This window comes from Miniopterus schreibersii (genome assembly GCF_964146895.1).
Source record: "Miniopterus schreibersii genome assembly, chromosome: 15".
NCBI lineage: Eukaryota > Metazoa > Chordata > Mammalia > Chiroptera > Miniopteridae > Miniopterus > Miniopterus schreibersii.
In genome coordinates this window covers 44,484,424-44,628,602 of record NC_138115.1, presented here as the reverse complement: position 1 = coordinate 44,628,602, position 144,179 = coordinate 44,484,424, and the positions used below count along the sequence as shown (strand labels likewise).

The following is a 144,179-nucleotide window of genomic DNA, read 5'->3' as shown; positions in this document are numbered from 1 at the left end:
CTCTGTCTTCTCAAAGCTCCACTCCAACCAGTCACCCCTCATTCATTCCACCCTTGCCCCTATTCGCTGTTCCTAATCAAGCCAAGCATGCCCCTGGACCTTTGCACGTGCTACTTCCTTCACCTGAAAAGCTTGCCCCTATGATTTTAATATGGCTCATCCCTGATTTTTTTTTCAAACGTTACTTTTTCAGTGAATTCTTCCTTAACTACCCTATTTAAAATACCACCCCCTGCTGCTGTCCAATAGGATGTTCTGTGATGATGGAGTTGTCCTATATCTGCACTGCCCAGTACGGTAGCCACTAGCTATATGAGCACTTGAAATGTACCGTGAGTGTCTGAGGACCTGTACTTTACATATTACTTAAAAATAAATAGCACATGTGTTTAGTGGATATCATACTAGACAACACAGCCTTTATCCCACTTTTTATTTTTTATAATACTCATCACTACCTGAGATTACATATTTATTTATTATTTTTTGATAGAAAGAGAGCTTTATAAAATCGAGATTATCTGTTTCATTTACTACTCTATTCCTAGTGCCTAGGACAGTGCCTGGCACATGGTAGGCATCTAATTAATGTTTGTTGAATGCATATGAGATGTTTAAAAAGACTGGCATGATGTGTAGACTCCAAAGGCATGTCCTAGGCTTGTTCTGTGGACAGGTCCCAGGGAAGACTTTGTCCCTACTGATTTTTCCAGTCCTGTTTTTGTATTACAGTATCTTTTGCTGTCGAAATGTAAATTGGTTTTAGGCATTCCGATGTGAACTGGTTTCTAAGATCAGTTTGGTCCTCACAGCCCGTTGCAAATGGAGCCGTGGAGGAAAAGGCCAGGGGAACCGTGAAGGATCCAGTAAGATTTTGGCAAAGAGAAAGAAATCTCACCCACCTCCAGTAATTTCTCTCCCGCGGCCTCTTGCTCTTTGGTTTGCATTCTGCCGCCACCTTCTGTTCAGAGGTGGTGACTGCAAGATCACACCCGCGTCACCCACCGGTGAAGGAGAGGGAGGCTGTTAGGAAGGACGACTCCTCGCCAAGCCCGAGACCACCCAGATGTTACCTGGGTGCTTATGTGAATAATGAAGACCACCTGCATCCAAAGCAGGGCACTAAAACACCCCATCTTCCACTGTTTCCCCCATGCATTTACCTCCCACGGTTGGCCACCCCTAAAAGCCCACATCCATCAGCATAATAAAAATCCAAACTAGAAAGACTGAGCCCTGGGCAGGTGGCTCACTTGGTTGGGGTGTCATCCCATACACCAAGAGGCTGCAGGTTCGATCCCTGGTCAGGGCATGTACAGGAGGCAACCGATCGATGTTCCTCTCTCGCATGGGTGTCCCCCTCCACCCCAATAAACATCCTCAGATGAGAATTGAAAACAAACAAAAAGAGCCCGAGTTTCCACCGTGCTTAAACTGCTGTGACCTCCGTCCGTGGAGCCTGGTTTTGGAATGGGGGGCTTCTCCGAGGAAGGGAATTTTGTTACTTCACGTAGGAATGCGTGTTTGTTTTGGTGTATTGAGTCAGCCCAATGCGTATTAAGTCAGTTGAATGCTGATCATTTGTTTGGAAATACTTGCAAATATTTGTGAGGGACATATTTTCTCAACAGTCACCCAGCAAATGTGATTAATGTAGACGATCCATCTGGAAACTCTAGGCAGCCCGCTTTTGTCCTTCCCCCCCAAATTCGATTTTCTAACCTAAATTATTCTAATAATCACCTCCCTTGTCTGCTCTGGGGCTGTGTCTGCCTCATCCGTCCGCATACCAAGGCAGAATCGCAGTTTTGTGCCACTTCTGTGCCATCCCGTTTGGCTGGGCCGGTTTTGGAGCCGTTGATCGATTGGCCGGTGGTGACTGAGACTCGGTAATTAAGGTATATTCTGCTCACAGAGAGAGCTCGCTGGCAGGGGCAGAGCAAGTTTAGAGAACATGTTCTTGTGTGGGGAGAATGGGGAATGGCTGCTCCACCCTCTGCCTTTCGGGGTGTCTCTGTCCCCATGGCTCTGATGGGGCACAGGGAGAGCCAGGGGGCTCCCCACTGTCCTCCCACGCCCTGCCCCAGCGCAGGTGGGAGCCTTGGGACGTTTGCCCAGTTTTATTAGAGATGGGAGAGCATGTGCCCGCGGACAAGCTGATACTGGCTCCTGTAGCTCTGGTGGCCCCCACGAGTCTCTCCCTTTAGCCCGGTGCCTTTAGCATCCCTCTGCGGTCTCCTGCTCCGGGCACCGCTGGCCTGAGCATCCAGCTTCTGTGTTGAGATGCGGTCAGGTAAGGTTGGGGAGAGGGATGGAGCTTAGACAGCAGCCGATGGAGCAGGGCCCTGTCTGAAAAGGGGGTTTCCGTTTGAACGAGGAGATCCTGACAGGGACGCAGGGAGATATCAATGCCAGCTTCCCGCGCTGCGCGTTTTGCCTGAAGTTAGGCCCGGCCGTCGGAGGCGAACTGTTTTGTCGGCTAAAGTAATATGGTTTACTTAACAAACACTTACATTGTGCTTCTTAGGTGCCAGGGATTACACCTTACGCAGACTAGTTCATTTAATTCTCATCGTAGTCCCATAAGGGTTCACATCCCCATTTTACAGATAGGGAAACGGAGGCACACAGAGCTCAAGCTACTTGGCCAGTTACTAGCCAACGGCGAGCTGGTGTTTGGACCCCGACGGTCGGGCCTTGCAGCCTGTGCTCATCACTGGTACATGACACCGACTATTCCAGCCGCCCGTGGCACTATGGGACCCATCGAACTCATTAATTCCTTTCTTGAAAATGTGAGCACCAGCCACTGAGATAAATCGGGTTGATCAGTGTTGGGCTGAACTACAAGCAATGTGGGTCTATTGTTTGTTATCCAGACCTTTATGCTGGTTGTCTCATTACTTTTCCTTCTTGGTTCTCATCACAGTTTCGGTGGTTTGGGGGGTTTTGGTTTCTTACAGGTTCAGCGGAATGAAGACAAATCGACGACCTTGAAACTGGCTGACTTCGGCCTCGCGAAGCACGTGGTGAGACCAGTATTCACTGTGTGTGGGACCCCGACGTATGTGGCGCCTGAAATTCTTTCTGAGAAGGGTGAGTGTGACATGTTGCCCTGTGGGACCCGTGCTCACTTACTGATTAATGCTTCATTTTTTAATATTGAATATTTCATATTTTTCAGTGCGGAGCAGTCAGACATCTCAGAGTTGGCACTAAGCTGGCACTTAGCTTTTAACGGAAATATCCGAAGCAGTTCTCTTTGACCAGTGCATGAGAACTCGTCCCAAGTCAGGGCTCCCCTTATTGCAGAGAAGGGATCACAGCTCAGGCCACGTGTGACTCACCGCGGGGCTACACACCCCTGATTGTACCCTGGGACTGATCTGTACCCTGTTCACTGTGTGTCCATGGATTGTGTCACATAAGAGCTTCCACATGTTTACTTTCCACACCTGTGCTTATTTTATCACAGACCAGTAATACAGGATCCCACAGAGGCCGTGGTCTGGGGCCACAGGTCGAGCAGCCCCGGTGTGGCCCCCGTGTTTGGGGGAGTTGGCGGTCTTGTGTTTGGAAGTGGCTCTGGCTTGCTGAGGGCTGAGGTCCTCTGTGACCCAGAGCGGTGACTCTCCAGTTTCTCGCCTCACGTTTGATCCAGCCGGGTCCCAGCTGCGCTTGTGTCTCTGCCTCCCTTGCGCAGGTTACGGGCTGGAGGTGGACATGTGGGCCGCGGGCGTGATCCTCTATATCCTGCTGTGTGGCTTCCCGCCCTTCCGCAGCCTGGAGAGGGACCAGGACGAGCTCTTCGACATCATCCAGCTGGGCCACTTCGAGTTCCTGGCCCCTTACTGGGACAACATCTCTGAGGGTGAGGTTCGGGGCTTCCGCGCTTGGGAGGAGGGGATGCGGGGCTGAGCCCCTCGGGGTGCTGACTGGGAGCAGGCTCTAGCTCAGATGCGTGATGAGAACGCAGAGGGCCCAGCACAGCACCTGCAGAGAGGTGCACTGGGCACGTGCACCTTTATTTCCTGCTGTGTAAATCTGCATCCCAAACACGACGTGCTTTGAGATCTAACGAGAAAGTCTAACCGCTAGTTGCAACCATCAAATACGTTTCCTTAAGGCAAATAAGGAACATGTCACCCTCATTTGTGAAGATCAGAACCGTCTCATGTAAATAGATGTGTCTGTGAGTCAAATAGACTAGAAATGCTTATTTTACTTGTGAAAAATCGGGGGTCCTGTGGGGGCAAATCTGGGGCACGGGCTCTGGGAGCTAAGGGGTGAAGGTCTCCTTTTTGGCCCTTTCCAATGGAATCTGTCCCTTGTTTCTACTGGTTTGTCTGTTCTACCCACTGTCCTTGTAAAATCGAGAATTAGATAATTGGGGGTTTTGAGTCTTTAGCTTAAGAAGTAGAATAGGAGTGATAACTGATCACCACCCCTGTTGTCCCTAAGCATGCCACTTAGATTAGTTACTGAACTGCCCTCATCCCAGGCCCCTGCCTCTTCGCTTGGGGTTGGGGGAGGAGGGGAAGGAAAAGCTTCACCCCTCCCACCTGGCCCCCGTAAATAAGGTAGGGGGAGGGGTGGCTTGCTGCAGGTAGAGTGAGGTCTTGAGCTGGTCAAGGCAGTGGCCATTGGAAAATTCAGGACTGAAAGTCATTTAGAAATTCTCTGCAGCACTGTCCTTACATCCGGGCATGGTGGCCCTCACTCTGTTGCACCTCTCCTCCCGGAGTGAGGAGACTGTGGGGCCTGTGCCCCCAGAGTCCAGGCCTTCCCTCATAGACCCCCTCACCAGGACCCCAGGATTCCCCTCCTTATGGCCCAGGCTCACTTCCAAGACTGGAGAGACCTCCTTTCCCTACCTTTCTCCACAGTGCTGGAGGGAGGCCAAGGGTGACTGTTTCTTTGGGGGAGGGGGTTGAGAGAGCGCAGACATGTTGGTGGGGTGTCCAACTAACTGTCCACATGTGTACACACGAGTCTGAGAGTCCCCAGTTCAAATCTGGCCTTTGATACCCTGAGTCCTTTGAGGACCTGAGGAGTGATGCTGGTTGGGGTGGGCCCTGGGGCGCCTCTCTAGTGTGAACTGGGTGGGGCAGGAGGAATCCTGTGGCTTCCATACTCCAGAGGTGGCTGACACTGGCGTAGAGGAAGGGTGATTGGTGGGTGAGCAGCTGATCTTGGGCAAGAGGCTTCCCCAATAAAGGCAAAGAGAAGTGGGTGTTTTTTTGGTTTCCCCCCCCCAATGCGTTCTCGAGTGATTAGAAGAGGAGACTCAGAGAGCTAGCCTGGGGGAACAGAAATCTTTCCTTTGCACTGTTGACTACGTAGGTTTCTTTGTACATTTAAAAAAAAAAATTTTGTCAATATGAGGCATATTTGTCAACGTAGGAAGGAAGAATGCACGTATTTTATTTAACAACTTGATAGTTGGGTTTATAAGTGTAAAGTATGTAGACAGATGTGGCCTGGGTGCCGTGGCTGTTAGTGGTGGGCCTGGCCCCTGACTCATTTGAAATGAACCAGCACCCTGGAGAGCCGCTCTGCCCAGCAGGGCAGCCCCCAGCTCCATGTGGCTACTTAAATTGAAATGTAAGCGAATTAAAAGTAAATGCAATAAAAATTCAGTTCCTTGGTTGCACCAGCCCTGTTTCAAATGCCCAGTAGTCCCAAGCACGTGGCGCGGAAATGGAAGGTTCCCCTCGTCACAGGCAGTTTGCTCCAGTGTAGCACGGGGCGCTAACGGGGACAGGGAAGGAAAATCCAGCGCCACCTGCATTCCTCTCACTGTCTCTTCCTTCGCTCCCTCCAACAGCCGCCAAAGACCTGGTGAGCCGGCTGCTGGTGGTAGACCCCAAAAAGCGCTACACGGCTCACCAAGTCCTTAAGCACCCCTGGATCGAAACTGCAGGGAAGACCAGCACAGCGAACCCACGAAAGGAGGCATCTCCCGGCAGCAAGGGCCACCTCCGGAGCCACCACGGGCGGTCCGCAGAGCAGGCGTCCTGGTCACCACCCCCGGCCCCTGTGCAGCCCCCGGCTCTGCTCAAGGACAAAGGATAGACGGTCAGGAGAAAGACGATGGAAAGGGCTTCTTCGCGTAATTGGAGAATCGGGAAGGAGAGATGCTCAGTATATTTTAAAAAATACAGTAGAGTCTTAATGTTAAATGTTGTACCATATTTTTAGATTTGTATATTCGAAACCTTTAATACATTTTTTTGGGGGCGGGAGGGAAGGACTTGTTATCAATTTTTGGTAATGATGTGTTTTACTTCTTCCGTATAATCAAGTTCATGGTGTGCGACATGAGTGGTGCTTTCTGGGGTCTCAGTGCCCCCTGTGAGATTAATAAGGTGAATCATAGTCTTTCTGTGTTAATAAAATGTGCTCTGAATGACTGGAGTGGGTCGTATTCTGATTACTTATTTTTTTAAAGATTTTTAAATTGATTTTTTGAGAGAGAGGAGGGGGGAGAGAGAGAAACATCACTGTGAGGGCGAAACAACTATCGGCTGCCTCCTGCACGCACCCTTCCGGGGACTGAGCCCGCGCAACCTGGGCATGTGCCCTGACCGGGAATCGAACCAGTGACCTTTTGGTGCACAGGACATCGCCCAACCAACTGAGCCACACCGGCCAGGGCTGGTCACTTCTCAGTGCTGGTGGTGAGAGCCAGGGAATCATAGTTCAGACACGTCTCCTGAAGCCAATCCGACTACACATACATGTTGTGATGGACATGTGATGAACCACAAGATCTGTGTTTTTACGGATGCGCTGGTCTCCGTCACTAGCGTTTTCGTCTTAGCAGAAAATCAGATTTGGTGCGGTCTGAAAAATGGACAGACGACATCATTGATTCGTTCCTGCCCTTGTGATGCCCATTTATACAGCTTTGCTGCCAATTATCCCCGAGCTGGAGTCACTTCGATGTGAAGTTAGGCACTCAGGCTGTGACTGTGTTAACATGTTCAGACCGTGAGGGAGCCACTTAGTGCGTTAATGTGTCAGACATGCAGTAAACGGATTACACTCAGGCTCCAAGGAGCTCAGAGGGTTCGGGCTTGTTCCTACCTGCAGGGCAGACACATGGAGGGCGCAAAGTGCATGTCCCCTGGTTATTTCAATCCAGATTTCTGGCCGAAATGTTGGTCTTTTCCCCCTCCCTCCCTCCCTCCCTCCCTCCCTCCCTCCCTCCCTCCCTCCCTCCCTCCCTCCCTCCCTCCCTCCCTCCCTCCCTCTTTCTTTCTTTCTTTCTTTCTTTCTTTCTTTCTTTCTTTCTTTCTTTCTTTCTTTCTTTCTTTCTTTCTTTCTTTCTTTCTTTCTTTCTTTCTTCTTTTAAATTTATCGTTATTGTCGAAAATATTACAGATGTCCCCTTCCCCCCCTGATCCCTCCCCCTGCATCGCCCCCCCCCCCCCCCCGGCCTTCCCCATACTATAGTCTGTGTCCCTGGGTTGTGCATATAAGCATAACCTCTCTCCCCCCCCACCCGCCCCCGCCTTCCTGTTGAGGTCCCTCAGTCTGTTCCATGCTTCTGTCTCTGGATCTATTTTGTTCATCAGATTATTTTGTTCATTCCATATATGAGTGAGATCATGTGATACTTGTTTTTCTCTGACTGGCTTATGAAATGTTGGTCTTTTCAGATGACTCAGGGAGTGTGCATGAGCTGAGAGCAAAATATGATGCTGTTATTTACTGAATCGACCTTCTTGGGTTATTTGTAACCTGGACAGTCGGGCACAGAATCAGTTACAAAGTGTGGGCATCTCAGCCGTCCCCGCCCTTCCCTGCCAGTGTTGGAGTCCCCTGGGGGCTGTGTCAATCAGGAGCACAGGTGCAGCACTGGGGAGTTTAGCAGAGGGCATTGCTAGGCAGGGGCTGGAGAATGCAGAAGCACGAAGGAGGCTCTGAAGCAACTGAGAGATACTAACTGCAGGCAATGACTTCCACTCCTAGTGGGGAGCCAAGGGAAGAGGTTGGGGTGATTAGAACCTAGAAGCCTGGAGGAGAAACCTCTTGTTGTGGATGCTCAGTGTGCCGCCCAGATCCTGCTTTAAGACTGAAGGGAATGAGCTTCCTGTGCTGCAGGCTGACAGCCCTCAGGGGCACCGTCTACGGAATGTCCTTAGCTGGGAAGAGTTGGCTCACCCAGGATCACGACCTCCCTCCCCGGGCAGGTTGCATCCAATGACTGGTCCATGCAGGGTGTGACCAGTGGGGATAACACTGATGGATCATTCTCCTCGTAGGCGTTGGCTGAGCCCTGGACTGGGACAACTTCTCTGTCAACCAGTCCTGCTTCTTTCCCTTCTCTTCCAGAGGTGAGGACCCTGGGACCACTCCCTAATACACCTTCTGCATGCTAATCCCAACCTCAGAGTTGGCTCCCCAGGGAACAGAGCCTGGGAACCCCTCCTGGAAACTTGGACCTGCTGGAAGGGAGTACCAGCTGGTGCTTTAATCTCAGGGCTCTGAAGAGGGGCCCTGTGGAGCTGAGACTTGCACCTGAAGGGCTGCCGCCCAGCAGGCAGTGCAGCGGTGCTCATTCCGCAAGTGTAGAAAGAGACTGGAAGCTGGAACTGCTACTGGATCATCTTTGGATAAAGTCACCAAAGGCTGAAACCCAAGAGAATCTTCAGTCTTCACGTTAGCATCATTTGATTCTGTTGACTGCTCTCTTTTCGAATGGCTTCTCTTGTTGACTTCTGTGATGCCACGTATTTTTGGTTTTCTTCCTGTGCCCTTGTCTGCTCCTTTGGGTCACCTGTACAGGTTTAGTCTTCTCCCACTTGCTAAAAGTTGTAGTTCTATCATTAGTCACTAGGGAAAGGCAGGTCAAAACCATGACAAAATAGTGCCATACACCTGTATTAAAATGGCTAAAACTAAATGGCTGTGATGAAAGACTGACCATAGCAGGTACCGGTCCTAGGAGGATTGGGAGCAACTGGGACTCTTATACATCACTGCTGGGGATGTAAAATGGTCTTCCTCTTTGCAGAGCAATTGGGCAGTTCCTCTAAAAGTTAAACATGTGCCTGCCCTATGATCTAGTCATTCTACTAGATATTTACAAGAGAAATTAGAGCAAGTCCTCAGAAATACTTGTACCCAAATATTCACAGGTGCTTTATTTGTAGTAGCCCCAAAGTGAAAACAACCGGAATGTCCGTAACTTGGTGAGCCATATAAACAATGGATATTATTTGGCAATGAGAAGGCAGGAACTCTTGATATATGTGACTAACAACATGGGTGAAACTCAAAGCAGTAGGCTGACTACAAGGAGCCAGACCGAAAAAGTCCACGTTGTGTAGGATTCTATTTATGTGCAGTTCTAGAAAGTGAAAACCAGGCTACAGTGACAGAAAGCAGATCAAAGGTTGACTGGAGCGAGGCGGTGGGAGGGGTTACAAAGGCACAGCAGGTAACTTTGGAGGTGATGGGTATGTTCATGACCTTGATATATGGCAAACCTCATCCAAGTGTACACTTCCAAGGCGTGCAGCTTATTGTGTGTCCGTAACACCTCAAGACAGCTGTTAAAAATAGTACCCTTGGGGCTAGTCCTAGACTTCGAGACCAGTGCTCCTCTGTTACTCCACATGCCCAGGTTTTGTGGCCTTGCCTTTGGTCTCAGGTGGGATCACCATGTCCATCCCACCATGGCAAATACTAAAAACAGTTGCTCTGGAATAGAATCTCCACAGTTGTTTTCCATTCATTCTAAGATGGATGCTTTTTCATATTTTAGCATTTATTCAGTTGGAGTGCATTTTAAATTGACAAGTACTTAATAGAGTTTCCTTTCCCCCTTGAAAGCTCTTAAAACTACGGTGTGCCTTACAGTAATGGTGGAACCTGGACATAAATCACAGTGAAACTCTGTAATTATTTCTCAGAAAGCAACAGTACTTGGAATAAATGGTAGAAATTTCTCTTTCCCTTGGGTTGCATTCTTTCTGTTTTACACAGATACTGCGCAGAGAAGCCTCCAATATGTATTTTGTTGTTAACGGTATATTGTTTTTCCCCTTGTCTACTTTCCCGATAGAGTCTGGGAATTGAGTAATACGAGAATATAAAGCTATATCGAGATTTGTTCTGACAAGTTTCATATCACCGACGAGATACCTGGAGAAGAAAATTTGACCTTAAGAAAAATTACATGGAGAAATCCAGCTGCTATTATGAAAACCGTGCAGCACAGAGAAAATGATGCTTCGTCTATTGAGATACCTGTGTAATTTATGTCAACAGAAAGCCAATAACTTCATCATGATCTGCGAGGAAATCTCACTTGAGGGACCTTGGTCTCTCTTCTGACCTGCCAGAAGGAAGCACGCTGTATAAATTCTCAGCTCCAACGTCCCCGAAGAGCTTTGGTGGGAGGCGGGGGTGGGGGACGACCTATGGCTCCTCGATGGCTGTCACTTCACGTCAGCCATCACCGGAGGCTCCCAGGCATTTGACAGAGAGAGAAGATTTATGCAGGAGCATCACGGAAGGAGCTCTGGAAACAGAAAAATATGATTTTAATGAGCATTCTTCCCGAGACCAAGGATGGCATCTGAAATTGACGTGTTGAAATTGATAATGTTTCTCCGACACATGGAGATTCATCTGGTCTTTTTTTTTTTTTTTTAAATCGAATCTTAATGCAAGTTGCCTAATTAATCTTTTGACTCCAGTTTCTCTACCTGGATATAGCAGATATTTATATTAGTCTGAAACCACAGGCGTGCAAACATGATTGCATAATTTTATTTTCTGTCAAATGAGTTATTTTTTGACTGTAGACTCCCAGCTCTACTGTCTTGTTTTGAAATGCCAAGTCACGGGGAGCATCCTTTCGTGATTGGTTCCCGGGGTTCCTGTGGACACATCCACAGCCCACTCTGCTGCTTCCTTGCCACCCCAGGGCCCGGAGTCCTTTGTGTGACTGCCCATGGCCTTATCCCATGGTCACACTGATTCTCCTTCGAGGTTCTGATCCCTCACTGGGTCTCCACTTGGACCTCAGGGGTTCCCAGAGCCTACCGATCTCTCTCTGTTTCCTCAGCCCGGAAGAACCTCTTTGTATGTTTTTGGGGAGAACCCTCCTTCCTTTTCTCTCTGTGAACTCCTCTCTCCCTCCCTACACCCCCCATGGGTCCTCAAATCCTTCCCTGGGCAAAGCTGGGGGGAGGGAGAGGCGAATGAGGCGGAATCCCCCTCGGCCACCTTAAAAATCGTGGATTTTCTTTTTTGATTTAAAAACTGTTGCTTTGAAATATTATTTAATCTTGGTTGCTACAGCTTATTTCTCTTTTCTGTCTTGCCATGGGCCCTGAAGCCCGCTTGAATTGAGGGGAAGAGAGGGGAAATGCAGGAAGGACAAACCATTAATTAATATCTCAAGACCTATCTAGCCACACAGAAGTGAGGTGTTGGGCTCTCGTGTCTGTCATTCTAATACGTGGAGAGGATGAGACTGCTGTTGATGGACAGGCGTACAAAAGGAAGATTCCTGCTTCTTCATCCGCCTCGGTCATCGGCAGCAATTAAAATTGCCTTTCAGCTCAGATTCTGGCTGTGGAGACATGGCCAATTACAAAGCCTCAGGAGCTAGACAAGTCATAACAGAAATGATGGTGGCCCATGACCTGCTGGGCGTCTCTTAGTTTCATTTTCCTCATTTCTTTGAGGCTCAACTGCTCCCTTTCTGCCTGTGGCCCTGGGCTGCTCTGCACTTTTGTACTCGTTAAAAAACAAAACCAAAAACACCTTTTCAAGAAGAGTCTCCATTCCCCAAAGTGCGATCAGCAAAGTTTGATTCTATTTTTATAAAAGGCCCAGCTTTTGCCCAATGGCACTCTTATCAAGTAGGGCTGCAGAGCCTTCCAATCAGAGGGTGATTCCTTGTGTTTCTTCAAACTTGACCTCAGGGGAAAAAAAAACCCAAGCCAGGGACAGCAACAGAAGGTTGTGAAAGTCAGCAGAGCTTGTCCCCTGCCTGGGATCAGAGGGGCCCCGCCTTTGTAACCTGGAGGCAGCTGCTTTCAAGCTGCCTGGCTTTTTCAGCCTCATAAAAATCATTCAAGGGCCCAACATCACTATTTTCTCCGCTCTGCCGACTCCCTTGAAAATGACAGGAGCGAATAAGCCAGTCAGAGAAAGACAAATGCCATATGAGTTCACTCATATTTGGAATCTAATGAACAAAATAAACTAGCAAAATAGAAATAGACTCGGAGAGAGAACAGACACTCAGAGAGAGAACAGTCCCCCAGCTATGTCTGATTGCCTGATGCTGGCGTAGGTCCCATGGTACTTGCGCTGTCCCTTTTGGAGGATGGTGAGTTGGGGTAGATTTTCTACGAAGGAAAGGGTGGGGTTGGGCAGGAGATCATTGGTGTCTCTAGTGCCACCCCTACGTGCCACTTTCTGCTTGCTGCCCATTGCTCTGGGACATACTCCTGGTAGCTTCCCTTCAAGGAAACATGATCCTGTTTTGATGATCTGACTCCCTGAGTTTCTCTGCTTTGGGTTCTGATGTTAACATATTGCTGAAGGCAACATATTGCTTTCCCCACACCAAGATTAAATATTAAACACTTTCCTATGTATGTCCTTATTAAACATTTAGAGTAAATGTTTCATCCATCCAGAATTTATTTTGTGCAAGGAGTTAGGGAATTCAGTTTTATGCCCCCCTGCACCCCCTCGCAAGTGGTTAGCTAGTTATACTGAAATATATATTTTTTAATTTTAATTTTTAAATTTTACTTATTTTTTTAAATTTACCTTTATTGTTGAGAGTATTACAGGTGTCTCATTCCCCCCCCCCCCCAATTGACCCTCTCTACTTTGCTCCCACCCCCTCCCCAGGCCTTCATTCCGTTATTGACTGTGTCTATGGGTTATGCATATGTGCATATAACTTCTTTGGTTAATCTCTTCCCACCCTCCACCCCCCTTCCCTCTGAAATATGATTGTCTGTTGCTTGTGTCAATGTCTCTGGATCTATTTAGTTCATCAGATTCTTTTGTTCATTAGCTTCTTCTTAAAGAAGACCCTTCAACTTTTCCTGTAGTGCTGGTCGGGTGGTGACAAACTCCTTTAGCTTTTTCTTATCTGTGAAGCTCTTTATCTGGCCTTCAATTCTAAATGATAGCTCTGCTGGGTAGAGCAATCTTGGTTGTAGTTCCATGTTTTTCATCACTTTGAATATTTCTTGCCACTCCCTTCTAGCCTGCAAGGTTTCTGTTGAGAAATCAGCTGACAGTCCTATGGGTGCTCCCTTGTAGGTAACTAAGTGCTTTTCTCTTGCTGCTTTTAAGATTCTCTCTTTGTCTTTAACCTTTGGCATATAATTATGATGTGTCTTGGTGTGGGCCTCTTTGGGTTCCTCTTGTTTGGGACCCTCTGTGCTTCCTGGACTTGTATGTCTATTTCTTTCCCCAGGTAGGGGAAGTTTTCTGTAATTATTTTTTCAAATAAGTTTTCAATTTCTTGGTCTCTTTCTTCCCCCTCTGGCACCCCAATAATACGCATGGTGGGCCTCTTGAAGTTGTCCCAGAGGCTCCTTATACTATCTTCATATTTCTGGATTCTTTTTTCCTTTTGCTCTTCTGGTTGGGTGTTTTTTGTTTCCTCATATTCCAAATTGCTGATTTGAGTCTCAGTGTCCTCTACTCTACTGTTGATTCCCTGTAAATTATTCTTCATTTCAGTTCGTGCAGGCTTCATTTCAGTTTGGTACTTTATTATGTTATCGATTTTCTCAGTTATTTCCCTAATAGTCTGCTTAAACATCCTTATAAACAAAATTCTGAATTCTGTATCTATTAGCTTGCTTGGATCTATTTCATTTAGTTCCTCTTCTAGAGATTTCTCCTGTTCTTTCCTTTGTGACATGTTTCTTTGCCTCCACATTTCGGCTACTTCCAGGTGTTTGTTTCTATGTATTAGGTAGAGCTGCTATGTCTCCTGGAGTTTGTAGAGTGGCTTTGTGTAGTAGGTGCCCTGTAGGGCCCAGTGGCTCAGCCTCCCCAGTCACCTGAGCTGAGCCTTCTAGGTGCTTCCCTGTGTGGGTTGTGTGCACTGTCCTGTTGTAGTTGAGCCTTGGTTGCTGTTGGTGTCACTGGGAGGAATTGACCCCCAGGCCAATCGGCTGTGAGGACCAGCTGCAACTACAGCCAGAGAGCTGCTGTGCTGGAGACACCCCTATGGGGCAGGATTTATTTCAGTGGGGCTTTGGCGTTCACCAAGTGAGCCCGTTGAGTGTGTCACTCGTGGATGTGGTAGGGTTGTAATCCAGCGTGGTCGAGTCTGACCACCAGGTGCACTGTCTCTGGGGCCTCCCGGGAGGTGCAAAGTCAGCCTGTGCCAGTTCCTTGCCCAGGGCCACCCAGGATGAGCCACACAGCAAACCGGAGTTGGCTGCTACTTGTGCTGGGCTTGGGGGTGCCCAGGAGAGGCCAAGCTATGAGCCAGTGCAGCTGCCACTAGTGCCAGGCCTGGGGCCACTTATCAAGCCGTATGGGGCCCGCTGCTGCTTGTTGGAGAGATTTTAGGAAAGTCCTAAGCATGAGGCTGGAGAGGCCACTTGCACAGAAAAGCCCCTGGAAATGGCCTGGGTGAGCTGCAGGTGGGGAGGGGCGGGGCCTCCGGGAATCTCGGGGCGGGGCCAAAGGTGCGGGTCAGGTGCTGGCGATTCAAACATGGCGCCTGCCTGCCGGCTGTGTGCGGGGAGGACTCGCCACAGGAGCCATGGCCTCCGCCAGCCCTTCTGCCTGGGAGGAAGCCGCCCTCCCCCTCTCGCCCGGATCTCAGGCAGGTTAGTTCCTCCCGAGTGTCCCGGGTCCCTTCAGGCCGCTGCCCGGCGCTGGGCTCAGAGGGAGCGTCCGAGTGAGTCCGTGCCGGGCCCTTTAGAGGAGCTGCTGGGGCTCCGCAGCCTCCAAGACCCTCAGGGACAGTCCCCGCTGGTTTCACAGCCCAAAGCTGTGGGGAAGTCTCTTCTGGCCCTGGAGCCCTGGGCTGGGGGCCTGCTGTGGGGCTGGGACCACTTGCTCCTCCGGGAAACCCCCACCGCCGAGATTCCCTCCGGAGTTTAAACCACGGCACCGGCTGTGGGCCCGCGGCCGCGTCTCCACGCTCCGGCTCCGATCCGCCCGCGTCTCCGCCCCTCCTACTGGTCTCGATGCTCCTTCAGCTCCCTGGCTGTAGGGCTTCTGTTCAGCCTGATGTCAGGAGGCTCTGAGTGACGGTGGTTCTGTATTTTAGTTGTAATTTTGATGTGGTTGCGGGAGGCGGCGGGCGCAGCTGTTACCTACACCGCCATCTTGTTTCTCTCCCTTGAAATATTTTTTTACATCCATTTCTTTTACATTTTAAAGAATACCTTACTTATTATATACTCAGTTTTCTCATGCATTGTCTGTATCTAGATTGTATTAACCCATGTGCCAGAGCCACCATATTTTAATTACTCCAGCTGTCCCCTCACCAACCAGCCCAACCAGCCCAATGTACCACGCACCACGCACCACGCACCACGCAGGGCCCTGGTACCATGCAGCTCACTCCCCACATGCAAGAGGGCCCCATTCCATTGCGCCTTGGCAGCAGGTTAAAGGCCATTCCTGTGAGATTTAGCTTTTGGTTGACTGCAACACCACTCACCCCCATCTCTAGCCACTTTGGTTTGGAGCCTATGGGGTCCTGGGATTTAATTACTTATTTTCCAATTGGGTCGCCCTTCTTAGAAGCTCAGTCAATGGTGAAAAGGCTGACAGTTCTTCTGACCCTTTGTTTGCAATCTCAGTTTTTAAAATTTCAGGCATGTGGTTGCTACCCTCCCTGGTTTCCTGTTATGATTGATAATTTTTGCCCCCAAGGTCATTTAGTTATTTTGATGGAGATTTCAGAAGTAAAAGATGGGAATAAAGTGCATTGACTTAATTACCACTTGGATTGGAGGTTCTATAATTTTTTAGGGGAGTAATGGGGATATAAATGATCCCTTTCCCTAAAGGCAGTGTTTCTAAAGTATGGTTCTGTAACAGATTGCATGATTTGTCCACAACTTTACTAAATAATCTTCACCAATACAATGAGATGGACGATGCTTTGCTTCTACGACATGGTCTTTGCATTGAAAATATGCTCCCTACTGTCCTGTCTCAGATTTTGATGGGTTAGGTGTGCTTAGACCATTGGGATCCCTGTGGTGACTCAATTCTCTACACTTTTCCACAATCACTATGGAACTCACAGCTTTGGTTTCTGCTTATTATAAATGCTTCCTGAAAAGTTAGTTCACCTCTGCTCTGTTTCATGAACATGCCACAGTTAAAACAGCAGCACCTCCTTGTCATATTCTAACAAATGCAAAATGAAGGAAGGCCTGGAATGTGGTTTGATGGCTTTCCTTTCCTTCATTGTTCTGATGATCTGGCATCTGTTTGTTTTGAGATTTTTAGGTTATCATAAAAATGAAAACACGTACAAAAACAGCTCCCAAATCTTGGAGAGCACTTCGGGATCCTCAGCATACTCATCTAGTGTGAGACCCACCACATTAAAGCACTTTGTCTTGGTGGTGTTGGAGGGAAATAAACAAACCAGACTTTTCATAGTCTGGGCAGCAGGTGGTGCTGTTGACACTTGGAATCACAAGGGCCCCCCCACTGCAGTAAGTGCGAGATGTGTTGGTCAGCTCTGGATATAGTTTGCTGGTGTTGTATTGCAATGTGTTTGCTGTTTTTTAATCTTTTAAAAATACCCCCTCTACAATGACCTTATCTGGGCCGAGTCAGCCAAGTTTAGCCCAATGCAGCCCAGGCAGGTGACTGGGCTGTGGTTTGGTCCCTGCTCTACATTCTGTTTTGTTCTAGGCCGTGGAAGCAGTGCTGGTCCCAGCCCAGGAGCTGGTGGTTTGCTGGGAGACTTTCATACCCCCTCGCTGGATGCAGGCAGTTAGCTGGCTTCTCCAAGCTGATTTACTCCAGAACTCACACCTGTAGGCTGGTGGGTTCATTCTAGTGCTAAGACGTGGGGGAGACCTTTGTGCTCTGGTCCTTGACTTGTCAGTCTAAGGAGTCTCTAAAAGGGCATTCGTGGTGATTTTACCCTTAGCAGCATGGAAATCCAGCATGCATTTCTCGTCAATGGCGTGGAGGCCATAAGGCACTTAAGGTTCAGTTTGCTGTGTGGTCTCCACTACTCTAAGCCTTGTTTTTCTACCTAGCAACTTGGAGGAGCAGCATCTTCTTAGGGATGGTCATTTACAGGATGAATTACAATGACAGTCACCTGAGTGCTTCTGGTTAGCTAAGATACAGATGCAGAGATAAACCTTGTTCATCTTACTCCCTTTACAGCTGAACATCTAGTGCCCAGGGAGGGCACATAAACTTGCTCAAGGAAGCACCGTGGATGGCAATAGAGCTTAGATCTTTTCTCCCCTAATCCAGTGGGGGGAAAAACCTGCTAATGAATGTTTTCCCACCATAGAGCCAGTTCTGTATGCTGCCACTCCAGCACTTGTCGGGGGCTGCTAACCTGGGTCTGTCTCGCCCGGGTGATTCCTAGTCTTGAGAATGGTTGAGCACAGACTCTAGAATGAGAATGTCATACTGTATATTCAGTCTTCATTAACCTAACCCAAACCTGGGGTGTCCCAAAGTGTGGAAGCATCACCTTTTACAGATCGAAGATGTCTTTGATGACATATGTATTTGTCTGTGTTTCCAGATTTTACGAACACTCATAGCAAGTATTGCCTTTTTTTTTTTTTAAGTTGAAGGCTATTTAACATACAATAAAATGCACTGATCTTTAGTGTTCAGCTCAATGAGTTTTGACAATCAAGTAATTGCTTTTTGAGAACAAAACTGACTATAGATCTAAGTCTTATGAGGGATGGAGTAACATAATTTGTATCTGAGGGAAAGAAAATCTCTCTGTTAAGGCCTGTCTGGAGAGGGAGGAAGGCTGGCATCTCAGAGACCCTGCCAGTTCTCCTGGGTGGGGTTGCTACCATCTCTGGTTTCCTGTTATGTTCTCCACAGAGGTGGAAACCCTGATTGTGCCTCCTGGGGTATTTACTGGACTTCCCACAGCTGTGGGAGAGGATGCTCAGGCCAATTTTATTGAGATTTTAAAGGATAAGAGAACAGCCCAGCTGGCGTGGCTCAGTGGTTGAGCGTCAACCTAGGACCCAGGAGATTGTGGTTCGATTTCCAGTTGGGGCATATGCCTGGGATGTGGGCTCCATCCCCAGTAGGGGGCGTGCAGGAGGCACCCAATCAGTGACTCATCATTGACGTTTCTATTGCTCTCTCTCCTCCCTCTCTCTCTCTGAAGTCAATAAAGATATATTAAAAAAAAAAAAAAAGACAAGGGAACACATAGGAGCTGGACTTGTGAATCGCAGGCTCTGTTTGGTGCTTCCAGGGGCTCCTCACTAATGATCTGAGAGCCACGTTTCACCAACATGGTCAAACACCAGGCCTGCCTATGTCCACTGCAGGGACTGTGTATGGCTCCAGGCTTTAAATGGTTGGGTTTTAATTTCTTACTTCTGGGTCTTTGTCTTCAGTCTCTATTTCCTATTTCCTCCTGAGTCCCTCTAATTCTAGTGGCAGGTGTCTGTAAGGTCTGTTCCTGCCCATATGGCTGGGGTGCTGTGAATCTGAGACTAACCTGGGCTGCAGGCAGGATCACCCTTCTTTGTTTTCTAATGCTGTAGCCTTATCCTGCAGTGTTGACAGGAAACATCACCTCAGGTATTACTGTGGGCATCTCTCCACCCTGGGGTTGTGCCAAGGTCCTGGGGTCATTCCAGAGATTAAGCAAAGAGGAGGCCTCTCTAGTCACCAGTCATGGGTCCACACCGGTTAAAGCTGAGACACACCTCTTGTCTCAGCCACTTGGACCTGTTCAGGTTCAGCTTGGAGCACCAGAATTTTTCATGAGGCTGGGAGTTTTAGGTCATTTGGTCTAGTCTCTTGACCCTAGTATCTCCTTGAGGCCTTGTAACCACTCCTGGAGTGCTATCCTCATGATTCATGGACTCAAAGTCACTCCCAACATCATAGACACAGAACTCACAGATATTCCCAGCCCTGCACACTCTCCTCTCTCCACTCTACCTCTGAGACACCCCATATTTCCTCATCAGGGAGCCATTACAGGGGACAGAAAAAAGATAAGCTTCGAACTTCCAGGCGTTTGTTTCTGCATCCTGTTCTGCAAAACATACCCTGAGGCAAAGAATTACGCAGGCTACTTGCATGAAACCTGAGGAGATAAAAATAGCACCTAACAAGCCATACATCTCAAAAAAGCATTCTGCCAAAAGTTTACAATCCCCTGCTTTGCTTAGGATGCTTCGGAATTCTCTCTCTTGCTCACTTTTCCAGAATGCTCTAAGCCCCCTTTGTCTCCTGTGATTTCTCTGGCTCGATCAGGATTATCACAGCAGGAGCTCTAGTGACTATTTTTACCTGGAAATAGTTACTTCCTGTACTGGGTTGAGCTGAAAGGACACATCCTGGCCGCAATGTTAGTCATATCTGAAGCATTTGTGTTTGGGAGAATTAATGTTCAGTTACCCCACCACTACTCTTGTTTGCAGTAGGATTTTGGGGGCGAGCTGGATATTGTCTTCTCATGCGTTTAAACACTGAGATGAACATTAATTTGAAAGAGGGTTGGAGAAGGTAAAAAGAGGCTCTCAGTTGTGCCACTGCCCACTGAATAACTTGGCAGTCATAGATACTCCTTCTGGGTGGAGGACAGCAAGGTAAGGTGACCCCGCTGTCCCAGGGGCAGCTGGGTGGGGCTCTCCCTGTCCTCATTTCCTGCCTTTTCCAAGTCATTGAGGGGGAGCACATGTGGGGACACCCACACCCAGAGCTGCGTTCCACCGTGGCTGGCACAGTCCAACACTGCTTCTGGCTGATTCGATGTCTAATGCACCCCAGCAAAGGAGTAAATTGCTTTATTCCAAATTGAACTGGGGTTTGGCGAAATTCTCCTCCTCATGCTCATTCCTGGGACCAGAAAAATCTTGACAATTAAAGGAGAGTGAGCAGGTGGAAGAAAGAATGAAAGGCAAAGGGAAACTTTGGCTTGCCTGAACCCTTTTGGTTGAGATTTCGTTGGCGCCTTTAGGCTCCGCAGGCTGGCACACCCTCAGGGAACCACCAGATGGCACTGATAGCATCGAAATGTTCCGCGTCTCAGAGGCAAGGCCCAGGTTATCAGGAAATCTGACCTTGTCTCCAGGGCGCTGTGGTCCCCGCCTGGGGAGCTTAGCTTTCTGATCAGGGAGTGACCTGAGTTTCACAAGGCCTGGCTCCTGCTTCCTGATCCTGTACCCGAGGGATCTGAGTTGTATTGGCTTCTGATAAATGCTTTCCGCGACAATCTGGATTCTGTATCTTTCTCATTTTCTGCCCTGCTAGGTTTCAGTCTCTCAAAATGGGATATTGCTGTCTGACAAGATAAGGGTTGTGCCACTGAAACAAGATGTTCTTGCTCATGGCAGTGAAAGCTTCACGGATACGCTCTAAAGTGTGCAGTCCTGCCGTTGCCCCTCACCTCATCTGCCTGACTTAGTTTCACCCCATTCCGGAGGTCAGGGTGAGAAACCTCACCGGCGATGGGCTGGATCTCAGACAAAGGATGGGGGACGGGGGTGAGCTGAGGCTGTTAGGTGGTCAGAGGATGGATTGTTAATGGGCAAAGGCTCAGATGCCAAGTGATGCTGAAGGATGGGGCGAGGCTGTGGGAGGGGCTTATGCACACACTTTTACAACAGGTAAAAGGGGTACTTTTACACTTTGATAAGATCAATGTTGCTATTGATGCTATAAAAGACTGAAAACAATGTCCTAAACTACTTGAAATGTCCTGATTCATCAGATGGGCAACTCCAGCTGTGGGGAGCATGTTTTCCAGGATGAACCCGGACACAAGCTGAGCAGCACTGGCTAGACCAGAGTCTCTGATGGATGGTGGGCTGGGGCATGGGGTCCGCTGGGGGCTGTGGACACACTTGAGGGTGCAAAGCAGTCTGGGTTCATTTCTGCCCAAATTTTGTCTGTGAGAAAGTTTGTTAGAGTTTGAATGTCAGTTCTGGGGACAGCTAACTGGCTCTCGCTACACAGCTAACAGCCCTAATTCCGGGCTTAGGGAAGCAATACATGCTTAGAGCTGCTTAGTCTAAGGTTGCCTGGAACCAGATGTCTTGAAGGGGCGATAAGATCTCAGGCTGAAATGTTCAAATTGTGCAAATTTTCCCCCCTAATAACAGAGTTGCTGACAGTTGCGAGGCCTATACCACTCTAACCTTTTAAAATTTTTAAGGGTCAGCCAACATTTTAAAATCAGAATGAAATTGTGTTAAATATGCCCAAGACACATTATTGGTTATAATGTCAGAAATGCAAGTCTCATATGTTGAGGAAGATCAATTTGTTATGAAAAGAAATTCTCTTTCTATGATGTAAATGTGTTTTTCATCTCTGCATACATCTCTGCCCCATGTTCCCCCCATAAGATTTCATCTGAAGAAGAAAAGGGTTCCACCACTAGGAGTTTGCAAACCACTGCTTCCCGGGATTCAGCACATCCCTCAAGATGGTCTGTAGTTGCATATAATCCCCAAGCCCCATTCGGCTACTTGATAAAGTGAGAAATAGGACTTAACACACTCTCTTTTGTTCTCATGATCGTAGAAATACATCCAGAAAAGATTTAAACACTGTGATTGTTTTTAACATTGAGAAAATGGCTGTATGACCCCAGTTCAATGTTTCTGCCTCTGTAAAATGAGGATTGTCTCGATAGTATGATGTGTGATGGATGCACCACACTCCTTGGGCCACCTGGTACCCACACATCTTGGGTGGACAGTTCCACAGCATCAGAGCCCCACAGTGAGCACATCGGAGAGCACAGCTCCAGATGCCTGTCTACTTTGCTGTCCCTCAGAGTCCTCTGATAGCTGTGGAAGGTTGATCACCCTCACGCAGGCACGACCCAAAAATGCAGAGGAGTTCATGCCCGAGAGACTGGGAGACCCCCGCTAATTCTCTAGTCTCTCCAGCCTCTGGTGGTACAATCCTGAGATGCCGTGGTGTCCACAGTGCCCTCAATGCTAATCCCAGTTGCCCACAATGCTAATGAACTATGAATACACCTTTCATTGGTGTCATTTCCATCAGCCAAGGACCCCAGCGCCTCACCTGAAGTCAAGCAAAGTGAGGCTGATTTGTTCGCTGCAACAGGAGAATACAACCATGGCCAGCTGTAAGAAAGACTTAAGGGAAGCTTTTTTTTTAAAAATAGGGCGTGGACTTGTGCTGCATGATTTTTAAATGGATTGTGGGAAGTAAGTTTTTTTTTTTTTTTTTAATTGGATGCTAAATTGGGGGCAATTTGATGACTGGGTATTTTAATGATTTCTATTGAAATGGACTCACTGTGTTAGAAAAAGGGATGTTCGATTATTTTTGTGGTTTTACAGTGTCCTTATCTTTTTTCTCAGTCCTGATTATGGAGTAGTCCAGCTTTTGTCTTGTTCTACCGTAAGTGCCTTGTCTGATTACGTTTGGTATTTTGTGGAAAGCTTTTGCTGCCAGCTTTCTAGTCCCTTTATCCTGCCTGTATCGCGTTTCCCCCCCCTCCCCGTCTCTTCTCCCTCCCTCGCTTCTGCTTCCTGGGGTCACCCCTCTGATAAACTGCCTGCGCCGAAGCCTTTGCCTCCTGAGGGCCCAGAGTAACACAGCACTCTTCAGTCACCAGACCTTGGGTTCCTGGAATATCTTACGGAGCCCAGAGGCAGTTCTGGCTCCCCGAGTCCTAAGGTTTTTCCTAAGACCACGATAACTGTTACATTATGGGGTTCTGGACACACCTATCTCCTCCCCACCTCAGGCATATTCGCTCATGAATGAAGCTCATATACATTGAACAAGACAAAGCATTACCACAGGAGCATCTCGCGGTTCCGGTTCCTCCCAGCTTCTGTCACCTGCTAAGAGTATTATCAGGAAAATGTCCTCCTGCCACCGTGACCTTCATCCTTAATTCCCAGATGATTAACCAGGAGGTTTCCTTTGTCTTTCCCCACTGAGCTCTTAGTATCTAGTGACCCCTAGTTGCAACCGGACACTTTAGCGTTGGGCCATCCCCCGTGTCCAGCATGTACGGAGCAGCCTAGTAGTCCCAGTCACAAAACAGCCTATACAGCCCCCCTCAGCATCCACAAAAGATGGGTTCCAGGAACCCCTGCGGACTCCAAAACCCGAGGATGCTGGAGTCTGTGACTCAGCCCTCTGTGTCTGCCTTGGAGTCAACCAGCTGTGGACCAATTGATGGGTGGTTGACTCCGTGGAATAAGGAACCGGTGGATACAAAGGGCCAACTGTGCTCCCATTGTGAAAAAGGCCAGGGCACTCCAAAGCAGTAGGCAGGGCAGACGCTCAGTGAGTGGGATTATTACTAATATGATTTTAAATAATGACTAGATTGTACTTTTTCAGTATAGCCTAGATTTACAGAATAATTCAGGAGATAGAACAAAGGGTTCCATATACCCATTCTTCAACCCCCACCCCCCACCCCTCACCCCCAGCACATAGCATCCCTATTATTATTGTCTTGCTTTAGTATGGTACATTTGTTACAATCAACGAATCAATATTATCTACTACTATGAATGATAATAATTTACTTTAAGGATTACTCTTTGTGTTGCGCAATGGGTTTTGGCAAATGCATAAAGGTACATAGCGACTGTTACAGTTCATACAGAATAGTTTCACCCCACTGAACATCTGTGCTTCACCTATTTATGGGTCCCCCCCCCACCACCACCAACTCCCCTGGCTCTGCTTTGATAAATGGATCAGGAAAGGCAGGACAGTATTCTATGACCTTGGACTGTTAAATAGAGTGGCTTTGTCTGTTGACTTGTTTCCTGAGGATGGTTGCCTCTATCTGTAGCCACTCTGCAGGGTTATGTGGAAAGTTATCCCAAAGGAGACGGCGTGTGCCCAGTGCCCAGCATGTGGCAGGAGGATCCCTAAGGGTACTTGACTCGTCTTCCCCTTCCCCCAGCTCAGTTCAGCCGAGGCTTCGCTGTTGGAGAAAAGGGTGAGGCTGTCCTGGACACCCAGGTAATTGTATTTTCTTGAAATAACTCTTTTCCCTGCCTGCATCCAGAAGGGATAAACAACAGGCTTCTCTGGCCCCAGTCTGGTAGAAAATTTAATTTTCTTTGTGAGTTTAAGGAAGTCAGAGGCCAAGACTTCCATTAATCACCGTGAGAATCCTCTGCAGCCTCATTGCTGTGGGCATCACCTGTCCTGAGCCATATCTTCTTGGGGCCGGCCATTCAGAACAACCCAAATTAACCCCTCACAATTGGTTGTGACCCACTCTGACACCACCTGCGGAAGGCTGGCTCCCTCCCCAGCCACCTGTTCTCCTTGATGGAGACTCAGTCCTCTGGCAGGATTTCACAACAGACATTGTCTTTAGCACAAGGCTTCATAATGCTGATTGGAAGTGATGGAACAGATTAACCGGGAAGCTTGGTTTGCAGTGTGGAGACAGATACTGGTCTAGCATGGTGCTTGCTCCTTGAACATAGGAAAAAAGTCGTTGCTCACAACTCAAAGTCTTTGTTGGAGTGGCTCTGTGCTTGGTGGATCCTAACCGTGGTGGATCGCTCAGGGTCTTGCAGAAAATGGATGGCCTGTGCAAATATAATTTGGGAGAGCTTAATTAGGAGGTGTTTGCAAAGTTATAAATAGGATAAAAGGCACCAAAAAGGAGCAGTGAAGGCCACTGTAGCACCCAAATTGGTGAGAAGCCATTGCCTCTCTAGATGGCCAAGGGGTGGGAATGGTAGTGGGAACTTGGCAAGAGCTGTAGCTGTCAGTGAGGGGCCATCTGAAAAGAGCTGTGACCTTGGGTAGAAAAACACTGACACTGCCAAAGAGTTGTGCAGCAGGGAGCTAGAGAATAAAGATGTACCTTCTTGCCCCCCACCTCCCTTCAGTTGCTTAATGGTTCTTCCACTTGCCAAATCCAACCAGATGCCAGAGGGCCAAAGAGGCTGGGTGATGCATTCCACCAAGGTCAGCCAGGGCAGGGCAGGGCAGGGCAGGTGGACAAGAGCTGGGGAGTGGCATGTGGAGAGTACCTGGCACATGTGGATTATAAACGGGACGAAGGGCGTAAGAATGTGTGAAGCCACCAGGGCTAATGCACATGCTGGTAATGGAAGACATGGTATTAGTGCTGCACAGCAGCCACGTGAAATAAAATCCTACATGGGCTTGATGATGTTTGATTTTGTAACTACTGGATAAACTCTACAGAAAACTTCTTAGTAAAATATCTACAGGAAAAACAACTCATGAATCTATAATTCTTGAAGCCCTCATGTGGTTGTGCCACTGGCCCATTTGCTGAGGCCACTCCAGACGTGGTATTGAGAGGAGTTTGCAGAGTCTGCAGAAGTTCTGGAGGGTTTTCTTCTTGGCTGACATTCAACTGGGAACTTTTTTTTTTTGCTTGGGTTACAAGGAGGTCGATATCTCATTAACAGTGATGACAGATTGCAGGGGCTCTAAGACAGCCTCGTGCCAAATGTGAAGCAAGCAATATGTTTATGAAATCATTTAATCCATAATCACAACACGTAATGAAAGGGGCCGGGGGCCTGGCATTTGCAGTTACAAGGCTGACACCATGATATGTTTCTGAGAATTACAGATTCAGTGAACTGTGTAATTTATGAGTCATGGGGGAAAGCAAGATCCATCTAGAGCAGTTCTTGAAGCTTCTGAGGCAGGTGACGTCTTTAATCAACATGAATATAAAAATCACACTTAGTTGAGTTGTTTTGCTGTTCTGAGCAATGTTGTGTTCCCCTGGTCCTTAGCATTTTCTGAGGGTTTTGGGAAGGAGAGGGGGTAACGTTCTTCTCAGTTTTGTGGATTATAAATTTTTTGTTTTCCAAAGATGCCACAGATGAGCCACAGTTATTTTCTGTTGCCATCCAGGGGCAGCAGAGCTGTGACTTTCAGTGTGCTTCTTGTACTGACCTTGAAAAATTACTTGAGTTACCTTTTATCAGATAAATCGAGAGCTGCAATTTGGTCCCAAACGAGGCTGCAGACAGAACACCTGTGAGATTTCTATGGCCTCTCATCATTTTCCATAGTGGAACGCAGCCCCTCTCTGAACTCTGGCCGCACTGATCTCTATTTCAATGGGTCATTAACCATGTTCGCAGCCATTTGTCCCTTTATGGCCATCTTAGAAAGGACCCATACATCAGCCTCCACAATCGTACAGCTGTGTTGGGTTTGGGACTGCAGGTCAAATTTAATATGCATTCAACAAGTCCATGCCTCCCATGACCTTTAGTGTCTCTATCTGGAAGGTGATGCTGATAATATTAATTTCTGTGGTGGTCATGAGGATGAAACTGTCAGCATGTATGAAGCACCAGCACACTGATGCTCAATTAATGTCAGGTTAGTGCCTTCCCCCATGAATATCCATAACCTGCAGGTTCTCCCAGGTCAGGGAAAGGGTGCTAGGGTTTAACTGTATACACTCTTGGACTACATGGATGTGGGGTGATGCCCAGAGTCAATCAAACCAAGGGTGTAAGCTTAGGGGATGAGCCTTGAAAGAAGCAGACAAGTGTCAGGAGCATGCCATTTTGTGTGAGTTACATGTACATTTTCTCTGGCTAGTCCATATTCTTTAAAATCCACATTTTGAGGAAGAAAGGTATAGTTCAGTCTGCTAAATTTCAGCTGCTCATGGCCCCCAAGTGCATTGCTGTCTGAAGTAGCATTTATCTATACAATCCTGCGGGATTTTGGTATTAAAGGTAAGAGAAGTGTGCTGACAATGCTTTCCGCGAGCAGCTGGAGTTCACGGGGATAATGGGCTTGGTGCTGGAATCCTCACTTTTGTTATTTATTATATTTAGGATGTTTGAGGTTTTTGGGCTGTGGTCAGATGTGGCCAGGGGACCTGAAGATAACACTTTACAAAGCTCAGTATGACCTCAGTAGTCACAGATGCACTTCTTTCTGGCATCGGAGAATTGCTTCATACCCATAACTAGTCCTGGGGTTCATAAAAAATAGAAATATTAGGCCAATTTATATAATTTTAGAAAGAGATGCCTCCCCCATTATTTTTAGAGAAATAATTAATGACATGTACACAGATATGATAAGAATTCTCATTGCATCTCTGTCTATAATAGCCTATAAATAAAAATGAAATTATTTACATATTTTTTGAGATATCAATTTATTTATAAACTTCCCCTTCCCCCCCAAATAATTCCACTTCAAATGTCAGTCCAGAAGGAAACTCTCTGAAGCCACATCAGTCCTGCAAACTTTTCTCAAACACAACATCCGAAATGGCCTCAAGTAAGTGGTCAGTGGCAGGGCCAGAGGGAAAAGGGCCATACCTACAAAATATGAAATTTACTCCTGTCCACAGGAGCCACCTGAAATAAAGGGTAACAGCCACAGAGCCACACCTTTCCAATGTTCTCAGCAATAAGTGAGGAGAGCGAATGCCTACACTTGGGGACAGTGCCCACACCTGGGGTGGTGTGAGGCGGCATGGTCTGGAATCAAACTGATATTATCCACCTGCATTTCATAATGTCCTAGAAGTCTTGAGTTTTATTTTTTAAAATTATACACATTCTGTATTTTACTCCACAATAATCCATCCTTGATTTTTATATTTAAGACATTTTAAGTTATCTCTATTAAGTGAAATTGATGCCCCAAGAAGCTTTGGGGAGCCATGGCCTCCTACTAAGGGTCAGTTACCCCAGTGGAAAGCCTGAAGTTGGGTGCAATTTCTCTTTATGAGACATATTCTCTGACACCCTAGCTTAGGAATAGCTGCTCTGATGGTTCCCCGGGCAGTGGTGTCGCTTAGTGCGGTGGGAACGTCAGCTCTGCAGAATGTTGGGAGCAAAGGCGAGTCCTTGAGAGCAGATGAAGAGGGTGGATGGTGGGAGTGCTCTCGGGAGAAGCACGGAGACAGCTTGGCCCACGGAAGTGGCTGGGGTCCTGCTGAGGGTCAGCCTCAGCTTTGTCTCAGCAAGGTCATGGCCACTCTCCTGGTAGTCAGGCATAGACACAGGAAGAGAGTGTGACTCTGGGGAAAGAGGCAGGTGCAGTACAGATAAAATGTGAGGACCAGGCAGTCACCTGGCTGTAGGCACAGAGGGAAAGGGGAGGAACAGGACCTAGTCCAAGCGCTGCGCTGTCTGGAAGGAAGTGAGAAAGCAGGGCTGCCTGTCCCTCACTTGAGGCCAGAGTAGGACTTTCTTCTTGGCTCCAGACACATAGATGGGACAGAAAAAGGTCAAGAGACCCTTGTAAAGGGGGCAGATGGGGATTCCATTCAGATTTTGCCTAAAATCAAGGGCTTTCTACTTTTCAATGGCGAGTTTCAAAAGATGGTCTCCCAACTCCCTTGGCAGCCCCTGGACTTGTCTGGTTTTAGGAAGAGGCATAAAAAAATGGCACTAGGGCCCTGGCTGGTGTGGCTCAGTTGGTCGTGCCTCATCCTGTGCTCCGAAGGGTTGCCAGTTCGATTCCCTGTCAGGGCGCAGGCCAGGGTTGTGGCTTCTGTTCCCTGTTGGGGTGCATGAGGGAGGTGACCAATTAATGTTTCCCTCTCTCTCTTTCTCTTCCTCTCTCTCTCTCTGAAAAAAAAAAAATCAATAAAAACATTAAAAATATAAAAGAATGGCACTAGGACTGAGACCACAGATGAATGCCGTGTGCAGGGACTGAGGAGGGCCACAGAAAGGGGGCAAAGAGGAAAGGAGATTAAATGCTTAAAGCAAGAGCATAATCTCAAGGCAGAGGGGTTTGAGACTAATCACCAGCCAAGGAGTAATACAAGGATTACTCAGAAGTGACAACATTTCTGGCACTGTGTGTTGTCAAAGGAAAGCAAGAGGTTGGCTGAGCTTTCAGTGTAGTTTCAGCTTGGGGATAACGAAGCAGCATTTGGTTGAGACTCAAAATGTTCAGTCCTAGATTTACTGTGAATGAGTCACACACAGATGATCAACTCAAGGTTGGAAAGGGCTTCAGGAGTTCGCAGAGCTTCATAATTCATCAGAATGGCAAGGTCTCCCAAGGAGATAGGTCATTCCTAATTCTTCATGACCAGAGCAATACATGTTTGTTTTTGTACAGGAGGCCTGGTTCCCCTCTCTTGTATTACTTAAAAAACACACCATATTTTTATTGATTTTAGAGAGAGAAGAAGGGAGAGGGGGAGAGAGAGAAACATCAATTGGTTGCCTTCCATATGTGCCCCAACCTGGGACCAAACCTACAACCCAGTTATGTGCCCTGACTGGGAATCGAACCAGCAACTTTTTGGTGCACAGGACCATGCTCAACCAGCTGAGCCACTCTGGCTGGGCTCTTGTATTACTCTTAATATGAAATATAGTTAGACAACTAATGGCCAGGAAAACATGGGATGCACGAGACAGGTAGGTAGAGGCTGAGGAATTTATGACTTTGTGAAATTTCTTCGACGTCGCATTACTGCGTGTGTTAATCTTACACGATCACACTGACTACACCAAACAGCTCTTTTTGGATATGAGATAAATTTCAAGAACTATGTATAATGCTACACGAAAAGGGTGGTGTTCTGCACCTAAAATTCCTTTCAAGTGGAAGAAGAGGAATCTGCCCAAGGAAATAGGAAGGGGTTATCCAGGGAGGAGGGAGGAAGATTAGCCAAGTGTGGGGAGCTGCAAGGAGAGGGGAGCATAGCGAAGGAGGGGCTGTATTAAAGGATCATGAGAGGTCAAGCAACCTGAGAAGAGAAAGATACCCACCGGGTTGCTTGGCATAGAGCTCTTCGGTGATCATGGCCATGACCATGGCAACAGAGGCTTTATGGGAGGGATGCGGGTTGGAGCCAGCTGAGAGAAAAGGAAAGCTACTCTTTTGTGAGTGTTTGCTTCAGAGGACACAGGGGGCCTACCTCTCTGGCTGCCAGTTATGTCTCTGGCTTGGTACTTGATGTCCTTGGACTTGATACAACTGAACCCGGGGATGCTGCTCTTTGGCTGTGAGATGTCTCCAGTGCTAAACATTGGGACAGCATGCAAGCTTCTCAGTTCAAAACATGAAGAAGCCCATGACTTAATTTTTAATAATGAGATGGCTGCATGGGGCTGTGCCAGTGAGCGTGTCCCATTCTGGAAGCATCGGCTTAGCCACGAGGATGGACCTGACACTGGACGCCTCACACACACAAAGCCCCCCCCCCCCCCCCCCCCCCGCAGCTGCTGGTTAGCACAGCGTTCCTCAACCTCTCATTCCTCACTGTGCCTGTTTAGACATTTTTTTCCCTCTTGCTCGTCCCCCATGAAATTTCTCAAACCACAGATATGCTGTGTATCTGCTTGTGTACGATTTGTTTGTGTACGATCTTTGTTTATACATGAAATAAGGAAATTTTTCCCACTCCCCTGAAGATCGTTTTTATGGTGAAATCACTCCTGTGAGAATGCATGGCCTGAGCATAATAATTTTTATCAGCTATAAAGGGGCTTGGCAATTTTTTTCTGAAAAGGGCTGGATGGTAAATATTCTAGGCTTTGCAGACCTCATAGGGTCTCTGCTCTCTGTCAACTATTCTTTTCTTTCCTTTTAAAAAAATAAAAATTAATCCTAGCTTTCTGGCTGTGTATAAAAACAGGCTGTGGGCTGGATTTGACTCACACGCCATAGTTTGCCAACTCCCTGATTTGTAACAACCAAAAAGCTTAAATTTTAGAGTTTAAATAATATTTCTTTGCAGGTTTATGACATGGCAGTTTGAAATATATGATTGTGTTATAGGTTTAAAAGCCTACACGTGTCCCCTTCCCATACCACACTGGGTATTCTCTCATTTTTCTGTTGAAAAACCATGATGCCATCCTTGGATCCATTTAGCAGTCTCCTATTTCAGTAGTTTCCAGAATTTTATTTTAGGAGTGAACCTCAAAATATGTTTGACCCAAGAGTGGCTTAATGTCCCATGGCTATCTGCTAGTGGCAATCAGTTTTGGTAAATTATACTCTACTAGGAAAATATACATTTCACCCAGATTTTCATAGTCTTGAGTAATGTAGTCTAGTGTTAATCTTTAAAATTTTTATTTAAAAGTTATTTACCCTTAACTTTTCTTCTTCATATATTTTTTGGTAAAAACATTTTTATAATAAAGTTTTTATAAAAAGGTTTTTAGAATTTTTCTTTTAGGAAAAAAAGATTTATTTTCTATGTTGAGGATACAAGTTCAGTATATATCAGTAAGGTCATCTATTGCTGTATTTGCCTTTGGTCCAACAGATTCCTAGTGACTATGACTATAGAAGGACCAGAGCAGGGCCTGGTGTAATAATCCCACTATTATTATACACACATCAGAAGAGCTCATATTAAAAAAACTGACAATACCAAGTATGGGTGAGCAATAGGGCTTCTGCTACTCTTGAACACTGCTCATAGTAAATTGTGTGTAAATTAATATAAATATTTTGGAAAATTCTTTGGTAGCATTTGCTAAAGTCTGTGACAGAGCTTCTACTCTAGGTATTTACCCAACAGAAATGTGCACATACATATTCTAAAAATCAGTACAAAAATATTTATAACAGTATTGCTCATAGTAACTCCAAGCTGCAAACAAATAGCTCAAGTCCATCAGCATTAGAATGGATACATACATCGTGGTGTATTCATTCATTCATTCATTCATTCATTCATTCATTCAGTGGAATACTATGCAGACATGAAATGAATTATCTATACACAACAATATGGGTAAATCTCACAAACAGTGTTGAGCTATAGAAGCCAGGTCCAAAAGAATATGTTCAGTGTAATTTCATTTATATAAAATTCAAACACAGGCAAACTCATGTCTGAGGACAGAAATCATGATACTGGTTGCTTTTGAAGAGGAAAGAGAGGTTTCTGATTGGGGGCACAGGAGGGTGGCTTCTGGCATGAATCTGGGTGGTTGATAGATGGTATATTTTGTGATGAGCAGTCAACCTATGCATGCATAGTTTTGAACTTCTCCATACATCTGCTATAATTCAATCGAAAAGAGTATTTAAAAAAATAATAGGCGGTCATATCTGTTGGGTTTTCCCTGACCTGGGGTAATTAGCTTTCTTTGTCAACCCTTCTGACTTTTACCCTTCTGTGTTTTCTTGCTTAAGGAAGTGAGGAAGTGGAGGGGTGTCTGTCCATACTCCAAGGTAGCTGAGAATGGATGCCGTGGTCACGTATAAAATAAACTGCCACATATCTCCTTCTGGTAGGTCTGGGAGGACCATGTAACCCAAGCAGAGAGGGCCAGGTTGTGATCGGTGGCCTCACTGAAAATTGGATGGACCTATAGAACAAGTATAAGCCTTAGTTTCAGGAAGAGCAACAAAGTCCAAATGGGAGTAGCTGAAGGTCTAGGAGGTGAGCACTAATCTGGAAATGGGAGATAAGCCAGTGAGTCAGGAGCTGGGCAGAGCAGGGATGGAGCTGGGCAAGGACAGAGGTGATGCATGAAGGGTGAGGAGTGCTGCCTCCTTGTAGGTGTATGGTTCCATTACTGGAGAAGAGCTGGGGACAAGAGCCTGATCCAGTGACACCTTTCACCCTTTAATTCTGCAAATGGCCTGAATGATATTTGTTCCAAGCCCAGGCTTCTAAATGGGTAGGAACAAGTGCATAAGCATTGCAGCTTGCATGTTACCCATTGAATGGAACACTGGGAGGTTAGCTGTCTTCTTTAAGGCATGAAAATAAAGGTTTTTTCTGGCAAGGTGTTTAGACCAACTGCTACCCATGGTGCAGTTAGAGCTTAAAATAGCACAAGGCACTGTAGGAGGCAGGAGGGTGTGTTGTATTGATGTTTATTTTTCTTTGAATTGCTGTTAGGGCCACAATAAAACACGAGGAGGGAATGTTTTGCAAAACTCAGGAAGTTATAAAGTGTTTTATTCCAGAGCAATTCAGTTGTGCTAAAATGCCAATTAAATCAGCAGATGGTTCATTCTTCTTTACAAGTTCAATGACATAATTTCAGAATTAAAAAGCCTGACATATCTTATATGTATTCATTCCATTTCTTCACTTAAAGATATGAGACATGTTTTTCAAGTCAACTTTATAAACATTTACCTGCTGCCCCCACCCCCTCTCCCCGCAGAAGCCCAGCAATGAAATAACAACCATGGGATCTAGGGCACTGGCATGGCTCCATACAGTTTCTTTTGGTGCATCTGGATTATCATCTCAGCTTTTCAAACTGATGGATGGTGTGTTTTTTCATAGCATTGACAACAAAAGATGTGAGAACAGTAAATTTGCCTACAGTCCCTCAGGTAGATATTGGCAGAGCTAGAACTGGGGCTCAGGCATCCTCGTTGTAGCACTGAAGGCTTATTCACTGCAGGGGATCGACATGGGGTCCGCTCAGATACATTGCTCAGTGCTTAAATCATCAAATCACAGAAAATCATTTAACAGTCACTAGGCAAGTCAGATAATGACAGGGCATGCTGATAGGAGCCAGTGCGACTTCTTTATTGGTGTTCAGACCTAATCTGGAGATAGCAAGGAAGCAATAGGAGCCCTTATCTCTGATGGAAGCAGGGCAGGGCAGGCCAACGAATTATGATAGAGATGGAAACAACCAAGGGCACTTGTCTGTCTGGTTCTCTTTTTATTTATTCTTGACAAATGTGATTTATGAATCCCGGTTCTTTTGTCCTATTGTACACTGAAGCTACTGGCTTTGTTATAGGCTGCTCTGTCTATCCGTATGCATTTCCTGGCCACATTGGTGCACCCGCTTGTCAGTTCCATAAATCATTATAGATAAGCAAATCCTTGTCTTAACCTTTTGGAAAGATAACATGACCAATATTTTCTGAACATATTCTTGCCAGGCTTGCTCTGGGGAGATAAATGTGGTCCGTCTTGATGGTGCATCATGGAACAGGAGTATGACTTACGAGGGGGAGTGGGGTTGTTTGGTGTAGCTTACCCCAAAAGACTTTTCAGATGTCTTCTTGGAAGAACCATGATGAATTATAAGAAGATGTAGTAAAGTCTGGCTGGCATGGCTCAGCGGTTGAGCATCGACCTAGGATCCAGGAGATCCAGGTTCGACTCCCTGTCACGGCACATGCCCAGGTTGTGGGCTTGATCCCCAGCTGGGGGCGTGCAGGAGGCAGCCGATCAATGACTCTTATCATGGATGTTTCTATCTCTCTCCCTCCCTTCCTCTCTCTGAAATCAATAGAGATATATTTAAAATAAATAAATAAATAGGTGGAGTCAACTTTTCTGCATTGGAGCCAAAAAGAAAATACAGGGAGAATATGATAAAGTAATGTAACGCTTTTAGCCTACGTTCTTTGAGAGATTACCCTCTGTGGCCACTTTATGTTCTTCATCTGATCAGTCTTCGGCAGTTTCTGAGTCGGGCACTTTCATTATCTTTGCTCTACCTATGAGGACAGTGAGGCTGATGTTCTATAACTTGCTTAGGCACAGAGCCAGCAGAGTTGGTACTTCAGCCAGGTAGATGGACTATAAAGTCCTGGCTGTTTCTTATTTAATAAATGGAGCCGAAAGAAACATGTCTTTCTCCACTGCCTCTCCCCACTCCCACCGCCCAAGAAATCCGATACACATGTCGATGGTTCTTTCCATGTCCTGAAGCAGATGGCAAGTGCTTGAGGTCATTGAGAGGCACAGAGTGAGATCGATCATCCTGCTCATGTGAACATTTCCCCCTCCTAACTGACTCCAGTTGTGCTTTAAGCACTGGGCAGCTTTGCAGTGAAAACACGGGCCCTTTGGTAAGGCTTTTTGCCTCTCTGCTAGATGTGGCCAAAGCAGCCAGAACTCTTGGCGATTGTATCCAGATGTTGCCTTGAGCTGGAAAACAAACAGAGTCTACCTCAGCCTCCCTCTGGATCCAACAGAAGATGTTTTGGGTTTAGTTACTTCTTGGTGGATTTGCTAACACATTTCTTTTTATTTAGGGTCAAATGTTCAGAAAGCAGAGCCTGCATTGTATTTGCCAAACATTCATAAGAACACAAACAAAATTGATGTTTACAGGCCCAAATAAGTGCTTCTTATGCCTTAAGTGCCGTTTGGAAACCATGCAGTGCCCCAGTATGTAAGCTCTCTGAACAGTTCTCCAGAATTGTGTATGCAAAGGATGTATATTCACAATTGTGTGAATGTCTTTAATTGCCTTTCATTACATGGCACACTCTGTTCTACTCTCTTGAAATGAGGGTTCTTTATATACCAAAGGCTTCCTAAATTTGATATAGGCTCCTGTGGAGTAGAATTTTGTACAGTGAGGTTTTCTAATTGGAACTGGGGTGAAAGGAGAGGGAGGAGAAATGGAAGGGGACACCAAATTGTGAGCCAATAAAGGAAAAATCCAAGTGTAAATTGTTATATCCCGCTGCTCTTCTCCCAAACAACTCTGTGGGCAGAATAACATTGGCACCTTAGCCAAGCTTCCCCCGGGTGCTGGACAGCCATAAACAGCATCTGGTGCTCCTTAGAGTCTTGCTGGATGAATGTAAATTTCAAAAGGGCCAACTATAGGCAAGACAGAAGAACATGTGTGGGAAGCTCCTTCAGTCTTCCAGGGTGTGGGTTTCACTCCATAGTCTTCTGCAGATCAGGGCAAGGCCAAGCTACACCTGAGACCATATCCTTGCTAGTCTCCTCTACTTACCCCACTTGTTACCCTCCTTCCTTCACAGATTTTTCCTGAGAGTGCTTTCCCAGGAAACCATGTGTACCCAGATCCTTGGCTCTGCTTCTAGGGACATTGACCTAAATAGGTTGCTTACTTGTTTGGTTCACTGTGAGTGCAGACTTTTGAATGCAGTAGCCCAGCAAGGTCTATCTTAGTGAACCAGCCATCCCTAATAGTATCTGAAGGAATCATTTAATGGATTTTTGAAAATATTATAAAGACTATTTGAGCACAATGGAAACCATTTATAGAATAACAACTCTATAGACTTTTCAAAGAAGTTAATTTATACATAAGTACATACAACAACAATGAATACTTTGCAAAGGGGCTCATATACTAATTTCCTATTCTATTTTCACTTAAAGTTTGGGTAGAATCTTTGACTAGATAGATTTTCTCAAAGACAAATACCATATCATTTCATCTATATGTGGAATCTAACAAAAAATAAAAGAGACTACTGTTCTTGCTTGTCATTCAGTCTGGACTTCCTTTCTTTCTTTGCCCATGTTCTGCTGAGTGTAAATTGCTCCTCTTGGCTTACACCAGTTTTTTTTTTTTGCAGGTATGTAGGGGGAGCAGTTTCTTCATATATACTTGTTTGAAGTTTTTTTTAACTATTGTCAAATAATTGGAAGCATGCCTAGTGCTAAATCCTTATTGTTGGGGAAAAGTTCCTTTCTCTGTTTTGGGGGCCTTTGCCATCTGTCTGGAGCCTGTAGCCACTTGCTGCGGCTTTGCCAGTTTGTTCTGTGTTACACATGTCTTATTTCCCCCTAAAATGATCTTGATTGGAGTCTGAATTGAAAACCAGTCCCTTTTGGGGTTGAATCAGGGCACCAGGAACCTTGTTCTTGGTGCAGATTAGACGGTCCAACTGTTGGAGCTTCTCCGATACACTTAAATAATTTCATTTGGTATTTATTTTTTGAAGTTTGCAGGTTTCTGAGAATGTTGCCCTTTTATGTTTTAAGTCATTTTTTTCCTTCTGGACATTTCTTTCTGATTCTTAAAATCCTTGAAGGAGGGGAAGAGAGGGAGATAGTTTTGTTTTCTATCTATTTTTCTGATATAGGAAAGCAGTCACTGAGCTAGGCCATGGGCTGGTAAAGTTTTTCTTATTTGCAAGGTCTTTTCATCACCCCAAACCCACTGAGCCAATTCTCACTGACGTGCCTTTGCTCCCATGTGCCTCTGCTTGAATGCTTTAAGCTCTTCTTTCCACTAAGCTGCATCTTATCCCTATTTCAAGCTCACGTCTCACTTTCCTCAAGAAGCCTTCTCCAAGTTTTCCATTCTTATATCATCCCATCCTCTTATGAACGCCTAGAGCATTATCTATATAAAAATAGCAAACAGATGTCATTGCATATGCCTACGCTGACTGACTGGCATGGTGCCCAGGTCTACTGTGCTGAGAAGGTGTTGAAATGAGGCTTCGTCCTGGCTCACTGGGTGTAGGAGAATATTGTCAATGTTAGCCAATGAGCTCAGTGATGGGAGTGGCCCTGTGTGTGCCATATTTGTTCTATTCCATTAATATGACAATTTTGTTCTTCCTGCTTTGTTTTTTAGTTACCTTTTAGAATCATTATCTCTTCCCCCAGTTAAGGACCATAGATGTGTCTGTAACCATAGAGTTTGGTTTCTGGCACATAGAAGGTTTCAATCATAATGAGCCATTAATGATCTGTGCTAGACAGATAATATCTATAGACCCCGAAGGCTTCACTGTTCTCCGGATAGACGAGCACTACTCTTAGAGCTTCTCTTGACTGTTGAACCCACAACCAGGCAGGAAATCTCAATTCAAGAGTTACAGGCATGAAACATGGTTTTACAAAGTTGAAAGAAAGAAGGTGAGACTTCAATTGACCAGAAACATTAGACACATACTCATTTGCCAGTGGGGATGTGAAAAAATTTTTTCCATTGCAAACGATTTGTAAAAGGAAAATTAATTGAAGTGAACTTTAAACTCAAACTGGGATCCTTGAATGGAAAACCAATTATGAATTACATCTTTGTTAAATACATGCCCACAAACACTTACCGGATGAAGAACATAGTTCTCCCATTAAACATAAATCCTAGGAGAGTTTGCATCATTGCTTTAGAGGAAAGCCAAAGAATATGTTCAAAATCCAAACTTATTAAAGAACATAGGGCAAGGGTTAATAGCTGAATGAACACTCTTCTTAATATTTTAATTCCTGAAGTTTATGATGTAGCATAGGGGTGTCTGTTTCTTTGGAGGTGAATAAATAGAGTAGATCATTGCCACCAAGACTTGGACATTAAAACTTGGTTTGGTTATCTAGTGGAAAGTAGAGAAGTTATCAGGATAATTTTAAAAATCAGCAGCCAAGAAGCTCAAGAAATCATAAAGACAAGTTTTTAGAATGACACTCTCTAGTGAGGGAATAACACTAAGGTTTCATACAGTCTACGAGGCACACATAGTAGGTGTCTAATGCTGTCAAGCATCGTGCCAGACACTGCATACCTTACAAAGATGAATCGATGCAAAGTAACTGGAAGGGTGTGTTTCACACTTACACAATTATGGATGCATAGCTGTCACTGTAACTGACTAATTTTAGGAGCCTGAGGAGGTCGCTGACCTTTCCTGAGCTTCAGCTTCGTCATCTAATGATGCTAACTTCAGATGCTGTTGTCTGAACTAGGTGAGATGAGATACCATAGATCTAAAGATAGTTGAGAGAGAAAGAGAAGCTGCTTGAATAAGCCTTGGATGGGAGGATGTCCACTGTGGGAAGCTAAAGGGCTGTAAGATGTGGTATGGCTATCCTTCTTGATATTAGTCAGGGATCTCCAGGGAAAACAAATCAATAGGAGATCTATCATCTATCTATATCATCATCACCTATCTATATCTATCTATTATCTCTCTCTCTCTCTCTCTCTCTCTCTCTCTTTCTCTCTCTATCTATCTCTATCTATCATCTATCTATCTATCTATCTATCTATCTATCTATCTATCTATCTATCTATCTATCTATCTATCATCTATCTATCTATCTATCTATCATCTATCTATCTATCATCTATCTATTTATGTATCATCATCTATCTATCATCTGTCTATATCTATCTATCTATCTATCTATCTATCTATCTATCTATCTATCTATCTATCTATCTATCTATCTATCTATCATCTATCTATCTATCTATCTATCTATCTATCTATCTATCTATTATCTATCTATCTATCTATCTATCTATCTATCTATCTATCTATCTATCTATCATCTATCTATATCTATCTATCATCTATCTATCTATCATCTATCATCTATCTTTCTACCTATTATCTATCTGTCTCACACCCATATGCCAGCATACACATACATACATACACACACATATACACATACACACATACAACCTTAGTAAAACCTTATTTATGGTTAGTTTGTTAATGGTAGAATTGAAAAGAGAACTTGGTCTTTCTGCCCTTTCCTCCTAGTAATCTTCTTCCCCCACAACCCAGACTGTTCCCACTTCTAGCTTGAATATTCCATAATCTTAGCTCAAAGCTGAAGCAAATTTAAAAATGGATGCCATATTTATGTTTATTAGTAATATGGGAAAAGATGGAACTCATATTTCCATCTGAAGGATGGAAGTACAACTGAAGGCAAATACATACAAATAGGAACATAGGAATGATTTTACATCTAGGGATACAACCATTTTAAAGGCAAGCAGAGAGAAATTGTCAATTATGGCCTAGAAAATGTTCTTAAATTGCACATTACAACTTTTAGGAAAGAAAACAGAAATGTGATCTGTTTACTGGATCTTAATTTCTACATAGCTTAAACTGCTTTGGAAAAATAAACTTCCAAAAGCCAATACAAGGAAAGACATTTCTTGGCATTTACTACCTAGGTTGTTGTATGATTATACCTTTTGGAACAAACCGACTGTATTACAAATGTGGGTGAGTTTTATCTGAATTGCTGAAAGTTGTCATAAATCTTTATTTTTAAAATACCCATTTTACCTTTTCTGAATACATATAATGCTGCATATGAATCCCTGACAAAATGATTATAGAAGACTCACATTTAATGGTTAATTGTAACATATTATATGCATTGATCTACTATATCATATATTTTAGAGTATTTCGGGGGAGGACCCAAATGCATAAAAAAGAGTTAAGTATTATTATTAGTGTTCTCATGTTAGGAGTTCATACTTTTTCTTTATTATTCATGTAGCCATGAAATAGAGGAAATCAGCCTGTTTTTTTTCAGCATCTGGCATAGGTTGTAATTCATCCAAATGAGCAGGTACTTGATCTTTTACAAGAGAATTTAAGGATATTTCTGAAATACAAGAAGAAAAGAAGGGAAAAAGCCTGAACTTTTTGAATTTTTAACTTCACTGGTGGGCAAGCTTACCTCATATTTCCCCGATGATAGAATCACTCATGGTGCAAATGTATACCGATGGGACTGTGCCTTTAGATCAGGGAGTGAATTATGAGACACCTATTTTTTCCATTGCCTATTATTTTTCATAATGATTGATTGATTCTTAGTAAAATTATGGGTCCATCAGGTAGAGAAATGAGGGTTTGGGCAGAGAACAAAAATAATCCCTTATCTGTGGTGACTCAGTAGTTGAGGGGGGTGGTCAGTAAGGAGTCTATACAACCCCAGAGCGCAGTGATCCTCTGAGGGATCAAAATAAAACCAAAAGGGTGTGCTTGTAGTGAGCCCTCCACAAAAGTCAGCTTAAACCTTGGCGAATATGCCACTATGAGCAGACCCAAAGGGTCCAAAAGGGGCAGAAGAGTGTCTGTGAGGTCTGGTAAGGGGGTCAGTAGCACCAGTGGTCTAGTCCTCTTGGCTGCCATGTTGCTCTTGGTGGATGGGAACATCAGGCGTTGGGATCTGCCACAAACTCCTCTTTTCCCTGCTTTTCTGTGCATTACACAACCTTATGATTATAATTTATATCACCATGTAAATTTGCCTGTGTGGGAAACATGTCTACCTGTGAATATGAGTATTCATCTTTTTTAGCAGTCACCACTTATAGAATCCCTGCCATTGTGCTAGTACTATGTCAAGCATTTAATATGCATTATACTAATTTATCCCACATTAGCCTTACAAGATAAGTATTTTTACTGTCCTCATTTCACAGATGAGGACATCAAGGTTCAGAGGAGTTAAATCGCTGCCCAGGATCACACTTTTGTTAGGGGTGGAGCTGAGAGTTGAAATCAGGTCTGTTAATCTTCAAAGTCTGAGCTCTTCACAGAGTGAAGAGTCCTTCTGATAGTCTAGGTACCCTGACTTTTTTATTGTAAAGTGATTATCCTAAGTGTCTCAGATGCTGGTGAGGTTGATTAGTCTGAGTAAGCCCATGAGAGATTGATCAACTCAGGACCAGGACACAGCTGAGTTTCTGGTCTAGACAGGTGGCCAACCTCTTCACCTGCTCAGGCCTCCATCCATCTTTACCAGAAGAAATCCCAGTTTTGCCCTCTCTCTGTACCTCCAACATCACACACCTACAGAGGGGAGGTGTGGCAGGAAAGGAAGTAAATTACCATGGGAGACTGTTTATAGTTCCCCTGGAGCAAGTAGCAAGTGGTTTAGAAGTTTTGTAAGAAAAAAAAAGTTATTTGTCCTCAAATTTACAAAAACTCCAAGTTCATAGTGAAACTATTTACTTTTAGAGATTTGACAATTTACATCACAAAGAATACATTTGTGTGTGTGTGCGTGTGTGTATAATGTCAAGGCATGTCTTTGTGGGAAGTTCCCAATCTCTAGGTCTCTGTATTTAATATATAAAAATATAAGTGATTGATTGAGTAGACAGAGCACTGATCAAAGGTTCTGGATTGTCAGCCTTCAGGTTCCAAACGGCCCCGCTTAGGTGCATCGGACTTTGAAAGGCCTCTCCTTTGTCTGGGGCACACTACCTCTGTTCTTAGAGCAGGGCTCCCTGGGATCATGGGCTTTCTGTCCTGCCTTGCACTTTACCAAGTATTGTGCCCTTAATGCTAAATAATCAGCTCAGCCAGTTGCTTTGTCTGAGGCTAAATTACTTTTCTTTTTCACTGAGCAGTGTTTGGCACACAGAGGGAACCCAATAAATACTGCTTGAAAGAATAAAAGAGCCAGAAGTTTCAGAGAATGTGGGGAGAGGAAGTATTATAAGAAATGAAAATAAAACATTTTTTTGGCTCTAGAAAGGCAGGCACAAGTTTTGGACTATAATTTCCTACCTGGTGCTAAGGAAGATAAATTTAATGTAGTCAGAGTCTGGTAAAGTTTTAAACCTTTAAGGGGAAAGAGAAAATTCTAAAACCTTTGGGAGAGAAAAAAGTAAATATTTCAAAAGGAATTAAAAAAAAATTAGGCTGACATCAGGCTTTGCACTAAGAACAGTAAGTGCTAAAAGGCAAATTGCTATAAAAGTCATTATTGGGACAAACGGGAATTTATTTAAGATCTGATGGCTAGATAATAGAATTATGTCAATGTTAAATTTCTCAATCTTGATAACAGTACAGTGGTTATGTAAATAAGTGGCCTTGTTTTCAGGAAATCAATACTGAAATATTTAGGGATGAAGAAACTTTTTGCCTATACTTTATTCTCAAATGGATAAAAAATAGGGATAAAATAAATAAACAAATGCAGTAAAATGTGAATTAGTAGATTAATCAAAGAACTTACATGCTTATATGCATAACCTATGGACACAGACATTGGTATGGGGGTGGGGTGGATGTGGGGTGAAGGGGGTCAGTGAGGTAAAAAAGGGGACATCCGCAATACTTTCAACAATAAAGATAAATTTAAAAAATGTGAATTAATCAATATGCATGAAGGATATATAGGAGTTCTTTGTACTATCACTGCAAAATTTTGGAAGTTTAAAACATTGTCAAAATTAAAAGTTAAAAAAATTATGGTGGGTAAAAGCAGTTTGAATTCAAAATACTATCATCAGAAACGATACCCCAAAAGTGAAAACAATTCAGATGTCTTTCAGTGAATGAATGGTAAACAAACTGAGGTACACCCATATCACAGAATACTACCCAGCAATAAAAAGGAGCTATGGGTACATTCTGGAAATGAATCTCTAGAAGATTGTGCTCACTGAAAAAAATCCCATCAAGGTTAAACATTTTATGATTCCATTCATATAACATTGTCTAGATGGCATATTATAGAAATGGACAACAGATTAGTGGTTGCTAGGGGTTAGGGTAGGCCTGGGGGCTGGAGGGAAGTGAGTGTGGCTCTAAAAGGGTGACATGAGGGATCCCTGTCGTGATGGATGTTTTGATGTTTTCCACCTTGACTCTATCATTGTCAACATTCTGGTTGACAATTGCACTATATGGTGTTGCAAGATGTTGTACTAGGGGAAACTGGGTAAAGAATATATGGAATTTTTCTGTATTATTTCTTACAACTGCATATAAATCTAATCTCAAAATAAAAAAATTTAATTGAAAAAACCCTCAAAAATGTAATACTGGAAATTTTAGCCAGGCAAATCTACGTCGAAAGGCATAGACTGAAGGTAATGGCTCAGGGACAATAAACATTATTTTCTCATTCATGTAACAGTCCCAGGTGGGTTTTTCCCCCACAGGATAATTCAGGATCATCGTTCTTTCTGTTTTGTGGCTCCACCATCCACTAGGGTCTTGTTATAAATAATTGAGGCTGGGTTTCCATATCCAGGTTAACACTGAGGAAGGAGATGAATGCATGGGGGTGGCCCACCATCTTTGAGAGGCCTTGACCTGGAAGTGGCTCCCATTTCTACTAATATTCTGTGGCATATGTGGCCACATCTAGCTCCATGGGGGACTGGGACATGTAGCTTTTGTGGAGAGAACAGCTTCTGAGATACAGCAATGGGTGGGATGAACACAATTTATTGGAAAGGTTTCTGCTCTAAATCTAAAAATATTCAAACAGTTTGGGAGTGTAAAAAAGAAGAAAATGAATGCCCTGGCATCGCTGTTCTAGTCTTCCTACCCCCAGAGGTCACCACTGTTGATGGTCTATAATACTTCTCTCCAGACTTTTCCTAGGGATACAGTAGTCATAGGTAAATAATGCACCCCCCCCTCCCCCCGAGAGACTCGCCAGAGTGAATGCATGCCCTATATAGCATCATGCAACTTTCTTTTCACTTACCAATATTTCTTTCTGTAGTCCTCTGTCTCTCTCTTTCTCCTCTCGCCCCTTTACACACACCCCCCCCCCGCCACACTTTTCATTCTTTTTAACACACGCATTATATTTCATAGTAGGGATGTGTTGTATTGTTTATTTGTATTGTTATAGAACCAATCCCCTTCGGCCATATATAGACTTTTCAATTTTATGTTATCACAAATAATACTTAGTTCAACAACTTTGGGAGAAAAGCTGTTTTTCCATTTAGTATTTTTCCATTCATGAAATTCAGAAATAGAGTTCCTAGGTCTAAGATCACTGGGTTTAAGTCCTGAAAGTTTCATTTTGTTCACTCTTACCTCTTTTTCAGATGTCTTCATAAATTTCTTGTCAGCTAAGTTCCCCTCCGCAAAGGTTTGCCAAATATACTGAGGCCAAAAATGTCAAGTTTTGTTTCTGTATCTGGTTTGAATTTCATTGTTTACTTCTTGGTGTTTATGACTGTCATATTGGTATGTATGTGGAAAAATTGACACAAGACCTTGCCTCATTCTTGGGAAATTGCAGGTTCCCATTCCCAGGAGAACATGGGTGGACGGGGAGATTTCTCAGTAAAAGGCAGATTCCTGGATCAGTCACCCGGACTCTGCTCTCAGGAGTTGTTGAGGTCACTCACACATGCAGTTCATGCTTCTTGACTTAGCAAAGTGTCAAAGAATTTAGCAGTTCCTTCCTTGGGGACCACTTCTCTTGAGTTCACAGGTCCAGATACTACATCTATCCTTGGAGCTTCTGGCTCTGCCCAGCTCCACTGCCGGTTTCAGAATGAGTAACATCTCTCTTAATGCTGCTCTGCTCTTAGCTTCATCTTAAAACCTCTTACTGCTCAGTTCAATTTACCTACAATCCTGCTGTGGTCCTTCTGGCTCCCCTTTACTGGGGAAATCTATATTTTTCTCCCTTGTCTCCATCTTTTATGATCTGGCCCTTTTTTTAAATAAAAGCATCCTGGACTTTCTTTTTCCCCTTGGGAGTTGATTTCTGTCTTAGAAGATTTCACTGGGTTCTGCCCTGCTCCCCTGGTACCTTTTCTTTGGCTGATTTTCTCAGTTTCCCCTCTTTTCTTCTCTGTCTTTCTCATCTGGTCTCTGTCCTCCTGTGTGCTTTATGTTCGACTGCTTCTGTTTTACTATTAGAGGGTAGCAGGGGAAGGGTTCTGGCATCCCTCAGTGGGAGATGGCAGAGGTCTGGGTTGGCAAAAGGGGCTGATGGGTCACTGTTGGGCCAGCAGTCTGAAGAGACGAGCATGCAATTTGGAGCCAGAGTGGTACCTGTGTGTGTGCATGTGTGTGTGTGTGTGTGTGTGCACGTGCATGTGCATGCATGTGTGGTAGACAACAGACAGCAGAGAGCTACTAAAGGAAACAGAAAAGAGAAGTTGGGATAATTAAAGGACAGAAATAAGAAAAATATCAGGGGCTTCAGGAAGGTCCAGAAGAAGAAGAATGGAGGAAAGTTTTCTGAAGATGTTTAAAAGTATTGAGAACACTCTCTTTTCTTAAAAAAAAAAAAAAAAAAAAGTGAGGACAGAAGCCAAATTATATGGAATTAAAGGCGAAATAAATAAAGACTTGAAACTCAGGCTTTGGCATCAGACAGTCTCTGTTCAAATCCCGGCACCATCATCTAAGTGACAAAGGACCATTTTCTTGTTTCTCAAGTTCTTTGTCTGCTGGGACTTTTGTGAGCATCAAACGAGACTGGGTGTAGAGGAAATGACAGATATTAACTAACGTGTGGTTGAATTAAGGGTCCACTGGCGGTGCCTGTTTGAGATACAGGCACTTACTCTGCAAGCTGCAAATCTTTCTGCGTCTTCCTGTCATGGTTATCCACACTGTCTCAAGCTGGCTCCCACAGCTGCTGATCAGAGCACTGTCACCCTCCCTATGCATGAAGGCTCCCCTTCCTAGGCCCTCTTGAGCAATTTTTTTCCTCCTGAGAAAAGGCAACCATAAGAACTTAGCTTAAAATGGGGACTTTGTGTTTTTCACGACAGGTGCCACAACCACGTGCCTTTGGAGTTCTACCTCATCTGCTTGTGCCAACATCAGGGATCCAAACTCTGTACCCAATTAGGGCAACCCCGCTCTTGGCATCCCCCCACTCCCTGTCCCATAACCCAGCCGTGTTAAGAGAATGGTAGGCTGTTTTTCCCATTGAAACCACAGACAGGCTCCCTGGGGATCCCTGCTGACACCCCATATGTTCCCAGGAAACACTGGCCTTCATATATAAAATAAAAGTGTACATAAGACGTTAAGAATCTGTAACAAGCCTTCTGATTTATCCCCTTCATGCCTCAGTTTATTTGTATGAAAGATAACGTTGTCAGCCACCTTCCTCAAAAGGATATTCTGAGGTTTCACATTGGAGACTTGACATTTATTAACCAGGGTCATATGAGAGCCCTGATTTAATCTCCAGAAAAATGCTTTGAGTGTTTCAGACATAAGGACCATATAAGCATGAAGAATTTTGCCCATAGCTCTTGAAGGAGGCGGTGGCCAGTCAACAGGGGCGTGGGCCAATCCTTGGTGTGTTCTGTTTACAGTTGTATCCAGACAAGTTGAAGTGGAGAAACAGAGGAGATCAGTATATAATACTCTGGTTTATTAACCATTAACTATTTGCATATTGAACAAAGATGTTCTAAAAACATTTACCGTATAATAGACTAAACTTTTAGTCAATAGGTCGCAATAGGGCAACAGCCTCTCAATAGGATAATACCACTTTTGGGGGAGACAACAGTGAAAATTTTACAGCCTTCTATGTGCCAGTCATTACACTATACCCTTTCATATAAATATCTCCTTTATTTCGCTTAAAAATTCTTCTGGTAGGTATTAATATCTCTGGCTCAGAAAGGTTAAGCAATTTGTTGAAGGCCACAAGCTCGTAAGAAACTAAATCAGGGTTTCCAACCTACAACCCAACCTGTTTGTATTAAAAAAAAAATACATGCTTTTCTCACTGTATTATAAAAAACTAAAAAACTATAAAATGTCCTGCCATCAAATGCCCTTTAGATTGTTTTTCTGGAGGTGGTGATGGATCTGTAACATCACACCCTCACCTTGTGACTGGGGCTGGAGCTGCCTTCCCTGCCAAGAACAGGACAAAAGCCAATCTCTAGTCCCGGTTTAACCTTGATCGCTATCTTGGTGGGCTTTGCTGACCGATTGAATCTGCTATAGGTAGAGGTCATGATCATCTGGTGTCACAACCTGGACCTGCTAAGAGGTGGGAGATTGTGCTGGCCATGACAGACAGGGCTGGGGGTTTTCTGATGATGCTGATATTCCATGGTACCCTGAACTTATCACAAGAGATGGTGATTTCCTTCTTCAGGGCAATCCGGCCTCGCATTGCGGCCTCAGGGAGTTTATTTCTCTCTCTTTAATAGCAAAGGGGACAAACTCTAATAAGCTCCTACTATGTACCACCCCACTAACTGCTTAAAAGTGTAACCCAGATGCTGGACTCTCTCTCCTGATGGAAGTGTGTGTGTGTGTGTGTGTGTGTGTGTGTGTGGTGGAGAGCTGGGAAGTTACAGTGGTCTGTGCCATCAACCCTACTGGTAGCCAGCGGGACATCTACATGCGGGTTCTCTTTGCAGCCCCGCTGCCCACACTAAGGGGGCCTCAGTCTACCAGTGATGGGAGTAAAAGAAGTGGCATTCTTCACCTTCTGGAGCCCTGAGGAAGGTTAAGTCAGTTCTTTATTTCAAGTCCACCATGATGGAATCCACGTCCTGCAGCATTGGTGGGGAGTGTTGGGCACATGTGCACCGTCCCTCAGCGGGAGGCAGGGCCAGGAGGTGAGGGGCACAAGCCTGCTCCCCCACACTGTGAAGAATACCCTCCAGGCCCTTTGTTCCTCTTCCTATTAGCACTTTCCTCTCTTTCCCGGTCCCCTCTCCAGAGTCTGTCTCCCAAGGCCCTCATCTCCCCCGCCTTCTGTAACGGTGGCCTTTTGTCCAGCCATTTCTTGGGTCTTGGAAACCTTCAAGACTTTGGTAGGTCAGAGCTGTCCTTGTTTTCACTATTTCTGTAGACAGGCAGGAGAAAAAATGCTATGGCTCCTCAAATCTGTGTGTGTGTGTGTGTGTGTGTGTAAGCATCCGTGGCAGTCTGTGCGGTGAGGAACACCTGCCTTTTCCTCTGGTATCTGGATGACCAGCTCTCTAGCGCACACTAGATATCTTGCATTTGGAGGGTTACTTGATGTTTGCAAATACTTTTGGGCCTCATTGCGCAGAAAGAGTATGTTTTCTCCTGTTTAACATTGGCTCAAATTACAAAGTCCCTGTTCCAGTTACCTATTTCTGTATATATACATATATATATAAATCACCCCAGCCCTGGCTGGGAGGCTCAGTTGGTTGGAGTATCATCCTGTACACCAAAAGGTGCCGGGTTCGATTCTCGATCAGGGCACATACCTAGGTTGCAAGTTCAAGCCCCAGTCGGGGCACATACAAGAGGCAACTGATTTATGTTTCTCAAAAAAAAAAAAAAAATTGATAAAAAAACCAAAAACATATCCTTGGGTAAAGGTTAAAAAAAATCACTCCAAAACTTAGTGACTTAAGAAAACCTAACCATATTTATCTTGCTCATAAATCTATAACCTGGGCAAGGCCCAGCAAGGCTGACTGCTGCTTGGTGATGTGTGATCTCTCCACTGGGCCCCTCCTGCCCGGTGGCCTCAGGGTAGGCAAACCTACATGGTGGCTCAGGATTCCCAGGGTGAGCGTTCCACGAGAGGAAGGCAGAAGCAGCAAGGACTTTCTGACCCAGCTGCAGATGTCATGCGATGTCACTCCTGCTGTATCCTATTGGTCACATAAGACTGGCCCTGGTTCAATGTGGCAGTGGGCTACACAAGGGCAACAATGTCCCGAGGCAGGCATTGCTCATTGGGGGACCACTTTGGAGGCTGCCTATCACAGCTTCCTATTCAACTTCAAAAGACAAACTGATTTTTTTTTTTAATGCAAATTAAATTTGCATAGGATGGGACCCCACCTCACCAAAGAGCTTTAGTGGATATTCCACTGGAAAGAAGAGATCAGGACACACATTTTCTATGCTCCTTCCAGCCACTGTTATTTTTATTAAATGGAATATCGAATTAGAGGGAAAGAGCGTGGGTACTCCGGCATTTCATGTTACAGAGCGGCAGTCCTATGACCCACCCTGGCTCTCAAGGAATCCACCTGACTCTGTACACTCAGCTTTGCACTTTGCATCAGAGAGGGAGGGCATTCTGGAGGCTGCTTTAAACCGAGAGTAAGGCATCCAAACTACTGTGAAACCGTAACCATCCAATTTCAGCTCCCAACTTCATGCTGAGCAGTAACAAAAGAAAGAAATGGAGACGAAGGATGCTTCGGTTTCCTGATGATGCTTACACGCACAGGATGCACCCGCTTAAGACTTTTAAAAACCAATCGTCCAGATGGTTTTATTGCTCTGCAACAGACTACATCAACCTGACATGGATTCCAAGGTCATCGGGAATTGAAGCTTAACCATATTAAGGAGCAGTTGGATGACGCTGGAATGAGGAAGGCATCACAGTATATTGCATTCTTGTAAACATTAGTACAAGTGCAGAGTAACAGACACTCCCCTCGTTGATGCTAAACAGGCCCCGAGTTCCTCTGCTCTCAGAGGCCGAAGCGTTCAGGGTTCTTTTCAGTCTCACATCCGCTCGGATAGAATATTCCGCCTTGACGAAGAGATTCCAATTTACTACTTTTCTCCTAAGATGCTGTTGGATCTCATCCAGGTTTCTTGTCCTTTGTAGGGTGGACTCAGCCTCCAGGAGGGGGGAGTCCCACAAAATGGCCTGATGGGAAAGTGTTCCCCTAATCCAGAAGGTGCAAGGTGAGAGTGAAGCTCCTCACACGGGCTCTGGGCCACATTCTCTCCCCTGCTCCATCTCCTTGGGGAAAGGACTTCATTACTGAAAGGGCTGCACTATCTTCAATAAATAAGGGCCTGTGCCCTATCTTACTCCCGCTCTGCCCTTCGTATCTATGCCTCCCGTCCTGCTCTGGCACCTGTCGGTCCCTAGAGCAGCAGGGGGGACTGCCTGCCAGTCACCTGTGGGCAGATCAGATCTTCGCAGCTGGCTCTGCATCAGCCTGGCCCTCCCGTGTAATGCATACCCCCAGGACTCTCTCGGAGGACAGGAGAGACAGCACAGTCACAAAGCGAGGGGCCCCGGGGGAGCCCTGGAATGTTGGGAGCCAGGAAGTGGGACTTCCAGACGCTCTGCAGAGGGCCTGCTTGGGGGTCTCAAATGTGACGATGCTCATTGGTATTGAGGACAAAGGTCTGGAATCAGAATCACACTCAGCTGCATGGATCTGAACCTCGCAACTGGGGCCACACCGCAAACTGGAGGACACTCCAGCGGGTTAACTCACACCACATGGACAGGGAGGGAGTTGAGTCCTGGGGGACAGCTGTGGTTGCTGCCCTGCTACTGCCACCAGGTCGGGTCCTCAGCTCTGCCAGAGACTCCCTCAGCCTTCTCCCCACCTTGGGCAGCCTGGATATGCTGTGCAGTGGACCCTCTGTCTTGTGGCTGACACTCCACAGTCTCAGATCCTTGAGTCTTGTCCCACTGTTCCCTGGTGGCTGGGTCAGTGTGACAGACAGCTCCTCTGGGTTGACACAGTGTGAGATGAGGCATCGCAGCAGAGCTTGTCCACTGCAAAAGGAGGAGGGGCCGGCCGTCAGACATTTTCTAGGACATCCAGGGGGACAAGGCCTCGCTTCTTTCCACTGAGGACCCTGATGAAGCCGTCCTGTTCTTCTTCAGACGTCAGGCAGATCTGGATGCCGGGGAAATAAAATACAGGAGTCAACGAGAAAAAGCCAGAACTTGCCGCATGAATTGCTGCTGACTGAGGTTAGTGGGGCATCCAATTGGAAAACAGAGCAGTGCCAGGGGGGAGGATTTTGAGAAAAGGTTGATTAAAAATTAGGCAGCCCTGGCCAGGTGGCTCAGCTGGTTAGAGCATCATTCTGATGCGCCAAGGTTGCGGGTTCGATCCCAGGTCAGGGCACATACAAGAATCAACCAATGAACTATAAACGAGCGGAACAACAAATTGATCTCTCTCTCTCTCTCTCTCTTTCTCTCTCTCTCAATATCAATGAATAAAATTTAAAGAATTAGGCAGAGCCCTGGGTTTGGAACTAGGTCCAAGCATTGAATGTTTTCTGAGACTCAGGTTGATGCATGAGGATCAGGAAAAGCCTGAGAATCTACCATGTTGGGGAGCAGTAGCAGAGCTGGGAACGTTTCTTTTCACTTAGAGGTGGGATGGAAAGACCAGCTCAGAAGATTAGTTATGGGTAGAAAAGGGCGGGAGCTGAGGGAGAGCCGAGGAACTCCTTTGGGTTGAAGGGTGGCCGACTGCTGCGGAGGGTAAATACACCAGCCTAAAAGAGATCTCCTCCTCCAGGGTCTGTCCCAGGCCCAGAGATGCAGCAGTGACCCAGCGCTGCACATTGGGCAGCCATTTCTCTATTACTACGGGCTCTACTTTCTGATGTAGCTAAAACATACTTTTTTCCTTCCCACACGACCCTCCTCCTAATCGATGCCTTTCTTATAAGGACTCCTGTGATTGCACTGGGCTCACCCGGATAAATCAGGGTACTCTCCCATCTCCAGGTCCTAAAGTTCACCACACCTGCGGAGTCCTTCTTGCCATGTTAAGGTAACATACTCCAGGGTTTGGGGATTAGGATGTCAGGTTGTTAGTCTGCTTACCATAAGACAGATGCATCAAGGCTGTTACTATAAAACACTAAAAATATTGCAGAAAATATGTGCGCATGTCTGACAGAATAACTTTCAGATACAGTGAATGCAGTGTAGGTGGAAGGAAGGCTTGGCCTCGATGTTGTAGGCAGAGAATCCCTTGAGGTTAAGAGTGATGTAATGAGGCGCAGAGAGAACATGCAGAGGAAAGGGGGCTCATAGAGGAGAAAACACTACAAGGAAATGGTTGCTAAATTCAAACCTGTGTGAGAGGCAACCAAGGACTGAATTGAAACTTCAGAAAATTAAAGTGCAGTGAGTATCTTGAAATGTCCTCTTAGGAGGAAGCAGAGAGTGGCAAAGTGGAAAGCAGTAGAGAGATTAATACTCTAAGGGAAGTACGAAAAAATGGAGATGGTGCAATCAAAGAATTACTAAGCTTCTAAAGGGAGAAGCATTAAGATTAAAAGCCAAATGACAAACAGGAAAAATGCTGGCCACGTGTGGTAGACCAGTTGTAAATATTCTTAAGAGATAGAAAACTTTTTCAATAGTGTAAGAAAATAGACAAAGTACTCAAAGAGATTATTCTAGGAAAGAAATATAATGCCTAATAATACCTGATAAAATCTCTAACCATCCTGGAAATGCATTTTAACATGAAATATTATTCATCTGCCAAATGATATAAAAATACTAATGTTCAATTCTGGCAAGGCTGTAGTGGCCTGAATATTCTCATAAACAGGTGATATGGGTATAAATCAACCCGACCTTTTTAGAGGCAATTTTGTAATATGTATCAAGAATTGTAAAAATCTTTTATATGTTTTCCTATAAATTCTAAAGTATATCCTTAGGAAGTAATCAGTTATGGAGAAAGATTTAGGTGTAAAGATATTCATTGCAGTTATGAACAATAGTTAAACAAATAAAATCTCTGCATATCCAACAATAGGGGAATGCTTAAATATATTCTTGTACATCTAGATTGGGGGTCAGCAAACTTTTTCTGTAAAGGACCAAATAGGAAATATTTTAGGCTTTTCAGGCCATGTGGTCTCTGTTGCAATAACCCAACCTAGCCATAGTAGTGTGAAAGCAGTCATAGACTATGTAAATGTATGAGTCCATGTTCTAATAAACTTTGTTCTAATAAACATTATTTAAAAGCCAGGCCAGATCTGATCCATGGGTTCGTCAGCCTCTGATTTATATGACCTGTTTGTTATACAACTGTTAAAAACTATTTTTACCCCCTAAACATTTAGTGAACAAGTTTAAAAAAATAAGTTGGGGACTAAATAGTATATGATATCAAAATATGAATTAGAAGAAATGTTTGGTAGGAAATATACCAAAGTGTTTATGTTGATAATACGTTGATGGATGAATTACCTGTGATCTTTATTTTCTTTTTTATATGTTTTTTGGGGTCTTTTCCAAATTTTATCCACAATAAATGCAGTTTAGTTTTATAATCTAAAATAATTTATTTTTCTTTAAAACTTGACAGAACACAAAGAATCAATGAAAACAGTTTTATAGGGATGACAAAACTAAAAATACTTTTATGGTGTTTTAAGTTGACTTAATAAGGATACTTTTAAAATTTCAACAATAAAGAAAACATACTCATGCCACTGCAGGCTCTAGTTGTGTTCACAACAAAAGGGTAACTTAATTCCACTTGGAAACAAGGGCTCTGTGAAAAAATAATATAATGACTGCGAGACAAATTAACCCCAGAGGCAGGAGTGTGATTTAATCAGAGACGCATTGCATTTATTTTCAGAATCAAATTTCTTCTATTTCCCTGCTAATGACCTTTTGCCTCTTTATATGTTTAGGGTTATAAATATCATAGTGTGTATTTTTGATGCTTAATAGATAATTTTAGGTGGCATTGGCCACTGTGGATGAATTCCTCATTTAGGCTTACTGACGGCAGCAAGGGAAATGACTTTACTAAGCTCCCATCATGGCCAGGCACTGTGCTGGGGCTTTACACAGGCGATAACATTTAACCATCACCTCCAAGCCAGGAGGGAGATGCTACTATACTGATTTTACGGGTGAGAATGTCGATATTCACAGGCGACTCTGCCAAAACCACATAGGATGTGGGTCCATTTCTATGTGACACTAGAATCCATGCTCTTGGTACTACTTTATACCCCCTCAACTAACAAGCATGTTTTGAAATTTTATACCTAAAGTAATTTAGGATACTAAAGTGGAGACAAATTAAATTTTTTTCTCAATAACAGATTTTAAAAATATGAATTTTCTTTCAAGTGGCTGACACTGAAATTGGTTGCCATATTGGCAAAGATTGAAAATAGAGAATTTGTGTAGCAGTAAAGAGACCTTGGTGGCTTTTGTTGATCAATACGTAATTGGAACAGAACTACTATAGGAAAGTAAGGTACTGAAAATGAAGGCCATTCTCAACCGTTAACTTTGATTAGAACAACTGGGGAGTCTGTAAAAGACTGATTCTCTGCCTTTTACCCTGGAAGGTTCTGCTCCCACAGGTCTAGGGTGGAGTCAGGAATCTGCATATTCAGCAAGCTCCCAAGTGATTCTGATTTAGGGGGTCAGAAGACCACATGTTAAGAAACACCAAGCTGAACAAATATCAGGAGTTATGCCACTTCCCTGCAGAATTACGGGCAGATCGATGTGGCTCCGGGTTCAGTCTGAAATGCTATGTCTGTCTTACACACGTCTCAGCGAAGAGGCTGAGTTATGTGCGTTACCCCCACCCCACAGATTGTGAGTTCAACCATGAGAGGCCAGAATGCAGGTGTGAGTCCATTCCCAGAAAATATTTTTTGGGGGAATATGGCCAAGGGATTTGTATGAGTCACTGAGCAGATGTTCTGCTTCTGGAAATTGATCAACTTGAGTAAATTTTAATTTGCCTTCTGGTTTTACTGATTTGTATATAAATAACATGAAAACAATGTTTAATCTCAAATGGGGAAGCATGAGATTATTCTGAGAGAAAAATCAAACATGCTAGGAAAATTACTTAATGATCGTTTGTCAATAAAGATGACTATCCTTCCCGAATTTATTTCATTTAAAAGACTTTCCAAATTTTTGGAACAGGAAGGATACAGCTGGGTCAACTTGGAGAAGACTGAAGCGTTGGCATGGGATCCAGCTGGGGACGGTGCTGTTTGGTTTGTGGGTGCGTGTGGCATTGGAGACAGGGTCTCAGTATGATGAGGATGATTCCATTTTTTTTTCTTTGGCTTGGAATCAGAAATGACTCTGCAAAAGTACTTCTATGTTTATTAAAATGGTTATTCTATTTTGGTCATACTTGATATGTGCATGTGTTTCACTCACCTGATTCTCTTTCAGTGTTATCTGCCCCTGTTCCTTACACCCGATGAAGGTTCTAACACATCTAAAAATCTTCTCATTCTGTTGTACTCTCTGAACAAAGTTGGCCGGAAAGAAGCCAATCCTGTCTTGAATTTTCCCCTGAAAGGAAAAAGGAGGCATGCGTCCACAATTCGTTGTCATTATAGCATTCATTGTAATGAGAGTAACCAAATGATTTTTTTTTTTTTTTTTAAAGGAAGAGACATACGTACTTTCCACCAGTCTTCGTTGGAATCTTCTAGAAGAGTAATCATGTCTCCGGGTCTAAAATGAAGAGAGAATGGGGTGAGTGAGGAAGCAGAAGGGGATACAACAACAGAGAAGTGGTGCACTGGTGCTTCAGTGATTTTGCTGAGTCCCGCATCTCTTTGTACTCCTACATCTAAAGATGTTTGTTCCTGAGCATCTTTGGTCTCTGGTCATCATCATTGTTTGCAATGTAATTCTATTTTCTAGACTGCCAGGAAACTCCCCAAATTTTTGGGTCTCTGATAGCATTATTTCTTGTTTTCTAGTACAGTTATGGATATATTCTTAAAAAAAAATATTTTTCTGACATTTTAAGGAATTGTGGAAAGAGGGGAAGTCAATTTGTGTGCTCATTTTGGTCTTCAGATTCAATCTCCTCTGCTGTCATTTTCAATTCTCAGTTAATATCTATCTTCATAGGGGATTCCAAATAGAACAGGCTTGTTGCACCTGAAACATTAAACACAACTGGCATTTTGGTATTTCAACAGTCACAGTTTCATGCTGATGCCACAGAATGCAAGGTGGCTGAAAATTACTCTTTTCCCAGGTGAGGGATTTAATTAAGCAGCAAGGATGAAAGTCAGTTCAGGAAAATCTTTCTAGCTCCAGCAGATTTTATTTAACCTAATAACCTGAGAAACCATGCGTTAGTACCAACTACAAAGACTTTGCTGATGGTTTGGTAGAAACTGTAAGTAGAAAATAAAACTGGAGATTGGGGGAGGCACCTTTTCCTAAGGGTGCAAGAGGATGCCGCCTAAATCCAACTTCTATTTTTCTAGTTTAGCTAGAGACCCACCCAGAGGTGGACTGTCCCTGGGTGCATGACCTGTGTTAACTAAACCACACATTAGAATAAGGCACTCCCTGGCATATAAGCTATAATTTTATGAGAAATACCAGACACACTCCTGACATTGTGATGGAGGTTCTGTCTTTTCCTTAAAAAGAGCTCCACCAGAATCAGAGAATTGCTTGGTGAGTGAGGAGAGTTACATTCATCCACTTACTATTATTTATTATTACTATTTTTTTATTTGCCCATGCGTTTAACAAATATTCTAGAATGTCAACTCTGAAAGAGCCATTTGACTAGGCACTGGCTATACTCTGGTGAATCAAGTCCCCACTGGAGCTAATATTCTAGTGAGACGATACATAACAAACAAGCAAATATATACTAAAACACTTAACAAATATATAAATAAAAAATATGTAATGTGTATATATAATCACGAGTTGTCTTAAGGGCAATGAAGGAAGTAAGCAGGATGCGGTCATGAACAAGAGTAGACCCCTGATATCAGTCCCTGCTCTAGTCATCTGGTGCAGGCAGCTAATGCCTCTTTTCCACTGTAGGGAGGACCCTGCTCTAGGTCTGGGGCAGCCCTTGAATCCAAGACAGCAGCCCTCTCGCATCTGGGTCAGCTGTGGGAGTTGTGCTGCCCCATCCCCCTGCCTGGCATCAACCATCCATCTCAGCGTGCTCCCTGCTGAGCCCGCACTCAGAATCCTTTTCAACGTGGTCTCCCGGCATGCGAGATAAAGCCACTCTGTGTAATATAATGTTTTAAATTTATTTTTAAAATGTGTCTTGACCCAGTTTTGAAACTCTGGGTAGAGTTCCCCTTAAGGAACCCAATTAAGTCAACACCCAACCACTTCCCTTTGGGCTCTCAAACTCCAGCCACTATGCACCACCCCCAGCCCTAGGTACCAAACAGTTAGGGAGAGCCCTTAAGCCTTGGAACATGTGAATTATTCAAATTAGCTAACTCACAGGGAGTCTGGGAAACCTAGCTAACTCCAGCTGCTGGCCATACCTAAGCTGCCCTCACAGCTCCAGCTTGCTGTCACCTGATTCTCGGTGTGGCCCTTTGGCAGCCCTTCACTCCCAACTGGGAGTTCTCTTCTCAGACTAGTTCTCAAAATAGCTCTCTTCTCCTTCCCGTGGTGTTGGGGTGCTATGTCCTGCCATCAAAGAACTAAATCCAAACATTCTGCCCACCTGCTCTCCATAGGGAGAGCCCTGCCATTGTTCCCAGGGCCAAGCTGCCTCTTGTATTATCCAAGTCTTGTGAGAACTCATCAGAGCCACCTATTTTACTCTGCCAGTACTTTGAGATATATTTAATATTTCTCACCCTTTCCCACTCATTAGGCAAAAAGGACCCCAAATGAAGCTTAGGGCAACCATAGTCACTCAGCCAAGACAGATGTCCTGGACAAACCAGTCTAAGGGGAACAGAAAAGGGAGCCCGCCAAACTACTTCATTAATTTTAGGTTGACTGCTTAATTTTTCACTAGACCCATTCCTCAATTTCCATACTCTGGGTCCAGAGCCTTTTACGGTCCGAGAACACGAGTAGGCAACAAGGAACTCCAGAACGAGGCGATTTGGTTTTGCCTTAAGCCTGGTATCCGTAAGACTGCCTGCACTTTCCCAAGCTCAGAGACCAGCTCAGAGGGAAAGAATTCAGCAAAGGGGCCATTTGGATGGGATTTGGTGAATGTTCCTGAACTGTCGTGGATCACGCTCTCCAGAACCTAATTGAAAGAGGCGTTTGAGTGCGAGGGAGGCTGCTAAACACATTAGTGACATTCGGGAAGATCTGGGCTTCTTGACACAGTGCAGCATCAGAACATAATATGCTTCAGAGACTTTCCTCAAATAGCCTTAATTGCATTTTGATGTCCTGGTGACTGTGAAGATTATTTTTAAATCAAATTGGTGCATTAGAATTACATTTAGTTTTAATTAAGTTGATGCATTTGCCAAGCAGTAATGTACTTAGAGAATGGAAATGAGACACCAAGAGAGTCTTATTCTGTCTTACTCCCCCTCTCAAGGGCTCTCCTCTTCTTATTTTATGGCAGGTGTATAAAGCCTTACAGAGTGAAGGACATCATCATGTGAGTTACAGGCCAAAAATCCAATGAGGACCAGTGTCCTGAGCCTCAGGGTCGAGGATCAGGGAACCTGCCTTCTGGCTTTGGGTCTGCCACTGGCCAACTGTGTATTTTTAGATACGTACCCATTGTTCCCAAATCTGGAAGGTAATCAGAATCTAGAGGAACACTTAACAGACATATTTCTAAATGGGGTTTGACTCTCTAGGCTTGGGTGGAGCCCAGAATCTCTGTTTTAATAATATTCTCCAGGAGATTCTTATGGATTGTTGACAAGTTTGAACCATCCTGACCAGAGTTCCCTCCTCTGGAAAATACTATTTGCCTGGCTAACCCAGCAGATTTGCTAAAATAACACAAGAGGATGTGAGGGAAAATTGTGAAAGACTTCAAAATAGGCAAAAAAGATTACATATCTGGGTATTGAGCTCACCCTCTGAGGTCTTCCCCTTCTTGTTCCCTTCAGCGTCTTTGAGCTATTAGTTTTCACTTCCCCGAGTTGTACAAAACCAATGGTAATGCCAATGATTCTTGTCCATAGAAATGCACGTGAATTGTGTCTGGTGGAATGTAGTCAATTATTACCCTGTGAATGCTCACCAGTGTTGCATGTATTTGTAAATTCACATCAGCACCCCTGATCGCCTACATATGTGTGATGCTTGAATTTTCCTTTCAACCAGCTGTGACATATTACTGGCCCTCTCATGAATTAATGAGTCTAGTAAAAATTTTGGCGTGTGTTCATTTTATATTTGTATAAGAGTCACGATTTTATCTTACTTTTAAAAGATTATCCTTGAACCAGAGTGACTTTTCATGAACACATTCTATAGATGACCAATTTCCTGGCCTTAAAACAAGCATAACAATCCTAATAGACTTGTGAGAAGTAATGTGAGTGGCTAACATGGGATAAATTAATACCCTGTCTGAGTCTGCTAATTAAAATATAACCATCAACTTCATGGCAATCAATGGAGAATGAAAAGCTTGGGGTAAGAGAAAGACCAGTGGACTCAAAGTTGGCCTCCCTGGGTTGCAGCCCCAAGTCTTTACTTTCTACCTGTGAGTTCTGGGTCCCAGTTCCCCCACCTTATCCCCCTAAATGTAAAACATCATGAATTGTCTCATTTGAATACGAACTGAACAGTGAAGTCCATTCACTAAGCTTTACTGACTTTTAAAACAGCCTCTTCAGAGTGAAGACTGGAGTGAATGGAATTACCTAAATATGCCCCTGCTCCTGCAGTGATCAATCTGTGCCACCTCTGTTTGTAATGGAGTTTGCCCACCACTGATGCCTCTTAAAGCCCTTCTCTTGTTCTGCTGTTTCACTGTGTTCTTCCCTCACCCTTTCCTCGCTGTGAGAGGGAACGACTGCTCCCTCTGAGCTGCACAGGCCCCATGGCCCCTTCCCTGAAGCCTGAAGCCTGAAGCCCTGGCATGGCTGGGATGCCACCTCCTTGCAAAACCCCCCTTGACTTCCCAAGGCTGCTTGGGTGCCCCCTTGGGGTGCCATAGTGGCATACTGGACTGCCTCCCCACCCACAAGACCCCACACTGAAGTGCCCCTTCTTGTCTACTCTTTTGTGTGATCCCCCCCACCAATGCCCCCCTGAGCTTTCTGAGGACAGGGCCTGGGAATTGTTCCCCCAGCACAGAATAGACGCTTGCTCACTATGTGACAAGTGGCGCAGGGATGAAACAAGTCCCGGAAACAGTTATACCAGCGTTAAAATCAGTTTCAACTCAGTTTCAAATGGTGCTTTGAAAACTTCAGAATGAGATGAATTCAGGCCACCCCATCTCCAGAGGTTCTTATGAATATTATTAGCTAATGAGACAAATAGCTGCCTGGTTTCATTCAGGCTCACCCATGGACAAATCAGGCTCGTTGCTTCCAGGAAAGAGTCTGGTGATTCAAGAATCTAAACCCTTGTTTGGGGTTACAAAAGAAGAGAGGTGTTTCTTCAAAGCCCCCCAATTTAGGTGTTCTTACATACACTGAAGGGCAATGAATTTGTGTCTTTCTTAGAATTTAATAATCTTGAAAGAGCAGTTCCTGCTTTCCCTCTCTTGGCTCATAAGCTTATTTCCCCCCTCTTCTTTCTGTCTCATTTTTCTCCCCTTATGAAACATGGCCATTATCATATAAATCTGTTTGGGGAGAACTAATAAAAATGAAAATGACTTAGATGTGGGGAGCCAAAATGGATTCTCTGAAATGGGCATTATATGGTCACTGGAATAGGCATTTCAGCCTTTTATTTACTCTTAATGCCTTATTTCTGAGTTCTTAAGATGTTTCGGGGTTTGTGTTGACTCGGAGTTATTTACATCTGCTGATGACTTATGTGATATATCAACTCGGCAAAGCCATAGAAGCAATCTTACTGGTCTTTTCAAGGTGTGTTGGTCTGAATAATAAGCGATGGCTCTAAGGCTCTGTTTGCAGACTTCTGAACCCAAAAGCAGTGAGGAGAATGCGACTGGTTACTTTGTGCGTATGGGGGGGAAGGAGTCACTTTCTTTGGAAAGCTAAGCATGTATTGTCAAGCTTGTGTTAATGATGTGTGTGTATGCATGTGTCTGTGCTCGTGCAGGGCTGACTGTGAGTGTGTGGGAATGGGTGTGCACATGTAAGTACATCACACACACATACTCATAGCCCCTTTATCACTGGGCCTGTTAGATGAAGTCTCACTGGATGTGCTCAATGGCCAGGGAAAGTCTGTGACTGTGTTTTTTGTACTATATATCCTTAGGGTTGTGTTAATGAGGTTGTTCCAAAGACTAGGAAATAAAACATACTGTGAAAAGATGCAAATTATGAACAGAAGGTATCTAAAATATATTGTGCACCTTGCATTGTACTGGGAATGAAATCCTAGCTTTTATTTTCAATGATCTCGTTAAATACTCAGTCACCCTAGGAAGGAGAGAACTGAGGCTCGGAGAGCTGAAATAGTGTGCTCAAATTCGTGCAGGTCAAGGGAAGTCTCTGGTGGCTGGCTTGAGGCCGGGGCAGATGGTGACATCATTCACTCTCAGGAGCTGGTTTGGGGGAGGGAGGGTGGAGCTGCCATGTGCCATCCACTCCTAGGGCAGGCAGGTAAGGATGTGCCACTGGAAGTCGGTAGGGGGATCTGGACTGTTGGCAGGTATATAACAAATGCTTGCTGACGTGAACGTTCATCTGCTCTGATCTGTGACTGTTGGCTTTGCCAGCTGGGTCTTCTTTGCCTTTAAGCTCACACTCCAAACATTCCCTGGGCTCTCACCTCTTTTGTTCTTTCCTGAGGACAATACCCAGCGTGCTCCCCTGGATCAGAACGCAGGTGGATGAGAATGGTATTTTGTTAAAAGGAATTTGTTTTTCTACTTTATGGTTTAAGGAGAACATGACGATTCACAAAGACCCAGTTCATTCATGGAATTATACCAAATCCCCAAAGCATGGCCTTACCCATTCTAAATCAAGCGGCTGGCTTTTAAAATGGGAACCTAGATTCTCTTGGCAAAAGAAAAAAAATGCAAGTATGATTTATTACTCCATTCTTGTGGCCTACGTAATGCAGACATTTCACTCCTGGGAATGAGCAGTCCTGTGTGCCTGGAAGCAGACTGTAAACGTTTGACTCGTGACCAGACAATCTGGCTTTTAATGGCCTGCAACCGACTAAAATAAGCACAAAAAGTTATGAGCACCACCAGGCAGCTAGACGACATTCCTCAGTAACATTCTATATTTATCAGGAATTGTGTTTATCTGATTGACTTCAGATAATTTTCTAACATAAAACGGTGGGACCCACATAATAGGAAGTTGTTAAATTTAAAATTTTAGATACCCAAATGACAACCTCAAGAAGAGCAAAATATAATGTATTTATTGCAAAGTAAATAGATGTCATCCTTGTCTTCACCAGCAGGTAGTTCATTGTGGACCATCTGCTGAAGGGCAGGCACCACCCCAGGGATGAATCCTAGGCGGGCTCTAGCCTTCAGGGCTTGTTAGATCTCAGCTAGAAAAGGGCTGCACTTGACAAATGCCATCTCTTCCACCTGCAATGATGCCAGACTGTTTGGGTAGTGTTTACAACTCCAGCCAGTGTCTTTAGCACTGCAGTTCTTACTCAGCGATGGAGAAAATTCAGAGCCTGAACGTCTGCAGGAATCTAAGGAGCCGGGATCCAGGCCCTGAACTCTGCTCTGCAAAGGCCAAGAATCGCTGGGAGCAGACCACAGTGATACTGAGACGAAGCTGACCTTGCGTATGAGCCAGGAGGAGGAGCACCCGTCTGCTGTGGAGTCTCACTGACTGCCACGCCCTAAGGGGCTTCGAGCTGCTGAGGCTGACCCAGGGGCCTATGCAACCTGGGAACCCGGGTCTGACTGGCACCTTTTTGGCAGCCCTCTCCTTTTAAGGGGCTTTGGGGAAAGTGGAAGAGGAGAGGGAGGGTCTCCTGAGGTGGGAGACCATATTTAGGCAGGTGCACAAGCCCGAGGTTGGAGAGAAGTCCGCATAACCGTAGGCTAGAGAGACAGGTCCCTCTGGATGCCATCTGCAGGGAATGACTGGTGACTGTGACTGGCCCTGCATGGCATTCAGACAAGTGGAGTCCACCCCAAATGGAGTCTATTTCACTAATACTCTGACATTTCAGTAATTTCCAGTGTTAATTTATCTCTCCATTCTCTTCGGACTTGGAAAGAACCAATGTCCAAGGGTCCATTGGGCTAGAAAGGCAGCCCTTTCTATCCTGCTCTAGGATTGGGAAACACCAAAGCTAAGCTTTCTCCCGGATTACTTATGTTTTAGGGTCATGAATGACGGAGGGAGAGCAAAGCCTTTCCTCGGAGACAGGCCAGTGAACACACCATATTATAAAAACTGTAATAACTACCAGTTACCAAGTGTCTACAATGACCAAGCTCCATGCTAAGTGCTTCGTGCATTGTGAATGTCATCCTCACAAATACAGCAGGGGAAGAGGTCATTCATATTCTTTTATATATAAAGAAGATGTTCATAAATTGCTTAAGGTCACACAGTAAGTAGGATGTGAACACAGGACTGACTCCAGCTTAACTACCCCTGAAGCACAAGGAACCAAGACTGTGGTCAGAAGAAAGGTTCCGATTTCATGAGGGTCCCCAAAGCTCACCTTCCCGTGCCTGAATGTCAGTTACCATAAGTGGGATGGGTCCTGAAACCATCAGGGTGTGAGCCAGGGGGAGGTGCCAGCCAGTCTCCAGCAGGAGAAACAAATGGCTTCAGTTAGATTCTTCAATCAACGCTAATTTGGGGATGAAATACAGTTTTTTGACTCTCTAATAGAGCCACAAGATGCTAAGTGCATCCGATGCTCAGCGTTCATGAAAACTCCCGTCAGTGGTTCCTTGGGCAGGGTGGGAAACCCACGCTTCTTCTGGGGTGGCCCCGCATCAGCCAGCAGCGGGACCACCGGCTGACCAGCCAGCAATACAGGTTCTCAGGCCCGCCCCAGACCTGCTGAATCAGGAGCCACAGGGCTGGCCCAGCGATCTGTGTGCGCACCAGCCCTGCAGGTCCTTGGCTGCACACTTGGGTTGGAGAGCTGCTCTGAATCTCCCCGAGCTAACACAAATTATTATTTTTCTTTCTTTCATTCCTGCTCTTTTTTTTTTTTTTTCTTTAAAAACTGTTTTTACCTCATTTCCAAGTCTTCAGTCTCCTGTGGTACGAATTTGTACAAGGCAACATAGGTGTTCATCTGTAATGGGTCTTTGGAAAGAGGTCCCTGAAAGAGAAAATGAAGAAAAATTGGGCAAGGAAGGGGGAAGAAATGGAGAGAAACAAGAAGAAAAGAGATATGGTGAAGTGAATGCAATGTGATGTGGTGTAGGGCTCTTAAGTGTTAAAATATCTAACCATTGCTAAGAACTGTGTTTCAGCCATTGGTTTATTTTTAATTTCTCAGCTGAGATTGGTTCCATTGCAAAGCATTTGAAAATAATTATGTGGAGGTCTTTGTCAGAAATTGTCTTCAAATAATATTTTTTGTATAGTTCATGGGAGGTAATACAGGCTTAGCCCCAAATGAGAATATTGTCTCCATAGAAAGAGGGGCATGTGAATAGGACTAAAAAACTTTCACTTCCTAAAATTGAGGTTTTTTTAAAAAAAATATTTTTCAAGTGCAGTAGACATTCCATATTATATTAGTTTCAGGTGTACAGCATAGTAGTTAGACATTTATATAATTTGCGAAGCGATCCATGAAATTGACTTTTTCTCAGTTAGCCTAAAATTTGGTGTCTAAAATATCAGAGAGAACCAGGTATATTTATATGGCAATTAGTTCATTCACACTGTGAGAAAATCACAGATTTCGACATCAGACAGATTTTGTTTGTATCCCGGAATCACCATCTGCTGGCTGTGAAACCTTGCAATAATGAGAATAAAAGCTACTGTTTTGATAGCTTACTGTGTGCCAGGCAGCATGTCACATGCATGAGATACCAGGACCTCACAGCGGCCCTGAGAGGTAGATTTTATCATTACTCCTCAATTTGTAGACCATGAAGAGTCTTATAGGTGTTATATAAACACTAGCTACTATTATTAACCAATTAATTGTAAATGCTATATAAATGTTTACACTTTATAATACATATAATAAGTTAAAAATTATATAATAGATAACAGAATTGCATAATATACACATATATGCATATGGTAATCGTATACTATATTGAAATATATAACAATGTAATAAACACATGCTATATATAAAACAAACAAAAGTCACACACAGCTGTACCCTTTTTCTTCCATTCACTCTGCTATCCAAAGCTGAAGTACCTTTTATTTTATTTTCCTGATTCTCTCCATTTATTCTAGTCTCTTCTATGGATTCTAGTCTAATCCTATACAAATGAACATGAAAATATAATAACTACATGCTTACGTGCTATGAAACAGTCACTAGGTTAAGTGGTTACATGACATATACACTGTGGAGCGTGCATGTACCTGTATGTAACAAACCTGTGGGAACAGACCCTGCCCCCTGACGCCCACAAATACCTGGTGGTCCACGCTCTCTGCCTGGCCTCTGAAGTCGTCCGTGCCGTTCTCCGGGTACGTGAATACTGAGGGAGACGAGAGAAAGCAGGGGCTTTGTGAACCCAGTCACCCTGTTTTGGAAACGTGCCCGAGCGCTGTGGCTTTATTAGTCCCTGTGCCACAGAGCCTACGGCCCTTCTCCCTGCCTCCCCCTCATTCTCAGTGACCCAGCTTCCCTGTCGCCCCCCTGTGTGACGCTTTCCCGCCCCCTGCCACCTGCTCGGCACCCTCACACCCCTGCCCCCAGCCCGCACAGGTCCTCTCCACTGCCTGCAGGTGCGTGTGCTCAGCGGGGTCTCGGTTGGCAGAGCTCTGCTCGTGAACAGAAGCTGCGCCCTTCGCCCCCGTTACACGCACCAGAGCATTTGTTATGGGGCGGAGGGCGCCGCAGGGCCCAATTTCATTGTACCTGAGTTAGCTTTGCTACACCCCAGATTCTCTGATCTGTTTTCAATATCCTGATTCTAGTTTCTTAATGACATCTATATCCTATTTTGCAGATTAAAGCTTTAGTTTTAAATTTCAGAATAGTTCCTTGATCTCTTACTGTCAATGCATTGAGGCAATTGTTGGGATTAAAAAATAAAATCGTGGCTTCTCGTTTAGATTGCTCTTGGGATGTATGATTCTCTTCCTTCTGTGTTGAAGCAGCCACGTTGTGGCCTTTGCTAAAGGACATGGCCTCTCAAAGTGGACAGGAGTTATGCAGCTGTGGGAGGTCCCTGGTGGGTGCGAAGGCCCTGCCTTGGCTGGTTCCACGAGCCAAGTCTACCCTGGTGACAAACTTCACAGCCTTATTCTCACTGTGTGTCTTCCCCCTAAACACAAATGTTTCCAAGCTTGTACAGTACAGTCATGGTGTCTCAACTAACCTACCATTTAGGTGACTCGCCATTGAAACCTGACACATTGCAGCTTTATTTTTCCCTTTGCTCTTCCTTCAGATTACTGAGGAAATGTCGGTAGAGGAAGAGACCTCCCCCCCCAGGAAGCTCTCCCACCTGTTTCAGTCAGTGCACCGACAATCTCCACTGTCCTCAAAATGGACCGAATAACCGAGATGTATAAAACATGCTTCAGAACAAGAGACCTGTAAACGTGCCGATTCTTGGTGAACATCTAGTTCCAGAGCCTGTGGACACAATCCCGTTACCCCTAGGAGGCCAGTACACGCTTGCTGGAGGAGCTCTGGTTTGTAGGTAAGTGGGAAGGAGAGGCCCGGTCCTACGGACCTTGGCTGCCTCAGTATCTGGCCACTCAGCTTAACAGTTGAAAATGAGTAGAGGTCAGCAGTACTTTTTTTTGGTATAATATGATTGCCTGAAATCCTGGTGTAAATACTTGATTCCATAAGTAGAAAACTGGATAATTCTAATAGAATATTAAACTATTGAATGAAAACACACAAAGAGAATTTTCCTAGAAAATCCTTGATTGGAGCTAAAAAGGGGAACTACATAAGGTGAACATGCAATGATCAGTTTGGACGGGGCTTACAGTTTTGTAATTCCACATTATTTTAGCTTTTAGTTGAATATCCATTAAGTATCTGGTTTGAAATGTGTGTCATTTTTGTGAACTACATTAAAGAATCATTTGAAGTGACCCCAAATGTGCTTTTTTAGCTATATGGCTGCAAGCACCCAATAGTGTCAAAATGATTTTCAAAACCCATTCCTTTCAGAATCAAGTCTAAGACTTTGAGTTGAAGGGAAAGGACTGAAGAAAGGTAACCATTTTACCAAAAATATATCATGTTTGGTGCTTTAGATTTATTTTATTAAAAATAGTGTGATAGTTAATTTAATCCAGGACAAGTATTCAAAGAATGTCTCTTATTCAGGCATATTTTCTTTTTTTTTAAAAATTAAATTTATCGGAGTAACATTGGTTAATAACATTATATGTTTTAGGTGTACAATTCTATAATATGTCATCTGTCTATTACATTGTGTGCTCACCACCCAAGATCTAGTCTCCTTCCACCACCACATATTTGACCCCCTTTCACTCCCCCCGCTTCCCCTCTAGTAACCACCATACTGTTGAGTTTGTTTGTTGGTTCATTGCTTTCTATTTTATATCCTGCCTAGGAGCGAAATCGTCTGGTTCTTACCCTTTCCCATATGACTTATTTCACTTAGCAATATTTTCTAATGTTATAGATGCAAAATGAATCTTTAGTTTTTGCTACATCCCCAAAGGACTTTCTTCTGTTCCTCCCTTTTCCACATTCTGTCCTTTTTGCTCTTCGGTCCTGTGAAGCCCATGTCCACCACCACTGTTTTCTAACGCGATGACTATTTTTATCTTTAACCCGATAATGCAGCCAGTGACATTATTGGCTTATCTCACATGGACCCAAATTTGCATTCCTGGAATAAGCCCAGCTTGGTAATTAGGCATTATCTTTTAAAAACACATTATTGGATTCAGCTTACTAAGATTTTGTTTCGGATTTCTGCGTCCATATTTTAGAAGGAGACCAGCCTATGATTTTCCTTTCCCACACTGTCTTTGTTTGGTTTTGAGGTCAGTGTTATATTAGCCTCATAAACTAAGCAAGACAATGCTGCTGTCCTTCCTCTGCGCCACGGTTTGAGCTTATGTAATATGGAAACTTTCTATTCCTTATACGTTTGGTAGCATTTACTTACAAAGTTGACTGGGCCTTGCAGTTTCACTGTGCAAATATTTAAAATACAAATTCCATGTCTATCATGATTAGAAACAAATTCAGGTTTTCTATTTCTATTACTTCTTGAATCAGACTTTGCTCAATGATATTTCTCTTGGTATCTGCCCATTTTAAAAAAAAGATTTTAAATTTATTTGCATGAAGTTGGTCATAAATTCTTTTATTTTCCTTTCCATTTCTGTTATATTCATTCTTTTCGTTATCACTTTTTATTTTATCTATTTTATTCTTAAAAAATTGTTAAATGTTATAAAATCAATTTTTTGAAGATCCACTCTTAGGATTTATGATCTATCTTTGTAATCTGTTCATTTCTCCTCTAATTTTTATTTGCTTTCTCACTGCTTTCTTTGGCTTTATTTTATTTCTTCTTTCTGACTTCTTAAATATGATGCTTAGATGATTACTTTTCAGCATTTCTTATTTTTTAATAGAATAGTTTTAAAGGTAAATAATCACAACTTTAGCTGCATTCCACAAATTTTGATATGTAGTGTTTTCCCTCTTACTTAGTCATATACTTCAATTTTCAATATATTTCAATTTTCATTATGAATTCTTTTTTAATGCATGAGCTTTTTAAAAGTGTGTTTTAGTTTCTCAAATTATAGGCTTTCCTACTTATCTTTCGACTATTGATTTTTCGGGAGTCAGACATATGTGTTCTATATAATATTAATTTATGAAGCTTTCTTGTGGCCTAGCAGGTGATCAATTTTTATAATTGTCCCAAGCGTTCTTAAAAAGAATGTGATTGTCCATTTGTTAGGTGGAGTGTCCTTTTTAAGTCAGTTAGAATGGTCAAATGTGTCCTTATTTCCTCGATGTCTATACTAAATCTTTATGTCTATTCACCTTGCCAGTGACTGAAAGCCTCACTATGAAGGGAAATGCCAATTTTCCTAATAGTTCTATCAATTCTTTGAGTTTCTGTAATTTAAAGGCCATGTATTAGGCGAATGGAAGTTTAGAATTTATATTTTCTAGTGACGTGCATATGACCATGCAATGATGCTGTTCTCTAGTGATGTTTTTTTTGGTCTTAAAGTCCATTTCCCCCACAGATTAATATAGCTGTATAATCTTTCTTTTGCTTAATATTTCCCTGTAATAACTTTAAAAATTAAAAAAATTTTTTTCAATTACAATTGGCATACAATATTATATTAGTTTCAGGTATGCAGCAGTGATCAGACAATTATATAACTTTTGAAATGCTAACCCTGATAAGTCTAGCACCCATCTGACAGGACACATAATTATTACAACATTATTGACTATATTCCCTCTGCTGTACTTTATATCCCTGTGACTGTTTTTATAACTACCAAGTTGTTAATCCCTTCACCTTGGCAACCATCAATTTGTTCTCTGTATCTGAGTTTGTTTCTGTTTTTGTTTGTCTGTTTGTTTTAAGATTCCACATATAAGTGAAATCAGATGGCATTTGTCTTTGTCTGACTTATTTCACTTACTATAATATTCTCAAGGTCCATCGATGTTGTTGCAAATGGCCTAGATACTAACTGCAGGTTGCAGAAACACACCGTAATACTTGCATCTGTAATTTGGGAATTGTCCACTGGAGGGGGACCAGAACCAGGGGCATTTGCCAAAAGAGCCATTAGAACATTTGCTTCCCTTTTTTTGGTGACAACTCAAAATTTGAGATATAGGACCAGTGTATACTGAAGGCAAGGGTACATTTTACAAATAGGAGCTTGCCATTTTTCTTTTTGGGCAAACTTTCTTTGCTTTAGTGCAACGTTAGGCACTACTGGGCTTTGTAATATCCTCGAGTGAATGCCATTAACCCAGTCCTTTGAAAGGAATATTTTTAGGAATCTGTCTTGCTTCTGTTCTTTTCCCTCTGCGTCTCTTCCAGGAAAGTCATGATCACATATAGTCAGACTGAAATGCAATTATTAAAGGCGGCCAGTGACATCATTATTGGGCATTTCGCACTGAAAACAGGCAGCCTAGATTTTTCTTCCCGCTTTGCTCATTACCTGGCTTCCAGGGGAGTCCCTGGCAGTTCAACCAAAGGCGCAGACCAACAACTCTCCCCACCTACATTTCTGATGTAGGTACCATCCTTGCCAGGATGGCGAGAGGGCCGGTGGGACCCGGGACCCCATAGGCAGGGTGTTTTCTCTGTGTTGTTTCTCAAACTGCATGGACAGGGGATTAAAATGAATCAAAGAAAATGTTCTGAAGCAAACTGCTGCATAATTAACCTCTCTCGCCTCCAGGGGCGGGTTATAAAGAAAGCTACTGCTGATCAAAGGAATGGCTAATAGTTCTCCGAAGCTTTTTAGGGGGTTATTGCTTGCTACGTGTGTTTTTTTTTAACAGATTTCTTCGAATAAGTTGGTTAAAATGCCCCTTAACATAAAAGAGATGGTGAATAATCAGCTTTGAGTCTTTGAGTGTATTACTCAGGGCCTTAGTTTCCTTATCTCACAGTTTGTGGGTGTGTGTGTGTGTGTATGTATGTGCATGTGTGTACTAGGGGGAGGGGGTTGGCTCCACGCCTTCCAGTCCTGCTTCTCGAAATTTAACGAGATTGAGGTCACAGATTCATGTATAAATTCTGATTCTGCCATTGTTCTAGAACAGCCCGAGATTCTGCACCTCTAACAGGCTCTCCCAGGCTGGACCATGGGCCACATTTGGAGTTGTGAGGCTCTAAGCTGCACCTGACACTTTATGACCTTATGATGACTTAGTTAATAGCAATTGCGCTTCATATTGATGATTCCTATATGGATGGTTCCTTCATGTTATCGAATCCTGTGAAGACTGCTTTTTGAGTAAAGAAATCCCCAGGGCATACAAAGGCCTTAACAAGTAAAGGAAAGGATGAACAGCATCAGTAGGGCTGGACCCGGATGGCTGAGGCAGAGAGGCAAGTGGAGGGCAAGATCTGGGCAAGATTTTGAAGAGCAGCAGATAAGATCTGCTAACAGGCTAGATAGGAGGTGTGAGAAGAAGAGGGAGCCAAGGCTGCTGCCAAAGGTTTGGCCTGATGCGCTAGTAGAATAGAGTCCCTATTTACCGAGCAGGGACAACCCGGGAGGGACAGGTGTGGGTGGGTGAAGGAATCGAGGGTCCGGTGTTAACTTAAAGATGCCTACTCCACACTCAGATGGCTGCAGGTGTCTGGAGGCGGCCAGGAAGCCTAGTGCTGGAAATGAGGTTCCAGAGTCATCAGTGGGTACACTGCATTTTCATTCATCATCTCATTTAAAGATCACAACAGCCTATGGATTCGGGGATATTATTATCCTTATGTTACAGTGAGTTGATAGCCACATGATCACCAGGTGAAGTCCAGCAGTCTGCCTCCAGAGCAAGGAGGGGCCAAGGACCAAGTCTGTCCAGCGTGGTGAGTCAGGAGGAGGCCATCACAGTGGTGATAAGCGTCAGGGTAGGGGTGCAAGCAGAAGTTAGGTTCTGGGATGGAGCAGCTGACCAGACCTGAAGCATTAAGGTGCAGGCACGTGTGGTTTATATACCAGTCTCTTGAGAATTTATTCCCCAGATGCTGAAAAACCCTGGGGTTACGGACCAAGCTCAGTTGCTGAACCTGCAACTGCGGACAGATTTGGGCTGGGCTGGTCCTGCTGTGTGCTGTGTTACTGCTGGTTGTGAGCGTCCCCTGGCCATCGGCACTCTTTAATTGGTCTCTCCAGTGGCACTGCTGAGTGCTCAGTGCATATTTGCATTGACCTGAAGTGCAGTTTTCCCCATGTGACACAAAAGAATCCTTACCCTGGCAGAGTGCTTTAGCAGATGTGTGCAGGCTTGGCAAGGGGGCCGTGCTGAATGCTGATGTTTACTTAGCAGGGAGAGTCACAGGGAAGCTCAGCACGTGCTGCCTCTGGGACTCACAGAGGCCCAGCCCTAATAGAGAAGGGACACGGGAATTCCTAGAACTGAGGAAGCGAAAGTGATACTCTGCAAGATAGCTGCTGACAAAGCAGCTAGGGGATACTGTTCCCAGTCTGGAAAAGGCAGGGCAAACAGTGAAGTGGGAAACCTACCCAAGGGGCACATATCCACGCTTCCCATGCAGGCGTGAGAGTCGGGAGGGTAACCTTGGGGATGCCCCCAGCCCAAGTAAATGACACCAGTCAGGATATGCAGCCTGAAGATTATGAGCAACCTGAGGACAGCATTTGTGACCTAGGTACCTTTGCTGGTGATAGGAAATGCTTCATATTTTTTTTTTCTTTAATAAACGAGTTGTTCACATTAGAGTGGCTTGGCAAGACGCATTCATAAGAGGCTGGTTATGTTTCCTTCACGTCTGCTTCAACAGGCAGTTAGTTCTTTCTTAATGTTAGCAAGCAATAATATGCAGTCAGCATTTAATAACTATTCTAGAAATTACTGTAGCAGGGTGTAAACTATTAGAAAATTAAAGAATATTAATAAAAATTGTTTGGCTAGATTGCACATATCTGAGACTTAAGTTTTCTCTGCTGGGAAGAAAACAAGTGTGAAGGCCCTACTCCCTCCCCTGGCATCCCCACCCCCACCTGGTTCAAGGTACTTCAGGTGTAGCAAGGAGTGGCTTCTCCGTGGCTTTGCTGATCTTATGTAGGTCAGTGGGGGAAATGACGCATTAACAAAAAGATGGAAGTGACTCCTAAACCCCATTAGAGTTAAGCCCAAAAGGCATGAGGACTCAGGAGACAGAACTTAGGGAATATTATAGTCAGATCACTGAAATCCACCAGTCATGACGCCCAGTTTCTGTCCAGAATGTTAAGCACTTGCCCAGAATGAATTCCAGAGCCAGCAGAGAGAGCGAGGGGACTGGACATCTGCTCCCTCCCGCCAACTCGGACTAACGGGTCACACCATGCGTCTGAGGGATGCGGTGGCCGGGTTTTCCATTCCCCCACTCACCGCTGTTGCTGCGTGTCCGTGGGTCATACCCGCCTCCTGGCCCGTCAGCTTCCTCAGGAACCTCCACAAGGTCTGAGGTCTTGCAGGAAAGAGGGAACAGCATGGAGTGAGCAATGGCCAACAGAACAGAGATTTCCACGAAAGTAGGACAACTGGGGTAGAATTTGCATGACGCTGTGCTAAGTGCCCAGTTGCTGCTGTCTTGTCTGTCTGGCTAACTTCAGAGAGGCCGTGTTTTCCCTCATGGGCATCGTTCCTTTTCTCAGGTGTTTGTGGCAGGCTCAGGGCTCAGCATGGGACAGATACTCAGTGACTGTTGGATGAGATGCCTAACAGGTCACTGTTAGGCTTCCTCCCAGGAAGAGACGACAGGGAGAAATCAGAATTCCTGACCATATCCTGTCAATTAAAAATTTCCGTAGAACTCTAGCTCTTCCTATAGGTGAGTTTTACATATAAATTCTAGAGACTGAGATGCACGATGTATGACTTAGGTATGCGTTAAATGCTGTTTCCATCACTGCAAAAATCAATTGTTTTCATATTTATTTTGCTTCCTTTTTTTAAAATAAGAGATTCCTAGTAGGGGGCATGCAGGAGGCAGCTGATTGATGACTCTCATCATTGATGTTTCTCTCTCTCTCTCCCTCCCTCTCCCTTCCTTTCTCTCTAAAAAAATCAATAAAAATACATTAAAAAAAAAAAAGAGAAGTCATTCTTCCATTTAGGTTACAGAATAACAATAAGAGCTATAATAATAGTGCTCTAAATAGTTATGGTTTTCAATCACTTGCCGTATAACTTCTTTATTTATACCACCTCATTTACTCCTCACAATAACCCTATGACAGATCTATTTTCAGATAGGTATCTGAAGCCCAGAGTGAATGAATAAGTCTACTTGAGGTCCTATAGCTGATAAGTGGTGGATCTGGGGTTTAAACCCCAGAGGTTGTCCCTTAAGCACTGTGCTTCATCCAGTGGTGTGATGCAGCAACTCCCATGGGCTGGGAAGAGCCTTCGGAGTCACCATGGGCAGCTTAAAATTGGTCACAGCAGGAGAATTTACACCAAGGAAATTGGCAAATTCTACACATTAGAGGCTGGTCCCTGCCAGCAGTTAAACATTTACTGGCACAACACTGATTTCAGATTGCCTCTTTCATAGGGCCAGATGCCCCCACTTCTATCTGCCTGGCTCTGTAAAAGAGGCATTTAAGGGGCCTCAAAGGAAGAGTCACATTTAAAAAATATTTTATTTATACCTTATCAGAGAAGAACAAGTTTCCCTTCCTACCTCTCCTAGTCAGCTCTAGAGCACTTTAGCACCACTCTCCAGAGATTAATTTTCATTACAAAAAATTTAACTTTAGGATTTTTTTCAGCCATTCTTACTTTCATGATACATCAGAAATAAGAAATGTTGCAGGGCCTCTAAGTCATCTGCATCCTGCTCCTTGGAAGCTCACTATTTCTGAACAAAAGTTGCTATTATTATGTTAATTTAATCTTATGAAACTGAAAATTATTCATAAACTAGCCAATCAACTCCCAGAGACTTTTTTTGTATTTGGTTTTGGTGGCAGGCCTTCCCCAAGCCTTCAAGCCTTTTATATCCTAGAGCATTTGAAAGACCATTAAAGGAGCCATAACGATTTAGAAACAACCAGGCAGCAAGACTTCCTGACAATGTAAAGCAAATGCCTCTGTAGCCCTGGGAGAAAATCAACCTGTGGGACCGAGTTTGCTACGTGGGAATATGTTAGCTTTAGGACATAACAGCACAAGAATGGCAAAACGCTGGTTTGCATTATGATTTGCCCCTGCAGAAAGGAAGCAAAATCATTTTAAAGTACCAATCAATTGTTTCTGTTTTCTTCCATCCAGTCAAGTTGGACTCCGGGGAAAGAGTGAAGTGACAGATACTTAAGCACAATTGGATTTGTCTCTGTCTCCCTGCAGGTCTCAGAGCAATGCTGTCGCAGAGCAAAATTCCAAGCAGTCTTGACTGATGGAACCAGTGCCAGGAAGCGTAAGTGGATTGTGATAAATGGACATCTTATTGACATTCAGAAAACTATGCTTTTTTGCCCTTACAACCAGTCCGTAGGGTCTGTCCAGACATTGCTAGAAACAAAGCTATTTTATACATGAAAGCAAACTGGACAAATTGCCTCTCTGATAGTCTTGCTGCTTCATAGCATGAGCCAAACATGTGGAGGCTGAAAAGGCCATTGCCTGCTGGGAGTGTTTCTGAGGCTGTCTCCGCCTCATCAGCTCCGCAGAGCTCCCACAGGAGCAGCGCCAGAAGCCGATGTGGACAGGTCAGCCATCTCTGGGAAGCCTCCTGTCTGCTCTTGCCTCCCTGGCTGGCTTTCTGTCTGCCTTCCACCTATGACGGCCTCAGGCGGGCCCGGGGGATGCAGAAGCTGGGAGTGGGGTGAGGATATTTTGGCTCACGCTAGAGATGCAGAAAGGTCCATTCAGGATGCAGGTCAAGGTGGACAGGGGTCTCCCTGCTCTGGCCAGCGCTGTCTGTGCTGTTCTTTCGGATTACTGGGTATATCTACAAAAAGTCTTGACTTGTAAGGAAGGGGTGGCTGCAGGTCGAGAGCCAGCTCTATGTGGCTTTGGGGGAAGTGAATTGTTGGCAGCAATGCTCCTCACTCTCTGGAAGGAGATGCAATGTGGTATGTGGCATTAGGGACATGACTAGCACCCTTTAATCTCTAGACCTCAGAACCAGTGAGTGAGCTTGGGTAAGTCCATGTGTGGGCCCTTTAGGCTTCTGGGGTACCCATGGGGCAGTGGTCAGAGGGCCTACAAACCTACCGACCCACCCACTTGACCTACATACCTACCACAGACTACAACCTGTTATCTTGCCTGGGACTCCAGCAGCCCTCTGTCTAACTCAGCCACAATCCCGCTGGTTTTAAACCACAAATTATGGTGATTTTGCTTCCCAGCCCAGGAACCCTGGGCTGGGGCAGTATGTGTGGGGGGGCTGGTGTGGGGCTGGGACCCCTCACTCCTCAGGTGGGTCCTCTGCATCCGAGATATCTCTCCTGATTTTTCACAGTTACATATGGGTGTGGAACCAGCCCTTTCCACGTCTCTAACTCTCCTACCAGTTTCGATGTGGCTTCTTCTTTATATCCTTAGTTATAGGATTTCTGTTCAGCTAGATTTCAGACAGTTCTGCCTGATAGCTGTTCTGTAGTTTGGTTGTAATTTTGATGTGGTTGCGAGACGTTTTGAGTACCCCTCCTACCTACCCTGCCAACTTGACGGGAACCCTCCATCTGTCCTCCACCTCTTTTGTGTCCCCTACGTTGCTAGTAATTATAAGCACTTAACCTACATTGGCTGACTGAGTAGTAAAGGAAAGAGCTAATTGATATCGATTTTATGTTCAGCAAGGAGGAAGAGTCAGAATCACTTTTGGTTCATCTCTCTTAGAAGTTAGTGGGAAGTAGGAAGGACAGGGCTTTCTGCAAGTTCAATGATAGCTTCTGGGGTACCCATGCGGCAGTGGTGAGAGGCCTACAAACCTACCTACCCACCCACTTGACCTACATACCTACCACAGACTACAACCTGTTATCTTGCAGACTGACCCACACCCAGTGAGGGCGCTGCCTCTATGAAGCCCCTGAGGACCCCTCCCAGGGGTCTGCCCGCCCTCCTCCCACAACCCACCCTAATCACTGCATGTTGGGAGGCCCTGGTGGGGAAGACTGTCGGAAAGCTTATCTGTGTCTTGCTTGGAAGTCCCCAGGCTACCCTGCCCAAGAGCCCCAAGAGGACAATTACAGAGGTTCTGCGAGGCGAATCAGAGCCACTGCCGGAGCTGCTCTTCTTTGTCCTCTGAGCCAGGGAGGTGCCGAAGCGGAGGGCCTCATAGACAGGGTCCACCTTATTGCCACAGGCTGCAATGGAAGAGAGAGCTCATCTGAGAGAAAGGCTTCCTCACCTCACTGACAGGAATGAGCCAACCACCTATCACATACACTGGGTTGCATCAGGCATCACCCATCGCATGCAGCTGAGCAGCAGGGTCTGAGTGGCAGGGTCCGAACGGCAGGGCCTGAGCAGCAGGGTCTGAGCAGCGGGCCCACTGCCTCCTGGGAAAATGGGGCTTCTTCTAGTGCGAGCCGAGGCTCTCCCAGGTATGAGGCCTTTGAAGCCCAAAGTTTGCAGTAGGAAGCAAGTGTTTTTGTAAGAATTGGACATTCCCAGGCTTCGTGAATTGTAATGCAAAACATTTAGATTATACATTTTTAGTTTAAACCTTGCCTCCCTTGCCAAGATGCAAACAGTCCTTGAAGTAGAGATTTTGAAAGAGAGGGAAAAATTGGAAGTACACTGAATGATACTATTAAAGAATAAATTCAAGCTAGAAATATCTATGAATGTAAGGCTTTTTTTAGTCCTCATTAAAGAATAACTGAGCCTGGCTGGGCATGGCTCAGTGACTGAGCATCGACCTAGGATCCAGGTGATCAGGGTTCCATTCCTGGTCAGGGCACATGTCCGGGTTGCGAGCTCCATCCCCAGTCGGGGGCGTGCAGGAGGCAGCCGATCAATGACTCTGTCATCATTGATGTTTATCTCTCTCCCTTCCTCTCTCTGAAATCAATAAAGATATATATTAAAAAAAAAAAGAAAAAAGAATAACTGATATTCACTGAGTTCCTTCTCAGCATTGGTCTATAATTTATATTTATTTTTTATAACAATTATGAAAAACAGCCATTACTGTTCTTATTTTATAGGGTTTGACAGGTTGGGTAGCTTGTTCAGACACACGTTGGTCAGCTGGGAAGCTGGGCTTTGAACCACTTCTGTGGGATGCCACACCCCACGCTCTTTCCACTCCACCGTGCTGCTGATGCACCGGTGGGGTAGCATATCAGCAGCCTTTGGGACTTGGGTGTTGTTTGAGCTTCAGCAGGGAGAGGTTGAATCTTCCTGCAGAATTTGATCCCCCTTATGTTTCCCTTCCAGCAAGACACACAGACAGTCATAACACCATCAGCCCCCAAATGAATGCACAAACACACCCCGAGGGTTTTGCAGCCCTGGGAGAACAGCAGCCATGAAGCGGACGTTGCTGCTCAAAACCCAGCTTGACCCATCAATGTCCCAACTCACCAATGGGCATAACTTCTTTAATGCATCCAAATTGTTCATGAATGAGCAAGGGGGAGCTGTAGTAACGCCGAAACCCCTTTGGCTGGGGAGAGAGGGGGAAAGAGAAGGGCTTAATGTCACTGATGAGATGCAGATAACCGCACAAGAACTCTAAAAATCAAACCGGTCGCTTTTTCTAGGGGCACCTCCTTGTCTCCCTTCAAGATGCTGGCTTGTCCTATAATTTGCCCCTGGAGGGAGGCAATAAGCAAACCACACTCCATCCAGAAAGCGAGCTCCAGCCCCGTCCTGCTTCTTCCCTCGCTGCTGCCCACTGCAGCCTCCCTTGTGTCTGGGCTCCCCCTCAAGTCCCAGGATACAGAAGGACCATTGTGCCTTGTTTGACCACAGCTTAGTATTGTGGCTTGTTAAAAATCATAGAAGGCCTGGGAATGGGAAAGCAAACCTCAGAGATAGGCTTAAAGGCCTTTGTTTGTCTGATGAGCTCTACCCAAAGCCATCTGCTTTCTGTCTAGATTCCATTCTGCTTTTCTGACCTCTCATCCATGGCTTTTGCCTTGGCTTGTAAGAATCACCCTTGGATGGGGAGGGGAACGGGTGAGGGTGGTCCTTGAGAAGAAGACTCTGCCAATCAGAGTAAGCTGATGAACTCGCTAAGAGCTTCAACTTACAAGATTCCAGTATTGAAAGAACACTTTGTGGCCCAGCCTCTACTAGAATCTAGAGTCCTCCAATGTTCCTGGCAGTGGTACCCTCCTTTGCATGGACATTGCCCGCGATGGAGGGTGGGTGGGGGAGCTCCCGTTCACGCTGGAGGCAGGTCTTTGGTGACTTATCTCCGATCGTTAAGACTTGGTACCTACTGATCCTAGATTCTTTTTCCTGAGCCTCGGAGGACAACAGAATCTCTCTTCTGTGTGACAGGGCCTCAGGTTTTTTGAAGACAGCTGTCATGCCCTCAGTATCTTCTAGGGTAGAAATTCTTGGTTCCTTCTACAGTTCTTGGGCCATCTTAGTTTTGAAATGTCCTCCGGGTTGCTTTTTAACCACGTGTGGCACCAGTACTGAAGCCCACAGGCCTGAGGCAGTATGATCAGTCCAGAATAGGCCGGGGTTACCCGCCTCCCTTGGATGGGCCACCATGGTTCTGTTAAAGTGCTGTAGAGTTTTATTACTCTCTTCACTTTTGGGAGGGTTGTTAATCTCTACCCCATTCATAACACCCACTAAGTTGTCAGCCCATTAAGTTACTAGAGTGGGATACGGTTCCCTGGGTGCTTAACTTTCACTTTTAAAACCTGGAGAGTCCTAGGATGTGGGACTTCCAGTGCTGAAGTTGGGGACAAATTGGTCACCATATGGAGCATTCATCCCTTAGGCTGACAAAGCTATTCCTCTGCTCTGTCACTTTCCCAACTGGGAAGCCAAGCTGGCAGGCCAGGGGTTCTGGGGCTGCCTTCCTGGTGTCCTGTTCTCACGGTGCTGCGGGGAAGGACTTTGAATGGAGTTATCTCTTAGGCCGGGCCCTTACCAGCTTGCCCATGCACCGCTGGGGTGCCAGGCCGTCCATGCACTTGTGGTGGATGCTCATCTTACAGGCTTTGCAGCGCAGTCCGTGCTTAGCGTTTGTTCCTGTCGGACATACGGTGAGTTTTGGTTAGGACACAACCTACCCTTTGCTGGTGACTAGTATGAAATCGCTGGAAATCATAACCCAGGGAATTCTTTTCTGTGACTTCTGCATGAACCTTTCAAAAGGGACAAAATATTATGGTGGATTCTTTTACCTCCCCCCTCCCCCCCACTTTTTACCCAAGGTGTCAGCTTTGGTTTTTCCCACTCCTTTCCTATTCATTACTCCAGAGAAATCTTAGCTGCCTCCACTTTCATTGTTCCCTCAATCCAAGCCAGCAGATCCCACTTTCTTTGCTCTTTATATAGGCCGCCTGTTCCTGCTCTTCTGTATGGGCTGCTGAGTAGTGCGAGTCCTGAAATCTTGCACATTTTAACTCAAATTCCTATCGCCGTCTCTGGGTTGTTGGGTAAATGCTCAGAAAAATGACCAGTAAAGGGAGAACAGATATCCCACAGTGTATCACAGCTGACGACAGATGCAAAATGAATTTATCTCAAGATATGTGCCACCCACTGTCTTCTCCATCACTGCCTTCTCATCCAAACCACCATCATCCCTTGTCTGGACCAATCCTCAATTGAACTGGCTTTATCGGTTTTTAGCCTTCCCCCAATCTGTGTAGAGTAACCAGAGTAATCTTTTAAAAATGTACTTGAATCACCTCCTTCTCTTAACAGTCTTTCAGTAGGTTCTCCCTGCCTTCCTGATGTTATGTAAAATGCTCCCCGAGGTGGCAAGGTTTTATATGATTTGATGGGAGCCCACTTCTAACTTTATCTCAGGCCAACACTTGTTTACTATGCTCCGACCACATGATCTTCTTCAGGTTCCTTGAAAGCACAAGCTCTTTAATGCCTCAGGGCCTTTGCACATGCTGCCTTACATGCCCAGAATGCTGGTTCTATCACCGTTCGCTTGTCTTGTGACTCCTCATCGTTTGAATCACTTGTAATTTCTCCTATGAAGTTTTCTTGGAAACATTCCCCTTCCACTGTCTAAATCATTTTCCCCCTGTCATTCTTTCTCCCAGGGCTCTGTCACAGTATTTTTAATCGCAATCATTTATTTGAGTGTTTTTGTCCGCCTTTTCCTCTGGACTAGAAATGCAATGAGGCTAAGTTTATTTGTCACTGTACAACCAGCTCTGAGTAAGATGGCTAATGCATTAAATAAGTTAATAAACTTATCATTTCACAGTCACACATGTATTGAAACAGTGGCGCCTGATTTAGGTAATAAATTGAAGTTGACTTATTGGTGGATTAGAAATGACAGTCAAGAGCTAAAAGAAGACTTAAAGATCATTTATATATATGACATTATTTTACAGATAAGCAGCCTGAGGGTCTAAGCAGAATGATTGTCCCAAATCAGAGAAGGTCCTGCCTAGTTTCACTCTTTCACTGATGGACCCAAATATGTTTTCCATTTATTTGGGTTGTTTAACCTACATGAAGACGTACTTGGGGAAAAGAAGATGATAAAATAACTGAGGACAAAAGCCTGACATTCAGTTGGAAAAAACAATGGGCCAACTTTTGACTGGGCAAGGACCTAGGGGTAATTCCTGGAAAATCCTCTTAGGAAAGATTCATTTAACACAAAGCGTGTCTGCTGCTATAACCACAGAAAGTCGAAGTGACATATAAACACACCGTAAATTACTGGGCATGTGTGCTTGCTCATAAATACCAGCTGAAAAGTCTCTTTTCATTTTTGAGAAGAACACCTTAGCTGAAAGACTGCAATGCTTTCAAAAGGACGGACTTCCAAAGCAACCACTTAATTTTTCGTTTTTGGATTAGGAAAAGCTATTTGTGCCCTTTGTGAAAATGTAAGTAAAAGCTTCAGAGAAGAAAGTTATTTCATTGTCTGCTGGACTCTGAAGTAGCACCATTATATATAAAAGGATGTTTTCCTTCAGACCTGAACACCATAATTTCCGTTTTCCTTGTTCATTCTAATACAGTCTACTGTTTTGTACGAGTCAGACCATCAGCAATTATTTGGTTTTAGGTGTTCTGATTTCTCCTCTGGACTAACAAGGGTGATTGAAGAGGAAAGCTTGTATGCTGTGGCTCAGAGGATATTTCAAAAGAATAACATCACAGCATGGGGTTAGTTTACTGCGGCAAGATGAGGGAAAGCTATAGTCTGACATGTGCTATTAATAGTTACCTCCAACACAAAGACATCACTGAACGTGACCCCGAGGCCTCAGTAGAGTGAGAAAAACATGAATTTAAATTCAAATCTGTCCTATGCTGGCTCTTTAAACTTAAGAAAACTATTACCATTCCTAGAGCCTCAGCTGTCTCTCAATTAAAGGGGAATAGTACTAACTACTCCCAGGGTTTCCAATAGTTACAGTGTCAAAATATATGCAAAGGGGACTGTATGGGTTGAAATACTTGGAAACATAAAGATGTCACTGGACTTTGACTAAACATGATAGACTGGCCACATGATTTTCAACACTTATTCATACCAAAACTCCATTAAAATTACAGTCCAGCAATTAAAAAATGGTATAAATCCAAAATAACAAGGTTACTGTGAAGAGCAGCAAAAGTAGAAGAGAGTTCAACATAGATTTAGAAGATAGCAGTTGGAGGAATGGCAATAAATTTAGCAGGAAAAAAGAAAGATTGCATTTCCCAAATGGAACTTGAAAACTAGGAGACCATCGACCTTCAAAATCTGCGAAATTCCAAAATTCTGAGGGAAATTCATTTTTAGCCTAGAATTTTATATCCAGCCAAATTTCTGACAATATGAAAGCAGAATAAACACCTACTCACATCTTTGGGGATTCAAAATATTAATTTTCCTCATACCATTTCTTAGAAAACTAATGAAGGATGTGCCCTAGAGAAATGAGGGAATAATTCAAGGAAAAGGAAACTGTCAGATCCTGTGTGCAACACAATAACTGACACAGAGGAGTCAATAATATGTCCATCGAACACTCTGCAATAGCCCCAGACAGGTGCTGCAAGATGAAATAAGACAGCAGACTTGGGGAAAAATGGAACTTTAAAGTTTAGTGTTGCTTTCGAGGTTTGGATATTATAATAGATATGACACTTGACAGCTCTATGGGAACACTGGAAAAACAAAACAATTGTAGGTGCATGAAAGTCAAGAAAATGAAAAGGAAATTTTAAATGTGAGGAAATACAAAACCTGGGCAAGGAAAGAAGTGTAATCACAGTACGATGCTTGAATCAGAAGTTTGCAATAGTGTATAAACTGACTATCTAGCGAACACAAAATTGTGATAAAACTACTTGGCAAGATGAGAGCCAGGGAGCAAAGGTTGTAATATAACTCTTTTGGGAAGGTGAGAGCAAGGAGGAAGGGAAAACCACGAGAAGGTGTTGGAGGGGTGAGAGCTGAATTCTCATCTTCTCTTACAGAAAGCCAATAAATGTTTGACTACTCAATAAATAGTAGTAGAAGCACAGTGTTTAGAAATATTGAAATAAATGCCAGAAAAGACAAAGGTTGAAAGCGGCTGCTCTTTGGAAGTTAGCCTGGGTTGTAGGATAAGAGTTTCCATTGTAGAATTTTCAGTACCACATTTAAACTAGTCTCATGTACTACGGCCACAAAAAGCAAATAAATAAAGTGCTGGAAACTGGGTCAAGTCGACCCCTTGGAATAACGTGGTCCTTGGTATATGAAGATGTGGGACTACAGGCTCCACTGCTCTAGCGCTCAGTGCAAGGCCCTTGGAAGCCTCCAGAAGGAAAGTGCAGGAATAGAGAGTCCTTGCCACGGCAGGCCCGACTGCCAAGCCCTCTGAGCTGGGATCACTCACGCGGTCAATAACGCATTAGGGGCAAGGCTGCAAATGCATTAGCCCGCAGAAGTGTACGCCGCTGTTTCTAGCTTTGACATGCACTTATTTTTCCTTTTGAAAATGACATCGATGTCATAAATGCTTTTTCATAAAAACAGTGTTCTCATCTCCATTGATTCTTTTTAAAAGAAGATTAGAGCCGGGGGGGAGAAGTAGAAATGGAAGACTACGACAGCAGGGCAGCTCTTTGACAACTTATTAAAGCTTCCGTGCCTGAGCTGTGTTACATTTGTATGTTTTTACGTTGATATGTGTTTGTACTTGCATATATGACATATAAAGACCTTGGACATAAATTTAAGGGGTTCTTTTGTTTTTGGTTTTTCTTTTTCCTTCTGAGGAGTTAAACTAGGAGCCAAAACAGCTTCTCTGTAAAGGGCAAGAGGGTAATATTTTAGGTTTCGCAGGCCACACGGTTTCCATTGCACCTGTTTAGCTGCTGCTGTCGCGTGAAAACAAATACAGGAATCCGAGGAGGACTCTTGCTTTCATGGAAAAGTCTTGTTACCGTACTAATGTAGGTCTTTCTTAAAAGCAAAGCGGCTCCCTGGCCGGTTTGGCTCTCTGGTTAGAGCACCGGCCCTCGGACTGAGCGGTCGCGGGTTCGATTCCTGGGAAGGGGCACGCCCCTTGGTTGTGGGCTCGATCTGATGTATGTTTCTCTCTCCCTCCGCCTCCCTCCCTTCCACTCTAAAAAATTCAATGGAAAAAATATCCTCGGGTGAGGGTTGAAAATAAAGAAATAGTGAAGGGGCACAAAGTGAACTTTTGGAAAGCGTGGGCTACTCTTTGCTTGATGCCATTTCGGCTCACAAAAGGTTTCGTAGGAAATTAACCTATTCAGCCTCGGGTTTCCCTGTCTCAGCTGATGGCAACGTGACCCTTCCAGGTACTGGGGCCAGCAGCCCTGGAAGCACCCCTGGTCCCTGTTTCCCAGGCAGCCCCCGTGCAGATAGTCCTGCTGGGGACTTCAGATTGTATCATGAAACTGCTGTAATAACAGCCTCCTGGGTGTCCCCCCTGCCTTAGTCCTTGCCTGGATTCCAGGAAAGCCTGTTCCTCACGTCGCAGGCAGAGTGGCCCTTTGCAAATATTAAAGTCCTATAGTTCCTTTCAGCGTGAAAGCCCAAATCCTTACAGTGACCAACAGATTTGCATGAGGTCTCTGCCTCCTTTCCCCTTGGCTCTTGATGAACTCCGCTGTAACCCACGGTGGCTGCCTGACTGGAACTTAGCACAGCGTGCTCCTGTCTTAGGCTTCCCTCTACTTATTTCCTTCACTTGATGCTCTTTCCTAAGAGTTGTCTCACCTTCAAGCCTTGCTCAGACCTTATCTTACCTTGATCATCTCATGTGATACAGCAACTTGCCCCTTGCCCTGGGGACTTCTCATCTTTCTTACCCTGCTTAATATTATTCTTTCTACATTACCTTAGGTAACTCCATCCATCCATCCATCCATCTATCCATCCATCCATCCATCCACTGTCTCACCAACAAAAATGCCAACTCTACAAGGGCAAAGATATTTGCCTGGTTTGTTCACTGATGCAGCCAAAGTGCTTAGAGCAAAACCTGACCCAGAGAAGATACCCCATAAATAGTGGCTGAATGAATTCTTATTTAAGTTGGAAAGAAGACAAAGATGCCTGATACTCAGCACGTTATTATTAAATAAGAAAAAAAAAAATCCATTGAAGGGATGCCAATTTTCTCCAAATAGTTCTGTAAATATACCAGAAGTCTAGCTGAAATCTCAATGGGACTTGGGTTGGGGACTTCACAAAATTATTCTAAAATTAATGTTGAAGAGTAAATACTTGAGAAGAGCAAAATATTTTTGAAAAAGAATCTATCGTAAACCACGAGAGTTATTGTTGTGCTGACCTAACAAAATAACCAATAAATTGAAAACCTAAAAATGTACTTAAGTATCTTAAAGAATTTAATATTCAATAAAAGTGACTTTCAAATCAGCAGTGAAAAGGGGGCTTATTCAACAGATATTGGTGATCACCTGGTAAATTATTTGGGGAAAACACTAGATACTTAATTCCCAGCATATTCTGAACAAAAGTTTTGATGGGTTAAGAAATTTACATAAAAGTTGAAACTATTATATTAATTGAAGAAAACATAGATACCAGCTTATTTATTGAGTAGAGAAGATCTAAGTGAGATTTTATGAGTGAAAACAATATACCAAAAGGTTGGTAAATTTGATTATATAAAAATAAATTCACTAGTTCAAAATTGAAAGGTAGATAAATTGGGGAAAATGCTTGCCTTATAAAATTAAGGGAATTATATGAGATTTATGAGCATTTTTAATAAATTAAAAGGGAAAGATAAATAAGCCAAAAATATATGGTCCAAGACATAAACCGACAGCTTATAAAAGAAATGGAATTGAAAGCTAAGCATGCAATGTAGCGATTGTCAACCTTTTCCATCTCATGGCACAGATAAGCTAATTACTAAAAATCAATGGTACATAAAAAAATTTATTTTTGCCAATCTGACGAAAGAAATAGGTATAACTTTGATTCATTCACACTGGACTATTGTTGTGTTGGCTGTTGTCATTTTTTTAATTTGAAAATCTCAGGGAAAAGAGGTCAGTGCCCCTGACTAAATAGTCAGGCATTGCATGTTTTACAAATTCTTGCAGCACACCGGTTGAGAATCACTGATGTAATGAATGGCAGACTTAATTAGTAATCAAAGAACTGGAAATAAAAATAACAGGATATCCATTTTTTCCTATCGAATGTAAAAAGATGAAAAGTAAATGAAAAAATAACCATAAGTAGTGGGTTGTGGGGTAGCGGGCACTCCCACACGCTGCCCCTGGGATCAGAAAGTGGTACCATTGTTTTCAATTTAACTTGGGGATGCACATCAAAAGATTTAAACATTTGCATAATTCTTTGATACAGCAGTTTCCACTTCAGATATGGTTCTAAGGAAAATAATTAAACATGTTTGCAAAAGCTTAACTACAAAGATACTTACTGCAGCTTTGCAAATAATGTTGGAAAATGGAAAATGACTAAACTATAACCAAGTAGGGTATTAGTTGATGGAAGTTTGGTCCATCTATAAACAAAATACTTTTTGGTTACTGAGATAATGTTTTATTTAATAATGACTGACATAATATGATGTTCACAATAAAATGTTAAACTGTCAAATCAGGGTAAATACAAAATATTTAGAAAACTCAAGGCTGGCCAGGCATATGCCAAGACATTAATAAGATTTCTATCTGGTTGCTGGGATTACAGATGCTTTTTAGGTCTTGATTTGTTTATTTGTATTTTCTCATTTTTCTAGAAAGAACATGTTTTCCTTTCATAATAAGAAGTAAGACGCTACATATTTTGAAAGGAAGTGTTTTTGTTTTTGAAGAATTCTAGGGTCATGCTGAGATGAGAAGAATCACTCTGGCGGTTTGGATTTCAGAGTGTCCATTGTTGGGAATCTGTGGTTGCGTCAGTCCAACAGCTTAGGGAAAAGAAGTGGCAGCAACTATCCTCACCTCCACCCTGTGACCTGGGACGTGGGCGGAGCGTTGTCCCGGACACAGGTCCAGCCACCGTTCAGCATGGCCCCGGCCCCTCCCTAAGCTGCACGCCCTGCGCCCCGCGGTGCCGACATGCCCAGCAGGCTTTGTTTTCCTTTCCTGGAACTACGTCCTTCGAGGCTGGGCCTTCCTCTGAGTTACTCAGAGAACATTCTGTAGGCCAATGGCAAGCTGCAGACTTCACAGACTACCCCACCTCCGTTGCTTCTGATTGACAAGGGGGCAGTGCCCATTTCTCTTTATTTTTTCTTCAACAGGTAATGGATAGCTCTCAACGCTTTATAGATTGCAAAGCACTTTTGTTTTTAAATCTAAGTTTTCTGAGCAGAGTTTCCCAGCTTCTGCACGATGGACACTTGGGGCCTGCTGATTCTTTGCCGTGTGTGTGTGTGTGTGTGTGTGTGTGTGTGTGTGTGTGTAGGGGCCAGCTGTCCTGTGTGTTGTAGGACGCTTGGCAGCAGTCCTGGCCTCACACTTGATGCAGTAGTACCTCCTCCTGAACTGTGACAACCCAAGACATCTCCAGATACTGTCAGATGTCCCCAGGGGCAGGGTTGCTAGATTAAATATAGAAAAGTCCCGTTAAATTTTAATTTACAGTAACAAATTATTTTCAGTCTAAGAATATCTCACATGAAACAAATGTGTCCCAAATACTGCCTGGGACACACTTATACTAAAAAATTACTGGTTGTTTTTCTGAAATCCAAACTTAATTATTGGGTGTCCTGTCTTTTTATTTGCTAATTCTTGTACTCCTACCTGGGAGGCAAAATTGCCCCCAGCTGAGAAGCATGGATGTGGAGCAACAATTATTTTAGCTCTTTTATAGCTGAGGGAACTGAGGCTTGGGGAGGGAAGTCCGTGGTCTAAGGCCCCTGGAGAAAAGCGTGCAGAGGTGAGACCTAAACCCAGGAATCCCGATTACAAATTCCTTCTCCCTTCTTGCACGTGAAAGAACTGCCCGTTTTTATTCCTGAAAGGCTGAAAACTGAGAGACCATCCCAATTAGGGCCACTTGATATAAGAACTATGCTCAGGATTGCCAAGAATTAAGAACTTTCCATAAATTCTCTCTCACACAACAATTCCTTAAGGTTAGTTATTATTCCACATTTAAGAGGATGGAAAATTGAGCATCAGAGAGTCTTAATCATTTATCCAGGACTATTTAGCGGGTAAGTGGCAGCACTGGAATTCTAAAGCAAGTCTGACTTAATCCACACCTGACAGCGCATCTCTGGCCGGTGTTCTTTGCTGATTTATTTTTTCCTCTCAATCAACGAGGTTTGACGGGAACAGTTTCTGGTCACATCAAGGTACCAGATCTTTGATCCATCACATTTGGGAATTGGGGATAAAGGAATGAACTGGTCCAGAACTCTTTTTAGATACCATTGCAGACCAAAGCCAAGTAGTGTAACCACCTGATTTACCTTTTAGATGTGGTGCCTCCCATGTGAGGAGTCTATCAAAAGAACAGAGAGGCAGTGGTTAACTGGCTTCAATCTGTAGGCTATATCATGAGCTTTTGAGAAATTCAGAGCTCACTGTGTTACATATTTCTTTTAAAGACAATATGGCATGTTTTTGTTCTTTGTACTCAATTCTTTCTAAGAATTATAATGAGTTTAGTAGAGAGTGGCGAACTCCTAGTCATCCTCTGAAGCCCGGCTCAAATGCCACATTCACTATGGAACTTTCATTGACCTCGTCCTGCAGTAGAACTACTGTCCTCTCACTTAGGTTTCCCCAGCACTTAATGTATGCCTTAGTTTAGATATTTACATGTATACAGCCCCATATATTTATTAAGTACCCCATATTTATTATCTGTAAAAAGAAAGAATAGAATGAATATCTATGCAAAAGGCAGTTAGAAATCTTATAAAAATGTTAAATTAGCTCTTTTCTCTGTTAATTCTGTACTTCATTTTCTCTTTCATAGGCACCTAAGGCCTTCTACATAATTAATTCTTTTTTTAAAAAAAATATCTTTATTGATTTTAGAGAGAGGAAAGGAGAAGGAGAGAGAGATAGAAACATCAATGATGAGAAAGTCATTGATCGGCTGCCTCCTGCACGCCCCCGACTGGGGATCGAGCCTGGAACCCAGGCATGTGCCCTGACCGGGGATCGAACCCTGATCACCCGGATCCTAGGTAGACACTCAACCACTGAGCCACGCCCGGCTGGGCCATAATTAATTCTTAGTGGCTTTCTGAGTTAAAAGTGTAACAGAATTTAGTTAGGAAGATACCTTAGTGCCCTGCAACTTAGTGTGGCCCATAGTCCAGCATCCCTGGCTTTACCTGAGACCTTGTAAGGAATGCAAATCTGAGGACTCAACCTGGACCCACTAAATCAGGATATGCATTTCACCAAGATGTCCAGGTGATTTCATGCATATTCATGTCCAGAATATTCACTTTCTGAGATGTCCCACCTTAGAGATCAGTAGCCTAGGGATAGAAAATACATAGAATAATGTGGAAGAAGAACTTCATTTTGTGGACATGGCAGACATCACTAATGAATCACAATAATTTTCTCACTGAGCTATGGGGCCGCTTTAGAAGCTTCTCTGGGCAATCAGTGTCAATCAGTTTGCAAATCAGCTTGCTCTCCCAGATGTAGCCAACCCCCTCATCTTACAGATAAAGAAACTGAGGCTCAAAGAAACAAAGGGCTTTGACAAATATCACACTGCTCCTTCATGGCAGGGCTGGTATTAAAATCCTAGTGCCCAGCCTCTTGAGCTAACGGTCTTCTCATTGCTGGGAAGGTAAGCAGACGTAGCTCAAACCAGAGTTTACAATGACCTGTTTCTCACCACCCTAATGGGAGCCCTAGATCACCTGTCAATGTCCCCATAATGGTGTGTGACAAAGAGCTGGAGCTTTGGAGTTAGAGCAATACAGCCTAAACTGCTCCCAAACTTTAGACACCACTCAATAGTTAGAAAGCTTTCTGTTAAAGGGGAAAAGGGGGGAACATATTTTCCATTACACTTGAATTCTAGTCATGGGACCTTGATTAAAAATAACCCTTCCTATCCCTCCGTACTATGAGTTCAATTGAACAATATGGTTTCCAAGTTTTCCGGGAAATTCAGTAGCGTAGTCATTCACCAGTGACTTGAAATGCCATCAAGCAAGCAGAAAGGACCATTAAAATTGTGAAGGCCCCCCAGGCCATCTTTCCCTACTTATATTCCCCACTTCTTGCTCCACTACAACTTTTCCAATCCCCTTCTTAGCTCAAAAAAATTAATGGCATTCATTGTTTATAAATGCCTCTGTTGATCTTTCCTATTTAGGTTCTTGACTACTAGTGGAAAAACTCTCCCTGCTTCCCCCGCCCCTCACCCGCACTGAGCTTTAAAAATAGCAGCAGGAGTTGGGTTGGCTCAGAGCTTTGAGTTTGGAGTCCATAGCCTTTCCCCCCGGGTCATCAGTTCACATGGTAATATCATGGCCGCCAAGCTTTCCTTCCGTTATGTGCGTTTGGCTTAAAATTCTGAGAGGAGACGTCCTTGGAGATGATCACTTTCTCCTGACCATCTGGGAACTATCTGGGCTTGACACCCCCGACCCCGGTATTAATAATCTCTGCTTTCTGCCTTCCCTTCTCTGAGGGCTGCAGCTTTTACAGTCTCATTTGCTTTCTTCATAATTATCCTTCCAGCTTAAGCCTCGAGAATTTGTGTTTATCCTGTCTCCCAAGAATGGACTGGCCGATCTATGCGCTACACCTCTCCATCCCCAAAGTGCTTTTCTAGGAATTGGGCACACTCCTATTATCAGCCTGTCACGCATAACGATAGCTTTAATAATAGTAAGCAGCTTTTACGTTTCATAGTTCACAAAGAACATTCATTTATGTCACTTCATTTGTCAGAAATGCCATGAATTTGGTGGTGTTATTTTCAATGTCATTCAAAAGACACTGGGATCGAGAGAAGGTAAACTAGTTGTTCCAAGGTCAGTTGACCTACTAAGCGCAGAGCCGGATGCAGGCATCCACCTGTGGCCTCCACTGCACCATTCTGCCCCTCTCCTGACTCCCTCTTGCCCGTCTGTATTTTGAGTTTGTAATGATCCACATACAGACGCTCGCCAGGGACCGTCGAGGGTAGTGAACAAAGTCTCACCTTCTGCAGATGAGATGGGACAAAGCCCTCACTCTTTCAGCTACTAGAGGTTATAGAGCGAGCTTTAAGCAAGTCCTTAGGCAATGAGGTAATGCGAGCATTCCTCAGGAGAGCAGTCATTCAACGTCTGCTTGTTTTCAGAAGAGGGTTGGCAGCGTGTGTCAAGTGGGCGAGGAGGGAGAGATGGACAGAAAGAACATTATTTAGGAAGCTCTTGAAACAGCTCACGGGAGGTGTATGGGAGCCCGCACTGGAGCGGGAGCAGCGGAGGAGAGAGAAGGGCCCTGACCGCAGAGAAATCACAGGGGAATCGCCAGTTTTGCTCGTGGATGGCCTTTCTGGAGGGAGGGGGAAAGGAAGAGTCTGGGAGGGCCTCGAGGTCCTGGCCAGGTGCCACCTGCCCCAGCGGAAGAGGACATCCGTGAAGCGGCAGGTTGCATGGGGAAGAAGGTGCTCTATTCCACTGCGGACACCCTTAAGGGCTTCGGCATCGAGGTGTCCGGGCAGCAATGTGCTAGTGGCCGAAGTGAGGGCCTAGCCCTTGGGTGAGTGGCAGGCCAGCGGTAGGACAGGGAGACAGAGAAGCGGGGACCCCGTTACTACCAGCTGAACGCTGCAGCGTTGGGGCGCCGCCTCATTTAATCCCTCTGCCGCCTCTGGCAGTGCTCGGGAGTGTCCCCTCACATCGCCTTTGCATTCAGGGGTGTCAGGCAGGTCTCATGCAAAGGACAGAGTCCTTCTGGGCTGAGTATATTCAGGCTGGTTCATTGTCCCTCCTTAGTTTCGGTGATAGGTGACCCTTGTTACTTCTCTCTGGCATGATGAACAGGGTGAAGACAGTGCAGGGATCTCAGATCATAAGGGATCAGTCACAGGCTGAAGTCGAAGTGAATTCTTTAAACCAGGATCCTGCCACGTCAATGGAAACACACATTTCCCGTGTGGTGCAAGGTGGGTGTGGGCATGTCTGGGGTGTACATGTACACACATGTGTAAGTGTGTGCACTCATGAGCTTGTTTGTTTTCATGTTGTTGGGATGGGGAGTGCAGGGTAGCTAGAGGCTTTAAGGTTTTCCTTCCAGGTAAGCTTAGCGTGTGAAAAAATAATCTATGCTTTGTTTGCCTGGTTGTGCAACCAGGCAGTGTTGATATGCTGCAAACAAAATGCCTTAGTGAGATTTCACTATGTATTTCTCTAATGTCACAATGTCCAGTGTCTCCCATGGACACACACAGATACTCCTCACTCATCCCCTGCCTGATGCTTTGAGCCTCAGACACACACAGGGGGATGTCCCAATTTTTACACTGTCTCAGTTCTGTCACTTTATGATGTGGTATCCACTGTGGCTGCACAGCCACGGTGACCATTCTAAAGTAGGTCAGTGGAGCATTCCCTGTTACGGCAGCTGAATGGAAGTGCAGGAGACACAGGTCTTATCTCCTTGAGTTTATAGCAGGAGATGGCTATTCCTAGAGATCCCTGGCTTCCACCATGGACCTGCTCATGGGTCCGAAGGCAGGCAGCCTGTCTACGTTTGTCTGCCATGGCTTGGCCTGAACCTCAAGCAGGAAGGCATGAACCTACACTAGCACAGTCACGAAAAGGTTTTGCAGCTTCAAGATGAGAAAACTCTCCAGTGTATCCAGGATTCACAGTAGTGTCTATGTTCTGTCCCTGAGCTCCACCTTGGATGATCTCTCTTCCTTTCCTTCTGCCTGGGCACCATTTTTATTTCTTGGCAGATGAGACAAATGAAACACAGTAGGTCAGAAGACCATGGAAATGTATATATTCAGTATATATTTGCTATGATATTACTAAAGAGCATCTAGCTGGTGACCTATAGGGAATGGCGAAAAATTTAACAAAAGACCACCTTAAATTATTGTTATCTCCACTCTGGTGGGTTATATCTGTAGTGAGAATACTTTCTTATATAGTCCTTTCTGCTAAGGTATGGTCTTAGAAGGCTCCTAAATTACAAAGCTCTTCTTTGGGGCACAAAAACACATTATTTTTCTGAAAGATCACCTCTATGCCATGATTCAGGAAATCACCAAAGCACTTGCAAACATCATGATCTATAACTTAAGAGGGACAATCTTTCCTTTGGCTGACTTTTTAAACATGATTTTCCCCAAGTTTGACCATTTAAGTCTTCATTCAATTACTAGTAAAATAAATGTTCACAGGAATGAAGTTCCGCATTTTCTTTCTAACATTGATAAGATAGCGGCAATGTCTGGCAATGTGGGAAATTTTTATTTTCTGGGAAACTGCGCACATACAAAGCTTCTCTTTTCACCATCTGGTCCCTTTCTTATTCTTAAGAGTCATGAGGTGTTTCATGATGGGGCGGAGGAGAGAGGCAGTCCACGCTTTCTTGGTATTAGATTACGTATGCACTCAGAAAAGCATATCCTGAGATCTGTACTATTCTAGGGAGCAGTAGCTTAGGAGCAAATAGGATATGAACTTACTCATGAAGGCGTCTTAAATTGGGAAACCAGGCAGATGCAACTACTCAGACCTTAACCATGGCCGTAAAGTAAATTGCTTGAAGAAGTTGGGTCCCATGATTATAAGGGGGAATTTTTAGACTATGCCCATATTCAAGTGTAGATCAAAGAAGCTCAGCTAAAAGAATTGTGGACTGACTGAAATGACAACTGGATTGAGCAAAAAAGTGATTAAGACAAACTGAGGAGGGACTAAGGCAGTGAAAAGACCCAGAACATGTGAGATGCCTTAAATAAAATTTTATTAACTTAAAAAAGAAAAGTAAAACAGAATTAGGAACCTATGTAGAAGTATGACGACCATCATTGAGACTAATTAGATTCTAACAGTTCCCTTGGCTTCCTGGCTTCCCCACACGGGTCCCCAAATGGGGTTCAGATCTCTTCCCGTCAGTGGTCTGGCTTCAGGACGTCGTAGTCTGATCACCTCCCTGGGTGGGAGCAGGGGATGGAATGGCCTTGGAAGAAGGCCAATGAGAGCATCATGAGGCTTGTTAAACCCACCTTGTTCTCTGGACACTGCAGAGTCTGTCATTGAGGGAGGCCCAACAGGTCTCAGCTTAAAGTGACACGAGCTCCATCTCACTTCTTCCAGTTTCTAGGTAACTTCTATTCCCTTTCCCTTTGCGAACTCTTAGTCTCCTCACTTGAATTTACAAAGATATCAGCAGAGGGCCTGGCACACAGTTGGTGCTCAGTGTTTGATGGATAACTAGTTATTGAGATTATCTAGAGTCCTACCTTCTTAATTCTGAATATTTTGCTTTGTGTTTCATAAAAATAATCATAATTCTGACAATATTTCTTATTGATAGAGCACTCATTTATCTATTCATATTGAACGACTATTATAAAATGGTGCCAGGCAGTAGTGCTAGGCTTCTACGGTGAACACAGCAGGACACATCACAGCCTCCACCCTCTGGAGTTGATGCTGTCACATTTGCCCTTCCCTAGTCGGTGTGACTGCATTACATAACCTGTCTCCTTTACTCCTGCCAACAATGCCATAAGAGAAGACACATTTGGTTTAATTATGTTAAACAAAAGACAATTATAGACAGCACCTGCTTTTTGTTGACAATAAAATACAAGAGGACTGGCTATTACTATAAAAGAGTCAAAGGAAGAAATTTGGGGTATGTAGGGAAACAAAAATTAAAACTTCACAATCAAAATCTATATTAGAGAAATGACACTACAGATGATTTAGTTACTGCCATAAAGCAGCAGTTTCCAGATCCTTGGATTTCATGGACTAATTTAGAAGGGGAGAGTGAGCTACAAGCTTTGGTAAAAGCAGTGTGGGCAGGGACATGAAGCCACAGAATGTGGCAGAGGGACATTGAGTAGAGACCACAGAAGCTCAGAGTTGGGCTCATCACCATCAGCCCCAATCTGCAAGAGATTCATGAGCCAAGCGTGTGGGTCCTGTGGCAATTTACTCACTTATGTCTTTGGTGCTCATGCTCTCTTCTTGACAAATATTACTGAAAATATACACTGAACAACTGAGAAACAAGACAAAAATAAGAGCTTAAGATTGAAGATGTTATGTAATAATAGGAACTGGTGGTAAATGTTGAAATCAGTCAAATCTAGAAATGTCTGAATACATGAATAAATCTTGTCATAAAATGTACATATATCTTAAGACTTGTTCTCAGTCAAAGGACTGAATTGCAAAACATTGGACTAACAATAAAAATCTGCATTGATAAGAGTGCTATACTTAATTTGCGAAAGCAAGAAGTAGAACTTCCACTGCTGGTGGGATGGAAGTTGGGATTAAAAGTCTGATGATCATATCTGGAATAACAGAGAAATCAAAATACCATATTTATTTTTACTTTTTAATAACTTGAGAAATGGACCCATGAACCAGGAGGTCATGGTTAGATTCCTTGTCAGGGCACATGCCCAGGTTGTGGCCTTGATTCCCAGTAGGGGGCGTGCAGGAGGCAGCCGATCCATAATTGTCTCTCATCATTGATGTTTCTATCTCACCCTCTCTCTGAAATCAATAAAAACATATTAAAAAAAAAAAGACTGGTACTGTCTTACATAATTAAATAACTAAATTCAGTCCCCAGAATCAACATGAGTCTCTCAAGTAAACTAGGTGAGCCAAGAATCCAAGGGAATGAATTCTGTTAAACTGGGCATTCCATGGCATTTTTGTCTCCTAGTAAAAATGTAGCAGTTAAGTTACTGCTACTTTTAAGCAGTTGAAACACCAGAGGTTAACAATCCCGTTGGACAAACCACTGAGGTCTGGGTACTGCGTTTTAAGACAGACACATGCGTGGCTCAAAGGAAAGTCTATATGTGAAATGAGAGAAAAAGTTTCCAGAGAACGTTTGTATTTTCTTACTTAGGCTGTACAGCTCCTAAAACAACTGTCCAGTTAAATGATTGATGGCACCTCCGAGTTTTAATTCCATTCTGAGAATACACAGATTTGACATTTGCTCTTTAACATTCCCCTTGATTCCTGTTTGGCTTTTCTCACCAAGAGACAACTTAATTGGCGAGCGAACACTGCTTCGTTTGTTTAGGGGTGTGTGTGTGTGTGTATTTTTTCCATTCAAGGTTTGGTTGATCCGGCTTTTTCTGAGCAATCAGATGAGGTCAGAATAGGTGAGGAAACAATTACACTAATGGTCAAACGAGAGCAGAGCAGGGATGTCCTGGACTCCTGCGCTGTAATATTGCCTCATGTGTAATATCCATTATAACGCTAACACAACATTATGGGTCCAGGAATGCCCAGGGCCCATCAGCACTTTAAATTCATCCCAGGGGAAGGCTTTTATACAGCATCTCGTGGCACTGGAGTGTGTTCACAGAGGTGGTGACGCTGTTGGTGCCCTGTCCACATCTTATTTGTCACGCGAATGCTGTGAGTGTTGGCTGCCAATGGCTCAAGGGTGCCCTTTATTCAGAGAATTGTTCTCGGCCAGATGGGGTCCTGCCTGCCTGGGATGCCATGTGCCCACTGCAACCTTGTGCTCCGGGCTCCTTTATCGCAGAGTACAGGCCTAAGCGCTGTTTCCGGAGGTCAGAACATTCAGCAGCCTCTACTCACTTACTGCTCTTCCCCTCCTCACTCCCTGTCCCCTCCTGCCTCTCTAACCCCCTTTCTTCTTTCCTAGAAGGAGCCTACTATTGGGTTTACTTTATTTTAGTTTTGAAAAGAACTGCATGCCTTGTTGACTATTTCCTCTCCCCCTTCCTTAAGATAAAAAGGCAGCTATGATATAAATTTAATTCTGATAAAAGTATAGTGCAATCCTCTTCAGCACGGGGCATGCTGTCCGTGATTTTTCAAACAGAAGTCTTTCACAGTTGTTGCTGTGCTTGAGGTGTACCTAGAAGTCTCTTTAGGGTAATGCTGGTGACATTCTTCAGAGGTGAACTCATTTCCCTTACTCACTTTAAAAACATGTGTTCTGTTTGTCTTTTCACACTGGTCCCAATGAGATTTAAAATAGAGACTCAGCATCACCTGCTTAGGGGTTATGAATAGCGCTGTCTTGAAAAGGCCTGGTGGAAATTAAAGGGGCGCGTCACACTCGGAACCTAGGGAGACAGGCACAAAAACGGAGCTGGAAGCCAAACTGCCTCCAAATTCTGGGTGCAGATCATGGTGAGGCCTCCTCCCCACCATGCGCAGCCAGATGCCGGGCATCGCTTCCAGGTGGAGAAGTGAATTTGAGGGGTGGTGTGACTCCAAGGCTCAGCAGAATCTACCGAACCAAACAGGTTCGAATCCAGAGGCCGTCCTCAGCACCGTAGTAGGTTGAATTATTGACCCCATCCTTCACCCCTCCCTGTACCCATGCCCTTGGCCAGGTGGCTTTGAAGTCCCTGGTACCGAGGCAGAGTGCACTTCTCCAAATCCCTTGACATGGGCTTGGCCCATGTGGAATGCCAGGAGAAGGGACGTGTCACCTCCAACCCAAAACCTTAAGAAGATTTGTATGCTTCCACCTGTCCTCGCCATGACGTAGCTAGCCCGCTGGTCCAGGGAAAGAGTGAGAAATAGGAATAGAGAGAAGAGGTAGCAGCTGAGTCTGGATCAGCCAAGCCCCAACTGACCTGAAGATGCCTGAGTGAGAGTAAAAGCTACTTTAAGCGCTAGAGTTTGAGAGTATTTGTTACACAGTATTACTGTGGAAATTTCTGACTGACACAAACACTGATCCTAAATTTGGCCTGTCTGAAGGAATTGCACAAATAATAGTGACGAGATAATGAGATTGTGAGTAGACAATGGTTTTCTGGAGATGAAGATAGCCCTGTATGTACGGTCACAAGAAGGGCTGACATTGCTCCCCATTTTGAATATCCCACCCCTTAAATGGATCTTGGTCAAAGGTGAAGGGAGTTGCAGAATTCTGCCTTCCTGGCCATGTTGGAAACCACCAGTTCAAGTTCAGTGATGAAAGGCATTGGCTTCTTTGGGAAGCAACAGATGTTCCAGGTTTCATTTCAAAGAATATCAGACATGGGAGATGTAGGGGAGTGTGAATAGTGGAATCTCTGTGTCTGTGGCTCTGAATGGCATACATTTGCCTTCTAACTGGGACATTGTATAGGTCATTCTCTCCATCTGGGTACAACCCCTAAGACTCTCAGGCTACCACCTTTTCTCTGAGGCCCCGTGAGTTCTCTCAGGGTCCAGGGTTGTAATGGTGGCCGAACCATATTTTCTGCCTGGTTCAGTACTTCCCTGAGGTCCCCTATCTCCAGAATCATCCCCCCCCACACCTGTCTGTCTGGGTCATTCACCAGTAACTCATTGAGGTCCCCTATCTCCAGACTACCGCAGATAGACGGCCCATGCGCACTGTGGTGGATGCTGGGATGCTCACTTAGGTCCCCCTGCAAAACTGAACCACTTATCCCCCAGTGCCCAGCATTTTGGTTGCCTCCTACTAATTCCCCATCTGCTAATTGGCCTTGGCTAAAAAGAGCTGTTTTGTTCAAAGTGATGTCCCCTGCCCAGGGCCTTCCCATGCTTAGTGAGAGGTGATGCAGGAGAGCAAATCCCAGACCTCCAGCCTCAATGCAAGTTGGACTACAAAGGTTTAAAGCTCCCTGGAGGATGGGCTGAAGGTTTTGTTACCTGCTTCCCTCACCTTTTCACAAATATTGTTCCCCCCAAACAATCTTCCTGCGTGTACCCCTCTGAGGTGCAGTCTGTCTGCAGGAAACGGGACCCATGCTACACGGCTCTCCCTTGGCTCTCCAGGGGATGCTGGGACCTGGAGGAGGTGGTGGGGGAAAGACTTACCCACAATCATGTGGTTGCAGACGTCACAGAAAGTGGGCTTCTTGAAGATGTGTTCCTGGAAGGCATGGGCCTTGCTGTTGCCTGGGTGCAAGCCAGCCCTGGTGGGAGTGGACGTCAGGCTTCCGGGGGCGGGGAGTGGGCTAGAGCTGGGGCTGACCTCAGCCAGCACGTCCCCTTGCAGCTTCGCGTCGCTGTTGGTTCTCTGGAAGAAGTTGTCAGCACTTTTGCTCCGTAGACTCTTGGTCTTGAAAGAAAGTGATCGTTTTAGTTTCTGGAGCTGCAATGCAACGACAGAACAGACGCTCTTACGATCGATCGTGCAGACTCATGCAGGGGGTGGCGGCCGCTCCATGCACTGCACTGTCCCCACGACCCCCTCAGCCCTCCCAGAGGGGCATAGATGTCCCTTTGTGGGTGGGCTGATGCCAGTGCCCAGAGGGAACTCAGCAGCCCACCCCTGCCAAGCCAGACTGCAGAAAGAGGGTGTTCAAAGTGATGTCCCCTGCCCAGGGCCTTCCCATACTTAGTAAGAGGCGATGCAGGGGTACAAATCCCAGACCGCCAGCCTCAATGAAAGTCAGCTTCTGCCCCTACTCCCCCTCCCTTCCTCCTTGAGGTCCCTCTAATGTGCTGTCAAAATATCCCATGACACTGCGCTTCGACACCATTTGCCTTTTGAATTTGAATTGTGGAAATATCACATGTACAAACTCCTGGGCTCAGAGGCTGGGTCTGTAATGCCCAAGCCTCTGCCAGCCTTTCTGTCTCATGGTCACTTAGCAGCCGTTTGTTTCTTTACAGAGCGAAGCAGGAGAGGCCACTGTCAGACTCAGAATCAATCTGGCTTAACCATCCAGAGAACACAAACCAGAAACTCTCAGGCCTGCTTGGGTCTAAATCATATGGGTGAGTAACCTTTGTGTGCTCAGGTGTCTCTCTCTGTGTGTATGTGTTTGAGGTGGGCACTGTGGAATTATCTATTTGACATTCTCTGCTCTTCCCCTTACCCTGCTGCTTGTTGTTGGCCATTTGGCAAACTAGGCCATTTTTCCTTTGCCTTTGGGACTCACAAGGAGGCTTGGAAAAGTTCTAGCTTCCAAAAGTCTGGGTTTGATCCAGTCTGAACCTCCAATCCAGTCCTCACAGTGGAGCTAGACGGGTCTTTTGGAAACACCGGTGTGAGCATGTGTTTAAAGTCCTTCATGAAGTTTCCTTTGTTCTTAAATTTAAAGAAAAGCTCATTGTCATGGGCTCCAGCGACTGGCCAATTCTGGATCCCAATGACAGCTTGCACTACTGTCTACCTTGCTCTGTTCATCCCAGCCACAGTGGCCTTTAAAAAGTCTCTGGTATTTACTATGCATTTTTGTCTTGATTTTTATTTTAGAGAGAGAAGAAGGGAGAGGGAGAGAGAGAGAGAAACATTGATGTGAGAGCAATATATGGATTGGCTGCCTCTTGCAAGCCCCCACTGGGGATCAAGCCCACAGCCCCAGGTATGTGCCCTGACTGGGAACTGAACTGGCGACCTCTCGGTGCACAGGGCAATGCCCAACCAACTGAACCACACTGGCCAGGGCTTTACAATGCATTTTTATCACCAGCCCTTAGTACACAGTTTTCCCTCTGCCCAGATAAAAGAAATGAACCACTTAATAGCTGCCTGACATGCAATAGGTCACTTTGCCTTTTAGATGGTTCCTTTTGTAATTGAACATTCATAGGGACTTGGCCTATTGCCTGGAATGGATGACCATGGCCTAAAGCTGCAGACAAAAGATTCTAAGCACATTATTCTAATAAAGGCCTGCATCAAGTGTGGTCAACCCCCCTACAGGACACATAAAGTAGTTGATCTGGGCTGCCAAGCCTAGCCACCTCTGCGTCAGTCCCCCAACTTCTCCCTAAGAAGATCAGAAAGACGTGATGCTCTTCAGTGCTGGGCAGTAGACTTCAAAAATGCCGTAATTTTCTACCTTTCGCCATTTGCAATGTGACTTTACAGCTCCTCCCATCAAAGGCGGAGCATGTTTCCCACTCCTTGAATCTTGTTGGTTTTTGGGAATTTGATCAGTAGAAAGTGGCAGAGCGACTCTCAGCCAGTTCCAAGCCCAGGCCTCAAGGTGCCTCCCATGCTTCTGCCATCCATCTTGGAAATATGCCAAACTGCCATATGAACAAGCCCAGCTCGGCCTGAAAGATGATGGGAGACACATGGCCCAGTCACTTTCCATCACTCAAGTGAGACCCCAGAAGCAGAGCCACCTGCCTCCCTGCAAGGGCTACAGGAGTGTAGATGAGAGCAGAAGGACTGTGCAGCTGAGTCCCGCTCAAATTGTCAACCCACAGAACCATCAACTAAAGAGATGGCTAGTCTTTTAAACCATTAAGTTGGGTGTCCATTGTGTGTACACAAGACAATGCTGTTCACCCCACTTTCCTAGCACGTGATGGGAATGTACTTTGTTGCTCATTTGAAGTTGATGGTGGCCATGTGAGGCCAACTCTCCACTTCAGGTAACTGTACAGAGGGGAGGCCCTGCAGGGCCCTCTAGAGAAGCCCCACTGGGGCCAGCAATGGGGCACCACCAGCCAGAAAGGGCTAGCCAGAGAAGCAGCACCATCATTCATAGGAAGGTCAGAAAGAGTGGGCCAGCCAAGACTTTTCTCTTGTCGCTTTCCCTCTGCCCTACAGCCCAAACCCGCCAGAGGAGCTGGGGCTGTGGAAGAAGCAGGAAGAGGGAGGTGCTCCTGAGTTATTCTGGAGTTGTTACCGTACATAACTTAGCACATCCTGACAGATGTAGGAGACTGGAGCCAGGAGCCCCTGGGAGCACAGCACTTATTTGGAGGTGGACCCTCCATCTCCAGCAAATGAATGTACCTGAGACAGAGGAATGAGACAATCAGTCTCTGAGCCTGAGCCACACCGAGGTGAGGACCTGGAAGCAGCAAAGGAGCAGAACAGACCTTCTGCACTTCAGGTCCTTCTGGCTATATGCTGGCCTGGTGCTGGAGGGAAGGAGACTTGGTGAGATTGGAACTTTATCTTAGACAGATTTTAATAAATTAAAGTGACCAGGAAGTTAAAGAATCTGCCAAGATTTTGTCAATGAAGACTCTGCCCTGAGAGATGTAGCTGGAAATTCTGTCAGACCTTCAGAGCCTGCCTGCCTCTAGAGCTTGAGAATTTTCCCTGGTAGCCAATGTGACATTTCTTATTCAAGTGGACAGCTTCAGAGAAATGCCTACAAGTTAAAAATTCCGAGCAGTGAGCTCAAAGGGACATGCTTTCTCCAATTATCCCTAAAAGAGCAGAGGCCAGATGGGAACATACGAAGCGCAGAAATAGAAGCAACGCCTGATAATAGCAGATGTTGCAAAATGATTAGCTTCCATACACCACTGCCACCGCCCATCCATTCTATTTTTAATAATAATGGTGAAAGGAACAGCTACTCTCGAGTACTTTACCATGTGCTAAAACCTGCTCTAAATAGTTTCCTTCCCGTAATCATCCCAGTAAGCCTATGACTAGAGGATCCTTCCTTCATTCATTAAAATAATTCATTCAATAAATACTTATTGGGCTACTACTCTGAGTCAGACCTAGCCCTTGGCTTTGGGGATGCAGCAATAAAAAAAAAAGTAAAATTCTTCTTAAGGTTTTAATGTCTAGTGGGTAGAGATAGAAAATAAATAAGTAATCAAAAATATAAAATAATAATATAAATTTGGGTAGGGATAAGGGATATGAAGAGAATAAAAGCAGAGCCAGGCTTTAAAAGGTGGCGAACAGGGCTTCTCAGACAGGTGACACTGGAGCAGGGACACAAAGGAAGTGAGGGAGGGAGCTACTTTGGAGAAGAGCCTCCTGGGTATTGGGGAAACCAAGGGCAAGAGCCCCTACAGGAGAGCAAGATGGGTGTGTTTGAGGATCTGTAAGAGGTCAGTGTGTCTGGAACTGAGAAATGAGGGAGATAAAGCAGAGAGGTCAAGGGCCAGCCTCATGCTGGAATTTGCAGGACAGAGCAAGGGCTTTGGAGTTTATCCTAAGGGGGACAGGGCCTGACCCTTCTTTTAAAAGGGTTACTCTGGCTACTGTGTGGAAAGTAGACTACAGGAGAGCGTGATGGGAGCAGGGAGACCGGTTGGGAGACTTGCAAGTATCCTGGTGAGAAGTAATTCTGGCTTGTCCAAATATAGTAAGAATAAGTGCATTTGGGGCGCAATTTGAAGGTAGAACCAGCTGGGTTTGTTGAGGAGCTGGAGGTAGAGTATGAGGAAAAGAGGGGAGGCAATGATGATTTCAAGAGTTTCGACTTGAGCAACTGGGTGAGTGGGGGCCACTTACTGAAAGGAAGGACACTGGTGTAGGGAGCGGAACGGGGGTCAGAGCAGAGTTTTGGGTAAGCTAAGTTTGAAACGCTTGCTTTGAATTCAAGTTTTGCTGCCCAACAGGCAGTTAAATATCCGATTCTGGGACTTGGAGGACAGGTCCAAGCTGCCGTAACACAGTGGGGAGTCACGAGCATGTAGATGGCATGTGACGCCGTGAGACTGGATGAGATCACTATGTAGTGATGCGGACACTCAAGAGAAGCGATCTGAGGACAGAGCCCTGCACATCAGGAAGATTAAGAACAAACAATTTGGACGGCAAGGAGATTAAGGACAAACAGAGAAATGTGAGAAGGAGGGGCTCATGCGGAAGGAAGAAGGAGTAGAGAGAGGGATGCTCTGGAGCCCAGGGGCAGAAGATGACTCGGGGGAGCCGGAGCGACGGGCGGCACCGGGGAGGGCGGGTCCCGAGCCACGGGAGTGGAGGGGGTGGCAGTCGGGGAGGGCGGGTCCCGAGCCACGGGAGTGGAGGGGGTGGCTGTCGGGCCGGCTGAGGGAATGTCTTGGGGAGGCCTCGGTGGGAGCCTCAACAGGACCTTACCCTATTCCGCGAGGCGGTGGGGCTGAAAACCCCACTGATAAGGTTTCGGGAAAGAAGGGCTGGAGGGGAGGTGTGTGCGGGCAGAGCAGGGGGCTCTGCTGCGAAGGGGGCCGGTAAGAAGAAGCAGTCTGGGGGGCATGCAGCCTCAGGAGAGGCTTTCTCTTTTGTACTGTTTAAAGATGGGAGATCATTCCAGCATGTTGTGTATTGTTTAAGTGGGAGATTATTTCAGCGTGTTTTTAAGGACTCGGGAGAGAAGGGGGGAAATGCTGCAGTGATATCCCTGAGCAGAGGAGAGGCGAGGGGTGCAGCGAGGAGGAAGGATTGACTCTAAATCGGGATGAGGCAGATTCAAGAGATGCAGAAGGAAACAGTCGGTGCTGGTTGGATCTTTCTTATGATTGCTTCTCTTTTCATCCATGAAAACGGAAACAAGCCTGTCTCCTGAGTGAGCAGAAGAGGGGAAGTGGAGGGGGGAGATGGTGGAAGCTGGAAGGGAGAGAAGATACACGAGCTGTTTCAGAGAGCAGAGAGGGGACAGACTAGAGCAAGGCCCGGTGGAAGGACGGGAGGGCAGCAAGCGGGTCCACTTCAGGGTGTCAGCTCATTTTACCTGTGAGACAACCAAAGCCCAGAGTTAAATGGCTAGTCGGTTGCAGAAGGAAGATCCACATGTGGGCGTCTTTAACTCCAAAGCCCCTTCAGCCAAACAGACTTGCAGAAGAAGGTTTCCCCCCTGACCTCTTCCTGCTGGAAGCCCCCTGCTTAGTGTGCTTGGGAGCCAGCCGGGGTTTCAGCAGGCATCCACGTGGCTGTGTGTTGAGAAGCGCTTCGACGGCAATGCGTTGGGGGAGAGCGGAAATCAGGCGTCATCAGAGCGATGGACACAGAGAGTTACAGCCGGAAGGTGGCTGTGCTGGCGTGCCTATCGATTTACCAGTCTGTTCTGCAGTGGCCCATAAAGTTAATTAACCAGCACGCAATTGATCATTACAGTCAGGATCTAAAGTCTGCACTGTGTGGGGAAGGGGGGAGGTCCGAGAGCAAACGCGTCTCAGCCCACGCAGGCACAAACCGGGAGGCGTAGTCACCATGCCAGCTCAGTTTCCTGCCTGTTGACATGAACCATGACGTCGCCTCTACGGGCATATCCTTCGCTATTGAAGACCACACCAGTAACGCGCTGGCTTTCGCTCCAGGATTGAAATGAGGTCATCAGAGAACATTCGATAAGCAAATGTCCAAACGTCTGTCTCATCCTGGATGCCCATATGTGATCTACGTCTTTGATATTAAGATGAACAATTTTTTCTTTTTCACATTTTAGATGTTCTCAAAGAGGGCTGTGCCTTTGCTCGAAATGCTCGTTCTTTCCTTTGGTTTTCCTGAATCATTATCAAATCGATATAGGACAAGCAAGTAGGTTATTTGTCACGCTGTAGCAAGCAGAACAGTTCCTGTAAGTTGCCTCGGAACCCAGCTCCCTTCACACCCCATCAGCCAGGCAGATTCGCTTCTATTCCTGGTTAGGCTGTGGTTTGTCAGAGCTCTTCCCACACTCGCCCAAATATTTTACACAGGGCCCTGCGGGCAGGGAGTGAGTATTGGGGTCTTTAGACATATAATAACTGTGATGAAGACTAACTTCCTCACCGACATTTGTACCCATCCACAGCCTCATTTCCTCTAAGGCAAGCATGATACATTCCAGCTCCTGATTTGATTCAATTTAGATGGAGGCTTCAAGTCCGATATCGTCTTCTTGCATCTACCTGGCTCTGTCACAATCAGCCGCAAAAACCGGTTGTTAATGAATATATCGGTAAAGCAACAGTTATTGCATATGACCAATTGCACGCTCCCCACCGTGAGCTGTGTGGCTTGGGCAGGGCCCTCAAGCTCCTTGGCTTGGGTTCCATCAGTTAGTGGACAGGATGAGCTCAGCGGCTGCTAAGTTCCCTCCAACTCGGGCAGGTCGGCACAGTGAGGGAACAAGACTTGGCAACAGCGTCTACTCAGAGGAAATTGAAGATCTAATTCTGGAGACAAGTAGCAATGCTTAAAACTGTCCGAGGGTGACACAAGACCCTATATTTGTATTATCAAGTGAGAAGTGGAGTGTTTTGATTGCTGCCTGCTCCAATATGTCAGAAAGGAGAGCTATCAATGGGGGCTGGAGTAGTCAGAGACATTCTTTCAAACTTTGATGGATGAATCAACTTTAAAACATGTAACTCGACTGTTGAAGCACTTTGATGGCCCCCTTGCTTCTAGGTTATATCCAGGCTCCTTTCTGTGGGATGTACGACCCTTCCTGATGGATGTGGGCACCCACCTGCCCACCATTATGTCTGTTCACCCCTCCTCCACCCCAGGCACACAGACACACTAAGACCAGCCCCCAGATTTTCAAGGATTTTCAAAGGCCTTCAGTGCCTACGGGCACCCAGGATGAGACGACATTTGGACATTTGCTTATCGAATGTTCTCTGATGACCTCATTTCAATCCTGGAAGATGCCTAATTCAGTGTATGTGGGAAACGCCTGATTCTCCTTAACTGCTTAACTTCTCTTTGGCATCTTGCCTGACCTTCCCTGCGGGTGGACTGGGGCTTTCTCTCCTGTGCAGCCCCAGCATGCAACAGGCCAGTCTGCAAACAGATGAGTGTATTCCTATTGACCCTGAATCCTGGAACCAAAGGAAAAGTTCCATTCGTCAAGTTGAAAGGGGGCAGGGAGATGCGGTGACACACAGTCAAGGTAGAAGAGCTGCAGTGGTGGTCGGACAAGACCAGTGAGTGGGTTAAACTCAGAAAGCCTGGCACGTGATAGGTGCTCAATAAATATTGAAAGAGTGAATGCAGGTGTGACAAGTTCTAAAGTGCAAGTAAACTTAACCATAAGAAAAACTGCTCACCACAGCATCCTCCAGAGAGTTCCAGAAAATTTTCCCTCTGCTACATTCTTGAGCAGTTCATTACAACATGCCAGGCAGCCTGAAGAGGTTTGAGCAGATCGGATGAGTTCTGTAATGCCTCCTTGGGGCTCTCAGGCACATATTTCTAAGACTGGCCTAGAGGGAATATTGCAGCGGGCAGCTGAAGGCTGTGCAGAGCGGGGACCTGTGGCGTTGCTGGTTGGTGGAGGACCTGCAAGGCTTGCAGGCTGGATGCTATGCCATAGGATGCTCACTGAGGTGTGGAGGAAGGCTGAGGTGTTTCACAGGCCCATAGGCCTCTCAGCAGTCACATTAGCCCCAGGAGCATTGGGAAGGTTCTGCTCTACTCATCACCTATCCGAGGGGGGACATGATTGAGTCCTAGAGCTCTTGTTTGTAAAATTCCCTGTTGATTCAGAAGTGGGCGACTATAGTAGTGTTAAAGGTGGGGTCTGCGTGAAAGAACAGACCACAGCTCATTTTCCCAATGCAGGTTCTCAGCCCAAGGGCTAGGCCTGAGCTGGGGTGTCTGTGGATCGAGGCAAGAAGTAGGTTGGGGGGAATGAGGGGAACAGCAGTGAATTAACTATCAGACTAACATTTTGCTTCAGATGGACTCAACTTTTAATACCTGACGATGAGATTCTTATGATCAACAATGAAAGCTATGACATATGCCCAAAATGTTGTTAAGAGGCAACAAACAAAGTTCCAACCAACCAAACTGGAAGAGTGTGAGAGGGGAAAAATAAGGCTGAAAGCTGAGGGCACTGCATCGAGTTCAGGCCCTTAATCAACTGGTTTCCTATCTCTAAGTTATTTTCACATACATTAGATAATTAGAGGCAGGAGCAGAACTTGAATCCAAGCTTCTGAGTTCACATCTGGAGACCTTTCCCATAGCCTGGTTCTGATATTTTGTATTATAATATTGATGTCTTGAAAAACATGGCTAATAAAGTCAACGTATATGCTGAATCCTTTGTGTATCTCCTACACTGTGTGTGATCCTTGGCTTTTAATTTTCAAAGCCCTTGGAACACCTCTAAAGCTTAGATTTACAGGTACCTAGTAAATGCTTTTTGATTAGACAGCTTGCAGCTTCAAAGGCTGCTTGGAGAATCAGAGCAGCAAGAGGAATCCAGGCTCGGTTTATTTATTTATTTTTAAATATATCTTATTGATTTCAGAGAGAGGAAGGGAGAGGGAGAGAGAGATAGAAACATCAATGATGAGAGAGTCATTGATTGGCTGCCTCCTGCAAGCCCCCGACTGGCGATTGAGCCCGCAACCCGGGCCTGTGCCCTGACCGGGAATCGAACCACAATCTACTGGATCCTAGGTCGATGCTCAGCCTCTGAGCCACGCCCGGCTGGGCATAGTTATTACAACATTAACTGTATTTCCTATGCTGTTCTTTACATCCCTATGACTGTTCCCTACCAATGTGTACTCCTTAATCCCTTCACCCTTTTCACCCATCCCCCGAACCCCCTTCCCACCTGGCAACCGTCAAAATGTTCTCAGTATCTGTGAGTCTATTTCTGCTCTGCTTGTTTATTTTGTTTTTTAGATTCCACATATAAGTGAGACCATCTGACACTTGTCTTCCTCTGTCTGCCTTATTTCAGGCAGCAGTGCCCTCCAGGTGCGCCCGCGTTGCCGATGCAAAGCTTTCATTCTTCGGCGGCTGAAGCCTATGCCACTGTACACATGCACCTCTTCTCCCTGACCCGCTCAGCTGCTGGTGGGCACTCAGGCAGCTTCCTATCCCGGCTCTTGTCAATGCGGCAGTGAACACATGGGCGTATCTGTCTTTTTGATTTAGTGTTTTGGGGTTTTTCAGGTAAGCACCCAGAAGTGGGACTGCTGGGCCCTTCTCTGTCTGTTGTTATAGCCTTTTTTGTTTTAAAGTTTATTTTGTCTGGTATAAGTGTTGCTACCCCAGGGTTGGTTGAGCTGTGTTCATTTGTTTCCATTTTAATGGGATATCTTTGTCCACCCCTTTACTTTTATCTGTGTCTTTTGCTTGGAAGTGAGCCTCTTGTAGACAGCGTACATATGGGTGTTGTTTCATCCATATGTCTTTTGATTGGAGCATTTAATCAAGCCTGTGGCCACTTAGCAAGATGTAGGGGCATGCTGAGGCCAGATGTAGCTTATCTGGGGTTTGCGAACCTTTGAGTGATTTTAGGGAAGTCCAAAGCCTGAGGTGAGACAGGCCTTTTGTAGGAAGAGCCACTGGAAAGCGCTTGGATTTGGCCCATAAGCTGGGTGATGCAGGGCCTCCGGGAATCAGCAGGGCAGATGAACTGAGCCAGCCAGCCAGGCTGATGGAGTCTCAGGTATGGCACTGGCCTGCTGGTTCTGGGGGGGGAGGGCTCAGCAAAGGAACATTGGCCTCTGCCAGCACTTCTGTCTGGGAGAAAGCTGCCCCTCCAGGCCTCCTTCTGATGCCAGACAACTCACTTCCTCCGCAGATGTCCCTGGTGCCTTTCGAGCTGCCGCCCGGCCCTGGAGGTTAGAGCAATGAGTTCAGGTAAGTCCATGTGTGGGCCCCTTAGGGGGAACTGCCTGGGCCTCCAGCAGCCCTCTGTCTAGCTCAGCCACCATCCTGCTGGTTTTTATAGCCACAGATCATGGGGACTTCTCTTCCCAGCTCTGGAACCCTGGGCTGGGGGGCTAGATGCGGGGCTGGAAAAGTCTCTCCTGGTTTTTATCTGCCACACGGGTGTGGGACCGGCCTGCTCTGCTTCTTTGTCCTTCCTACCAGTCTCTGTGGCTTCTTTTTATCCTCAGGTGTAGGATTTCTGTTCAACTAGGTTTCAGGTGGTTCTAAGTGATGGTTATTCTACAGCTTAGTTATAATTTTGATATGGCTGTGGGAGGTTCTGAGAACCGTGTTTACCTATGCTGCCGTCTTGACTGGAAGCTCTACTAGCCAGTATTTTGTAGGATGTCCTTTAACTTGGGTTTGTCTGACGCTTTCTCTCTGTTAGATTGAAGTTATATATTTTTGGTAAGAGTAGGACAAAAGTGATGCATTCCCAGTGTAGCCTATTAGGAAGTACCTGACGTCAGTATGTCCCATTACGGGTGATGTTCACTTTGTTCTCTGGGTGAGGTGATATTTGCCAGGTTGTTCCAATGTAAAATTACTAGTATTCGCTTTATAATGAACAAGTTTCACGTGCGGAAAATACTTTGCGATTATGCAAATATCCTGTTTGTCATCAGATGTCTGCCCTCTCATTTCAACATCCATTGATGATTCTTGCCTAAAAATCTTATTACCTGGTGTTTGCCTAATGGTGATGTTCTATTTCCATTAGTCCTTCTATTTTTATTTATTTTCCTTTTTGTTTCCCTTGCTGTTGAAGTCAAATCCACAAAAATATCTCTAAGACTGATATCCAGAAGCTTGGCACCTATGTTTTCTTCTACATATTCTATGGTTTCAGGTCTTACATTCAAGTCTTTCGTCCATTTTGAGTTAATTTTTGTGTATGGTATAAGATAGTGGCCTAGTTTCACTCTTTTGCACGTGGCTGTCCAGTTTTCCCAACACCATTAACTGAAGAAACTTTCCTTTCTCCATTGGATGTTTTTGACTCCCTCGTCATAAATTAGTTGTCCACATATGTGTTGTGAGTACAGTTATGAATACATGAAACACAGAGTTTATTCTTATATTCTTATTTATCAATTATTGCATTATTTTTCATATAAACAACCGTAAACCTACTTTTGCCCCACCCTGTAATTAATTTTAGGTAATAGGTAAAAAAAAAAAAAAAAGATTTATAAACTTTCAACAATTTCTTAATTATCAGTAGAGCCAAATGTATTTTTACATGTTTATAAGCCAATTTATGTGCCTCACATGGGCAGAAACTAAATGCTCAAAACGGAATCAGTTTTTCTAGTAAGTTATAGATCTTTTATTAATATGTAAATGTTTTACAGATTTATAAAAACTCTGCCATTTGTGTGGTAAATATTTTTCTCAGTTTGTCATTCACCTTTGACTTCACCCACCGACTATGTTTACGGTGGATGGATTTAAATGTTTCTGGAGTCAAATTCATCTACGGTGCTGATGCTCTAATACAGTCATGGCTGGCACTTATTGGGGATTTACTATTTGCTTATTTCATGTGATCCTGAGGCTGTTGTATCACTCAGCGAATGCTATAAACTTACACGACCTCCCGTCTAGCTTAAGGTATAATACAAGGACTTGAACAACAGCCACATGGATACTAAAGTGATCACAGGGGACTTTCCTCACTATATTTAAGCACAAACTCCAGATCTTAAAAACCTCTTTTCATTTAGAAATGAAGGAACATAAAACACACACCAATAATATGGGGCCTGGGAAGCGTCTAAAACATAAAGTGAGTGGAGATTAGAACACTCAGGCAGTAAAGGAAGAACATAATTATAAAAACACTGACTATTGGAATGAAAAGTAATTTTTACATGCTCTCTACTCTGTGCTCTCAATAAATTTGAAGAAATATAATTTTAGTGTACAAATATCTAAATATAAAGTAAGGTGAGCTGAGATGATCCAAGGGGGCTAGGAAGGGAGGGATCTGGAAAGGAAGAATCTGTAGGAACAGTGACAGCCCAGGAGCATTTAAAACAACTGGGAAAGGTAAATGCCAGGAAAGCAGCCCTGCAGAAAGGCTGCTCAGGGACAGGGAAGCAGGTTTGTGACACTCCACGGAACACCAAGGGAATGGAGTGAGTTGAAAACCGGTAGAGAAGATAGTAGTAGAGACGATCTAAAGAAAGAATTGGGTTCCAAAGAAGACTTCAGAATGACCACAGCAGAAGCTTTCAAAGATAAGAGAGCTCCTGGGCTAAATGAGGAAGGGAGGCCCGTGCGTCGGGTCAGCCTAGTGAGAAGAGACACCTCTTCTCCTGCCAGCCTCTTAAGGGGCCTGTCAGAACCTTGGGGTGTCACAAGTGAAGGACATCCAAGCCCGCAGGCAGGAGAACGGGTCATCCACGGAGAGAGAAACCCGAGGCTCACTTCAGATTTTCTCTTCTATCATATGAAACGATGCAAGACGGAGCTATGACCCAAGTATGCTTAAGCCAGACAAATTAGCATTCACGAGCAGAGAAAACAAAAGATTGGAAACTATGGAAAACACGAAGCTTAAAAGGACTTGCGCTTGGAATAATTTAAACACGGTTGAGTTAAAAGTGACTGTTGTAAACAGTTCACAAAGAAAATTCACCTGTTATAAATACGTAATGAAACAGATGACACATAATTTAGAAGTGACTTAGCAGTAATAAAAATACCATGACTTGTAGTAACAGAACAAAGCAGTGGAGGTGGGGGGTGTCTGGGAGTGGGGATGGGGGGGGGGCGGGAGAAAGTCAGGTTGTGCTAATGTCCTCACTTCATATGGAGGACAGGTAACAACAGCAATGGCACCTGCATCCGTTACAGCCGACACGAGAGTCCTTAACTGCATGTTGCATGCAGTTTAGAGCTTCAGATGAATCATCTCTTTTACCCTCCAACCCGCCCTGTCAGAGAGGCCCTGCTATTATTGCCCTCATTCAGGATGCCAACGGAGACGGGCGTGCCCATTCTCAATATTGATAATTAGGAGCACATAGTTGCAGTAAGTGCTAGTCGAATTTTAAAAGTAGCCATTAGTATATGTAAAAAATTGGATTGTGTTCAGCTGATTGGGGAAAAAGTTCAGATAGCAAAGAATAGTTTTAAAAAAAAGAAAATAAAAGAGTCAGGAGCATGAAAACTTCCAGAAACAGAAAATAAAATAACAGAGATAAAAATCAAACATATGACAGTAAATGCTCACGATTAGGTTTCTCATTAAATACATTTAAAATGTAGTTTCGAAGATCCCCACTAAAACCAAAATAACTCCTGGAGATTAAATAAGTGGCGAATGCTGGCGAAGGAGAGGGCCTTGCAGTATCGCCGTCATCTGGAACAGAATTTACGCTGAAAGCAGGCGGTGGGGCAGCCTGGGAAGTTAGTCAGTGGTGATGGTGCCATCGTAAAGGAGTTTCAACAGTGGGGAGCTGTTACACACCAAATAGCAGAACATTCACAATATATAAAACTTTTAAACTGTGAAAATGAAATAGAAAGAAACGAATCAGTAATGAAAGACTTTAACTGATTTTCTCCAAATCCGTGATAAATCTAACATCGTAAAAGAAAGTATAAAATATCTGAACAGTTGAATTTATAATGTATGTTTAATCACGAGTACCAAGCTCTTCACGCTTCAGGAAATACATATTCATTTCAAGGGCCTATGAGACACCCGCCAAAAATTACCTTATAAGCAACCACAAAGGAATCCTCAATGAGTTCCATAAAATAGATGATTAGACAGGCTACATATGATGAGCACAGAGCTGTAACACAAGAATTTAATAACCTAAAATAACATAGGCAAATAACATAAAAACACCTAGCCAATTGGAAAGGAACCCCCTTCTCAATAGCTTGCATGTGCACACCCGCTGCTTCCCATGCAGAGTATTCAGACAATAACGTTGGGAGTAAGAATCATAAACGTTTAAGAGATATAATCACAGTTGTATTCAGGAGTGATTGCAAAGCCCTAAATGCTTTCATTGTTACAAATGACAATGAAAGTTGGTGAACTAAGAATGTAACTAAAAAACCCCAAAACTATTGAAATAACAACAAAAGTACAAGGAAATCAGGGGACAGCGCTGCATAAATAAAAGCAAAAAATGAAAGAAAATCATGGACTAGATAAACCCAAGAACTAGTTTATTGGAAAAAATACTAAAATAGAAAAATACTTGGTCTAATTAGGAAGAATGGAACAATGTCTCCACTAAATATACAAAATTTTGAATGAGGAAAGAGGTAGACTCACAAATGCAAGTGATTTGAGATCCTTTATTGATACTTGGAAATTTGGTTTGAAAGGATAACTTTCTAAGAAAATATAAATTGCTAAGATTAATTTAGAAATGGTAGAAGAACTGATTAGCTCAATTACTATAAAAAATGAGAAATTGTTTTAAAATGATTATCTGCAAAAAGGCTGCCGGACCCAATGCAATTGGTAAGAAGTGGTGTGTTGTGGACACATTTGGAAGTGGAGTCGATGAGATTTCTTAGTGGGTTGGATGGAGGGTGTGAGAAGAGAGTAACCAGGGGTGAGTCCAGGGCTTTTGGTCCGAGCAGTTGCCATTTACTGAGATGATGGACAGTAGGAAGAAGCGTGTTTGATGAGAGGAGGGAATGAATATTGGGCAATTGTTTTGATGGGTTAATTTTGTGATGACTTTAGATATTCATGTGAAGATGTGGTGTCAAGAGACTTTAAATCCTCTAAATTTACAGTCCTAAGCACCACACCCAACTGCATTTATAAGCCAGAGGCCAGATGGCAAGGCACCAGAGTGGACAGCATGAATTATGAGATGTGTCTGAAGACGAAGACAAAGGCCAATCAGGAATTACAAACACCCTGAGAGTCTAGCTTTTCAGCCTCCATTTGCTGCCGAACCCATCAATACCTTACCAAGAAGATGGGCATGTGTATCTGTTTGGTTAATTATCTCAGCCTGAGATATGCACTGATCCTATTTTAATATAGACAACAGAGAGAACTCCTCCCCGTAAAGATTTCCTCCAAAACAAACACGAATGGTATAAACATGGTTGTAATGCAGCGTGAAAATGTAATCAATGCCAAAGCGCTCTGGGGAGATGATTGCCCCCTTGGTCAAGCTGCCTGGCTTTGAGGCCTGGTTTTGTTTCCTAATAGCTCTATTAACCTCTTCATGAATGGAAAACATAGGCTGTTGAGATAATTCAAAGAGACAGTTTCCATAAAGCTCTAAGCACAGAGTCTGGGACATAGCTTCAACCCAATAAATATTAGCTGTTGTTTCTTAAATTCACAGAAGCATGTGCTACAGACACACGCAACCCGCTGACTCCTATCTTTACACCCAGGCTCTGGTGAACACAGTAGTAAATCTACCTCTACGGTACATGCACGATATGCCCTAGAAAACGCCTTATATTTTCTCCCTCCCTCGCTGCCTGTCGCGCCTGCCTCTGCCTGGGTAACGTTACCTTTCCATGCTTTTCAAGAATAGAAAGATGATTTTCCCTTTTCTTCCAAAAGCTGCCTGTCACTATGGATGCCTGCCACGGCTCACGGCTGGCTGTCCTCCTCAATGAGTGACAGATACTCTCAGGAAATCGCTTTCTCTAAAAATAGACCACCCCGCTGATCCTTAGCTTCAGTTCTCATTTCCATACACCTTGAGAGGAAAGAAACAATCCCTTCTTCTAAGAGACTTATGCTGATCTGTCCCAGGCAACGCGACTCGGTGAAAAGGAGCGAATCTCTCCCGTTTTGCAAAGTGCCCTAGTTTTGCCTCACCTGGTTATTGGACTGATAGAAGATGGAAATGTGGCAGGTTTCTCCCAGCTCTGTCAGCTGGATGTTCACTCTGTTTGGCTTTAGGGAGCCTTTTACCTGGAGCACTTTACCTTGATAATTTAATGCGTGACTTGCCTGCTCTGTCTTCCTTCAGATTCACGTGAATGAACCGAGCGGGTACAGGGTACCTTTCAAGTCAGAGTCACTGTGTAGAAGCAGAGAAATTGCTCTCAGCACTATAGGCCAACTAAACTTTTGATGGACACTACTCCCCAGAGTTCACTTGGCTTTCTGGGGCAAGGACCACTCAGTTCACCTCATCTCTACTGCTGCAATGCATGTTTTTTTTTGCAATAAATAAATAAATAAATAAATAAAATACAAATACAGCGACATTTAGAATGCACCATATGTTAAAAAAAACAACAGTGTTGGCCCAGTGCTAATGGAGCCTAAGCATGAATTCTATTTATCTCCTTATAACCTTAATATCCATAATCTAACTAAATTCTGATTTGGATCACCCAGCTCCCCTGATTTGGACTGGAAAGAGGCAATCAAGGTGTTAAAAGGAGCAGTTGGATCTTTCTCTACAGACTGTGTCATCCGTTTGGCTCAAATAAACTCATGAAATTTCAAAAGAAAAAAAGAAAGAGAGAGATCTTAATATCAAATCATTGGCAGCTCCTCTAGCGCCTGCCTCGGCACACTTACTCTGGATCTCCCCACTGGGGAGCACTGAATCTGGAAGACTACAGGAAATGTGTCCAATCTATATTTGTATCCTAGATGTTGCTCAGTAAAATCAGGGGCAATGGATTTTGCACGTTTCACGCTGGTGACTTTGATATTCCCAGGACAGAGGTAGCTCCTCTCTACATCAATGCCGTTATTATCTTTATTGTAATCATCGTCATTAATATTTCCAACCATAGTATGTGAAGTAAGGAAACCATAATATTTTGCACTGACACACACACACAATCATTTAGGTACCTACCATTGCAAGTACTGTATTAAAAAACCCAGAGCCAACCTGGCTTAAACAATAGGGACACCAAGCTTCAAATGAGATTGCAGTGCTGGCTGGCACCTCAATTTCATTCTGGTAAAATTCTAAGCAAAGGGGCCTAGACTCTGACTTGTACCTAGACTCCTGACTCACAGACACTGTGAGATAATAAATGGGTGTTGTTTGAAGGTGGTAAAGTTGTGGCATTTTGTTATGCAGGAACAGAAATTAATATACCCACTGTGGACTATTGGATAAGAGAGAAATAAACTTATTCTTTGTGGCAAGCCATTCAGCATTGGCAGTTCATAGCAGCTAGCATTTCCTTAACTAAATACGATGGCATTAATAAGAATGCTCATATAAAGGCAGTAAATGCCCCATCAAAGTGCAGGGGCTGTTTCCTCTGGAAACCTTGTTCTCGAGATGGTCTTCTGGGGCTGGCCCACAGCACAGCTGTACCTGATAATGAAATGGAATTCTGAACAGCAATGATATATTAGTTGTCACCTCCAAATTACAGCACTTTTCATTTATGGGATCTGGCTTGCTCCAATTAATTAGAATCTGGGCCAGATACATAAAGCATGATACCTCTGAGAACCATCAGGACTGTCTGTCACATTTATGCAGTAGATAAGGCATTGTATTTCTGATAGGATTGGCAGGATTTAAGGATTTTTTTATTGTGTGTTTTTTTGTTTTTGTTTTTTTAAACGAAACAAGCACACTAACATCTAATCTACTCAAATAGGGAAGTAGGAGTCCAGCCTTTTGCAGCCTTAAAATGTCATATAACTTTTTGAATAGACCCACTAGCTCTCATATAAGTGAACATGATGTTAATGCCAGGTACTGTGATATTAATCCATATAAGCTTTCTCATTGAATGTTTACTAGACCCTGAAAAGAAAGTGTGAATGAAAAAGGGGCTATGTACAAGTTCAGTGGCCCAAAGTAACCTCACAGGGTGATTTGATCATAAAGTCCTAACTGGGCAGGACATGGTGGGTAGTCAGGAGCCGGGTCTATCAAAGATTTATCTTAAGTAAGCCCTGTCTGTTCTTGTGCATCATGGTTAACACACCTTTGAAATACCAGAAGTAATCCTCTTTCCCAGACCCCTCGGGGGCACAGCCACCCCAAGGGAGCACACAGTCTTGTTAACTATCCTGTAACCCAGTCATAGGGATTTCCCTACCTTGCTTTCTCCCACCTTCCCACCTTCATGTAATCTTCCTTCTGCTCCCTCCTAAATTCCAAATGTATAAAAAAGAAACTGCAAAACTGTCACTCTCCGGAGCATTGGAGATCTCACTTCTGGACACATCATCAGTTTGGCTCAAATAAACTCATAAACATTCTCTATAGGATTAGACATTCTTGTGTTGACAAGAGTAATACGAACCCTGCTTTATTGGTGAGGAACTGAAGGCTTCTTATTTTTCCAAAAATTCATTCTCATGCATTGATTGTCCCTTAAAAACCCCCCCAAAACCAGTTTTTGACATGATCACTATACTTCTTGAGCCTCTCTGAAGATACCAATGAGAAAATTTTAAAATTTAGTCAAGCTCCTTGTGCAAACTCTTATTTCTCTGGGTTTGTTTACTTGGCTTGTGGACACTGGTCCTTCTCATTCATGCTTTAGTCATCTCTCGCATTGATGTGCGAGGAGTCAGCTTGGTCCTATCGGTGCTGGGCTGAGTTTCCTCTGGGGGTAAGGCTCCGAGTCAAGCTCCCCCTGCATCATCGGGGTTGAGAGGGCTGACAGGCAGCCTCTGCTTTAGGACATAATACAGGCGGGGATCAAGCAGGACGGAGACCCCACAAATGCCAGTGGATAGAGGGTTTTGCTTTGAGGCTTGAGTGCTTTCATGTATTTTATTCTGGGTAGAGCTGCCTTCTGTTTATTTTCCTTCAGTTATGATTTTTGAAGTCTGGAACTACCTTGGGCTCTGGCCCCTGAATCCATTCTGGGTGACCTCCTAGGCTAATGTTCTAGGTAGTTTAGACAGAAATCCTTGAGGTGTTAGCCTCAGGCAGGAGGAGCCTGGGTTTCTAGCTCTCTGTCTTCTTGGGGAATGAGGAGGAATGACAGGACTTCTGTACTGTGGGAAGCTCTTAATTACTCACCCGGTAGCTGCCAACACCATCCCTGCTTTGCATCTGCTGACCCAGGGCAGGTAGAAACCTGAGGCAGTGGGTGCCGTTGGGGCCCTGGCACCCACCGCTCAGCTGCTTTGGTCTACAGATCACTCTTTCTTCCAAGAATTGCCCTCAGCTAATGGCAACTATCTCCCCTGAGAGATTATGCACCCCCCTCCCCCAAACTTTGTGCCAAAGACCAACGGATACAGGGGAAGGTCCTGCCACGTTGCCTTAAGGCAGGGCCAGCTCTGGTGGTGTCTCTGCATCAGGCCAAGGCTTTACCTGAGGCCGCACTGTTGTTCAACACCACCTCCTGTCCTGTCGCCTCCCCTCCTCCTTGTAGGTTTCTCCTGTGAGCACAGCCTCAATGAATGACATGCTTCTGAACCTCAGGCTCTGCTTCTAGAGACCCCAACTTACGGTGCAGGATTAAGGAATAATGACAAATACGAACTCGGTACCTTCTGCGGCTACAGCAACTTTATATGTCCCCTCCGTCCCTCCCTCCCTTCCTTCCTAACACATTTTCATAGATGGTACTAGAATAGTCTTATTGCAAAGCTGAAACCGGCAGGTGGTATTCTAATCTGACCACGGGAAATGAGGTCAAGGCCGATGCTCTCCACGGGCCTCTGCCTGCCGCCCGGGAACCGGTCCGAGCGCAGGTGCTGGCTTCGGGCTCTCCCTGCAGCTCTCCTGCCAGGCTGCCGACAAACTTACACGCAAAGCTCCGATTAAGAACCAGAAAGGGTCCTGCCACGAAGGAAGATGGTTTGGCATTTTGCTCTTGGCTCCTGGTACACAAGTTTAAAATATCTCCCGCGTTCAACCCCATGATTTATTACAAATTAGATATCAGGTTTTTGACTTCCTGCTGTCTGCAAAAGTTACCTTATGGGCAGCCTATGATAGGAACCTGGCCAAAATAATTCCAACCACAAGAACAAACAAACGAATCACACACGAAACAACGCATGTGGCTTTCTGAGACAAGTCCACGAAGGCCACAGAACTCTAGGGCCCTGGGGTTATCAGAGCAGCTGAAGTTCCTCCTCTGGAGGAAGCGCCCTCACAGTGACCACGAATCTGCGCTGGAGGGGCTGCCACGGGCCGCGCTGTGTTTGGCAAGAAGCCTCTGGCTTTACGTCGTGTTCTTTCTTGTGTTCATCAGAAGGACCATAGGCGGCATGTTTTAATTTTGTAAGATGGATTTTTGATTTCCCCCTTTTGCTCCCCCCCTTTGTTTCTGTCCTGTGCAACTCATTCGCGGAACACTTATTTAGATCCTTTCACTTACAGGCCACCCACCTGCCCAGACGAGACAGAGTCCACTATGGCAGTTAGGAAAAAAATCACTCCATAGAAACTGATAATAATAGAAACCTTACATTTAGGAATTTATCTTTTAAAATGTCATTTGGGAGGTCATGTCCATTGGAGATGAGCACTAGCTAACTCATCGACGTATTAAGCACCCAGTAAAAACGTATTAATGAAACCAGCAACTTTAGCTTAATCACTTTGCCTTTTAACTAAGAATTGAGGAATATCAAACCTATCAGGGAAACTCAGGAACTGACTTAGAGAAAATGCAGCCAAGAACTAGGACACATAAGCAAAAAGTCTGATAAATCACTACCAGACGAATCACTAAGTAAAAATTAAAAAAAAATGCTTCTCCCCCTCCTCACCCCCAACCAAATCCTCTATAAACTTCCCTGATATTAGGTTCAGTTTCTATTTTGCTTTAAGGAACATGAAATTCTAACTAGTTTGATGATTTAATTTTCCAGTACAAAAGCAAATTACAGGAAGCAAATTAGAATTCTCAACGTAGCCTGCAGAGAGAGATGGTCTTTGTGTAGGGGGAGTTAGAAAAATGTTGGAACCATACAGCAAAAAATTCAATAGCCAGTGTTTAAGAGGGTGATCCTGAGTAATCAGGAAAAGGAAATTACAAAAACAGTATAATTGCTTTGAAATTTACAAAGCATTTGCAGTTCTGTTGTATATGAATGAAATTCCTTGTGGCATATCCTGCTTTTGAAAGCAGGGAAACAGAAACTGGATTATAGAAAAATTTGCAAGCAAAATTCCCAACAGGGAAATGCTTGGCACACAAAAGGCCATGTTCTCTGTTCTCAGGAAGGCTTGACTCTCCAGGATGCCTCTTCTCTTGAGCATCCTTGCCTGATGAGGTTTCCCTGGACTTCTTTGCGACAGAAAGAACTCATTTCCCCCAAAATGTGGAAGTCCAAGAAAATGTTTCAGGAAGAAAAGTAGCAACTAACTTTGCATAGTAGTAATAATGTGTTATCAGAAAATTATTTTAGCAATTTTCAATCATGAATCTCATTTAAAAGAGACATTGCATTTGTGCCATATGATATTTGTAATTTATCCAAGGAACTTCATTTGAAATTTCTTAATGAAACTCAGTAGGAAAATATTGTTCAATGAAGACAGATCCCATTTATAATTGACTTTTTGTATGTATATCCAAGTCATACATACCCCGATTAACGAAACTTTGGTTCAATAACTGCTGAAAAGATATAGTTAAAGAAGTCAGTCTTGTCCTAGCCAGTTTGCTCAGTGGTTAGAGCGTCGGCCTGTGGACTGAAGCGTCCCAGGTTTGATTCCAGCCAAGGGCACCTACCTCGGTTGCAGGCTTGGCCCTGGTAGGGACTCCAGTGGGAGACAACCACTTGATGTGTCTCTCTCACATTGGTGTTTCTTTCTCTCTCTCTCCTTCCATTCTCTGAAAAAGCAAAGGAAAAAATATCCTTGGGTGAGGGTAACCAAAAAAAAAAAAAAAAAAAGAAAACAGTCTAAAAATCTCATTAAGCCTATTAAACTCTCCAGGGTGGGGACTTCCATTGTGTTTTTAGAAAAAGATTAATCAGGGGAGGAGAAAACAGACCTCTGCCAAAACTATCATCAGGGAGGTTTTTCTATGATAGAAATAATAGCTATTATTGACCAGCAAGACTCCCTGACTGAAGGAAATGATTCCAATCCAGGGTCTTTCTCCTTGACTGGCACCTGGTTTTAAATTTTGTGGAGAGACGGCATATGCTTATGGAAGCCCCAAATCAAAGGTAATCAAAGTCTTTTCATATTGGATGAGTCTGGTCCTTGTTGCCATCTTCTTGCCACACGAGGAGATAGGAATGTAGATTACTGTGACTAGCAACCGACCCCTCTAACTAAGGACTATCTGGACCAAACAACATAGCAAAACAGGCCTTCAGTAAAACAAGATGTTCACAGCCTGAATTCTTGATGACTTTGTTCCTACCTCGTTCCATCCTGCTGCTTATTTTCTTTATTGCTAACATTGGCTCTTACGCTCTCTTGCCTTCTTACCCCACCCTGTGAGATTTTCCTGTCTCCGTGTTTCTTTCATCTTGCTATTCAATTATTCTGGCCACTGACCCGATCTGTACAGTCTCCAGCCTGATAAAAGCCCTCCTGGGTGAACCCAGCGTCCACCCCTAATGCAACCTCTGTGAAGATGGCTCTCTGAGGAGGATCTGGGCACTTTTACTTGTCTTTGAAAGTCCTCTCCGGTCTGCTCTTTTCTCTCCCTCCCCACTTCCCCTTGTCATTTTCTCAGGACTGAATTGTTCACCTCCCTGGCTTTGGGCTCTCTTTAGGATAGTCTGTCCCTCACTTAAATATTATACAACATTAATGGTTCCTCTTATCCTCACCTTCAAAGTGCAAATGTGAGCACTGCTGTTTAACTCTCCTGATTCCAAATCCAGATCTAAGGAACTAATGTTATATAAACATAGAGAACTACACAAAAGGGTGCTCACAGGATAGGAGCACCTGGCAATCCTGCCGGAGAGAGTGATGATGAGATGAAGTTGAAGGAAAGTGCCAGGGCTGTCCTACAGTAATTCACCCAGAGAGGTTACAAGATTTAAATGAAATGAATAATTTTCTGGAAAAATACAAGCTAACCAACCTGACTTGAGCAAACTAAGAAAAAAATAGAATAAAAAAGTAGAAAGTTTTCAAAATTTATTTTAAAATAAGTGCTAGGTTTAGATATTATTGACAGCTTTTTTTCCCTCTCAAACATTCAAAGAGGAGATATGGGTTCTATAAACTGTTCCAGAGGAAAAATGAAAACAAAACAAAAACATCCATGGAATCTTCCCAAATGGTTTTTTGAAACTTGGCATATTCTTAAAAATAAAAATCTGACCAAGGACACGAAGTTACAGTCATAGAACAATCTCCCTTATGTATATGGAGGTAAAAATAATAAAGTATTGGCCATCAAAACCCAGCAGTTTAATAAAAGAAAATCCCCATGGTCAACTGGGACCTTTTCCAGGAATGTAAGAAGAGTTTAATATTAGTCCGTCTATTAATATAATCCATCACATAAAGAGGCCAAAGGCTCCCCGCTGCCTAAATCACATGATTACCTTGATACTTGCCAAAAAGTCATTCGAAACAATTCCACATCCATTCCTGATGGAAGTCTCGGTAAGCTAAGAGCATTACCCCTCTTGCACACAAGAAAGGCTGTCTCAATTTAATTGCCACATGAGTGGGGAGTCTGGACTTTGTGTGGAGGGGGGGGCTTAAGGAATGATTTCATTGGAAATGGATTTGTCTTGAAGTCAGATTTGCAAAGCACCACCTTATGTTTCTCAGGCTGCATGTCTAAATTTGCAGTGGTTTCCAGAGCGGCTCGAAATACAATAGAGCCGAGACTACTCCTTAGCACCAACACTGCACAATGTACACTTATAGACAATGTACACTTATGGCAAAACATTGGAGGCATTTAAATTGAGTCATCCACTAATACTTAACCATATTTTGGGAGTTCTACTATAATAAACCTTTGTCTCTACCTACCCTACTCTCCCCCACCCCACCCCTCAAAAAGGGAGAGATTGAGAAAAGCAAAATTATTATTGTCGATATTATGATGATCTAGTATAACAGCTAACATTTACTTACTATGTATCAGGTGCTACAGTAAGCACTTACCACACACTCATTAACTTAACCCCAATGACAAGGCTTCAGAGGACAGTCTTACACTTTGCAGAAAGAACAGTGATGCTCAGGAGAGTAAAGGACACAGAAGCTTGCTCAGTGGCATCCCAGAGTGGCACATGGGGTTTAAATACAGCTGTGTCTGACTCCAGAGCCCATGCTCTGAACTAGTAAGTAACACTGTGTGTCTTATTATTTTTTTAATTTTTATTTTTTTTACTAATGAATAAGAAATATAATCTAAAGTATCTTAGATTATAAAATTAATATAAAGCAAGTTTCCTATGTCAGTTATAACCAGTTAGAAAGTATAAGAGATGGTTCTTAAGAGTAACCCTGAGTATAAAACGCCCAGGAAAGAGCTAACAGAGAATTAGGTAGGGATTATTTGAAGAAAATTCCCAAGCATATACAAATGGCATAAAAGACATTTCAGTAACTAATGAAAGATATATACTATGTTCTTGGATGAGGAATTTCATTATTTGTAAAGATTTCACCAACATTATCATAAAAGTTTGATGCAGCTACTTTCAAGATATTTTTATAACTTAGTAGAAAAACAAAAAGGTGACTGCAGATAAATAAATAAATAAATAAATAAATAAATTTAATAAAACTCCTAAGAGGGTAATTGTACTATCAATTATCAGTCTATTTTAGAGCTACAATAATTAAAACATTATAACAGTAATGCGAAAGTACAGCATAAAAATAAATGCAAAGTCATTAGAATATAACAGATGACTCTAAAAGGGAACCTAGCACATATTATCATTTGTTACATAACAAATGTAACATTTAAAATCAGTGGGGGGGAAAAAAGAATAAATTATTCAACAAATGGTTTTAGAAATACCTATTAATCACTTAGAAAAAAATTAGATTCCTTCCATACAACATATGAACATAAATTTCAGGTGGCTTAAAGCGATAAAAGTAAAAATATATATATTAAGGATCCAGAAAAACATATGGGTTAATATTTAATCTGCTCCTAGGGTGGGGAAGACTTCTAAATATAAATGGAAAGAAGAAATCATTCATGAATACATTTGTGACATTTAACAACATAAAAAAAGAAATCTATGTTGAAAATGTAATAAAATGGAAAACAAATAATTGGGAAAATGTTCGCAACATATATGAAAGATCATGGTTTTAATATTTATAAAAAATTCTTAAAAATCAGTAAGAAATGGATGAATGCTCTATTAAAATGTATAAGGACAATGGAGCATTCACAAAAGAAAAAAGACAAATAATTTGAAAAATATGAAAAACAATCCTCTCTAGTGAGTAAATGTAATTAAAACAATAAGAAAATTCAATACATCTTTGTCCCTCAAATTTGTTGACTTAAAAGGCTATCATACTTCAACTCAGTAAAAACAAAAAAAACCCAAACAATGAAAAAATAGGCACAGGCCTTGAATGGAGATTTCTCCAAAGAAGGTGCACAAATGGCCAATAAGCTCATGAAAGGGTGCACAATACCCCTAATCATTAGGGAAATGCAAATCAAAATCAAAATGAGATATCATTTCACATTCATTAGGATCTAAAAAGTACACAATGGTCACTGATCTTGCTTTCTTTGACATTCTACAATCTTTATAGTCTAGACTAGTGTTTCTCACACTTGACTGCACAATGAAATCCCTAAGGAAGTTTTAAAAAAATACTGATGCCTGGGACCCTCACTCAGCGATTTCAATTTAGCAGGTCTAGCCTCCGACCTGGACTTCCTTTCATCTCCCCTCCTGAGTAGAAGTCACATTCCTTATCAATAGTAGTAGCTTCATATTTATGTATGGGATGCACTGGGCACAAAACAGGCATTCAATAAACAGTTGCTGATTGATACCACAAAAGCCTTCTGGAAGATGCAGGGCATGTCCTCATGGTTAGGGATTTCTTTTCTCCAGCTTGGATGGTGGTCCAGGTCAGAGAGGACCATGTCCTGGAATGAGGGGCACCTTGGTCCCTGGTTCCAGTGAGGCACTGAGTGGCTTATATCACCCTTTCAAAATTGAAGTCATATGTTGGTGAGTCTATGGCTTATCTTCTTGGGGATGCAAAATAGCTCAGGTGAAATCTCCCTGCAATCAATAGCATAACTAAAATTCCAAAGGGAGGAAAACTCAGTTACATTATTGGCATATCAGTTTTGATTACTGAAATTCTTCCAGTGATGACATTTGGGGTTGGCTAGTGACAGATGCCATCTAATTTGAAGCAGGGAGAGAAAGTAAACAATGTTTTAAGGTTACATATGCTGATAACATATTAGCTGCTTTACATAGTCTTAGGCCTTGCAAAAAATCATGCCAATTGGGTATTAGCATCCCCATTCTAGAGGTTAGGAAGCTGAGGCTCAGACAGGTTAGGTAACTTACCCATGGTCACAAAGGTGGCAAATGATGAGCAGAGATATGAATTCTTGTCTATTTGACCTCAAAACCTAGAATCCCTTCATATTACCACAATGTGACCTTGGGTCATATAAGTATTGGTAAAGGGCAGCCATACCAAACCTTCTTATTAGACCCTAGTGAGGTGTCTAGGTTGTAAATAAATTGGTAGGAGAAAAGACATTCATTGAAATTAGGGATGCTGAAATGTGAATTTTTTTCTTAGTATTCAATGTTCTCTGTCAAGCACATAGAAAATAAATTAGGTTGTGATTTTTCTGGTATAGTTAGTGAAAAGATGGATGGGTGAGGTCCATGGCTTTCACACTCTTTCAACTCAACTAATTTTATGAAAAAGAAAACCATGTAAACTACGTTGCCACTTGTGCTTACAGGAACTGTCTGAGGAAACTGTACTGGGGTGTCCAAACTTCAAGACAGGGTTGTTAGACAGGGCTATTGCCAGCAACTAGCTGTGTGATCTTAGGCAAGCCATTGCCTCCCTCTGGGCCTGGATTTACTCAAGAGAGAAAAGAAAGAGGGATATTTAAATAAACTTCGAAGGCTATAGACACTTTATTGACCTGACAGAAGCTAATAATCTGTTCCCCAGACGATGCACATTTGCATGTATTTGCACACTTTTGAATGTTCTGGTTGTTCATGGTCTTTCCCAAGACCATCATGAACCTCCAAAGGATATACTGACCCTTAATTTAGACACCTGGAATACATGATAATGGGATTGTACTCATGTTTACAAAACCAGCCCTTGCCTTTTAGAGATGGGACCTGAAATAGTTATGGATGAGATAAGGTGATGTCTGGAATTTGCTTTGAAGTCATCCAGTGTGTGTGTGGGGGGTAATAGATGAAACAAGAGGATGGATGGTAATTGATGAAGCCAGGTGACTGGGTACATGATGTTTCTCCAAACTGTTTTCTCTACTTTTGAGTATGTTGACATTCTCCCCCATAAAATAAATTTACATAATAAAAATTATCCATAATTTAAAAATACCTGGAATAGATGATCTTTAGTGTTTCCAATTCTGACATCCGATGACTTAGCATTCCAAGAATCTGCAAAGAAATGTACTTCTGGAAACATTTTATGTGCTCAGGGCACTGAATCATCAACATTTCTCTTCTGATGAACCCTCTAGACTGCACGGTTTGCTGTGGCCCCATTTTCCAGATGACTCTGTGATATTCCATTTATTTACTTCCATAAATATACTTTCGGGGAAAGGGCAGCAAAACCAAAAGCAATGAAACTGGACAAGAATTGATCTTTAATCATTCTACGTGATAATGTAGCTCAATTCATTTTCAAATATTTCTTAAGATGAGAAGCCCAAAGGTGTTGTAAATGGCTTTCTGGCTTTCAGGTTAGGATGCTAGGTGAAATGAGGGATGTTGTGCTGTGGTTGAAAACTCACACTCCTGACTGCCACCTGGGTCCCTGTCCTTACTGTGTCACTCAACTCGGTGCTCCTGGGTAAGTCACCTTTCTGAGCTTCTGCTTCCCTATCCATAAAATGGAAATATTAGCGCAATCGCCCTCCTAGGGTAATCCTGAGAGTCAAGTTGTGCTTGACGTGTAGCAGGCATTCAATAGGTGCTCGCCAGTGTCCTCTCAACTGTGCAAATATAAAAGAGATGGAAAAACCCATAAGATATAGGTCCAATATTATCAGTAGTTGCCTGTGGATTGAGACCATGAAAAAAAAGATCTTTTTCTTTTCCTTATTTTTGTTTGGACTTTGCAAATTTCTACAAAAAGTATTTGTTACTCTTATCAGAGAGAAAAGTTTTATTCAAAAGTTATTTTAAAAACATTACTTGAGAAAGTTGAGTGCCCATGCTTGCCCCGCTCGGTGTTTTGGCAGACAGACCACTTCCGAGGAGCAAGACGGGATGATTACTAATGCCTTGCTCACATTTTCCTCGCCAGGCTCTCGTCTGTAGGAAGATTCTTATAAATGCCAACGGGCCTTCAGACGCGGTGTTCCTGGGGTGGGGTGAACAGAGCCTCCCCTGCCCCCGTTTCTCGCCATCCTACCTCCTTACCACACAGTCCTCACCAGAAATAGCCTTTTGGAGGGGCACGGACCCCTTGGAGAATCTCACAAAGCTATGCCAAGAAAAATTCATTCAGGCACACTATTTCGTCTTCAGTATCCTGGGATTCATGTCTCCCCGCCGCCTGCAACGCACAGCCCATGTCCACTGATTTAAGAGCACCTAAGCAAATTCAGGAATGTATAAACACACTTCGGGCGTGTTTGAGGAAAACTGACGTGTGCAAATCCAAAACCATAAGCCAGATAAATTGGTGGTTAATTACGGGTATTACATAGGTAGCTTTTGCTTTGCCAAAGAATTTACATTGGGATATCCATAAATAGCAAATGCATGTGGTGTGCTTGAACCCCGCTGCTGTATATCCAAATGCTATGCCCTTTCCAGAACACACCGACTGCAGAGCAACAGGCCCAGTTCAAAAAGGTTACTGCCACCCGGCCAGCTGGCTAAGTTGGCTGGAGCATCACCCCGTGCAACAAAAGGTTTCGGGTTCGAATCCCGGTTAGGGCCCATACCTAGGTTGCGGGTTTGATTCCAGGTTGGTGCGCCTACAGGAGGCAACTGGTCGATGTTTCTCCCTCTCATCAACGTTTCTCTAAAAATCAATAAAAACATATCTTCAAGTGAGGATTAAAAAAAAAGTTTAATGCAGTTTACTCTTGAGTTTAGCTGCATTCACTTACAGTAACCTAGATCACCTCTGAAATGGCCACTGACCCATATCACTGAGGTGACTCGTGGTCAGGGATGGGCAATGAGACGCCCAGAAAGTCCTGGCTGGAGGAGAGGTGGTACAGGTGTGTGGGGTGCCAGGCTGCTTTGGAGGGATCACCTGTGGGAGATGGAGGCCATCTCCTTTCCTCAGGGCGGAGGTCAGGTCATCTCACGCATTCCCCACAGTGACTCTGGAAAGTGAGGCTTTGTCCCTATTTCCAACCGAGTTTTAGAAAAGTTGACACATGTCCCCAGGTCAGGCATTTATCAGAAAAAAAATACATTAAAATAAAAACAAGGCAGAGCTCTGTGTCTTGGATCACCCTCTACCTTCCGGAGGCTGGGACGCGCACAGTGCCCAGCGTCACTTAAACGGAGAGCCACTTAGCTGGGATTTTGCTCCTGCTGATGTGTCAGTGGCTCCCAGGGATGTGTGGGAAGGGAGTCAAGGGGCAGGGGCTCTCCTTTGCCCCATGGGACCTGCACCCCTCTTTCCTTCGCTCTTACACGGTGCCTTCCCCCCACTGGAAAGATGCTGGGGGGACTCAGCTGGGAGATCTGTATCAAGAGCCAGAAACCTTGCGCTTCTAACACAATCCATATAACTACAAACAACTCCATCTTACAATTTCCACTCCAAATGGCATCTCACTGCCAGCAGCGGCACCGTGCTTGATCCTGTGCCAAGGTTTCCAAGCGTGTGCCTGGCACCCAGCGAGTTTCAGAGCGGCAGCGACGGGAGCGGTGCTGCGGGGTCGGGTTTGCGTCGGTGCCGAGTCACACAAGCAAAGGAAAGTTCCTGAGTATCAACTTCCACCCAGAGGAGCGCCCGCTTTCCCGCGATCTCGGCATTTCCCTTCGCCCAGTTTTTCTGAAACCAGCCGCACCTGAAGTTAGGGGCGAGCCCTGTTGGGCACAGGGTCCCCGAGAGCCTAGGGGTGCAGGCTACCCTTGGCTGGCCCGCGCGCGCCCTGGCTTTTTGGAGGAGTATCCCTGGGCAGCCGGCCCCTCAGCCTTCAGAAGCCGCCTAATACCTACACGCGTCTGGGACACAAACAGGCAAAGAACCACCGAGCCCCCAAACCCCACCCTCACCCCAAGCAAGCGCTCTCGGACCCCGGAGTCCAGGTGGCTCGCGTGCGCCCGCGGGGTGTGGGAGGGCGCGGAGGCTGGGTCCGCAGGAACCTGGGCCAGCCCCGTTAGCAGCGAGTCAAGCCGGACACTCGCGTCTCCAGGGAGGGCAGTCCTTGAACCCTGGGCCACTTAGGGGCGCGCCTCAGCCTCCCGCGCCAGCGCCAGTTCAGAGGAAACAAAGGTGGACAGAGAGGGACAGGAGAGTTGGGTTCTCTTGGGGCAAGTGCGCGCCGTACCTTGGATTCCTGGCTGCCGGTGGATGCTGGAGAGGGCGGCTGCTCCGCGCTCGCTGCCTCCCGGGGCAGCCCGTCCACGCCGTCCTGGCGGGCGCCGCTCGGGGGGATCATCGCGGCGGCGCGGGAACGGTGTTGCGCTCCGGGAGGAACAGCCAGGCTCGCCTTCCTCGGGCGCGCCCTCCCCGCGGCGCGCTGGGTCGCTCAGCTCCGGGGCGCGGGGACTCCCATCCTCGCCCGGGCGCCGCGCGCCCTCCACCGGCCTCGCTCGCGCCCTGGCCCTGCCCACGGCCCCCCCCCAGCGCTCCCGCGGGAGAGGAGAGCGCGCCCCGCCCCGCCCCGCCGCGCCCCCGCCACCTCGCGGGCTCCGGAACCGTCGTGACTGCCCCCCCGGCAGCGGGTGAGCGCGCTCGGGCTCCCGCCCTCTCGCCCGGGGGAAGCGGGAGGCGGGGAGGCGGCTCCGGGCGGGGGGCGCGGGCGGCGCCCGTGGCCGGGGCAGGTGGGGCTGCGCGGCTGAGAGCCGGCGCCGGGGCCGGGGCGCACACCCCCGGGTCGCGGTGATTCCTTAGCGGGGCGGCGGGAATTCAGAGCAAACCCCGAATGGATAGAAACCCGTGAATGACTCAGCCAGGAGGAACCACCTGCAACAACTCCCTCCTTCCTCACCGTAGGAAACAGCGACTCAAAGGGAGGCCGTGACTTAGCTAAGTTATTTATAGGGCTCAGTGACGAGATCGGGAAAAAAGCTGGGGTTCCCTGGCTTGAGAGCACTCGGCTCCCCCAATTCAGCTTTGCGCTAAAGCAGGGAGGGAGCGCCATGCGCTGTGTCCCCACTTGGTGTGCATTTAGGTGCCCAGCCCTCCAGCTTTCCATCTTATGCAGAATCCTCGGAGCCACACTGCTGGGCTAGGTGCTACCAGGGCCATTTTATAGGTGAGACGACTGAGGTTTTAGGGAGGCTGAGTAATTTGCTTTAAGTCACTGATCTATCATGGTGGGGCTGGAATTGGAACCCATTTTGGCTTCAGAATCCATGCTTTTTGGACTGTGGAGCGTCAGGCCTGGGCCAGATCTTCATAGCTGTAGAGCATCTATCTGGGTTGCAGGATAGCAGTGGGTTCAGGGCTGTCCACAGAGAGGCCAACCATTCTGCCTTAACAGATCTTTTGGAAACATAGACAGGGCCCCGTTGGATCAAGGGGCAGAAAGATCCAGTATTTTTTGAAGATACAACCTCTACATAGGGAAAGGAAATACGTCTGGAGATTTAGAAGACTTTTTTTTGTCTTTTTATGAATACGAAACTCCCTCTTTAATTTTCTAACAGAGAGTTGTAAACTTAAGTTCAGATTTTCTTTCTTAACTGTAAATGTTTGCATGGCCAGCCTCGTGGGCTTGCAGCCTGTGACACGACCCAGGGTCCTGTGCTTGGTTTAATGCTCTTCTGTGGCTGGCTTGAAATTTTTAATAATTTTTGAATTTTTATTTTGCACTGGACCCCGTGAACTATGTATCTGGTCCTGAATGTTTGCTTTTGTTCATGTCCTTTGGAAAGAACCTATTACTTTTTTCCATCAATTGAAAACTCCTGTTCTGAGTGACAGCCTCACTCGACATCTGGCTCTCAGAGAGCTCTAAATACCGTAGCGACCCTCTCATTTGACCAGGCCACGGTGACTAACCCAATAACCAGGGCCTTTTCCTCCTCAAAACACCATTCCTGATTGTTCCCTAGAGACAAAATTCTGACAGCCAAAGTCACAACAGTAGCAAACAGAGCGCGCAACGACAGGGGCGGCAGTGTCCACACATCTTTATCCAGCACCTCTCCTGTCCCAGGCCTGGCGCTAGAATCTGACGATACAGCAGAGAGCAAACATGGATTAAATCTGTTCTCCTGGAACTTAGAGCCTGGTGAAAGAGACAGCAATGAATGAAATCACACACCACACACACACACGCTTCTCGTGAACTGTCACAAGGAAAAGTACAGGACGTGAAGCCCGATCTAAGGGGAGGCCAGAGAAGGCGTTTCTGAGGGAGTGAACCCCCCGGGGCCTATGGGCCGTTCCACTCCTGGTGAGCAAGCTCATCGTGGCTTACAGCAAGGGATTTTTCATCCTTGGATCTTATTTTACTTTTTTAGGAACTGAAGAGCTGCTATAAGACGCCACCCTTCACTTCAGTCAATGCTTCACTCTGATTAACCATAGTCGATAAATTTAAATGTTGTCGCCCTGAAGGACATTTTATTTTTATTTATTTTAAAACATATCTTTATTGATTTCAGAGAGAGGAAAGGAGGGGGAGAGAGAGATAGAAACATCAATGCTGAGAGAGTCATTGATCGGCTGCCTAGCCCGCAACCCGGGCACATGCCCTGACCAGGAATCGAACCCTGATCTCCTGGATCCTAGGTGGATGCTCAACTGCTGGGCCACGCCCGGCCTGAAGAATATTTTAAAGAGGCTTGTATATCCTTTGTCCTCACTCCACCCCTGTCTAATAACAGAAATCCTTGGTCTGATAAACAATAGCTACCTGTTCTGGGCAATTGTGGGATTACCTGTAGGTTCCAAAACTGATCAGGACTTTGCTCATGTGTTTCTTTCACAAAAATCACCCCCCCCCCCGCCAAACACCTCTTTTTTGTTATCTAGCTAACATTTCTTATTCTTCAAAACATATCTCCAAACATTTATTACTTTTGAAATCTCCTTTCTTGACCCTGTTTGTCTGCTTTAAATTCTCAGACCATGTTCTCATGGCAACCTCTCCTAAGTAATCAATGAGGACGCTGCCTGGCCCCCCGCTGGTCCCTGCCGCGTGGCATGGCGTCTGCTCCTCTTGCCTCTTCTGCCCCTGGCACAATGCTTGTTAGCGAGATGGTGAAAGGTGGCGGCCTTTGTAGCCCCCTGAGCCTTCACGGAGCCTCGGCAGTTGTTACTCCAAGCGCCCGCATGCACTGAATGGGGGATGACACCGGGTGTTTCTAGAGAGCAGTGGGATTTAAAATTGCACACGCTCCTTGATAGTAAGGGTTTTGTCTCTGTTGGACTGAGAGGGTCTTAAACAGTCATGGCTGTCTGTGGGCGTGGGGTTCCTTGATTTGCACAAGGTAAAAGTCTGTAATAAGGGCGTTAGGCTCACAGCTCTCGTCTGGGAATAGGAGTGGGCGTGGACAGGATGCTGCTGCGTCTGAGTGGGTGGGGAGGGCTGCTGGCGGCAGTGGGTGGCACTATATTTGAGTAGGATGCCTTGAGGCTTGGGTCACGCACACTGCTGCTTTGGGACTAGAATCTGACCATGCAATTCTAAGTCCTGGAGGGATGAGAGCCCTCCCACGTTGTCATGAAGGCCAGCCCTGACCTGGTACTGAGGAGACATTGATGTGTTGATGGTGATGCCCGAGGGCAGTGGAGAGGACTGTTGTTCTTCATATACTGGAGCTCAGTGGATGGAAGACCAGCAAAGTGTTTCCCAGAGGACAACTGATAAAGCATGGGCATCACTGAGCAGATGTTTCTCTTTTTCCTTTTTTTAATGTATTTTTGTTGATTTCAGAGAGAGGAAGGGAGAGGGAGAGAGAGATAGAAACATTAATGATGAAAGTCATTGATCGGCTGCCTCCTGCACGCTCCCTGCTGTGGATTGTGCCCGCAGCCCGGGCATGTGCCCTGATGGGGGATTGAACCATGATCTCCTGGATCGTAGGTCAGTGTTCAACCACTGAGCTGTGCCAGCTGGCCAGGTGTTTACTTTTTCATGGCCCCATGAGCGATATCCCCTCAGGACTCCCAGTTATACTGGGGCTGAGACCTCACAGAAGACTGGAGGCCCTGCATTAGCAGCTGCAGAGACATTTGAGCTAAGATGACCTCATTCCTACTATAGGCCGTTGAAACCTGGAGAAATTCAAGTTGCAATTAATTATCCTAAGTCTTGAATTTGTTTAAGGACCCTGTGACTTTTGTAGCTTCCTTTCATGGTCCATTTCACTCTGGTTGCTGGTTAACTATCAAGCCAGCTGAAGTGTGAGGCGTGCAGAAATTTATCTTCACCAGCTTGCACTGGAAGCTCCCCTTCCTGATTCATTTACTTGGTCATTAATTGTAAAAAGGGCAAAGCCTTCCTCCTGATCACATACAACCGCTTTTCATAGTAACACTGCTCAACAGAGAGTGTGTGACGCTTTCAACCTTCTCCCATTGCTTTGCTCCAAATCTGGATAAAAGTTTCTCATAAATTTTTGTCCTTTGACTAGTCATTAGCATTTAACTTTACAAACTCTCTTTTATGAGTTCAGGGTAACCGTTTAAGAGGCACAAGATGCAGCCCACCCTGGCATTTTTGCTCCTCAGAAATGCCTGTTCTGTTCGCTCTCCCAGCTTTGGTACTTGTGGCCGTCCCCTGCATCTGAGGAACCCAGCCTATTCCCCTTGGCCAGCTCTCCTCCGGTTTTGAACCTCAGTGCCCACAATCTGAAAACATCTTGTTTCTTTCTTTTCTCATTTGGTGTCTTTTAGAATATAAGCTTCATGAACTCAAGGGCCTTATCTTTTTTCTTCATCATATATCTTTGATGCTTAGGTGCTCATATAATAGGTCCTCTGTGAATATTTATTAAATGAATGAAAGAGAAAATGTCAGTGCTGGGGAGGAACTTATAGGTCTAAGGAAAAACTGTTTTGTAGAAGGTAAAGTTAAAACACACAGGTTAAGTACTTGTGCAAAGCCTGTTGATATAGGACACAATGAACCCATGTTTCTTTACTTGCTCACCAGTCCCCATGGTCATTGCTTTACTCAGCTTTGGAGCATATGGCCCGACTTCCAGCTGCCCAAGTTTCTTTCCTGAGTTTTCAAATTTATTAGGATATTGTACATAGTATTTCTAAATACACTTTTCCAGAACAATAGGTTTATCATTAGTGAAGCAGTATTCAAAAAGAATACTAAAGAAATTAAAAATCTTCCCAAATCCCATAACCTCTTGTTAATAGCTACCAGCATTTTGATAAGCCTTCTTTTAGAAGCACATGCATCTATAAGTATATTTAAAATTTGTATACTTACATGAAAATGACCTCAGGAAACTAGGTGTTTTGTAACTTCCTTTCCTTTCAATAGTGTGTCATAGAGGTAGTTCTGTGTAAATAAATATAAGTGTACATTATTATTTTTTTTCCCAGTGTTTCCACTATATAGACACACCATCATTTATTTATGTAGGGTTGCTTATGCTTTTTGCTAGGAACTGTTAGTGAACAATTAAAAACGCATTATCTCTTTTATTCCTGAGCACCAACCTGGTGAGGTACCGTCCTATTAGACCCATTTTGTAGATGAGGCCATCGGAAGCCTGAGCAGCTTTATGACCTCCCTAATGGGCTACGGAAAGTGCAAAGCAGAGAGCCCAGCCCCCATCGTCAGACTCCAAACCTCAGGCTCCTCTCAATGTCAGCAGACAGTAAACCTCTGAGTGATCCTTGCTGTAGAAGGAGCGTGCCCAGCATGGTCTGAGAACATGGGCAGGGGATGGATGAGGTCCACCACATGGGAAGGATGTTGGAGAAGTTTCCAGTGGAATTGGAAAGGTGTCTACAATTTTCTCCGGAAGGAATCTTGAGCAGAATATACAGTATCAGTACAGACATAGAGGTGTGTTTATGCAGGGAATGTTCAGGTTTGGTTCTTAAACACCACAGTTTCTTTTATTGTCTTTCTTTCATTTTTTAAAATTGATTTTTAGAGAGACAGGAAGGGAGAGGGAGAGAGAGAGAAACATCAGTGTGAGAGTGAAACACCGATCGCTGCCTCCTGTACGCCCCCTGCTGGGGATCAAGCCCGCAACCTGGGTATGTGTCCTGACTGGGAATTGAACTGGTGACCTTTAGGTGCACTGGGTGATGCCCAACCAACTGAGCCACACTGGCCAGGGACAGTTTCTTTTAACGTTTACTGATATGTAGGCAATGCTTAAGCAAAAAAAAAAAGGGGAAAGGCTGGAGCTGGAGAAATTCTTTGAGTAATAGTTTTAAGTACTTTTACAAATGGCTGTTGGGGAAGCTGGATCTCTGTCAGCCTGGGAGGGACAGTTCTGTTTAGTAACAGAGGGATGAAAAAGCATCATGAGGATTTCTGGAGATTTAAATGGGTCACAGATTAAGAAAGGGCCGGCATGCAGAGAGTTCTGACAGACACACAGAATCTTCATACCGGGCAGCGAGACGCAGAGATCTCTGGTTCCTTGAGAGACAGGAACGAACCCTTTCTGTATATAGGGCCCTAAAATTCAAACACACCTGTCACCTGCACATTTACAATCTCTAAAGGATTATGAACGTCCAACTTGTTTGTCATGATGTATCTTCAATGACATCCCTAGAAGTGAGTAGTAGGACTGACTTTCTAAGGAGAGAACAGGAACTGGAGCCAAAACGGGGAATAGTTCCTGTTCTCTCTCTGAAAAGCCTTGCACTTACTTTGAAATGTGTTCCAAATGCACGGAGAGTCATGCTGGGGACAAATGAATCTCAAAAATTCTCTTTACAGCGTTTTCCAGGGAGGGTTACATCACCGCTTTGTCCTTCTGACTTCTGTAACCCTCTGTGTTCCTCCATTGACTTGGCAGCCCGGAGCCATCCATTAGGCACTTGACAAGTGGCCTGGAAAAGATCACTCAGGCCTTAAGCCTCAAATCCCGTTTTCTTCCTTCCAAAGCTGAGGGAAACACCCTTAAAGCCTGGACTCAGAAACCCTACCTGCTTCATCTGTCTTTATTATTGCAGAGCTGGTCAGAAAATGGGGATTTGTGTCTCTTCTGTTGATAACGGTAACTCATCAGATGCAGGGACAGTGGGAGAGAGTATCAATGGGGTTGTTGTGCAGACAGACCAGGGGCGGTTGTTGACTGCGCCTTAGTCCCGTTTTCTCCCTGACATGCTGCCGCCGCGGGGCCCAAGTCTACAGGCAACGGTCTAATACTTTGGGGAAGCCGTCTAGTGAGTCACCATGGCCTGTTGCTTCTACCTCTCGTGTGGTGGTGGTGGTAAGGAGCTATTATTCAGCTTAAGATATTTGAGAACATAAGGTAGAGAGAGATGTAATTAAACAAAGTCCTTATTTTATTTCTTGATTAATTTATCAACAGTTGCTGAGCCCAGCTATGTACCAGGTACTTTATAATTCTAGGCATATAGAGAGACAGATGCAGATTCCCTGAACCAAAGGGAAGTTCAGCTATAAGCGGAAGGCAGAACTGGGGACAAACAATAACCATGAGGAGGAAGAGAGGGGAAAGAACAAGCTAACTCCACTCAGGAGCTAGGGGAAGGTTCACCAAAGGAAAGAATGTAATATTGACAGGTAAGAGTTTTCCAGAAGGAGAAGACGAAGGTCATTCTGGACATCTTAAGATGAGTCTACTTCTCTGCTTGTATTTTCTGTGTTTATTTGTTTTATTAGTGTTACTTTGGGGGTAGTGAAGGGACCTAGAATTGTCATCATCATTCCTTGCAAGTTCTTTCTCATTTTAATTTGTTTTATTAATTATCCCAAATATTGACCCAATTCCCACTCAAAATTTCCTTCATTCAATGCCACCCACTACAATGTTTTAAAAATACATATCTTACCCCCGTGTGGATATTCGTATGGCTCTGTGGACATATGTGGACTGCATTAGCGTGCATAAGTATTTTAAATTGCACAAACATCGTGCTATAGTATATTTCCTCTTTCTAACTTATTTCAGGAAAACGGGTTGATTTTTTTAACTACATTAAAAGTAAAATACGGAGATGGTTTAAAATGGGCACAGACCCATGCTGCTGAGCGCCTTCTCTTCGATCGTGTGCAGAACTGGGCTGTCTGAGGCGGCCACGGTGCAGTCGGGCCGTTGTGTGGACGGACTGGCAGGTTGTTTCCATTTTTCCACCTGTTGTGACCGGTGCTGCTCCGACTGCTCTTGAATGTGACTGTTGGTGCTGGTGCATGAACATGAATTACGGCCGCCAGTTGTTTTCTCCAGTGTGGATCCTGCATGATTTCTGACTTTATCTCTCTGGCTTTGTTTGCATTTCCCGATGACCAACAAAGTTGAGCACCTTCAGGTGATTTAACTCGTACTTAAAAAAAAAAAGAAATGTAACTTTTTAGATAGTCTGATTGGCTGACCTACTTCTGAGTACACAGACAACTTTCACTACCTCGGCTTTCTTGTTATAGTGAAAACCCCCAGATTCCTGTATCTACCCCAAAAATCCTTAGGAAACTGGAGAAGCAATTCTTACGTTTGCATACTCTTTTTCTATTTTCTACTGTTTCTTCTTTCTTCTTGGGACTTACTTTCCCCCGATTCCACATCATCCCCCCCCCCCAGACTTTTGGGGTTCGAAGTGATCTTAGAAGGTAATCAGTCCATGAGAAAGCTGAGCAGGTGACTCACCTCTCCAAGGCCATCCAACCCTCCATCCCCAGTCATTCCACTAAGTGACATCCCTGTCTTTTTTTTTTAAATTCTCTTCTTAATAGCCAGCCTTTATCTCCTCAAACTTCTAGGCTTCTACTAAAAGAAACAAAGGAAAGAAAAACCATGAAACAAAGCACCTGCTGAGAAAGGGAAAAACTCAGAAAGACTGCTTTTTGTGGGTTTTTGGAGAACATTTTTTAAAAACTGCATACACTTCTTGCTTCATAAAATTTTCATTCAGAGGCTACATTGCTGTTTCTTTACCTGTTGTACAAGTACATTCTTCATGGGAAGTCCTACTGGGAGTGCTTTGCCACTCACATTATATTTCAGGGAGATGGAAATGACTGGATGGATTATTCTTAGCTGTTATGATATGTAACAAAGGAATTATAAGCCTAAACGAGAAATTATTATATAAAAACAAACTTTTAAAGAAAAATTTTAAATTAAAGTTATTTTTTACTGTGGACCAAGTCATGATTCCCAGACTCGGGAAATCAGACTAATTATAGAGCAATCACTGACCATGGATGATGGAGAACCTTGAAAATCAAAGTTGTTCTCATCACAGCATCTAAGCGAAGACTGAAATCCCCTGCACTCCCTCAGGGGGCCCAGTGCCAGGAAAGTGGTCTGGAGGTCGTGTGACAGGGAGGGTCATGTGGCTGCTCCTGTTTTCGAGAAAGTAAACCCTTAGGAAGCGGATCACTGTGAAAAATCAATGAGAGAAAAGTGCTCTCACACAAAAAACATTACAGTTGTGGGAAATGATGTACAATATGAGAAAGCGTGTGTGTGTCAGATACGAGGAATATTTGACTGAAGCCACTCATGTGTCTAAGTAAAGAAAAAGCCTCAGAAAAGAGGGGGTAATTTATAAACCTCACTCATTAGGAAATAGGATAGGTTAGTAGCATGAAACTACCGCACACTGAGAGGTGACTCCATTAACAACAGCAGCAGCAGCTTGCTGTAGAGGTTTTTCCGGAATGTTCTAATGCAATTCCTTAACACTGTTCTCTCCTTTTTCATGAATACTCTCTCTGATTAATGGCTTCTATTTGATAGTCTGTCGCTTTTTATATGCACCTTTCTAAATTAATTTTTTCTCCAAAAATGTTAGTTTTCCCCCATCAAACACACATATTTAATATTACTTCACCATTTCAACAGAACACGGATAGAATAACAACATCTCCTATTACAATTCCCCATCCTAAACCACACAAAGTATGATTCGCCAAATCTTATCTCCTATAGGTGACCATCTCTTAACTGGACCTAACTGCTGACTAAGGAAGCACTATATACGTTGACCTGTTCCTTGGGTCCATTGTTCCAAGTGTTGTGACAATGTCCCTACAACTTCCTAATATGGTTTAAAATTGCTGTGTCATCTCTAATTTAAAATGTTGATGATCCTTACCTACCTGGAGGTTGAATGGCTTATTTCCTTGTTTCCATTTTATTTCAGTGCATCTCCTGGACTGTTATGAGTAAACTCTGACTGGGTTCATTAAAAACAGTCTAGACTACTAGGTAGGACCAGAACAACCAGTGATTTAGATGGTCTGTGACTCACTGGTTTCTCTACTCATAATCTTCCACCGTTCCTTGATGGGCACCACCGCATTCTAATCCCACGTTTGCCGTGTTCCTCCCGTCATTAGTCACTCTTCCCTTTCGCTGGTCATCTGAGCCACGCCATCTCAGTCACAGGACATACTCAACAAGGGTCAAATGCACTACCGACTTCAACAAGCATGCACTGAGCGTTGGCTTTGGGCCAGCCACTGTTTTATGTGCTTTTATGTGCATTGTCTCGCTTAAGTGTGGGAGGCAATAGGACACTTTGCACATGAGGAGCCTGCGGCCCAGAGAGGTGACACATCTTGCCCAAGAGCACAGAGCTATCAAGTGAAGGCATTCTGATTACAGGGTCATACTCTTGGATGCCATACGGCCTCCAAAGGGAACCCCTGCTGGGATGCGAAATACAAGTGGGAGATTCAGAAGTGTTCTTATGACTTTAGTGCCGTATCTTTTATTCACAGGCACATATAATTAGAACCTACGGCATAATCAGTTCAAACAAGTGGAGGAACTGATGCTCTGAGCATAAACAAGCTCTCTCATCAATTGTCTTTGTGGCTAGAAATTTGGTTTTGTAGCCCTTTTGTATGTTTTTACAAATGTTCATGTTTTAGGTTCAGACGGAACTTAGACTAAGGAGACAATAATGCTGCTGCCTACCGAAAGCTGCTATTTGTAAATGTGTTGCTGGAGGTGCTTTTGATAATTCTATTTGAAGGACAAACGTGTTATTCTGAGCCAACTTTTGCATTTCAAGATTATTACAATTGAGGGGAACACTGAGGGTCCAGTGGAGCTCGGCTCAAAGCTGTGAAATATTAGCATATAACTAATTTTGAAAAGGGGAAAATCTCCAAATGTAAATATTGTGCAATAATTTGTAGCTCCTTTAAATTTACATCAACTTCTGACTTCAGTTGGACTATAAACACTCACGTCTGTTAGATATTACTTGAAGTTACTTAAAAGAAATTAAATCTACATTATTACACAGGGAACATTCACATAGTTTCCTAATTGTGTTCCATTAGGACAGAATTTTCATTTTAAAAAAATTAAGTCTGTTAGCCTTGATGCTGCAGATAGAGAAGTGGAAAGGATCGAACCACTTAGCACTTAATTTTTTCAGAAGGCCATTAATAAACCCACATATCCTTCCCGTGATGCAGTCAAGTATGATTTTCCTCCCCATGGGAGATGAATCAGGGAGACATGATGTTCCACTGAAGTCGCAGAAAGCAGAAAAGTCAGCTGCTCAGACTTCACTGTGCAAAGGCAATGGTTAAAAAAGAAAGAGTTGAATTTAGGAAAAAGGAAACCCACAAAAACTTAGCATTTCACCAAATAGCATTTTAATACCTACTAACATATATGAAACATACACATACACTGAACAATCCATTGATCAAACAACAACAAAAATCCCCCCTGTTTACTTTTTGAACATGTCCCAAGGAATTTTATGGCTCTCATAGTTACAGAACATACGGCATCCCATAGGGCCACTTCTGATCTCTGGAAAAATTAAATTCTGGGCATAAGCATGCAATCATACTATTAGTCACTAGCTAGTGCTGGGCACTGTAAGTATTTTCCATGCATCATCTGTTTAATACTCTCGGCAACCTCGGAGACAAGTACTATTATTATCTCCATGTTATAGATGAGGAGACCCAAGTTTAAAGAGGCGAAGTAAATTATCCAGAGCCATGGAGTGTACCAGTTAGATTTCCTTCTTTAACGAATCACATCCAAATAGTGCTTAGGATAACAATGACTCTTCCTCTTTGAAGTCTGTAGGTAAGCAGTTGGGTTCATATATGCATTTTTGTTTAACACAGTCATCTTGGGAGATTATGATAATAAAATACTAATTATTATAAATAACATTTTGAATGCTTACCTCATGCCAAGCCTATTCCAAACATTATTATCCCTCTCTGACTCTCATGGAAACCAAGCGCTTACTCAATCTCACAAGTCCAGTAAAATGCTGAAATAAGTCTAAAAATTCAGATCTTCCAGCTATCACTCCATTCTTTTTCCACTTTACCACTGCTTCCAGAAGACCACAGTTGGGTTCCAGTCCCGTTGTGGCATATATTTCCATTGGGCATGTGTGTGCTGCCATGTGATCTTCTGTTTCATTGATTCATTTGCATGCTTTTAAAGCTTGCTTTGGTCACATATCTTGGGCACAACCTCTTATGTTGGCAGAACCAGCTGGTGTAACCTGTAGGCATTTATTGTGTTGAATCTTCCATATAAGCCTGACCCCAGTGATTCAACCAAGAGCAGGAAAAACAAGTGTGTCAGCAGGAAATCCAAGAGGAACCTCCTACCCTTCACCTTAAAGATGGGCGCCGTCTTTATTGGTGCCATTTCTATAAGTACAGTACACATTTCTTTTTCCTGGAGCACACTGAGTCCAAGTATCGCCAGCTCAGATACGCTTCTTTCACATGCAGTCATTTGCTCTGGCATTATGGAAACCTCTCAGTTCAGAGCATTTGCCCCTCTTGATTAAAGGTTCTAGGTAGAGACTTAGAACCGAGCTGGCAATTATCATAAAGCCAAAGGTAACTGCAGTGGCTTGGCAAAAATAACGTGACACATCTATTCACTGCCTTAGGTCTGTTTCCTTTTTGGTCAAATCAGGGCCTCAGATGCTATTTGCTATTCTACCCGCATCCTCTCTGAGCTCAGCTTCTGTTACCTGATATATTCACCCACCTCCAACTACCTACTTTGTTTATTGTATAGTTGAAATTTTAAAAATTCCGTAAGAATCACCACAAAGATATTTCCGTGTGAGCGTCCTATGCTTCCTTTTTCTTATTAATATAACCACATTTAAGTGCTATTGGAGTTTTAAAACATTTTCTGTGTGGGTGCCTGAGTTATGTTACTTTTTCACTGAACACATAAACATTAGCATTGCTAAAATTATAAACACAATGACTAATGCCTAGAGGAAGATACATAAAATAGCCTCAATGGAAAAAAGCAGACATGACTGCTAAAACTGAAAGCAAAATGCTGATAAGAATTTGGCCTTGTAATTCCTATCTTATGATCCTTGGAGACTGGCAGTTTTAGAATTGATCTTCTGTGTGTACGACCAGGAGGTCAAGAGGGATTGGACTATTAAGTTCATCAGACTTTTTAAACTAATTGATTTGGGAAAAATACATGTGGCATAATTGTGTCGTAGCAATAGAACACAATATATTAAAATTACGCATTGTTAGGTAAGAATGCTCTTAGTATTGCTAATAAGCCATTATTTGATGTTTTGAATGTGTTAGTTTTTATATATTCTTTCTCTCTAAACTCACCCCAAGTTCTGCAATCCAGGTACTAGGAATTCATTCTAAAGTTTAGGAAGTTGAGATTTAGTGACTGACTCAAACATTGTTCTCAGAGTTGATATCAAAGAGTAACTCAGTTTTCCATTACTGGTTAGTATACAGAAAACAACCACTCGCCTAGTTAACTGGTCATATTTTATTTTCTTGGGTATATTTTTCAGAT

At 44.3% G+C, this 144,179-nt stretch overlaps 2 protein-coding genes across 3 annotated transcripts in view; one reads left to right on the top strand and one right to left on the bottom strand.

The window, feature by feature from the left end:
- Positions 1-6,416, top strand: part of DCLK3 (doublecortin like kinase 3) — a 12,771-nt gene extending 6,355 nt beyond the window's left edge. Inside the window, exons 2-4 of the mRNA XM_081159607.1 lie at positions 2,964-3,096; positions 3,704-3,871; positions 5,828-6,416. Of these exons, the coding sequence (XP_081015733.1) occupies positions 2,964-3,096; positions 3,704-3,871; positions 5,828-6,075 (549 nt within the window). The 3' untranslated portion in view covers positions 6,076-6,416. The remainder of the gene's footprint in view (positions 1-2,963; positions 3,097-3,703; positions 3,872-5,827) is intronic.
- Positions 6,417-49,268: 42,852 nt separating this feature from the next.
- On the bottom strand, positions 49,269-130,842 carry STAC (SH3 and cysteine rich domain). Of its 2 annotated transcripts, none has more exons than XM_081159813.1 (11): positions 130,580-130,842; positions 99,481-99,724; positions 79,950-80,050; positions 78,419-78,500; positions 77,078-77,193; positions 73,262-73,340; positions 65,608-65,672; positions 64,227-64,315; positions 55,579-55,630; positions 55,328-55,465; positions 49,269-51,029 (listed from the first exon to the last, which is right to left on the bottom strand). In XM_081159813.1, exons 1-11 carry the CDS (start codon positions 130,688-130,690, stop codon positions 50,931-50,933), a joined length of 1,176 nt encoding a protein of 391 aa, XP_081015939.1. In that variant the 5' UTR covers positions 130,691-130,842; the 3' UTR covers positions 49,269-50,930. The 2 variants fall into 2 exon arrangements, with proteins under 2 accessions (XP_081015939.1, XP_081015938.1); XM_081159812.1 differs by having other exon boundaries at positions 99,481-99,757; positions 130,580-130,840.
- Between the last annotated feature and the right edge of the window lie 13,337 nt (positions 130,843-144,179).

Bases quoted from the DNA above. Each gene is read 5' to 3' on its own strand.
- STAC (XM_081159812.1), bottom strand. From the start codon at position 130,690: ATGATCCCCCCGAGCGGCGCCCGCCAGGACGGCGTGGACGGGCTGCCC. The intron at 78,501-79,949 runs GTAAGGGCCCGG...CTCTCTCCCCAG, and splicing joins AGCGGTGCATGGGCAAGCTG to CCAAAGGGGTTTCGGCGTTA. The intron at 51,030-55,327 runs GTGAGTGAAACA...CCCGGCATCCAG, and splicing joins TAACACTGAAAGAGAATCAG to ATCTGCCTGACGTCTGAAGA.